Raw genomic sequence first — 126,987 nt, 5'->3', positions numbered from 1 at the left:
AAGAGATATTGAATGCTCTTTAAGCAAAGTGCTGACATCATAATAAAAGGCCACCATGAACTGGCCGGCTGTGCGGTTTGGGAGCTTCAGGCTAAAGAGACGGACGGCCTCTGAAGAAGAAAGAAGAAAGGCAATCTTCAAAGTCAATATAACCAAGTGCTCTATGTGGTCGCGTTTACTGCACATAATCAAACTACAAATAGCCTCTTATATAAAGCACAGACAGAGGATGCACAAACGGCACTGCAGTCAGAATAATTATACAATAACTGGAGTGATAAATAATGTGTTCAGTGGTTTCTTTTGACATCAATATTACCCTTGACTTGTTTTGAAAACTGTCATTTTGGTTGAAGTCTTTCCTGAACCACGAAAATACCAAGATGTGCAGAATATATATTCAAATTGACATTGCATAGAGTTTATTTTTAAATACACTCGAGTGCTCTTTCACCTCGGCGTGTGTGCATTCCTTCCTGACTTTTGTGATGACAGTATTTAATCCATTGTTCATGACTTCATAAAAAATGAAGGGCTGGCAAATTCAAACATCAAAACATTAAGTTGGGCGTCGTGTCTGTGTAGCCGTGTGTTTTCGTAACCCAAGTGTCTCAAAGCATTATTAACAAAAATCCTTTGCTCAGCCTTGCATTTGGAAGGCCAATAAAAGCAGCATGGAGAGGCTGCACTGGTGCTGACACACAGCATACACAGCACAGACAGCCATCTAGTGTCGGAAAGGAGCTGATGCATGGAGCCGAAGAGGGGGTCGGGGCACTTTACTGCAGCCAATACACTGTTGTTCGTGCTTCCATTTAGTTTCAAGAGCCACAAATGAGGGATATTTTAGTTGGAGCAGATAAACAGCAAAATATCACAATGAACTGACAAAGGGTGGATTAAGCACCGAGTTATGTGTTGTATGTCATTATTACACCCACGAATTGGAAGAAAAACTCTCATGCACTTTTGTCCCCTGGAACAAGGCACAGGAGGTACGCTAATGGTCAGAACTTGTCTTTTCAGCCCACACAGAACACAGCGCACCCTGATTTAGCCTAATAGCTAGCCTGCTGCAGGAGCTTAACCCCTCCCAGGGATACTACTGAAATAACAAGGCATCGGCTCCTGGAGACTGTCCACCTCCTTTTGCTTCTCCTTTGCTGGTACCTTTTACCCCAGTTTGTATTTGAACAGCATACGATGTGAATTTGTTAATGTATGCAACCCAAATAAACAAAGATTATAAACAAATGCGTCCTATTGTGTACATATTGAGAGCATGAATATGTATTTGCTGAGTGTTCAAACAAAGACACAAAGGGAGGCCCAACCTGTTGTAGGCTCAGCCCCTTTTTTTCCCCTGCTGTGAAACCCTGCTCCCTTAATAATCACACATCATTATGACAATAGATGTTAGGCAAAACACATAAGCCACACAAGGAGGCAGAATAACAGGGAGGCAAACACACATAAATACTGTACGCCATGCATATCATCACAAGCTCCTTCAATCCACATGTGAAGACTCAATTCAGATCTTTTTTAAGGCATTGTTCTAAAAACCGTCTCACCGCTTGCTCGCCTTGCTGTGTTGTAAAGGTCTCAGGCCCTGTAGTCACGCACATGCAGCCCGTTCCCTCAGACTTATCATCTAATTGCTTTTCATTGATCCTGTCCGATCAGGTGCTTAATGTTCATCCTTTCCCAGCGCTGTCCGCCGAGCTCCGCTGCCAGTCTTAATCTGAGAAGCGTGTGTCCTTTTCAGTGCCCATAAAATCCCCAAGTCACAAAATAACAGCAAGAACTGTTATGGAGTCTGAAGTGGTTGTACCGAAAACCACCATAAAGGGAACGTTCACTGGTGTGTTTACGTGATCCCGCGTGTGTTTTTATGAAACAGGATATCTCTGGCCTTTTGTGAGGAGCCAGCCAGACAAGATGAGTCATTTGTGTGCGTTTTGTAGCTTTAATTATTTTTAATGCAATGTTGAAGGGGAGCGAAACAGAAATGCTTCATTACCTAAATCCAAGCAGAGTTTGTGTGATTTGGACAAGCGAGAGAGAGAGAGAGAGAGCGCACAATATCAAATCTGTTTATTTTGGAGGACAGGCAGAGGAACCCATCCTGTAAGGTGAACCGGACCAAGGATTTAGGAGAGAAACTCGAAACTCCTCCTGAAGATTAAATGATGTCAGTATCACAAGTGAAGGCCAATGTGCTTTGGCAGGCAAAGAGCTGGACTTCTGAGGGATATTACTGTTTGTATGACTATCAACGGACAGGACATAACTCTGAATACATTTTCTTTGGCAATTTTTTTGGAATACCCCGAACCTGGACTGCCGCCACGAACTCACGAACACACATATGCACAGAAATTCATCTGTCTCACAGGAGATGTATTGCTGCTTTAGTTTAATATGCAGGCCAGTTCGTGGTGGTATCAGATCAATTGAGAGTTTCAAATCAGACACAGCCACTGAGGCAGACAGAAGAGACCATGCTTGGCGCACATTAAAAGAGCACTTTCCTTCCCCTAAAGATCACAGTTATTCCTCTTTTTTTTTTGACGGAGCCATTGAAAAAGTCTTGTGATGCCCATTAAAAATATTAACTTTAAAGGTAGAGATTTTTCTCCAAATTGTGGGCTTGGGTTACTTTGAAAGTGATGGCCTAATTACACCAACTTAATGTATTATTACACTCACCCATCTCTGGAAAGATCTGAAATGTTAACCTTGAGTACTTTGTTTCAGATCACAGTGCAGGTCTTTTTACAAAAACAACAATCTGCTGTTAATACTTCTAAGAGGAAAGGAATCCGATTTAACAGTGTGAAAAAAAATAATAATAAATAAAACATGTCAGTCATTTAGTCACTTTTTTCTTCATATTACCTACTTGATCTTTTTTTGTGCATATAAGGAGACTATGACATTTCACCTTGTTTTATTATTTAAAAAAAAATTTTTTAATCAGTCCAGTACTTGTAGACTGCTTCACAGCTGCCCAAAATCTAACTGTGTAGACCAGTGATGCAAAATCCAAGATGCTCTATGATCTATTTAGCCCACTTCATGTATATCTTAACTGGTGGCTATAGATGTTATGAGGAAGAAATCGTCTGCGCCGTTGTCGACTCCATTCGAGCTTTCTCCTGCCTTCTCCTGTGCATTATTCAGTCTTTTCCTGAAGTAACAGCCGCCCTCTACATGCCGACAAGCCGACCACTAACACGCCACACTAATGTGATGTAAAAATGAATGATGAAATTCAAGAAGGCCAAATGAAAGAGAAACCGTTGTGAGTTTGTGTGTGCGTGTGTGTGAGAGCAGATGCTGGCCCTGGCGTGAGCTAGAGTATGTGTGTGTGTGTTCAAAGGTGAGGCCTTGGGTGATGTAGAATAGGATTCCCTTACCTCCTATAAGTACAGAGGAGGATAAAAGCCAGCTGTAATGACCTTGGTATAATGAAGGCTTTGCTGATTTCCATGATTTTCTTGCCTTCATGCCACGAATCCGCTATTCCATAGGAGGGGCAAGAGGAGAAAAGAGAGGGCTTTGTCCAGCCAAAAACAAGAAGGCAGCAGCAGTCGACCAAAATCGAACACAAACTCTTTTTCCCACGTTCAGGTCATTATGGAAGTGATTATTATCTTGAGGCAACTTAATAGATGAAACACATTTTTCTTAATGGGTTAGTAATTTTTTTTTTCCCCCTTTTTGTAGGTGACCAATTTCCTTGCCATTTCCTTAATTCGTGAAGTTATTTAGAAAGTGATGTAATGCGTGGTTCCTTTTTATCTTGAAAGCAAAGGCAGCATGATGTCTAGGGCTGCTCAGTACTGCTAATATGGCACATCGAAATGAAAGGCTTCAAAAGAGCTTTTCCACTTGGAGCTGATGTAGTGCTGTGGCCGACCTCCAAATATGATTAGACTGCAGTAAACACAACAATAGCAAACAATAAACAACTAGTAATTGGTGTGATCCTCTGTTCCAACAAAATCCTTCTTGATTTGCTATGAATTGTGAGCATTAATGTGTCTGTGCGCCATGCCCCTCTGAGGATATCAAAAAGCTCCCGCTCTGTCTTGATGGGCCTGTCTCATTAAAGGAGAAATGGAGGCCAGTGTTGGGAACCAACGTACAGTACACTCATCAGAATAACTGGCATGAACTCACCTCTAATTCCTGTTGTCTGTGTTCCACATACAAGATGATTATACCTGAGTGAATTGTTTCTGTGTTTGCTTTGAGAGAGAGGGAAAAAGGTGTAGCTGTGAAGCATCACAGGAGAAACGCGCCCTCTACAGGAGGCTGCTGTACATTCTCCATTGTGGAATAATGTCTGTAGTGTGAATCAATACTCTTCTTGAAGAAAGTGTGCAGGTTTTGCAGACCACCTCGGTGTTAAACAAAAGATTTCTGGAGAAAGAACACACGGCATGTCTCATCGACATCGGCAGTGGATAAGCATGTTGTACATAATGCCAACATGAGCTCCCGTTGGCAAACTCACAACCAGGTTTTCCTGCTCAAGCTCTCCAACTCCATACATGCCACCTCTTTCATTAATATGTGATGAGAGAGAAAATCTCCAAAGACCCCAATAGGCAGAGGCATTGTTTCTCTTTTAAAGTCATCTCAGATGGAAGGAGCAAACTTCAGAGCCTCAGTGATGTGTCTAATGAAAGAAGTCTCCTCCTCCGCGGCTCCATTTCGCACAGCGTATTAGGAATCTAAATGTTGACTGAAGACAGTTTGATTCTGTGTCTGTGATTTTCTTAAGGAATAAAAACAGTGTAGCGTGTTTACAGTGTAGCCATGAAAGAGCTATGAGAAGGCTCATCACTACCCGATGCCATTTTGGGAAAGGCGGAAAGTGAAGTTCACACCACAGTTCATTTGAAAGCCATATCAAACAGAAAATGTTTAAGATCAAGATCAAAGGAATTTCTGGTCAAAAATATCACTCGGCTCGCAACATTCTTGTAAAATTCCTGCTGTACGCTAACAGTTATTTCACAAGTGTATGGCTATTATTGGAAATAAATCATAAGCTGTTCACAATGAGCACTGGCTAAAGAAAGTAAATAATTTAAACTTGACTTTCAGGACGGATGCAGGTTGAGGACGATATTTAAATCTGTAAGACATAATGATGCAATCCACTATTTTCAGCTTTTTCAAAGATCTTTAAGAAAGGTGATGTGAGGAAAGGGAGACAGCCTTAAACTATTACTGCAGTTTGCAGTGCTCAAACTATTTTGTGTACAAAGTACACTTACAAAGTAAGTATAATGTCCCCTCAATTAATTCCATCTAGACTTAATTAAAAACATTAACAGCAGCCAAGAACGAGGCCTATATACATTTCATAGGAAACTGTGCATTGATTTTCAAAGTGAATAAGCTTCTTAATGACGGCTGTAACAAGCTCTTCTACAACTGTACAAAAATTCCAGCAAATAAACTGCAAAATTAAAATGTGTTTCCGGCTCTAAATACTGGATCTCGGTTCAGTTTGGATGCGTCTTGAAATGTTGATGCTTTTTCATCTCACACAACTACAGTCCACAGAGCCAAGATAAAAGAAGGAGATGCCTGGGGAAGATGAAAACGTGCGTGTTGCTCTAAATGCTCGCACATGACCGTGAGCTGTTGAAAAGAGGTAAGACACTGTCTGTATTAATATCATTTTTACATACATTTTTTTCTTTTTTACCTCTGCTGCTTATTTCATCACAAATATCAGTGGATTTGTTTATTTAGTCTTAAAAAAGCACTGCTTGTGTATTTTTTTTTAATCTTTTCCTAAGGTAGACTTTCAACTTTATAACATGCAGAAGTTATTACGTGTGTGGACTTGGACAAGGAGGACTTTGTCTTGATGAGCTATTAAAATTGCTAAGAAAATAAACACTGCTTTCGCTAAATATAAGACACTTAGAAATATGCCAATTATTGACTTTCAGTCCAGATGATAAACATATTTATCTTTGAGTTCTAATTAGCTAAATTATAAATTAAATAGCAGCTGTGAATCATGTAAGAAAATAAGGAAAGAATAAATAAATCCTACACAGTAATTAAATATACATTTCTTACTTGTCCACAATCAAATATTGGTAACTCGTTGCTTGCAGGCCTGACCTTAGTTTCGCCGAGGAGTCATTAGAAAGGTAAACATCAAATAGGCATACAGCTAATCTTATGAGAAATCAGCAAAAAACTACTTAGTCATTTTGGAAAATTTGGAACAGATGTAGATCTAGATTTATGTTTGTCTGTTTGAAGTAAAGTTATCTCTGGCATACACAAAAATCAACAGGTTTAAAATAGCTGAACAGAGGATAAAGGACCAGTTCAGACTGCAGTGGCAATACAAGCTTAAAGCAATGTCTGCATCTGATCAATCAGCAAATTTTGATTTTGCATGAAAACCAACAATTACACAAGGTCATCAGATAACTCAGGTAAAACACAGGTTGAAAAAATATATAAAAACTAAATGCCTTGCAAAAAATATTACCAGATGAGTTCCACATTTCATCTAAACTGATCATATTGATTCAAATGAAAAAATACAAAATAAAAAACAATTTAAACATCCAATTTCAACCATCCATCTTCTTTTAAATTGTATTATTTTTACACATTAATAAGCAAAGAAACTTATTTAATAATCTAAACAGGCGGAATCATCTATCTTTTCTTTTGGTTATCTATGTGGCATTTGGCCATTTAAATGGGTAAAGTTTAAATAGGAAGACCAAATTTAACAAGAAAGCAAAGAGAAAAAGTTGTACCGTCACTCACGCATTATTATACAAACCTCTAAATAACCGTCAACTATTGCTTATTCTAGTATGTGAACACGGTGCAGTCCGAATGCTGCACAAAACAACAACACAACACTTTCAACTTTATTCACTCTCCTTATTAGAGCAGATTGCTTATCGTCTACTTCACAGAGTGCCCATATAGCATAGCTGACAGCAGTAAGGGAGAGCTGCACACATGAACTCCTCACTAACACTTTCGTACACTAACCAGCTGTCCCCCTGTGGTTTCAGCCTCGGCCAAACCTTTGAAATGTCCTTCAAGGCGTGAAAAAATAACATGCACACTGCTTTGGGTAAAATCTTATTTGTACACTGTAATTACACTTTGAAAAGTTGCAAAGTTTAAAGTTTCAAGACCTTCACTTTTTCTCTTCTCATTTCGGATATTGATTGGGCTCTAAAACGCGTGTAAGGCTCGCTGTTGTACAGAACAAAGAGGTTTCTCATTACGCACTGTGCCTCAGCCAACTTTGAATGTTTCAGATTTGATTTACTTGTGTTATCAAGGGAAGCAATCAGGAGAATTTAGTCAATAATTTTCACAACCAGGGAACTGCTGTTAATCTGCTCGTAACAACAAGGCCACGGGCACTCTGAATGCAGTTATTAACGAGATAAAGGTTCAACGTGAGAGGTGTCCCTGATGTCTTTCATGCAGAAGATAAAGAGAAACATCAGTGAAGCTCATGACAGGCTATTCGTAGTATCATACAACTATAGTCTTTATTCAAAAGTAAGATTATCTTTGCTTTAAAATTACATTCGCAAAGACATTCGTCTCATAGTTCAGCAAAATGCTTGTGTTAAGCAAAATGGAAACACTAACAACCAAAGAAGCACTAAAAACTACAGCTCGCAAAGCACAAATGTGAAAAATATGTTTTTTTTTTGTAATTCATCATGTCAAAGACAGACAAATCAATATTGACAACTTTGTTATGTTTGCTGTAACATTACACATATAAGAGCAGAGTTATTACGTTTGTAAAATTAAATATTAAATATTTTCCGAAGGGAATTGTCATTGCACCACTCATTCCAGATCTCGTATCGATTTCACAAATGTACACATTGCATGTTTGCATGCAAGTGCAGCCACAAATGTTAGTTGTTTTTGTTCCCCTCGATGTCCATGAAATTAATGGGGCTGCATTTTTGATGCAGGATCAAATGTAGGGTCCTTTGCTTGTGAAAGCAATCCATGCCATTTTTCTCCAGGGTTGTCAAATATGGTGCCTATTATTTAAACTGACCTTTCCCTGTGCTGGCCGCTTTCGATGCTGGGGATGCAATGAGGGAGCCATGATGTCTGGGGCCACTCCTCCCTGTGGTAATCAATAAGGATGTCCAGCTCCATTCACACCAGGTGCTCAGCCCAGCTGCTTTGAGGAGAAATGTCTGAGAGGAGAATGGAGAGGGGAATCAGGCACAGATGTATCATTGTTATTCATGCGAAGGGAGTCAGGATCAAGTTCGTACAAAGCTAAATTCAATACACAGACGTAGGTTCCTAGAAATGTATACTGCTACGATGATCGAGTCCAATTTTGAGATTGCCTTGCATTAAAAAACATGATGCAGCTGTTGATTGCTGGTGAACCAAATCCATTCCATAGATAACATTGTGTTTATCCTATAAATCAGTGCACAAGTGTGCTAACATGCAAAACTGTACAATATCCACCTATTATAAGACTTACAAGTAGGTAAGCTGAATGAACGGATCTACCAGGCCGAAAGTGGGAGAGTTGAGAGATGCAAAGGGAATACAAAGTTGCTGAAGGGGCATTTGAGGTTTCTCAAATATTGTGTGTGTATGTGTGTTGGAGGGGGCACTATATGATATGGCACTACAATCCTGTAATTTTTCCAAAAGAATGAACACGGCTTACGTTCTATCGCAGTATGATTTCTAGATTAATAAATATCCTTATCCTGGCTTTATTTCACATGGATGGATTTGAATTTGCAAAATGTTCCGGTTTATTGAAAAATAGTTATGTAAAATAAAATGTCACTTTATCACAAACGACGGAATCAAACTGTTTATAATGAACTTGTACAAATATAAAAAAATAAAAAATAAAAAAAAACTTTCTGAAAACATTTTGTCTATACTTACCGACTTCTGAATACATCGGTGTGAAAAATTAGTTGTTGTCGAGAATGCTTTTCCGGTTAAAATTAGATATTTGTTATACATTAGGGAAGATATTATACGAACGAAATTAGACGTGTTTTTTCCCACGTTTCTCTCGAGTTTAAACCTTAAATGTGCGCCTCAATCAGGGAAACTGTGGAAGGAACACCCTTTGAAACCTGTGGCTGACAGTCAGTGGATGGAATCTCGCGAGATCTCGTCGGTGGTTACCAAGGGAACGAGAGTCTAGAAAGTTGTGCCAGTGATGTCGACTCACAGAAATGTACACCGGCTCCGTAACTCCACTTTCATTTCTCAACGTGAGATAAGTATGTCAGCAGAAGCGTCGCTTCCGGAGGAAAAAATAATGTAGAGTTTCATCCACCCGTTTGGCTTTTCTGACTTGACGGTAGGTGCATTAGTTCGCTAGTTAGCTTGCTACGGCTATCGGCTAGCCTGTAGTCTCTTGCTGCTAACTGTTAAGTCAACTCCAACAACTCTGTATACCGCGTGCAGTTTTCGGTGGCGTTCCTCAGCCAGATACGATCTCTGGCCATTTACGTTCCCAACAATATTGTTGAAAATGGCTAGCATTAATATCGGGGTCAGTATGAGTTCACGTTTACTTTCGCCTGTGGGCTAAAAGCATTGACAGTTCGCGCTAAAAACTCAATAGCGTCAGTGAGTGTTTGTTATGGACTGAAAACATGGACTGCTGACCACAAGTCACAACCAGTACTGTTTCATACGAAACGAATGTTCGTATGCACCATAACTCTATCTGCTTAACTGTGCAACAGGCTTGTGCAATGCTTGGATTTCGTGCTGATAGCAAAGTATTTGTATACTTTCCTTAACGTCACGCTCAATACCGTCATCCGTGGCTTGTCAAGGTGCTCTTGTCTTCTTCGTTACATGTGCATTTACACATTGTCATGCCAGTAATGTGGCTTCATATGCGGAACTCATAGATGTTACATGCAGATATTATGTTCTCTAAGGTAAGAGTGACAAATTTTCTAAATAATGAACGAAAGAGAGGCACGATATTATCTGCAAGTCATCAGTAGCTGCTGTTATTCAATGTTGTTTACTTAAATCCATGTATCTACTTTAGATCCAAATGCAATGGAAAGAGTATAAGACAAATCTTATGCATGAACATTATTCTTTCTAATTTGACTGGTTAATACATTTCTGCTATCATCTGGTTAAATTCTGGATGTTTGATCAAATGGAATGGCTTTGCATGGTCTGTGTATAATGTGTACATATTGAGACCCATTATTCTAACTTTTTGGCAAAGGTAAATATGCTTACATTTACCTTGGTCAGAAAAGGTTGGGTGACCAACAAAGTTGGCCGAGAAGGTTGTTTATGTTTTCGTCTGCATGCATTTACTTGTCACCTTTACCAACAAAAGTTGGGCAACCAACAAAGTTGGTAGAGGTTATGTGTTTGTCTGTGTGTATTTATTTGTTGGTAGTTATGAATTTTATAACTCAGAAGTAGTATTTTACCAACTTTGCAAAAACTACCTGATTTGCACAAAATTTTCAGGGATGATTTTTCATCATCCAAGGAACTAAGCAATTACATTTTAGGACGTTAACGGCTAACCATTTCTGAATAAATTCCCATAACTGGGGGGGGGGGGGGGTTCCCATACAAAATAGATGAACAAAGGCATCAAAGGAGATCAGGATCTGTTGCCGTGTCACTATTGCTGATGAACGTTTAGACTTTAGCACTGAGAATGTCCAAGTTGACGAGTTTGTAGTTGAACGCCATTTGTTTGTTTTTGTTTGGGGCAGGGCTTAGGCAAGGGTCATTTGCTTTACCAGAGTGCCATGCTGTGGGTTTAACAACATTTTTTGTATTTACACAGGTGTGGCTGTCAACGAAATCACTGAAAAACCTTTGGCATAATGTCGCTGCCTCAAGTTCTGAACCCAGATCTGCAAATGAAAACCGACGAGCTGTTTCTGATCTGGTTGAGTGCCCCTGAAACACAGTCACTTCTCAAGGACTATCTGGATGTGATCAAAAGTGGACAGCATGTCGATCTGACCAGTGGAGGTGGACAGGACAAAAGCTCGTTAGGCTTCAATGAGAACAACAATGTAACATCCCTGAAGGGTCTGGCGGAGAAGAAGGTTGCTCCCCTCGGAACTCTCTTGAGCCCTCCATCTATCGGTACCCTGCCCGCTCGCAGTAGTAGCAATACCAGAGTAACTGGACCCGACGGAAGAATAGTACGGAGGTTTGTCAGCGCCAAGAAGGTGAGTTCTTCTTTAAAACACTAAGGAGTTAATATCCAAAAAAAATTGTTTAGTATTCCGCTGATACGTGAACAGTTTTAGAGTAAGTTGTACATGTTTAGGCAAGTAGTACGTGAGAAGTTGTGCCTCAGGGATTTCATCAAAGGTTATGACAAATAATACCAGAAGCAAGCTATGTCCTGCTGTTCCCATGTTGATTCTGGAGCCACCTGAGCTCCTTTACCTTTAGGGTATGTTACATAATCATAATCCCAGTAAGTCCTGCCTCTCCTTAGTTGCAGTAATGAGTTATACAATGTAAGGTGCAGGCAACAGTGTGTGTGTATATTGAGGAATTTACTTGTCTACATTTAATCCATCCTATTTATTGTTAAAATTAACTATGCATACTAGGAGCAATGGGTTGCCACAGTGCAGGGCCCAGGGTGCTGGAGGTCACATATCAGGGGCTTACAGTAATAGCCGGTTAGCAGTGGGATTCAAACCTGCAACCTTCTGATCCTAAATTTGCTTCTGTAACTTCTAAACCACTACTGCCCCAGACAGCTGAGTAGTAGTTGATCCTACTGTCTACTTGGAATGAACTCCGGGCCGTACAGTGGTGTTGTAGTGAGTGAGAATGTACCGGGTTTGAGTCCAGGTTGGTCCAGTGGACTATTCTGTGTAGAAGCTGCATATTCTGTGATTCTAATGACTTATTTGGCCTTTGATTGGCTGGTGATCTGTTCACAATGTGCTCTGCATTTGTGCTCTACTGAATGTTTCGCTGTTAACTATGAATTCTCTGTGAAAATGTTTTAAATGAATTGCACTTCTGAGTTAACATTTTAATAAGTGTTATGGCCTTGTGATTAGTTATTTTCTTTAATTCATGATTTAAGTTGTTTATTTATGTATCCTGTCATCTTTGTTTTCTCCTGATAGCCACAAGAGGCTGCTGAGGAGTCTTTGGCTTGAAAAGCTGGACATTCTGGCCCATCATAGTGGTGCCTCCAGGGTCCATTAGCATATGTTGCATTTAGTCGTGAAATGTTTTCCAAATGTACAGGCCTCACCCACAAATTAGTGTGGTATGAAAGATGGGAGTGTCTGAAAATCTCTTTTGTTGTACACGTTCTTACGCTGTGACAGGAATCTCAAGAGGTGAATCGTGTTTCACTTTTTTTTCATATTGTGGAAAAAAGTACCGCAAAGAGAAAACATTTGGAGCATTTTAATTTGTTCTACTTTTCAAGGACTCACACTGTCACGGGACAAGCTATAATGCGAGTGCCTTGGCTAGTAGTACATTGTGAACATTAGTGAGTGTGATGACAGTGAGACAGCCAGACAGCTGGTTGCACATGCTTCTCAAGACTCCACATGTTGCTGACATGCTAAAGATGGGCATAAGGACACGTTCAAGTAATCACTGATCGGTGCGACATCTGCTGTCTCTCTGATTGAAACACCAGAACAGGAGTGTGAGACCAACTGGGACGACAAGAGCTTTATTTTCCGCTATTGTCGAACACGCAACAGTGTGTGGTTGCAATTTGTTCAACTCCAGATCCAAAGTGGAGGAGGTCCAAATGTTGGCTGCAGATTCAGTTTGCTTGCTCTTTACCAAGAGCTATTTCTCATTTCGTTTTGCAAGAAGATAATAAGCACATGGCAGATCTCTATGACTATTGACAGATGAATGCAAACCATATGATTTTCTAATCTGTTTGTTTCCTCGTGGCAACCTTTGGCCCCTAATGCCCTCACTCCCTGGATTAATATAAAACAGCTGCCTGACAGTTTGTGTATTGTACTGTGATGTGTCATGGCATGTGGCCACGCTATGTCACTCAATATTAAAGGGATTGCGAGGTTGTATGAATGTAATACTTCTATTTTAAGACAACAAAACGAATTCCTGCATACAGATGCATTCTTGAGAGGATTACTCAAAAATTCAATTTATGTGGCACCGATGCAGCCTGGAGCAGCTGGTCTGACTTTGACATCAGACACTGATATAGATAGCCATGGTTCCCTTGTGCTGGCATCAGATACCCAGAACTCTTCCAGTCAGATGAGGCGTGGTAGCACATTCATCCTCCACGTATCTTACATTGAAACCGCTTCCATTAGCTACATCTCATTGTTGAGATATGTGATCGTGGATGATTTATTTACACTATGTACAGTAAATATCAAGTTTCCGCGATTCGTTGGTTCACAGCTCTTTTGTTTTGCCCAATGCCAGTGTGTTACCTCTGTAACGGGTCACGTGCAGTCACAGGCCCAATACTTTAAAGTATTGCAGTGAATTTGGGTTTGGTTTATTTTGTTTGTTTTTGTTTTAAGAGGGTTTAATTTTTCATCTGTTCCTGCCTCCTACATTTCCCCTACGGTTCCCCGATTTCTCAAGTTGTATTTATAACATGCTTAGTTGAGCTCAGCAACGTACAAGCTATTTGAAGCAGGGGGTCTGAGGTCATGTTATCAGTTGCCTGACCTGTCGGAAAGAACCAGGCGTTAAACTGTTTACTGCAATTGCTTTCTTATTTCTTTTCTTTTCTTTCTTTCTTTGGGCGGGGTGGGGGTCTTGGTCACATGTGGGGCCACAGTGTGCAATTGCAAAATGTTTGGCAAGTACTTCATATCGCTATTTATGTCGATTGTCCACCAACAAAGTAGTAAAATGCCACAGTTAAGAAAAAAAAAAAAACAGGTGACGTTGGTGTAAAACAATGATATATTTTTGAATTTTCTGCATGTTGTATCACACAGTCTAGTATCGTTACGAGTATCTAAAACAGGGGTATCAATGTCATTTTAGTTAAACAGTCACATACAGCCCAGGTTGATCTTAATTGGGAAGGAGCGGTAAAAATATTGCATAACAACCTGTTAAAAATGGAAACTCCGAGGTGTGCCCTTTATTTTAGTGCGTGGAACTCAGAGGAAACTCTGGGAATTTATTCAGTTTTTTTTCTCCATAAAACCTGATTTCACCTAATCAAAACGTATTCAAATCACTCCTTTGCATGGTGTCAACAACTTTCTACTTATTTTCACCAGTTCTGCTTGCAGAAAGGTATCTGGCTTTCACTGCTGCATTGCTACCTGCTGCTGCTCGTTCTTGGATTTGTATGTTGTGTTACAATAACTACTCTTAGTCAAGCAGAGCAACCTGTTTTGTTGTGTGCTATGTGAGGTCATATTGCAGGCCAGATTAGAACAAGTGGGCCATATGACACCCCTTTACTACATGTCCAAATGTTTTTTCTATTGTGAGTGTGTTATTTATTGTAAATCCTATTTATATTTCCGATTGGCTCCGTGTGTGCGTGTGCGTGTGCGTGTGCGTGCGTGTGTGTGCGTGTGTGTGTGTGTGTGTGTGTGTTTTATATATTTATTTGTATATATATATGACATAATAATCAAGTCAGAAAAAAACTGTAAGATCATTTTAAGATGTTGTCTTTAATTATAATGAATGTTGAACCATACTGAACATTGATATGACTGTGATGCTGTTGCAGAAGTATGGAGATGCCTAAAAACAACCTTTACCTCGGTGTTTTACATGATTTATTCCACTTTTCATCCCATGTAAGCTACATACAGTTCATGTAGGTGTTTATGTGTTAGACTCTCCCATTCCCTTATTACTCTTAATCAAGCTGACAGAGTTTGTCTCATCCCTTTCTGAAGATCACAACATTGTCAGTCAATCAGACATATTTTTGGCACAGATTCACATGTATCCCAAATCCCTGTCTCAGACATCCAATTGTGGTGGCTTGAGCTGGAGCTTTCGGGAATTTGCAGCAGCACCGATTCTGTACTCGCGATGCAAATTAAGCCGTAGCTCTATCAAGGGGTTGTTAAAGGGCTTGAGTGACCTCTGTTTGGATACACTGCTCAGCTCATGATTCAGGTTGGGATGCTCATGCTGAAGACGGCAAATCAGTATTTGTGGAACATAATTTATGGATCTCGTATCAGTATGGGGAAGCCCTTCAGAGGCAGGGCGAGGTTTGCCCCAACCTGTTTTAATGTTGCTCCTCATCTTGGTTTGTTTGTCGAGTTGGCATGCTGCTCTCAGTGGCAGTTTATAGTAATTTTGTTGAATACACTGAGGCTTTTTCAAAACCTACTTGCACAACTGATCTTTTAACTGCAATAATTTCTAGCATGAGATCTGCCAGTGGTCAGAAACTCCAGGGAGTGTGGTTCCTAATCTTATGTGTTATGCAATGATGTTTGTGTACAAATCAGATTTAGCCGTCTACAGATTGGACACATCATGGGGTTAGCCTCTGTTCTTGTGTTTTTTCAAATTGTCACAGTGACCCATCAGTCTGTGGACTTACAACTCTAAGCTTCTCGGGCAGATAGTGCATGGATAACCTCCCTGCATATGTCACAGTATGTCTTTTTGACTTTAAAGTTGCCAATTTTATAAACCCTTGTGAGTAGTTTATAATCCTAACATTATCATAATTTCCATTCTTCCTATATACATATACTTTCAAACTTAAGGGAGACTATTTTGTCATGAGTAATGACAACACATTGTTCACCCTGCTGTTTTGTTGATGCCTCTGTTTACGGAACAGACCTCAGAATGTGTTTACTTAAACATGTATTGAATGGACACTGTATAAAAGTTGATAGTTTCATGTGGTCTATCAATATTTTGGCCGTGTTGCCTTCCTTTCTATGTTTTGTTTGGGTTGATAAGCGCAAACAAAAGACAGCTGGTATGAAAAGCCGTAATACAAAGAGCTTATCAAGCATGTGCAGTGTCCTGTGTGGAGGACAACAGGAACTGGGTTAGAACAGAAACCAGTGGAAAACAGTGGACTTTGTGATCCTATCATCTAAAAATACCATGGGTGTGCATTTAGGTTCAGCATATAATAATAATAACATTAACAGTATGAGGCTGTTTTCCTAGTCTTTTAATGCAGACATCACAATACCGTTCCTGTTTGATTATCCTTTACATCAGTTGGCGTGGTGGTGTTAGACTTTCCATGTGCACAGTCTACGCCGTGAAGGCACCTACAGGACTGTTAGATCTTCATTTTTATGGAGAATTGATGTAATTGCCATCATTCCAGGACTGCAAAACCGGATGTAAATGTTTGTTTGAGGACTAAAGATACACTCTTCTTCCAGTTCTTCCAGATCTAGTTTCTTGTATTGCCCAAACAGTGCCTGGTGGTGCTTTTAATAGGCACAGACTGGTTCGGTCATCAGTCTTTGAATTTGACATGTCCCGTTCCCCTCCCTCTATTGCCCATCAACTATAATAAGACATGGAATGGATGGCAGCCCAAGCTTGCAAGGAGAAGGCAAAACAAAGACCACATAAGATATGGTGCAAAATAATTGGGGGAAAATGCACATCTTGTCATTGTATGCGTATCATGTGCTCCTGTGTTGATTTGGCCTGCGCTCATATCAATAGTCACTCCTTGGTTATTCTTCTATATTAGCCCATACCTCGTGAGTTTGGATTGCTTTCTATTCCCGTGATTCACTTTTTCTGGCTTATTTTTGGTGGATTCGCTAGATTCAGTGTGCCGCTTTCATCACTTCAAGGGTTTATTTAAAAATGCTATGTCTTGCCCAAATAAAGCATCTCGGCACAAACGGGAGAGCGACTGAGCTCGAGTGTTGTCATCGTGTGATGAAGGTACATCCTTCAATTGGCCCATGTAGCCGCTGCAAGCTGCAACAACAGGTCTGTGTCTTTGCATAACCTTCCATGAGCAGTGAAGAATGCAAACTGGAAAGGGCAGGTCCACTGCACACACCCCTCCCATCCCACACGTACGCTAAGTGACTCCCACACACATGCACCCAGTCACTCCTTATCTCCCCAGTAGCTTTGAGGCAAGGGCTCCCTGACCCTGCAGTGTTTGTGTGTGTGTGTGTGTGTGCGCACGCGCCTCTGTCTGTGTGTGTGTGTGTGTGTCTGTGTGTGTGTGTATGCATGATGGGAGACTGGGACAGAGCAGCAGGCTGAGCTGAGATTGTGCGGCCAGATCTGGAATGGGAGAGAGAGTCACTGTAGCAGCTGCTCCCTTGCATTAAGAAGCTCTCGCCCTGACAGAGGACAATCACAGGGACATACACACAGAGGACCTCCACTGTTTCCACTGCGTTCTGACCTACAGTGGTGATTGCAACTGATTCCAACTGTCAAGAGGATACTGCTGGTTTGAGTGTTGGCGTGGTATATATGCGTGTCCCATCCTGTCTGGAGCGAGGATGAGGATGAAGGAGCTGTCCCTGCGTCAGGACCCTGACCTGAGGAAGGAATTGGCCCAGCTGGCACGTGGATGTGACTTTGTTCTGCCCTCTCGGTTCAAGAAGAGACTCAGAGCCTTCCAGCAAGGACAGGCAGGTGTTTGTATGACTGTATTTCTCCCCGCACAGGCTTTGTGGGCCTGTCAGCCAGCTCTGTTCTAACTGCTGTTTGTGAGCTTCATCACTACTATCTCTACTAAGTAATTGTAGAATTGCCACTTAAACAAGTGAATGGAGGAGCGGTTTCGTCACTTTCTGTGGGAATCCAATTTACAGCCGAAAGCACCCACGCACTACGTTGCCATGCAAAAATGTGATTGTTGTGAAAAGTGTTTCAGTTTTGTCTCTGAGGGACAAAGTATACTTATCCAAGCTCTACAGACAAATATGACATGTCAGCTTTGGTTACGGGATGATGTTTCATTTTGTGTGGTATGTTGTGCTCAGCCGCTTTGCTTTCCTCTTTGAGAGCCCATCATTGTCGATGTGCAAAATGTCATGTGGCTTAGCAGTTGTGCTCAAGAGCTCTGCGAGTGGTGAGAGAGAGCGAGGTTTAATGTCCTTTTATAGCCATGGCGAACACCAACACACAGGACAGAAGAGCAGCCGCATTTATTATTTATCAGGTTAAATGAACACATTACCACTGACAGATTCCAGCAAAACATTTCCACAGTGTGACACAACACATGGCAAGTTTCACTCGCGCTTGCATCAAAACTCTATAACTGTGAGGGTTTTGTTCGGCTGAAATATTCATTGTTAAGATTGAGATGATGTGCTGTATGGAGGTCTGACCAAATGAACAGTGTGCACATAGTGTTGGACCAAAACAAACACCGTGGATATTTTTACGTGTTAGCAGAGCACTGTGTGGGTGTGTTTATGTGATTATTAAAGGCCACACAGATTGAAGCAGTTAGCAGATTCTTGAGTCATGTAAATAGTCTTTGAGCATGAGATGTTGATTGCGAGCAAAGCCTTCTGTTTTTAGCAACGGGCTGATATGTTCATCACAATAACACATTTAACTCCTGAACACGTCGTTGCTTTTTATGCGTTCATGCCGGTGAAAATATCGCCTCAATGATTATAATAGCATGTCAGCTGTGCTCAGGGTTCGTGGTGAATGATGCTACTTAATGTCTGATTCACTTCCATGACAGCCTGGATGCACTCCTACTTGACGTAATTGTCAGAATTAGAAGGATGATTACAATAGTTTCCACTGTCAATTTTGTGTGGGTTTCAGTCTCCAAAAAGTTTCAGTCCTTTAAATCACACCGGGTTAACTTCAATAATTCCTCCAACCTGGCAAACGACAAATCCTACAGCACATCCTGTATAAACTTCAGACTTCCACTGTCCAGAGAACACAAGTCTGTGTCCTGCTCTGCCATCAACAACAATTCTTGTCCTACAATCAGATATTTGGGCATCACCAAAGTTAATTTTATAATTTTATCGTTTTCTTTCCATAACACACACATACACATACACACTCTAACTTTGTTTTAATCTAATTTAAGTCCCTTTCATGACACAACTCTTTGTAGTTGGCAATGTTGAAATCTTCTATACCTGCTACAAACTGAAACACAGGGGTACACTTTGGATGTGCTGCTCCATCACACTCAGAGAAACACACCCACACCTACAGCCAATTTAAGATCAGCAAATAACTTAACAGGCATGTTTTATGACTGTGGGGGGAAATGGAGTGCCAAGCGCAGCAAGAACAAACAAATACATTTTCTGAATTAAAATCAGGATTTTCTTGCTGTGAGGCACCAGTGGTATCCACCTATAAAGACCAAATATATTTAAACAATACTGTAAAGTGTTCCATCACAGTAAGCCACATGTGTAATTGCATTTTTTTTTTTGACTGATGACTATAGATTCTATTACATTAAGATGCCAAATCGATTTTCCTTTGACTCGTTAACTGATACAAGTCAAGTTGAGACACACCAGCTGTCACTTGAATATGCATATTTAATGTTTGCTTATTGTGCAACTATGATAACACTGTCTGTAGACTGCTGCTTAGAGCCTGTCACTGTGGAGTTTCCATATTCCCCCAGTGGGGAAGTGAGTTTGTTTTCTGGCTTTACCGGTTGCATCCTAAATCGACCTGTCCTATATTGGTTTGAGGCGAACTGATGACTCTGAAAATTATCCGTAGGCGTAAATGTGTGTACTCGACTGTCTGTGTGCGTTTGCCCTGTGATAAGTTAGATAAAGTGCTATCAAAGATGGATTGATGTAAATGTGTCACTGTTGTAAACAGAAGTCAATACACTAGCACACATTGCTGTGGTTAATTTAATAGCAAACTACAATTATTGACTAGTTTAACTATTACGCACTTAATATTGACAGTTGATACATATTAATTTAAAGCTATTACAGAAGATCGGAGAGCGCTGCCACTTTCTGGAGTATCTATTGCAGATAAATAGATAACGATTATGATTGCTCAGCAGTCACAAGTCTCTCCTGACTGGCTTTGAGCAGCTGAGAGGTATGGTTACACGAGTGCCAGCAATGCAGAGTTTGTGTTAAGACGAGCCTCAGCACATGTTGGAATGCTTGAGCAGAGGTGTTAGCATTTACTAGCACCGGTGGCTAACTTGTAATTTTTTTTTTCATGTGCGTTTTGTCTCCGGCCCAGGTGAGGACGGAGGAACCAGTCACCACAGCACTGAGTGAAAGCATTCCCAAGTTTTACTTCCCACAGGGCCGGCCCCAAGCCAACCTCAACATCGACCGCCTCATTTCCAAAATTGAGAAAATATTTTCCCAATTCCCAAACGAAACCGGTGCATTTACTAGCACCGGTGGCTAACTTGTAATTTTTTTTTTCATGTGCGTTTTGTCTCCGGCCCAGGTGAGGACGGAGGAACCAGTCACCACAGCACTGAGTGAAAGCATTCCCAAGTTTTACTTCCCACAGGGCCGGCCCCAAGCCAACCTCAACATCGACCGCCTCATTTCCAAAATTGAGAAAATATTTTCCCAATTCCCAAACGAAAGGGCCACCATTGAGGACATGGGGCAGGTTGCCAAGGTGAGAATGTGATTTGTAGTGTGGGGACTCGGCTTGCCACACAGCAAATTATTTTTATTAGTGCCATTTAGCTCCTGACTTTGTGTAAGTTTGTTGACGTTGAAACACCAGCGGAAAAGACTATTTCGGTGTCCCCGAGGAATGTGAGCTATGGTCTGAGGGGAACCTAAGTGAAGAGAGCAATGACAGCTTCGCTCCTGGAGGGACGTGTTCAGATGACACTCTGTTCCTGAGCCCTGTGTCTTTGTTCTCTTTGTTTCCTGCATTTATTGATAATATATGCATTTGTGTAATTTGTGATTTCATTTGACATCCTTGCCTTTTTTTGTCTTTTTATGCTGAACACTGTCCCCCCCCCACCTCTCTGTGTCCTTAGGCCTGCGAGTGTCCCCTCTATTGGAAAGTGCCATTGTTCTGCTTAGCTGGAGGCGACAGGACGGGCTTCGTGTCTGTTCACAAGTTTGTTGCTATGTGGAGAAAGTAAGACAATGGCTCCTCTTATTCTCACTAGACCGCTGGCGCATTCACACACAGCCAAACGGCTCATACAGTGTCCTCGCAACAATGATGACCACTCGCTGGGGATCACAGATGCTGCAAAGAACTTTCCATTATCAGATTTTTCTTTTTAGCCCTAAACAGAAGGGATTGCCCCTGTAAGCACCACAAGGGGGATGTTGGCAGTATATAACAGTATGAAAACACCCATTCAGCATCCTTCAGCATGAGACTGAAAGGAAGTATCAAGGGGCTTCTGTAATGACGGCCGTGTGCTGAATGCTGTTGTATGCAATAGACATGCTCTTGTATTAATGCGAGTCCCGAGACAACTGGACAGACCTGTCCTTTGACTTGAGCTTCATAACTGAGCCATTCTAAGATGGGAGGCCACGACAGACGCTTGTATTATCTTTTTGCATCGCTACCGTAACCCTCCGGTGTTTTTAATCAGCCCACAGCGAATCAGAATCTGAATTTCAGCATGTGTTACACCTGCACTTTCACTTCAGACCAAACAACTTGTGCTCTTGAAAGAATGCTAAAAAGGATAGAGGGAACATTGCAGCCAGAGTGGGAGTAACCTTGCGACCATCTGTTCTCTCTTTTCTTATCCAGAACTCTGCAGACCTGTCACGATGACGCTTCTAAATTTGTGCACCTCCTGGCCAAGCCTGGCTGTAATTACCTGGAACAAGACGACTTTATTCCATTCCTGCAGGTACTGGCTGTAGCACACCCAGGGAGCGGGCTGGGCGGATGACAAAAATCGCATTTGCCTGGGTCCTGCGGACAGGACATAATTTTTGGCCCGGCCATGCCGAAGCTGTGCTTTTTCATGTGGAAGAGGGCTAATTCAGGAAGGTTACTGTAAGCCAGTAATATAGTGCAGGGGACTTCATCGAAGGGAGATTCCCGTGACGCAGGTTTCAGGCTCTGCACTCTCTGCAAGTTATTGACAAAAAAGAAAATATCTGTTATGTGGGATGGTTTCTGATAATGTGCTGATTACACAGGACTTATTATTCCTTTATTTATTTATATAGATAGATAGATGGAGGACAGGCTTCTAATTGAGTGTTTTGACATTCTTGCCATGTGGACCTGCTGCAGCGTTCTCACTTCTGTTGACACGCTGTTGGTGTGCCACCCTGGCTCCGCCCCCTCACCTGAATCATTTTCATGCCGGCAGGCGCCGCCACCCTCAGCCTGAACATACGTTAGCATACCAGCGGAGATGCCTCGTGGCACACGCAGTTTAATTTGTAAGGTTCCGCTCAGCGAATCGCCTTTGACTGTTTTGATGAATGAGAGGCGGATTGCAGTGGAGTAGATTTGACTGTCCCCGCCTGTTTCCTGTGCCCCGTGATTTATGTGTTTCTCTATGATTTAATTTCTCACAGTAAGAGTCAAAGAGGCACGACGGCTGCCCCGAAATAAGGCCTTTTAATTTCATCGCCGCCTTCGCATTTATGTCAACAATTCTTTCCCCCCCAGCCGAGGGAAAGCGGGCAGAATAAAGGAATGACGCGGGGGAGTTTCATGGCAAGAATATTGCTACAGTTCATTTGAAATGCAGCTCACTCAGTGGCTTTATAGCATGAGGAAGGAGAAAAGGTTAACAGCAGTCTCAGGCAAACATTTTTTTTTTTTTTGTTTTTCCTCTAACCTTTCCACTACTTTGTGGCATCGAAAAATCCTTGAGCTCATCCCCAAACCGGTCAACCCAGTGTTTTGTCATTTTAAAGAAATGTTTAAAAAGTCTGCTGGCGTCTCCCTGCGGGGGCCTGAAGCTCTTTCTAGGCGTAGTACAAACCATGTGGCGTGACAGACACTGGTAACTTCTGATGTTTGAATCAGGAAGCATTTCTATTCTTACTTTGACTGTCATGTGTTATGTCAATCAGAAGAGAAGGTCTCTTAAAGTCGCTGCCATATTTAAATGAAAATGTGCGCAGTATTTGTTGGCGGAGCACTCGACTGCGTTTGGTCGTGTTTCTGCGTTTTGTTATGGAAATGCAGCAGTCGTGGGGTAAAGTCAAAACGAGCTGAATTTTCTTTCGTGATTTCAGGATGTGGTCAACTCACACGCAGGCCTAGCTTTTCTGAAAGAAGCACCGGACTTTCACTACAGATACATCACCACGGTATGTCATCAGAAAAACAAGTCACACTGCAAAAAATAGCCTTGAATTATTTATTTTTCTTTCTTTCTTTCTTGTGCATTGTTCAGTTTGTCAAGATAACGCTGTCTGTATTTTCAGGTGGTTCAGAGGATATTTTACAACGTGAACCGTTCTTGGACTGGAAAAATAACGTGTACTGAGCTCAGGAAAAGCAACTTTCTGCAGGTAGTTCTTCGTATTGTGTGCACACGCCCCGGTCTCAAATACAATTTGTGTTAATCACGTCACTTTGTGTGTCTTTCTGACCATAAAGCATCAAAAATCTGTTGAATTTTCTTCTTAAAATACAATCATTGCAAATAGTGTTTGGAAGTAAGAAATGACTGATTCTATGTTGCACATTTGAATTGAGATAAAATGCTTCATCTACACTGACCTTCATACACTCAGATCAACACACTTTAAATTGAACCAAAGTAACACAAGAGTTAATTTGACATTAACAAAGCCCATTAAATCAGGTTAACTAAACCCGTGTGGATGTTAAATATCAAAGTGCACCTCAGTGATTCCTTTTTTAAAAATACGAAATGACCCCTACAGCAAATAAATCATTGTTCAGTAATGAAGTCGGTGTATAAATTGCGATGTGAATAAAATATATTCTCCGCCTTGATCAGAATGTGGCGTTGCTGGAGCAGGAAGAGAACGTGAACCAGCTGACGGACTTCTTCTCCTACGAACATTTCTACGTTATCTATTGCAAGTTCTGGGAGCTGGACAGCGACCATGACCTCTACATAGACCAGAAGGACCTGGCACGGCACAATGACCAAGGTGGACCAACACGACACACCAGAACTCATTAAACAGCTGTTCAGTTAGTTTGTATCGGGTGATTTCCTGCTGGGAAAACAAATGGATTTGACTGCTCAGCTCGTCCTTGACCTCAACAGTCATTCGGCTGAATTTACATGTCTTAATAAGAGGCCTCTCTAGCTGTAACTTGGGTCTCGTGCACAAGCACGGGCAGGAACAAGCCGCTCGGTGCTTCCTCCACACCACATGTTCAGGGTTGATGGCTTGTGAGTGAGTCGGGGGAAATGAGACACAAGATCAATAAGAGCACAGCATATATATATACTCTTTTCCAATGACGCCACGTCTGGAACAATTTCTACCACTATAGGGTCGAAATGATGACCAGAGGATTTATAACGTTGTCAAGATTTCAAAAAAAAAAAAAAAAAAAAAAAGCTACACTAGCCCGTCTGGATTTACCGTCGGAGAGAATGAATCACATGTGTTGGGCGTGGGGGGGGGGGGGGGATATGTATAGAAACCAAGAGTTTTAAAGACAAAAGGAATTTTGTCTCGAAAGACTGTGTGTGTGACCTCTTGGTGTGTGTTTTCCAGCCATCTCGAATAAGATGATTGAGAGAATATTCTCGGGAACAGTAACAAGGTGAGATGAAATATCGTCGGGTTCAAAATGATGGTTGTGCCGTCTCTGTTTTCTCCGGCCACTTATAAAGCAGATTTGGTTTCTTCCCCATTAGGGACCCGCGGGTTTACAAGGAGGGACGGCTGAGTTACGCCGATTTTGTCTGGTTTCTCATCTCTGATGAGGACAAGAAGACGGACACCAGGTATCTCACTGACGTGACACATAGCAGTTCATGTAGTGTCTAAATTCCACCAAGAAACTAAGAGTATTTGTGTTTGTTGGATTATTTCTTCACTGTAATCATGCTCCAATACAATTGGAAAGCTTGTTTATTCATTTTTCAAGTAGTGCAACGTTTGAAAAGAGGATGTGTTTGCGAGATGAGCAGCAAATTCTGGGGAAGTTCTGGAGGTGGCCCGGATGATCTTCACTCTGGGTCGCAAACTGTGGCGGTAACAGTCACAGAGTGTCATCCAGGTGACCGATGGTCAGCATCCTGGAGTCACTGCAGCTCAAAACAACCAACAAAAGCTGTTTGTCACTGGTAGAGGAGATTTGCTGTATTGTCCCTTCTTCTGCTCATCCCACAAATGCATGTCTCCAACAAAAGCACTTGAAAGGGGAACAAACTGGCTTCCCAACAGTGTAAGATAAGAATCTACCAAACACAACTTCCTTCACTACTTGTGTATAATGTTTATCAATCATTCCCAACATGTCAGCCACAAATAATCAAAATGATAGAGGAAGAGTATGTCTTCCTTTTCTTTAGAGCTCCTTGCCGACTTCCTCCCTCTTTGTTGTCTTTCCAGTATAGAGTACTGGTTCCGCTGTATGGACCTGGACGGCGACGGGGTGCTCAGCATGTACGAGCTGGAGTATTTTTACGAGGAGCAGTGTCTGAAGCTGGAGGCCATGTCCATCGAGCCCGTTCCCTTCGAGGACTGTCTCTGCCAAACCTTTGACCTCATCAAGCCAGAGGTTGAAGGTCAGGCCGGTTTTACATTTTTACACACACACACACACACCGTACTGTGGCGAGTGTTGACGCATTCTCCGTTGGCGTCAGTCAAAAGTGAAAGACACAAAAACACATATGTGCATTTTCAGGCCAGATCATTGATCATTAGATCAGTGAGCTCTTATAGATCGGACTGATCTGTGCTGCCTGCTGCCAGTGTCATCCACACTGTCACCAGATTCCCCGCAGCTCTGCCACCGTGTCATTTAGGGGTCCGCGGTCAAGCGTGTGCATGTTCGTATTGATAGCTACAACATGAATGTGACCTGCAGGCAGCCTGCTGGCATGTTGTACTAATGGAGCCGTGTCATATCACATGTGAGGCGACCTATAATGACTTCTGTACCGAGTGTGTGATGTTTTCCTGAACAGTTACGTGGGCACACGGCTCGTACAACTTTAACAGTCACACATGTGTTATATATGTGAAGAACGATCATGACATAATATCCATATCAGACTCTCCATGTAAAATGCCAAAATTATTGGTTCTACTCTTTTTTTTTTTTCTTTTTTTTTAAAGCTGAATTTACCTATTTTTACAGATATAAATACAGAAATGTTTCAGGTGTCCTTCCCATGCATCCATTTTCAGTTATGTAATGTTTCCTTTTCTGTTTTCCACTAAAAGGCCCCTCTGGCAACGCTGCACCACATTTTTGGGTCTAAATTTGTTCTCAACCAACCAGTTATTTTTAATTCCAAAAGTAAATACATTTTCTCCTGTCAGTAAATTTGTTCACAATTCCTAACAAATACGGTTTGCATGAAGCACTGAACATTAAACAAACAGCATGATGTATGTTCTCTGTCAATAATGTGAGTTTTTCCAAAATGTTCAATTTTGAAATCCCCCCCTTCCCCCACTCTAATAATAAATAAAGACATGAGCTGACTCAGTAGATGTGACTGTAACTCATCCGTCTCATTCATCCCGTCCAGGTAAAATCACTCTGCGGGACCTGAAGAGGTGCAAACTGTCCCACATTTTCTTCGACACATTCTTTAACATCGTGAAGTACCTGGACCACGAGCAGAAAGACCCTTTCTCCGTCATCCGGGTGAGGGAGGGAGGTTCGACGCTGCCCCCCCTCTGGGTGTCGCAACATGCGGCACTGAGTTGCATCTGTTTATGTTTTTTGTGTTTTTTTTTTTTTTTTCTTTTTAAGGAGGTGGAGTCAGACGGCCAGGAGGTTTCTGATTGGGAGAAATACGCTGCGGAGGAGTACGACATCCTGTTGGCTGAGGAGGCTGCAAATGATCAGACTAATGATGTGTAAGTCCAATTTTTTTTTTTAATAAAAAATAAATATATTTATTTTAATAATATATATATTTATTTTAATAATGCAAGTCCTAATTCATCAAACTGATTTATAGATTTAAGATTTAAAGCATGATAATAAATGTGCATTTAGACTGTAAAGTGATTAGTGAATGCAATGGTTGTATATAAATGTATATACATATTTTTTTTTAAAGGCACCAGAAGTTTTTCTTGATGCAAATTCAATTTGATCATTTATATTTAAAAATAATTCATAGCATTTTCTTCAGTCTTTTCTTTGTATTACATTTGTACTTATAGAAGGTGCTTTTTTTTATTTAATCAATTCAATAATTTCCCACTCCAACGTGGCTTGGGCAATTATTAAATTGCATGAATGATGATAATATTTATAAAGTAATCTGGGTGCATGTCCGAAAAGGGAGGGGGAAGAAGTATAACTTATTAAATCGCACCCCTTCTCCATAAATAATATTTTTATTCCACTCATTTATTAATACAATTTTAGAACTACTGTATTAAGACTAATTATCTATTGAAAAGATATAAATGAGTTACATATTTTGTTGAAATAATGTAATGACATATAATGAGGTATAATCATTAGGAGACATACCAGAATTATTTATTGATGTATTCAGTCATTTTTCTTGACTGAAGGAATTTTATCCTGATAAAAGCTACGTTCCGTGTGCAACATTTAGAATAGAACCAAACAGCCAATATAACAGTTGTTGGATTTAATAAATCACATTGGTCTCAAAAAGCAATGAAACTTTAAAGTTTAAATTATTTGCAAGATATTTTTTTTCATCATGTGGAAACTCTAAAATGCAACTCTTTAATTTGAATTAAGTCGTTTTACGAAGTTCGGCCAGTTTAACCACACAGTTTTTTTGCAACAGAACAATCTTGCATTAACTCTGCAATGCCACAGAATCCCCCCCCCCCCCCCCCCCCCCCCCCGTCTATAGTGTTACAGCAAACTCCAGGAGGTAGATTTGACATCAAATGAATCTCTTTGTTTGGAGAGGAAAAAAACCCCACAAAATTTCGATCCTCATTGTTGATTGCTACTTATCCGCTGTGTGATTATTTGAAGTTGCAGTAAGTCGACACGAGGCGTTCGGCGACTCAGTGTGAGAGCAGTTTGATCTTTTTAATGGACGTTTTGATCTGCTGGAGCGCGACAGCGGGCGGGTATTGAAGCGCGAAGCGCACACAGATCAGTTTAAAGAAGCTGTAGAATGAGCCGAGGCGAAGCCGATTTCCGAACCCCAGCGGAGGGCGTCTGTGATAAACGAGGCCGTTGACAGGAATGTTGTGTGGCGATTTTAGGAACACCACCGACTGCTAAAGACAAGCAGCTAACCAGAGCAGGTAAGCCACTCGGGGGGCACCAGCAGACACTTCAGTGTCCTCTTCCTCCTCCTCCTCCTCCTCCTCTTCCTCTTCTTCTCTGAGCGAGTCTCGTCCAAAGCGCACTCCCAGCCGGGACCGGCCCCCCCGACGCTCTGACAGCACAGGGTGGCTTAAAGCTGGGCGTCTGTTTTCGAACCAGACAGCTTCTGTTTTTATCCCTCCTCTGCTTAAAAATAAAGTCTGGCCTCCCGGCCTCTCTGCTCACTCCTTCATGTGCTGCTCCCGTGTCCTCTCCACTCTGAAGAATCCCTTTCAAGACACACGGTGTGACATTTTTGGGAAAAGCGCAAAAATGAGATGAGAGATTTATCGGCTCTCACGTCCGCTGCTAAAATATGAAACCACTTAGTTTAGCTGAAGAGTTCTTCCTCCTGTTACCTTACAAAAGTTTTTGGTTGATACTGTTTGATTAATGGACGTCTAAAGGATCGTTGGTGTGCAGGGAAAAACCAGCTGACCAATCACTGTGTAGACGTAAACCAAAAAAATCCAACGGTTATAATCTCTCAGCGGAAAGACGACCTGCGTTTCCCAAATCTTGTCGGTTAACGTCTTAATGTTTGGGCTCGTTCACCAGTTTACCTACTTTGTTCAAATGTGTTTTATCTCCTCACAACTGAGTGAAACCTCCATGTCCAGATACACACAAACAGGTTTGACTGGAGAAATCATTCCTCTTGTTTTTTTTTACCTTAAAGTCATCCAGACATCCTACCTGAACACAGTCATTTTATTTCTTGGGTTATATTTATAAATTATGTAAAATGTTCGTATTCTCAACTTTATAATGTTGCACCAGAGGAAGTATAATCTCTTCAATAACCTTGAATAAAAATAGCAAGATGAGTTTGAGCTTTGTGGAACTGTTTGATTCATTTTTCTCAACTTGTAAAAAAAATCGCAAACGTAAAATACCAGATTTCCAAAGCAGGTGTTACTGAAGCAAAACCTTCTGCAGAAGCTTCATGGGGTCAACAATCCTGGGGTAGGATTAGAGTGGGATCAATATTCAAATTGTATCTCTAATCAGACACAAAGACTGGCTGTTGTGACTTTTATCTGGCCTCACAGTTTAGCGTACATGTGAAACTGAAGAGAAACCATCAGGGAGACCAAAGATCCTCAACTGTTGTTTCTGCTTTCAGATTATAAAACAATAAATCTCAAACTGTTTGCAATCTGCTGGATTATTTGCGTAACTATAATACTGAAACTATCATAATGAGCATCCGTACAGTGGTGAGAACAAAGTGTTGGATCTGACAACCTGCAGGAAACCAGCTTAAACTTAGATTGGAAACCAGTTTAAATTTAGATGGGAAACCAGTTCAAACTTGAACAGGAAACCGGTTTAAACTTGAACAGGAAACCAGTTTGAACCTGAACAGGAACCAGTTTAAACTTGAACAGGAACCAGTTTAAACTTGAACAGGAACCAGTTTAAACCTGAACAGGAAACCAGTTTAAACTCCAACAGGAAACCAGTTTAAACTCCAACAGGAAACCAGTTTAAACTCCAACAGGAAACCAGTTTAAACTCCAACAGGAAACCGTTTAAACTCCAACAGGAAACCAGTTTAAACTCCAACAGGAAACCAGTTTAAACTCCAACAGGAAACCAGTTTAAACTCCAACAGGAAACCAGTTTAAACTCCAACAGGAAACCAGTTTAAACTCCAACAGGAAACCAGTTTAAACTTAGACAGGAAACCAGTTTAAACTAGAACAAGAAACCAGTTTAAACTTGAACAGGAACCAGTTTAAACTCTCCAGTCATGATAGACACACTAATGGCAGGGATGGAATTTAAGACTAAAAAATAAATGGATAGAAAATTAGTTCAGTGAAAATAAAGTTTTTTAATGAGGTCCAGATCATTTTCTTTAGAGGGGGAAAAAAAACTGCACTGAAAATTCAAACACTAATAATTTCTACCTGTCAAACATAAACTTAAAAAAAACCAACTCTTTTGAGGGAATATGATTGATAGAACCGTCTTTTCTCCAGAGTCAAACCTGCTCCAGTGTTGCCAAACCAATCAGTTGTAAGAAGTCGGTGGGTTTTCTCTGTGATCGCCGGGACTGAAGGTTGAGACGCGCGTCTGAAAGGAGCAGGAGGAATGATCTCGGCGGATCCCGACTGAAATGTCATGCAGATTCTGCTCGTAACAGAAACCAGAGGTTCTTGACAGACGACTTGACGACTGTCCGGCTTGTGTCCCTGCAGGTATGAGAATCCTCTGAGCCCCCTGGGGCAGCACATCTCCACCGAGCTGGGTCTCACCAAGAGGCACTTCTTCGAGATCCCCACGCCGCACTGCAACCTGGACCTGGACGAGTACGAGTACGACGACGACGACGACGACGACGACGACTACGAATGACGCCGGACGAGAGCTCCATCCTGCCAAACGCAGGAAACGTAGAACCAGACGGACGAAGCGTCTGACGAACCCGACTCTCTGATTGGACGACGCTCGTCACGTCACAACGCAGCACGTTTCAGACCTTCGCTTAACAAGTTGTTTCTGCATGTAATCTGTGACGTTTTGTTGCACAATGGGGCTCCTCAAGAAGTCTCTCTCTCACACACGCACACACACACGCACACACACACACGCACACACACACACACACGATCTGATTCAGGTACATTCCAGTGATCATAACCAAGAGCTTTCCTATGACGCTGTACATTCACTCATGATCGTCTGTTGGAGTCTGAAGTTTCTGCTAATGCCAAATGAGTCCACTGTCAAGCCTTCTGCACACACACACACACACACACACACACACACACACACACACACACACACACACACACACACACCGAGCATATGTTGTACATCTTTACATCCTTTATGGTTTTAACATGCGTGTCATTGTGTGCCATGGGGTTTTAAATTATTAGAGATGATTTATAAAGGATTGTAAATATTTGTCATGTTCTTGCAGTGTTGTAAATGATTTGGGGAAAGTTTTAGACTTTTTTTTTTTTTTTCTATGTTGCAGAGTGACAAACTTGTACTTTGGCAGAAGAGAAAAAAAACATTTTCAAATGTTTTGGGTTTCGTTGGGTTAATAAAGCTTTGTTCAATGGAAGAGTAAAAACTGGTTTCGTATTTGTTTGTAGCGCTCACTCGCGTAAATCAGATGATTGAAGAAAAGTGCTCTTTAAGGTTATTGAGATACTGAGACTTTAAAATTAGTGCAAAGACGCACCATTACAGGACAATTATGCAGATGAGTGATACATAACTGATCAAAATCAAACATATACTTTCTCCTTAAATATTTAAACTGGGTTTATTCCCTCACTCGTTTTACAAAACAATGTGATTTGTACAATGTATAAGCTGGTGAGCATTATTATTCATAGTTTTTATACGAGTGGTCCTTTTTAACATTTTTAAGTATTGAAATGCTCACCTTTTTTTTTTTTCTTGGGTATAGTTTTGCTCACTTTTACAACTTTTGAAATAAACTAAAACTAAATGTATTTAAGAATCTAATCAGCACATGCCTATGAATGTTAATCTTGATTTTCAAATAATTTTTTTTAACCTTTGAAGTGATTGTGAATTAAACGTTTCATGTTGTGGAAAATTACTTTTCATTCGATTTATAAATTAGACGATCGAGGGAATATAATTACTGTGAAAGTTTTAAACAGACTCCCAAGTTTCTCCCATTAACAGTCGGGCACATGAGGACTTGCTGTCGGATTTTTTGAACTTCTTGTACATTGTCGAAATACCAGTCTTATTCTGCACAGTCAAAATATATTCAAGCTTGCAGGTTACAAAACCAAGAGTATCCTCAAATGAAAATGTGATTAAATCCGGTTTTCCATCCATTAAGTTGTAATAACAGAAAAAATCCTCCACTTACACGCAATATCATGTTTTCATGTAAAGTCGACCAGCGATCTGTCTGTGCTGCTGAAATGACTTTTCCTAGAGTCTGTCATCTGGGATGACTGTGGTTATGTTATGTGTGAGTAAAACAGCTTAAAAACATACTTGAAGCTGTGGTTTCCATCTTCAAAAACACAAAAGGATAAAAAAAAAGAAATTTTATGCAGTTTAAATTTAAAGCAGCAGAAACCACAACAGTAACCCAGGAGAGCGTCTGGTCTGAGAGCTTGTTATCATGTTTCCATTGCTGAAATGTGATTCGGTTCAAATAAATGAACTGATGAAAAGGCGAGTAAAGCAGAGAATTCAAAGAAGGGAACGAGGACTGGGTTAATAAAGAAAATCTGGTGGAATAAACCTTGTGACTGGTTTATTACTTGTTAATATTTAATGATGGCCACAAAAATTATCCTTGTGGAATTTGATAAATTTGTATAAATTAGAGATTTATACAAGTTTACAGAAATACAGAGAAACCGTCCTCGAAAAACAGCCAATCAGAAGAGTTATTGGTGTGAAAATGCCTCAAATGTAGTCAAATAAGTCCAATCAAGTCTGTTTGAGAACGTTATTCTTTGTAATTGAATCACATCACATCGTTTCTGTTCGAGTATCTCTAAAACACACTTCTAAAAACGTATTGCAGCTTTGCAACAGAAATCTTGAAGCCTGAGAAACTTTTCTCTATAGACAAACACTGTGTTCAAGATGTTTTACATATTTCTGTAAAATCACATGAAATGAAGCACAAAGTCATTTCTTTTATTTCTGGATGGAACATGGGGAAAAAAAAAAAAGAAAGTACAAATAGTTTTGAGACATTTCAGTTGTATACATCAGAACAGCAATCGTGTTGACAATTTAGAATAACTTTCCTCAGAATATGTCTTGTTGTTCTGGCTTAATGTGAGGAGGACATGTGATTTAACAGCTCGTTTCACAATGATCTTTTTTTTTTACATTTATTTATATTCGTGAGGCAAAATATCTCAAACAGCCTGTTGATGAAAATTAAAGATGTAGATTTGTTCCTTTCCTTGACGATAGCTGCCATAATTCTCTACTATTTGGCCCCTCTGGTAGCGAGGATGATCAGTGGACCCGCTCAGCGGCCTAATCAGGATTAAAGACGACAAAAATACGTTGTCATATGTTGACCACACTGGCAGAAGCTTGTCAGACGGGACTTTTAAAGATCCCCTCCATCTCTTTACACAAAAGAACTTTTAGCTGCACCTTTATTATCTTTATAGCATCGCTTGTTTGCGTGAAAGGTAACCGTTACCTTCATCCTGCAGGATTGCACCTTCCCATAAGCAGAACGCACCGACACATAGTAGAAAAATAAATGAAAAGTGTGTCGGTGACCAGTGGCGGCGGGAAACTGGGTTCATGTTGTGGACTCAGATCACCCACCCCTCCCCCAACAAATAAAATATAATCTTTCTATATTAATCAACAAATCTTGTTCCTGAGAGCGTGTTTACATCCTGTCCCCGACGTATACACAGGTACACACTCTACAGATTTAAAGTGTCGCAGCGTCGTCACCATCAGAACGTGAATCGTCGTCAGAACAAGTGCAGAACGTGTTTCGGGTCACGTGAGAATCAAGCAGCAGGTGAAACTCGTTGCTGAGATTCGCTGACCGGAGTGAAGTCAATGACTCCAGTCAGTGAACCGAGTCAAATCCTCCGATGTCTTCGGGTTACCAGAGACCTGGGACCGATGATTCCTAACGTCACAAGGAGTCACGTCACAAACCCTGATGTCACAAGGAAACGGAGGGAAAAAAAAAAAATGGAGGACGGAGTTTTTGCCGACGCGTTTCCTCCTCCATGTTGTCGTGTTGTCGGCTAGTTACTGGACCCTTCCAGACGGGGTCTTTTAGCAGGAGGCTCCGGCACAGGATCCAACTCACTGCTTGTTTTGGAATATCTGATGAGGGAAAGAAAGAAAAAGAAAAAGAAAAATCCCTGAAGAGAAGAATCTGCTTTGTTGAGGAGTTGTTCTGAGGAGGAAGTCATGTCGCTCACCTCGGACTCAAGTTCGGCTTGTGAATGTTTCCCACTTTAAACTCAGCCGGGCTGGAGCGACACGGCGACTTCACACCTGCAAAGACAAAAACAAAAGAGCCGCCGACGCGTAAACTGCAGTGGAGCAAGGGAGGGAATAGATGTGGTCAAACCTGAAAGCTTTAAGTCCCGTGAAAACGTTTTTCCTCGACTCAAACCCCCTCCTCCGTCCTGTCGCTCCTCACCTTCCAGGTTCTGGCGTGGGAGTGGCGAGCGATTGGGCAGCGGGGGCTTCCTGTCCGCGGTCACGTTGGACGCGGCGTCCTCCACGTCGGCCGCGGCCAATAGCGACGCACGGTAGTAGATGAGCGGCAGCCAGCGCTCCTTCCTGAGGTCAATGGCGTGCTCCGCCGTGCACTGCTGCAGGTAGGAGAAGCTGCGCACGCACACACACACACACACACACACACACACACACACACACTTTCAGAGGAGCACTTTGAGAAGTTTGAGAGGCGGCGTGTTGCTCGCAGCGCTTACACCGTCTTCCTGTCGGGTTGGAGCAGTTTTCCGGAGAATTCTCTGAGGATGGCCAGGTAGGTGAGGTACGGCGGCGTCGCCGTCTCTGAAGTCTGGCTGAAGTCTCGGAACACGAACTCAATGCCGTTCCTGAACACACACACACACACACAGGATTGAGGCGCTGGAACTTTTTTCTTTCGCCGTGGCACAAATACAAAACTGGCCGACCTGTGGATCATGACCATGCACTCGCGAAACCTCAGGAGGTCGCCGTAGCTGAGGGCGAAGCGCCGCGCCAGCTCCTTGATGCTGGTGAAGGTCTGGACTCCGGGGGGGAGGCTGCCGGCGCTCTCCTGCTCCCGCTTCAGTCGCACGAACAGCTGAGGGCGGCGGAGAGAAACGTCAGCATCCGCCTGCCGGCAAGCCGGCGAACCCGGGGGGGATTCGTACCTGCTGCAGACAGTCCACCAGCGCGTTGGCGCTCGCCATCTTGTCCGTCTGCCTGATCCGTAACCACGTCTCCTTGATGATGTCCCCAAAGTCATTGTAGTACTGAGAAGAGGCACAGACACACGTCTCGCTCAGGAAACCTCCGCCTCATTGACGGTTGGTCAACAGGTTGTTTATTCAACAGAACGTTAAAGGGTGAAGAAGCGACTTCAACCTCTTTTAAACCGTCTCCATCAATCTGTTAAGGTTTATTTCCCCTCTTTCTTAATATATTCAGCTGTGAGAAAAAGAAAACTTGTTTTTTTAGATGCATTACAAATACTATCTTGGATATAAAAGACATTTGTAGGTTTTCTTTTGTTATTTTATGTACAGAAATTTGCTTTCAATAAAAGAAATCATCAGATTAAGTGAATATACAATAAGACATGAACTCGTCACACTGCATGAATGGAAACATTATATTCATTAGTGGAAATGTTGGATTGTTTGTAAAAAAAAAAATCTAGATATTTATATGCACGTTTTTTACTTTATGTGTAAAAACACATTTTGCTCTGAACACAAAACATCTGAAAGACTCATCATGGTCATACATCTTTTTTTTTTTTTTACTAATATTAAAGTTGTAGGGCTCAAGTTTGAATGAAATTTAATGAAATTAATACTTTTATACACTTGTGCAGGCCGTCTATTATACTGTTCATATTAGTTTGTCTTTGTTCAAATTACTACTCGAGTCTCTTCAGAGTGTTTTGTCACTTTGACATTGAGGGGGGAAAAAAACAAAACAAAGACACTCATTTCAGGTCATTTCAGTATATCAATAAATACTTTGGAGTCCTTCAGACTGGACTTTCATGTTGGATCAGACCATCAGAGTGTTTGTTTTGAGTTTTAATGAAACCGACAGTGTTCCCCCCCCCCCCCCCCCCCACGCCTTCAGGGAGTCCCGCCTTTACCTTCACGTAGAACATGAAGACCTTTGCGGCGAAGGTCATCTCCAGCACCCCGTGGACGATCAGCTTGCAGAAGGCCGCCAGCAGGTTTCTCCTCCTGTGAAGGTCCTCCAGCCGCTCCACTTCAGAGTCGTCAATGACTGAGGAGGCCCAGATGCATTTGAAGCGTGAGATTGAAGGAAGGAGGGAGAGAGAGAGAGGAAGAGAGAGAGAGAGAGAGGGGCACAAGCAGCGATTAATCATGAGAAATCATATAACAGAAACATGAGAACAAAGCAAGAGGCAGGAAGACGTGTTTTAGTTAGTCGGGGGACAATGGCTTTAGCAGGTGGAAATCAAAGATAACATAAGAACTGGAGTTATGGTTGTGACACCATGTGGCTTCAATCTTTCACGAGGCTAATAAAATAGGCTCGGAGGTGAGCCAGAGTTAATGGAATTTTCTCACGGAAAGACATTGCCCTGATTTTATGATTTAACTCGGTGCCCTTGCCCTCCGAGTGATCTCTGATCCAGCAGCTAATAGAAAACACTGTCTATATAACGCAATCGTTACCAGGCAAATCCAATAAAACAATAGCTTTTTATTACATGTTCAAAAACCAATAATCCTGGATTGTATTTGGTTGAACATTTAAGAGATTCCCACCAGGACCGTTATTGACTTCTCTGGACTCGCCCATATTTGGATGCAATATGTCTGCGAAAGTCGAAGCTATTGTGGAGATAATGCAACGCTGTCGTTATGGCGAATGAATTCACAAGTTTACCTGCAGGACTTTACAAAGAGAACACCCCCTCGCATTTCCAACGTGTCAATCTTGTTTTTCTTCATCTCGCAGCAGACGGCGGGCCCACCGCTGTCATCGGCTCGCACGCCGCGCCGCTTTGCATAACAAAGTCCCCGGCGTTCCTTTCATACAAATTAGTCCACCCTGTTTCAGTCGGAGGATATTAACGGGGCTCCCTTTGTAATTGGGGGTCAATTGTCAGGTCAGGTTGGAAATCAGACCCCATTTACAGTCAGCAGGCAGCGCTGCAGCGACTTGGCGGGCCCAATGTGTGGCTGCGCATTTAATACCAGCCGAGCTTCGCCGGGAGCAGCGGAGTCAGAGTGCCATCTACCGAGCAGCACGTCTGCCGGGCTGTGGAGTAACTAAGTATATCCTTAAAGTACTTTTCATGTCCTCATACTTTAAATATGGTAACCATAACCATAACTATAAGTATAACCAGGCTGCTTTCGTCAGATGTGCCCAACCTCCACGCACAACGTTCAGGAAACCCAGACTCAAACAGGAGTCTTCTCTAGGTTCTAAAACAAACTGGACCCAGGTTCACACCACCGGGAGCCAGTGACGATCCCAGCTGACCGATGGCCGAACATGCAAAACCGCCCATCGACGGGGGGTCCCGAACCCGGATTCCAACCTGGACTCTTCGTTCTTGTGACGTGACAGTGCTTCCCACCAGGTCGCATTACTTTTTACGAGTCGTATCGACTTACGGGGCGACGCCTTGACGTGCGAAACGCATGAGCTTGCAAAGTCCTGTGTTTTTTTGTGAGAGTGAAAGCGAAGGTTCCCACAGCTCTCAGCCTTTTTGTGGCCTTTAAACAAAAAGCCGTGTCTCGGAGGCCCTTGTCATGTTTCACATGTCGATGACTTGCTGAGCGGCTCCACCGGGGAGACGGGTCCCTCCGAACGCCCCACATGGTTTCGTTTAAGACAATGTTTCGGAGGCCGACGGTTGAATTAGCGACCGAAAGAAGGAAGGATTAAAAGTCAGATGATGTACAGGAAATTTGTGCATCTGAACTTTGTTTGGAGGAGAAAAAAAATATATTGAACTTAAAACCTGACTTGGAATTCTTCCGCTTCATTAATAAAAATGCCCAATATTTGAAAATACAAACTGTTTTACTTCAGTTCAGAGTTAAAATGAAAGTCTTTTTTTGTTTGTTTCTCAGTCCATATCCACATAACTGTCAATTGCCTGCTGGCTTCGCTTTCAATTAACTTCAGAGCAACCACATAATCGTCCTAATTTTAGATTTAACACAGAGCAGATGAAGGTTAACGCTGCACATGCGTCCCTCTGCACGGCCGAACTCAAACATCCTTCAAAGTGAAGCAGCTACAAGCTAAACACATTCCCCACAACAGGGTGGGGGGGGGGGGGGGTGTTTTCACCTCTTTGTAGCTTCAGATGTGCCGGGACAGGACGTGTAAACATGCTGAGGTCTCTCTCTCTCACTCACCCCTGCTCTGGCCATCAGAGTCTGCTCCCACAAACACTTGGCTGCATACGCAGGACAACAGCTCCCTCTGCAGCTGGGGACTGGGAGTGTCGCGCAGCGGCACGGCGTGCGCGGAGTCCCACACCTGCAGCTGGTAGGAGTGAGCCATCAGGACGTCGCACACGCCCACAAAAGCCTGAAATGGACGAAGCGGAACGGGGAAGAGGTTCAGGAGGCTCGGGAGGCTCAGGGGGTTCAGGAGGGAGGCGATGCGATGAGCAGCAGGGAGCAGGAGAAGCTGGTCCTACCTGTTGCCTCACACTCTGTTCGTTGTGAGCGAGACAAGTGCCGCTTCTCGCACAGAAGAGGTGCAGCTGGAGCTGCAGGACCACAGCTTCATCCTGAAACACATAGACACACCAATATGTTCAATATGCAGCTTTCATAATGTACAGGCGCCTAAAAGCAGACAGAAGATCAACTGCTACTGGGTTGTTGTTTTTTTTGTCTTTACTTCACTTTGCACTGATTGTTGAGTTTCTCCCAATGTTTGTTGGACTGCAGGTGATTTCATACTACGTACATACATACTACGCTTATATGTATAAAGCTGCTCAGTTATGTATCGAGATGCGGAGATGGTTTGAGCATGAACACCCTGTCCCACCCCATCAAACGGTCGTACAGGTTAAGACGATCAGCGTCACACCTGAGAAGTAAACCAGCAGTGACTCACTCTGCAGGTCACAGTTTCCTCGCTTGTGTTCAGGGACCAGAGGAGGGAGTAACACAAACACTGCAGCACTTCCAGCAGCACCTGCAGACAAAGCAACGAACTGAGGATGACCGTGACGAGGCAGCGGCGGCGGCCCGTCGCAGGTCTGCCGGCAAGTACCTCGGGCGGCACTTTGTCCTGGCTGCTCTCGGCTGGGAGGAGAGGCGAGAGCAGGTCAAACAGACTCCGCCCACTGAGGTCGTGGCAGCTGTGTCAGACGGACGCATGGACACGTCAGCGGGACAAAGCTGCAGCCGCAAACGTCATTGTGCCTGTCGGGTCTTACTTGTGGAACGCCCTGAGCTTCTTTAGCGTCGTGAGAATTTCTCTTCTTTGCTCTTCGTCGGCTGAAAACACTTCATTCTGTTGGAGAGAGACAGAAACCAGGTATTTTCAGGATGGACGATGGAAGTGAATTAAACTGGACTACATCACTTATATTACCTACAATAGTTGATCAAAAGAGGTGATTTTTGTTGGACTCTCTTCAACTATAAAACCACGAAAGATTAATTTCTCTTTGCTTGAGTTCTTGCACTGAAGAATGTTTATTGATGTTTATTCAACCTTCACGTTACCCTTTGAGATTAAAATCTATTTTAGGGAGAGAGACTTGGCAAACCCAGTACAAAAAAACCCAAACTTAAATAGAATTAACACTTAAAAACATTAGTTCAGTTCAAGAACAGCAATTATGTTCATTTATGAATCAGTTTGTTGAAATAGTTTGGAGATAAAGTGCTGAAGTGATTTTGGCAGATTGTTTTAGGAGCACGATGCAGGAAACAACCTTTCTACTGAGGATCTCCACTATAGCACAGCGGCGGTCCAGACATTTTTTAAATGAAGAACTCTGTGAAAGAAGATCCAAACTGGGCCGAGCTGAAGCTTTCATGTAAATAATGCTTCCCATAATCCAGCACATTCATAAAAAATAAAAAAACTATTCTCATGTTTGTCTTTGAAAAGGATTTTCGTCTCTTAAATTTTTTTTTAAAGCCAAGTAGAGCTTTAAGCTTTCTTAAAACATACGTGTTCTCCATGGAGAGTAAAAACCTGTTTGTCTTTAACCCAACAAAAAAACTACTATTTTCTCCTTTTGAAGTCATGAAGCTTTCAGGGCCTTTGTAACGAGACGCTCAAATTCAGTGTGAAGCTCATCAAGACTCTTCTTAACTGACGATGCAGCTACATAAATCATCACAAGTCCATCAGTCACAGTTGAATGTGTTGTATTTGGTGCTATATAAATAAAGTTGCATTGAATTGATTTGAATCAGGACAAAGATCTTTACATTTTGTACATTTGTAAAAGTTACTCCCCAAGTTGTTATTGTTAAAAAAATAATTGAATAAACAAGACCGGTTCCGAACTGGAAACTTGTGGAACTCCCTCACTTCAGCCCAAGTAAGAAAAAAGAAAAAAAAAAAACAAACCCTGACAAACCGCAGTCCCGTCTTCCAGTGTCCCTCACCTTGAGCGAGTCCCCCAGCAGGGTCTTAAGGTGGTCCACCCAGCGCTGGACCAGAGAATCTCTGGCGCCTCGAGCCGCGGGGCTCCAGGCCGTCTCTTCACTGCAGAGGCTGAGGAAGGTGCAGGCCGCCGCCTCAAGGACGGCGGGGCCGGAGCGATGGTCCAAAACTGCTTCCATCTCGGCCATCAGGCTGGACAAGACCTGTGGAGGCGAAACCACGTCGTGACACGCACGCAGTTTTAAAAAATACCTTATAATATGGGTCAATGATTAAAGTTTGTTGATACTTTGGAGATTTAGAAACCTTTTTGTTGACGTGATTGATTACTTATTAAAATATATTTTAAACTAAAAAAAAATAATTTTTTTAACCAACATTAACAGGAAACCACGATACAGACTTTTAAAGAGAAATACAAAAGAAATATTCAGAATTCCCTATTATTAAAAAGCTGATTACATGATTTGTGGCAAATAATAAGATGTTGGTTGGACTTCTCTCAGTTCATGTTGCAGCCGAAGCAGCAACTACAATTCCTCTTTCAGCTGGTATATTTCATCAGAATCTGGATTTGTCACTTTAACCAGCCCAAAGGTCTAAATGATCTTAATTCTAACACTCCTGTTTGTCTTTATTTCTATGATAGAGTTTCTTTAGCACTCTTGTCACGAGGATCCTTCCCTGAAGGCTGTGTATGAGAAGGGTTTTATCTTGAGTCGATAGAAGAGGTATAGAAGGGCGATGTATGGATATAATTTGTGTAATTTAAAATGCTCGTGTGCAGACCTTTGGGTTTTCAGCCTCTGGACACTGTGGGAGGAAGAACTGAGGAATCGTCATCAGGGACGCCGCGACGTCACAGCTACTTGAGAACTAGAAAAAAACATCCACAAAGAGCAGAGGTTAGCAAAGCCAAAGAGCCAGACAGCGAGTAAAGAGATCTGAAAACAGAATTGGCTGACGAAACGGGGATGTTTGGACTCGTACCTTCGACAGTAACGTAGGAAGCGTCCGGAGGAAATGCTTGGTGAGCTTTAAACACTCGTCAAACTGAATCTTCTTCTCTCTGGTGCTCAATGCCTGGTGTCAGGAAACAGACAGAAAACTGACACAACACTACGACTGTGTGCTTTTAGTCATTCGCGTCCGAACGTTTGTCTCCCACTGACCCTCTTCGGTCCGATCCTTCCCGCCAGGGCCGAGCCTTCTGAGGTGTGACGCACCGACGCCAGCAAGATCTCCACCAGCACGGCTTGTTCCTCCTCTGTGAAACCTGAGGTCACACATAGAACAATATCACTGTGGACTTATGAATGTCTTATTATCCTTATATGTAGATAGAACTTTACCACTAAAAATAATCGCCATCATTTTACTTTTAATTGAATTAATTGAATATTGGTTTCCATTATGTGTGCTGTAAAAGAAAATAATTTAAAAAAACAATGTTTTAATTTGAATTATATGCACTGGCTCTAACTTGATATGTTTTGGTTTCTCATCAAATTAAAATTGAAAAAAAAAAAATGACAGTTAAAACAGGTCTTGAACTCGGTGATGAAGTCAGCTGGGGTATCACAAAAAGACAAAAGTTCAGGTTTCAGGTAGTAAGAATATCAACAAAAACCAGTTTGTGCATCATTTGTCCAAATTGTCGAACAATTCGTCCACCTTATCCTGCAATATTAACAGAAATGTCATTCTAACCAATCAGGTTTCATCACAGCACCTCGCACAGCAGCCGTTACAGATGGTGAGTGAATGAAGGTGACAGTGTCAGAATCTTCAAACAAACACATCACAGGCCTCACAGCCGTCTTGTACACTCTCAAGAACATACGTATTTTCTTACCTGCACTCTTTGAGGAGGCTTCCTGCAGCAGTGCCGAGGTGATGGCTGGCCAGTCCTTCAGCAGAGACCCGCTGCAGTCCCACAGACTGTCCACCAGGTACACCACATGGTTGTGCAGCTGAGGGAATACAGATCAACCCACATTACTGCAAAACTCAACTGAAAATCCTGAAATGTAACAATCTGTGTTTCCATAAACTGAATGAGGTCATGTCAGAGTCTGTTTTAAAAAATATTGTGACTTTTCAGTGGTGACTTAAATGAAGGTCCTGATTTGTATTAGTTTTCTATAAACTGTGTGTCAATTGCACCAAACACCACCAACCATCTGATGCGTTATTTGAACAACATGGCAGTGCAGGAAGCATCATGATGCTGTTATAAGAACAGGGAAATAAAAAGAGCTCAAATTTTTGTCAAACATGACTAGTTTGGAGTGCACCGAGAAATTAAACTGAGACAATTTCAATAAAACGTCTATAATCTATAAGTAAGAGGATCGGGATCTTCTCACCTCAGACTTCTGGGAGAACTTCAGCAGAGCTTTCAGTTTCGTGAACGCTTGTCGTTTATGAGCCTCGACTTGATTCACTTTTTTCCGAGGACGAGACGCAGGAGCGGCAGCATTGAGAAGCCTGAGAGACAAAGGACAGGCGGTGTGAACGTCCCAGTAGGCCTCTGATACGTGGCTGGTCCGCGAGGTGAGCCGTACCTGGAGAAGAGCAGCTCCCCCGCGGTGGCCGCCAGGGGGCGCTGTGAGGAGTAAACCAACTGGAGGACTTCCCTGTAGTCGTCTGCGGCGAGCAGGTCGTCGGACGTTCTGCGGAGGAGTGAGGTGAGATGAAAACGCAGCCAAATAAAGACGATTGGAAACGAATGAGGAAATCAACCGTACTTCGAAATTATGACGAGTAGCTTCACGGCCTGCACCGCCACTTCTCCGTCTTTATCCAGGGCCATGGAGATCATCCGGTCCTGAAGCACAGAGCAGCACTGAAACCAGAAACCTGACACTCGGTGATTTTTAACATATTTAAATTAAATGTACTAGTTTCAATTGTAATATGTAGTGCCAATCTCAATATCGTGTCCAGTATCATATAACCAAGATTACAGCTGGATAATTTAAGTCTGGCTACAAACATTTATCAGGTATTGCTGGAGAACAATATAATTTAACAGAATCAAGGACCCATGTGAACAATAAACCTTGAAATGAGAAAAGATAGTGATTCCTGATGGACACCATACTGTCAAAACATGCTCAGCGAACCAAATCATTGAATTTAATTTCATGAAAGTGAATTCCAGCGTGGTCCCGTGACAGGATGCCACCTGTGCAAGAAATCTCCCAACGTTCTACAACGTCCGTGTCTAGGGACCCCTCACGCATTCTAGAAATCCCACAACGTTCACACACACTAGAACTCTGACAACAATCTAAACGTCTCACCAGAAGCCGCCGTCACAGTGTTTAACACAACTATGTCCTCCTACATTCTCTTACTGTCATTAACTCATCCGTGTGAGATTGGGAGAAACAAGGAGAAACACGGGCGTTACCAAAATATGTTCACTTGCCCCGTAGAGGATCAATACAGAAGTAACACTGCACATGCATGACAACGGGAAGTGGACGGACTTAAAACATTACGCCACCCTAACTGACCGGACGGAGAATGCAGGATGGGTCATCTGATGTTATTACATTAAACCTGATGTGAAAATACACAAAAAACTATTTTAATTGGCACAAATTATTCAGTAAATGAATAATTAATCCAGACACTAGATCAAATAATTGCTTTTTTGTTTCTGTTTTTCCCAGAGGAGGTCTGCTTACCTTGAAGCGGCTGGTAAACAGATCTAGTTTCGGCAAGAAGAGAGGATTCTCGTACAGACCCTGCAGGGCCAACACACACTTGAGCCGCACGTCGGCCTCCTGAAAGACGACGCGCGCAAATATTGAGTCGCTCTGAACGCCAGCATCACAAATCAATCACTTCAGAGTCCCATGACCATTGTGAGCGAGTGAAGGTCGCCGTTTATTTACCTTGTCGTACATCATCCAGCCCAAGTACTTGAGGTGACAATCGTTAAGAAAACCGGAACTGTAGAGCTTCATCCACGAACCCAACTCCTCCATGCAGATGGCACGGATTTCTGGCAGCACGTCGCTGAGGAAACCGCAACAGCATTTCACACGTAAGTGAAAAAATATATCTGTGCGAACCGTTAAAGGGACGCTGAACGTCAGACAATCTGTACCGATATCTCTTGAGGAAAACGCCTTTGAAGATGATGTCCATCATGCTCTCAAGCTCTGCTTGCTTCTCTTGCAACTTGTCAAAGGAGACAAACAGTCACTCACATGTTAAATAAATAAATAAATAAAATCTTGCAATCATTTTCCCATAGAGGCAAGTCTCCTACCTCTGCAATCTTCTTCTGTATCCTCACCAGGTGCTGCTTGGCTTTCTCCCTCCCCTTCTCCTTCTTTTTCACCTCGTACAGTTTCTGACTGTTTTCAATCCCCACACTGAGGTTGAGGGCGACGCTCACCAGAGAGCTCAGCAGCTTCAAGGCTTCTCAGAAAACATTCACATCAAGAGAGCGCAGAGCAGTTCATATAGCACATTCGTTTAACTGCAATGTATAAGGGCACGTTCACGTTCCCCGGGTTTGGTCCTGTCTCAAAGGGAGAACGTGAACGCCGCCTCAACTAAATGAAAGGGTGAACCTTCTCGGCTCCCCTCCCTCCCTAGTCAACCGAGTCGCGCCTCACCCGCCAGCGTGCAGGTGTGTCTGAACGCCCGGACGTAGGAGTTGGACAGCTCGGTCAGCAGCGAGATGAGCGAGCTCATCAGGTAGTTGTCAAACAGGATGCTGTGCTGACAGCGAGCCACCAACACAGACACAAAGTCAGAGAAGTCTGAGTAAAACCAGCGGCCGTGCGGAGGAGGCTGCACGAGCAGATACTCTGCACTATCCTAAAGCACAGAGAGAGAGAGAGAGAGAGAGAGAGAGAGAGAGAGAGAGGAGAGGAAACATTGACTTACTTCACCGAAGCACTAATAACAGGCTGCAGAGAACACAGGAGTGGACGGCAAGTTAAAGTTAGGTTAGTTAAGGTTGAGAGTTTGAATGCGACTCATTTGGTAAGAAGATAAAGCGATAATCACGGTGTGGTTCCACTGAGTGTTATACTGTAGATTAAAACGGCTCTGTAAAAGCATCTTAAAGGGGAGGGTCTATGTTCACGTGGAGACCTGACAGATATGTTGAAAACTCTTTTCACTCAAGAGAAGCCAGATGCACTGAAAATATCAAGTAGAGAGAAGACTGACGATATCCATTGGCCAGGTGACAGTGAGAATCCACGGGAAGGCCAGAAACTTCTTGTACTGCATACCGGCCACCTGAAAAACAGCAGGTCACGCATGTGCTGCGAATCACACACACACACACACGAGGTCTGACACACTTATTTATCCGCAGCAGTGACATGAAGACGACAGACAAGAAATCCTCTCACCTTATCCAGCTCCTCGACCATCTTACTCATGACGCCGCTGTCCCCTTTGCTCTGGCACATCTCTGCAGTGACCACACCTGGAAGAAGCACGTGTGTGTGTGTGTGTGTGTGAGACTCAGGGCGCAGTGTTATTTCCCCCTCGGTGTGCTCAGCCTGCATAACCAGTGTCTCCACTTGCCTTTGCATCCGGAGCACTGGATGAAGAAGCTGATGAGGTCGAGGAGCGACGAGTCCCTGTCTGCTACGTACGTCTGGATCCAGTCGTCTATCACCACCTGCTCGACGTGAAACATGGTTGAATAAAGATTAGATTTAAAAGAGTCACATCTGTTCCATTTTTAGGACATAGTACTTATTAAATCCTCAGATCTTGACGTTACTCAACTTAAACACTGTTGTGAACTGCGCAATGCGTGTTGCCTTGAGAGGCGAGGAATCACCATTACTGGACCAGTTCATTCAACTTCATTTGATTTTGTGCAGATCGGGCAAAGGTCATCCTTTTCTTTTTACCTGCACGGCGTTCCTGCCCATGGTGATCACCTCAAACAGGGTGACGGCCTCCACCTGCTCCTCTGTGTCGTGTCTGCTTCCCTCTTGGCCGGCGCTGCTGCAGCTGGCTTTGGCCGTCTTTCGCTCCACATCCTCCGAGCCCTCTGGCGTTCTCCACTTCCGTTTCTGCAGAGGTTTGACAAAGGTTGGAAGGTTGTTTTTTTTTCAGCTTAAAACACAGTAACAGCAACAACTTTTCATTTTTGAAGTAGAGGTTTGAATTATTTCCTTCTCTTTTTTACTTTAACATGTTGAATCTGTATTTCTGCTTTTATGTGATCTTTACAAGAAGTATTTGTACTTCGACTTCACTAAATTATGTGCAGTTCTGCCACCTTCTAATATACAAGAACCTGAATCTGAGGATAAGATTTCACTGCAGGTGAAAGTGGAACAAACATCCCTTTATTGCTCACATGTGACCCAAACCTTATTTCAACACAAAAAAAAGACAACCCCACCGGTTCAGGCCAGAAGAAAAACATCTTGTTTTCTGAGTAATAGAGTGTTTCTGTCAATATAGTATATTGTGTGTGACGCCACATCTTATGCTCCCCATAAGAGTCAACCAGGCCAGTGTTCATTCAATTTTAACATGAACAACCACAAAGAATCTCATTAAAATTATTTGAATTGGGAATCATGACCTGCAGTGATACTTATACATATTATGTTTAAAAAAAAAAAGAAAGTACTGATAATATCACAGTTGTTCCTTGTGCGTCTTTTCGTTATGCTCATCTTCTCAACTACTTCTGCTTGTAAAGTCAAAGAGAACGCTGCACCATCACGCATCAACGCTTACTGCACTCTTTTGTAGATTCTCGTTGACGGATTCGTCGTCAGAGATGTTGATGAGGCTGGAGGAGGAGGAGGCATCGTCCTGGGAGTCCGCACTGGGGTGCATGAAATTCAAGAGCAAAATATATCTAGCGTGTTAATTAACGAGACGGCTTGTCCATATTTCTGGTGACGAGTTCTGAGTTGTGCCTTGAGGACCTGCAGACGACCGTGGTTGAGTGCTCGGGTATCATGTCCTACTCAGATCTCTGCACAGAGCTCAAGCCTGCGTCTCCGTATCTGCAGAGGATAGTACTGAACAGTTACATTTGCTGTGTTGTAAAACACCTAAATGTTGTTATATAATGAAGTCATAGTAAAAGAATGAAATGTTCTAAAAATAAATCTTGATCCAGTAGAACAGTCCAAGGTAAATTTAACTCATTCACACCTGTAATCCTGAATAATCTGTCCCCCAGAGAGAGAAAGCAGATTATCATTAGACCTCCCACCAAATATGATGACAAGCAGTTCAATTAAAGATCACAAACAAACCTTAACATTAATACTTTTGTGAGTTATTTTACTGGATCACATCAGCCTGAAGGACACCTGATTAAATGTATGTTTCCAAACATTGTTTGTGTTCAAGATTTAAGCGTGGTGGATAAAGACATTTCTGCCCAGTGATTCAATGATTGCCAGTCCGGCCACTTTCTGGAGTTCGTACGAGTCGCTCACCTCAGAGAGCCGGGTATCTGAGTCACTTCTGTCGCTCACTCAGGCGCCGCTGTTGTTGGTGTAATAGTTGCAGTGGTCAAGTCTTGTCTGTCGTGGTGTACCCACTGTGGAGTGCTTTCTACTCAAATGTCTTCTCATTTTTAAAGAGCTTCCCCCTTGAAAAGACAAAAAAAAACAAAAAGAAACAACACCTTACAAAGTTGCTATCGACCATGTGTTTAACCACCGTCAAAGGCAAAATTCATCCAAACATTTCAGTTTGAACGATCTACCCTCAATCACTGGCTACGAAATTCATCAGGAAAATGCAGAAAATAGCTGCAAGACAGCAGCTAAGTATTCTCCTTGAAGTGTAAATATAAATGTGTCAGTAGTTCCTGTCTCAAAAGAGTCACAGATGTCATTTTTTAAACATGAAGTGATGTTAACAGAATTAAAAACGCCACTGTCAATATGACGCACACAGTATTTAGAGTTCTTAAAGCAACTGTGATGTTTGGGGGGGAAAATAAGACTTTTTGCACAAAATCCCAAAATGTTGGAAAACAAGCCTGTGGAAAGATTTTAGCAGCTTTCGTGTATTTAAGTGTTAAGAGAGGAGAAAACACAAAACATTTTCACACAACATGAAAAAGGCTTCTTGTGTATCTTTTATGAAATGTTTCTTTGTTGTTGCAGACAGACACACTCACACACACACACACACACACACACACACACACACACACACACACACACACACACACACACACACACACACACACACACACACACACACGCATCTTGGTTATGAGGGGTCTTCTGAGGAAAGCTCTGGATGTGGGATCATGTGCAGATGTCACACACCATGTCAACAAAACAGTGCAAAGCATTATGGGATTGATTCACTGACAGAATCAGATGACATGAACATGCGTGTTTATCTCGTCACTGTAGTTTAACATCTTGTCAAAGTGGATGAGTCGATCCACTCGAGTCCATGAAGTTTGGATCGCTTCGATCGGGACTCGCACATAACTACATGATTTAATTCGCCATGACAGACTGCAGCTTATGTACTTGGTTATCCAGACATTAACTGACTTCAATAAAATGTGACTCGACAAGCGGGATTCTCGAAAATGTTTGTAACTTACCCTCTTTATTCAGGTTCAGTCTCCCGGGTGGTTCAATAAAGTGCAATTATTTACAATTATTTGACTCTTTATTAAAACATTTCTACAGATATCCTTCTCAGCTGCCGCTCTCACAGTCAAGCTTCTGGACAGCCAAAAGCCTTCTCTGATTGGCTGTTGAGGCGGAACACTCTGCGGTGATTGGACGTTCGGACACGTCAATCATCTTTAAAGCCCCACTTCCGGTGGTGTTTGCAGGCGGACAGCAACATGGCGGCAACGTGTGGTTTGTTTACCGCTAAACCAGAGCAGCAGCTCCGGGTTTTTGCAGGGCTTCTCCTCCTACTGCAGCAGCAAATGAACATTAGCGCACCTCGCCGCGCTGTGTTTTAACTCCCGCTGCTCTCCTCTTTGAGTGACATGTAGACGAAGGCCTCCGTCCATTGAAGCTCCTGCGAGGGATCCGTGAAGGAATTGTTATGGTGTTTCCTGACGGGAGTCGGACACCAGGGGGAGCCAGTGAGACAAGACGGATGTGACTGCAACAAGTGGGTCACAGACGAGAAGTAAAAGCAAAAGCAAAAAAAAAAACCAGCTGATTCAATGAGAGTTTATGGTGCAATGTTGAAATCCTTGAACACTCACCTCCTGCCCACACCTGCAGTGTGTGGGCAGGCTGTTGACCACGAGGGGAAGACAAGAGGCGAGGCTTTTTGTTGCTGTGTGTTCTTTAAATACATTTGTTTGTTAAATAAATCACTTTCACAATATGTCTTGTTTCCTCAGACTTCAGTCATTCAATTCAACACATAAAAGTCAATCGCAAAGAAAAGCTATGTGCAGTTTTTTCAGAATTTGGTAAACCTTTCATTACTCAGCTGTCTCGTCAAACAAATGCATGCTCCTTCCAAATATGCACGGCATAAATATAAAGGGGGGAAAGGGCTTTTTAATGGTGTGGACTTTATTTCAAGAAGCTGAGTTAAAACTGAAATCTCACCTAACCTGTAGTTTATAGGTAGGAGTGCACATGCATGGAAAAATACAAAGACACATAGTCAAATATTCAGACCAATAAAATTCGGCTATGACCTCATAAAATGAGATCAAAATGATATAGTTAACTCAAAGTGATCAAGCAATAATAAAAGTATACAAATGGGATTTCTAAAACAAAACCAGTGTACAATTAAATTTCGAAAGAAGAAACTCAAAGTAATTATTACTGAATTATACAAATTCAGACTCACCTTCATTACAAACATGTCTGGTAACTTAAATCTTCAATAATGCTGGAAAAGGAGAGTGGGAGTGAATAAGTTTGGAATCTCACCTCATTGCGAGGTCATGGGTTTGAAACCTGGATTTTTCCCCAGGTACTCTTGTTTCCAGTCTACAAACAGGCCTGTGAGGTTAAACAGTGACTCTGACTGGCTGGTAGATGTGAGTATGTGTGGCCATTGTTCCTGCTGACCTGTCCAGAGCATCCTGTCTTTGTCCATCGCTGGCTGGGATTTGGCTCCTAACTCAAGAGATTGAGTTTGAGAAAGTGGACGCATAATGTGCACCCATAAAAGGTGTTGTATTCCAACACAATAAGAACAAAACAAAACAAAAAACACCTTCCTGTCCTGTTGCATTTGATTTTATTACTTCATTTCACGTAGAAAAAAAAAATCTAACAGTAGTGCAAAGAGGGATCAACAAACTTACATTCAATCCCTAACAATGGACTCACAGCAGGGGGGGGGGGGGGGGGGGGGGGCTACATGATTCACATAACTTTCACATCCCACTAACGTTGAGCTGAATGAAAATGTGTAGCACCTTTTCACAGTCACAAAACCAGCGGTTCATCTGGTGAGAGGAGACGTTGTGGCCAGCGGTTTCCCACGTCAGGACAGGAGCTGCGACACGAAGGTCACGGCCTGGTGGAGGTCGTCCGTCAGCTCCTCCGGCAGCGACAGCACCACCGACGTCAGGCTTTGAGTTATTTCTAAGATCCTGCACAGAGAAGAGAGGAAGGCTCATACCAGACCGCTGCTGCATTAATCACCATCACCATCATCATCGTCATCAGATTCGAGCTCACCAGTTGATATAATGAGCAGCCAGCTGAGGCTCGTGCCTGGAGCCGTCCTCCACCACAAGAGACTGTTTCATCTGTTTGAAGTTGGCCTCAATATCCTTCTTTATTTCAGAGAAGACCTGAATTCCCCTGAAGGAGCTGACGACTTGCTGCAACGAACAAAAAAGGACACGCGACAACGTTTACGGTGGGATGAGAAGAGGAGCCCAGCTGGAGGAAGCAAACGGGAAAAAAAGCTGTGATTCATTCTCCTCACATATATAACGGAGAGCTGGTGGGCGATGTACTTATGACTTCCGAGGTGCCTGATGTCCTCCTCCAACTGCTGACTCAGCACCAGGAGTTGGTTCAGTCTGGAAACGTGGAAGTAGTACTCTGCAACAGTAGCTTACGTCAGGGGTTTTTTTTCTTTTTTGTGATGGCGAAGCATGTCTATCGTGTGATCGCCAGCCGGGTCTCTCACCGTCCATCAGAGGCCTGTCCAGCATGTCCACGGGGCTGCCTTGAATGAGGAAGACTTCCACGCGGGGAAACATGGCCGACAGGCCCACCATGTCCAGGTAGTCCTGAGGAAACCCACATTCCGATCACACACCCTGAATCACAGCCTTGTCAGTGGCGTTTCTTAATATTGCGCAATAGATGTGGTACCTCCAGCTGTGGCATAGGCTTTGGTAGATGTTCAAGGCACTGCAGCATCTGGTCAAGAATTTCTGATCCTTTAAAGAGGAAGAATAAAATACAAGACACTGTTTTTACTTTAAATTTAAAAAAAAAAAAAAAAAGTATAATCTTACAATTTACAGGGAAATGGTGTGACCACATTGGACATCTTCTGTATGTGGTGATGTAGTCTACATTTCCATTTTATTGTGAAACATTAATGATTATGTAAACAATATGTGGTAAATGAGGGCGTGTTCATGAGGAAGTGGGAAGTGGGAAGTGGGGAAAATAGGCCTGACTGAAGTCAATGTGGGAACTACTGATTTTTATCTTTTTTACTACTGAGTTTTATCTTCATCTTCATGAGAGATGAAAGTATTTCTAAATGACGTATTTAAATATGAGTAGATAAACATGTCAGATGGTCCTGGTTGTGATACAAATACTTGCGACTCGAAAATGAAGGAATTTAAAAGGTATTTACCAAATGGTATATTTCTGAGTTTCAAAAAGCATAAGTGCAGCAATCAAAAACTAGACTGAAGCTTTATTAAAATATACACATAGCACAATAGAAATATTATTTAAAAAAAATAAATCTGTTTCCTGGTCACACTGTTGTGTTAAGAAACTTCATCTCAATATAATGCGAGGTGTTATAATAAGACATTTCCTGTTAATATTCATTATGTTATCACTTAAAATACTGCTTGAAAACAATTATCTTCCCCGGAAGACTAGGTTTGATTAGGTTCTATTCTTTGGTGTTGCTTTTGAGGGCAGAGTGTGACGCACACCTTGAGCCTGGAAAGTGTCGGACTCCTCCGGACTGCAGCCTCGTCCCAGCTGCTCCTGGAACTGAAGCGTCAATCAAACATGTCTTATATGATGGGACGTGTTTCTATATTTATATCGTCTAAAAGCACGTAAGATCATTATATATAAAGTAGAAATGTAGCACATTAAAAAAGGCATTATGAGCAACAACAAAGACATTTCAAACTGTATGTATTAATGGAACTTCAATACCGCGTGCAACAACATCCTCCATCCTGTTTTGAACCCAATCAGAGGTCGTGTCAGTAATCATACGGGTGATCTGTGTCTCTGTTCTGTCATGATGTCACTAAAAGTCATGCCAAAAAAAGTCCTGAGCAGCTGCAGTGCAGAAACCAGCCCTGCTCTGCACCACGTCTGAAACGTGTGTCTGCCGCTCGGGTTTATATTTGTGCAAATCTCTTCGCTGTGACACACAGTCCAAGTATTTCTCATCAAAGGGTTTTAAACAGAAGGACGGAGACTTATGGGTGGGTTTATTGTGCAACAGGTTGAACACTGTGTTCCGGCCAGGTGTTTTTTTTTTTTTTATTTTACCTGTTGCATCTGCGCTCTGATGAGGAGGTCCAGTTGTCCACACAGACACAGCATCTCCAGGCCCACCTGCTCTGGACTCAGCTGGACCGGCATCAGAGGTCTCTTCACCTGGAGCTCCACTGACCACACAGCAGTCACATCAGCATCCCCATCATTTCAGACGCTCAATCTCTGAATCAATCCCTAGCACTCAGTGGGGGGGGCGACAACCCCAACAACCCCAACCCCCCCCCCCCCCCCCCCCACAACCTGGGAGAAAGTGCAGCTGTCTGCCTCTGGAGCAGGGCAGGGGAGTGGTCAGACTGGATCTCCAAAACACTGCCGATGATAACAATCGGGGGGGTAAAAATGTGTCTCAACCGAAAGAACGTGCAGGGACTCACCTTTCAGAGAGTCATGGTAAACACAGGGCTGACAGAGCGGCTCCGACGCTCTCGCTGCCATATCTGACGAAGATCACTCCTTATCTCCTGACGCTGCGATCAGACCAGCCATAAGACGCTCGTGAGATGGGGAGTAAACAAAAAAAAAAACAAAACAAAGAAAGAAGGAAAAAAAAACCTTTGTGCGATCTGTTGCATCTGGTTTGATGATTGTCAGATGAGAGCGGGCGCGAGCTCCCCTCATCCCGGATGAGACGACGCTCACGCGCGGCTGCGAGCGGCGCGAGGATCCACGCGAGCTGGGCGCATTCAGTAATGATGAGGATGATGATGGTGAGAATAAAACAATAAAAACAGACAGGCAATGCAAAGCCCGCCACCCCCCCCTGCAGGGAGTGTGTGTGTGTGTGTGTGGTGTGCGGAATTGAACGCCCCTCAGTCTGGACACGCGCGCGCGCGCGCGCGCGCACGCACAGAGGAGCAGCGTTCCACTATGATGTCATGCTTTTAGGGATGAAGAGGCTCTGCAGCTTTAACACAGGAGCAGAGGCGTCACAGCGGGGGAGACGACACAGGCTCGAGGAACGGCTGACATTAGTCAATTTCAATGACAAAATCATGTAACTGCTTGAGACGCTGCAAACGACAGCACTTCGAAAATCCCCCCGTATGGGGCCCTTCCGGAGTAGTCGCTGGCCAGTTTCCCGACAGACGGCAGATATCAGCGACACACCTTGAAACCCCTGGACACATGTCGATGACACATCGGGAGCCCCCCTAATGGGGGCCCCACTACTAGCCTGCATCGAGACACCGGCAACAAAATAAGCGGACAAATCTCTCAGGGTGCATGAAACGACAAGAAAACATAAACAAGAAGAGGATGAAAAGAAAGAAATGTGATGTTGGTAAGTGAGTGTGTGTTCTAATATAAAACGTTAGTCCCAGTTCGTCCCAGACACTTTGTCCCAAACTCCCAGTCATCCACCAAACACCAGAAAAGTTAAATGCACATTTAAGTCCGTGTAAAGTGAATTCAGACAGTTTTTTTTTCTAAACACCTTCATAAAGTTTGTATATATGTATATATTAATCACTCAAATTTGACAGCAACGACACATTTCTGTGGTATGAGAAACTTAGAGCACATATTTATTCTTACTTTACACCAATTTTAACGGCTTTATTTTAAGAAGTCGTCCAGCTTTGCTTGCACACTATGTCAGAAGTCTTGTTTTGCTTGGTTGCATTTTTATCATACTTAAAATTTTGCACATTTCAGTTGTTTGCTTTTCTGGCATTTAAGATATTGTGTGTCAAGTTTGAAATAGTTACCATGTTTATCATTTAATAAAGTATTTCTTGACTGATCTGTCATTCTGGACTTCGTTCATCATTATTCTGGGGCCGGGAGATAACCCATAGTCCTTCTTGCCTCGGGGCCCCCAGGGTGTCTAGAAACGCCCCTGCTCTGGAGCAAAGTACCAACAACACTCAGCTTTAACATCCTCTCAAACCATCAGGAGGGAAAAATAAAAAGTGTTTTAGAGGATTATATTTTCTGTTTTTATCTCTCCTGCCATCTCAGCTTTGCATAAAACTACCAAACATTCATCCAGCCTGAGGATTTTAATGCTTTAAATGCCAGTATGATTATATTTTACCAAAGCATTAGATTAGCCCATATAGTGACTTTGATGCATTATTAGAGATTTAAATCGAATGTCTCTTATTCAAATTATGCAAAGCAATTCTATACAATTATGTGCACAAAGAAGGAGCAACGGGAGAATAAAACAGTTGTAGGAGTAGCCGAGGAAGGTTGTTCTCCTTGCTGTGTATATTGTTTCACTTAGTTGAATATGAAGAAAATGTGTGGCTGAATTTGGCAGAAGAGAACCAGTGTGAGAAAGGAAAATGGATTTTCCTCTTGCAGCGCTTTTTCTAATAGAGAATCAAACCTGCAAACAGACCACTCCAACAACCAAGCCACAGCTGTGACAGTCAAATCTGAGAGGCTCGGTTTTTAACTTGTAAAGACATTTTCTGCTCAGATTTCTTACACTTTTAAAACACACTTTCAAGATTCTACCCACCAAATTTAAATTGTACGATAGAAACAGAATAATGGGACGGTGGGTGAGTGATTGGGAACGATGGTATATGTGTATACCTGAAAAATGAAAAGTCTATAAAGTCTTGAGAGAAAAAAAACCCAGAATAATGTACTGCATTGCTGATGTATTGGCATCATGTAGTTTACCAGGAACTTAGACGGATAAAATCCTGATAACTTTCAACTAATTTAAAGATTTAACACACCTAAACAGTGGAGTTAAAACTTCCTGTACGTTTTTTTTTATTTTAGCAGTATGTCGAAGTGGGTGTTGTTAATGACTTGAGAGGTCAGTGATTGTTACAAATGAGAAAAATACATTTTGAATTGCAAACTATGTCAAGAGACATTTTGCAACAAGTAGAGGCCATCCAAAACTATTTGAGGTTTATTTGACTGTAGATGTGTGTTAATCTGTCTTTGTTTCCCCCGTGATGAACTGGAGATACTCTCCTTTACCCTAAATATAATAATATAGAAGATTGCAGGATGGACATTTTGATGGCAACACAATTTTTTTACCCAACTTTAGACCCAAGTGGTGACTTAACTGTACATGTGTATTTAAGTCAAATGTTATTTAGATATATCTGTACTTTCAGAAACAGTTGACACTTATAACTTAGTTTGTCTTTGAGGGTGATTTAGTTGCTTTGCTTCCAAACAATAAGACTAGTCTAGAGGTCCACCTCAATGGATGCGACAACACAAAGAAAAATTGTTTTGTGGTGTTGAAACTGAACAGACATAACATAAATGGTGTGATCACATAAAAATAGACAAGGGAGACTTGAGAAGATGCCAACTGAGTGATTTTGACATGAGGAAAAATGTAAAAACCAGTATTTTATACTTCAAAGCAAGTATTTGTACTTTGATAATGTTTGTGTTCCTGCTGGCTTTAATTATTGAAGGTGTTACTTTGATTTGTGTGACGCTTCTCATCAAGTCGCTTCATCATCATCCACACGACACGGGGTCCAAGAAACTGAACCTATTCCTGGTTTATTAAATAGCAAAGTTGGACAAGGTGTTCGGAATCCTTCAAATCGGGACTCAAAACGCATCTTAATAAAATACCACTGGCTTATAAAGTTTATCACAGTTTTACAGTATCCCAAGTGAAAATTTGAAACAACAATGCAGAGGTATTGACAAAGTAAAGGCAAGAAGACAGTTAAATAGTCTAAGGATCATTTCTCATTATACTACAATTAAACCAGCCTGGCATTTACAAAAAAGAAAGAAAAGAGAAACAGATGATGAGCCTCCAGCAAAAAAAAAAATGTAACTCACCTGAATTATTTTAACAATCAAATATACAACAATGTACATATTTATTTTTGTAAACAACCATAATGCAATAGATATTTCTGTTTACAAGTGCACCTGGAAGCCAAAAAAATAATAGATATTCTTTAACATCTGATGCCCTGAAAGCTTTCTGGAGAGGAAAGCTTCTCTTCGCTCTGCTCCAGACGGCAGCTGTGCATCAGTCCACAGTCCTGCAGGGTGAAGCGGAGAGGATGCATGCTGGATTGAAACGTGTGTCGACCGCTTTTCTTGGCTTGTCGCTCATAAAGGGTCTGCAGCAGAGTTTCGGCGGCGAGCTGCTGCTTCCTACTGGCGAGTGCCGGGGGGCAGCGTGAGGTTCGCCATCAGCTCGTGGACAGATGCAAATATGGTGCATTCACCTGAGAAAGGGAGGAAAAAACGCTCAGTGTACGCCGAGGCTTATTGCAGGAAACCCGACGTTGAATCAGTGGAAGACACAGATGTTTTGATGTTGGCCGGGCGTGCCGGGTCTCACCTGGTCTGGCAGGGTGCAGCTCATTAAACCTCTTGAGGATGTTGGAGACCATGAGTGCTGCGGCCCCCGAGGAGCTGGCCTGCCTGGGGATGTCCGCCTGCTGGGTCAGGCCCGTGGCCATGTCGTACACGATGGGCACGATGATGCTCACCGGCTCCTGCGGAACTGGGAGGCGCTGGGTCAGCTGCAGCTGTGCGGCGAAGCAGAACAAAACACGGAGCGTCAGGTTGCTGCGCTCATTCACTCAAGTTGTGGCCGCGGACGGGCGAGATACGGCGGGGGTCTTACGAAGAAGAGCATCTTGGACTTGAGCACGACGGCGATGGTTCCCGGAGGAGCGATGGGAGGAGCACTGGGAGGGATGGTGAGGCAGAACTGGACGTTCCACTTCAACTGTCCGGCCTGGTCAGGGAACTGCACCGGTGGAACAGAAGGGAGAGAAGTTTGTTCTATTAACATCTTTCAATAGTGGGAAACGACTTGCATCAAAACGATCATGCAGAGAAGCAGGAGCTTCAGTCACATCAGAGCAAATGGAGCCCTCATTGTTTCTCTGCAACGAACTCCCATATGTTAAGTTATTCTGCTTTTCGTGGCTCGTGAAAATCTTTTTTTTGAAGACGTCTAACTGGACTTCCTCTCATCACACTTTTGTTCAAGACAAACAGCGACCCACCAGTTCAAGCTTCATGATGCGCACACAGTCCCGAAGGATGTTTGTCGGAGCCCCCAGCAGCTTCGTGAAGGCATTTAGAGTGTTGTACTTAAAGGGAGGACCAGCAACCTGGAGACGCATCAAAAGACAAACGTTAATCACTTTTGTTTGAGTAATAGTTCTTATAGACGAACCTCAGAGACATGAGACTGTAAGCTAGGGCTGTTAAACATGCGGCACTGACCCTGTGAAATGTAAAAATAATTTGACTTTTTTCAAGCCATTAAAAATAACTGTTGTTCTTAATTTGCCCAGTTGGGGTCAGACTATTGCAGTGAGAGAGGATGGAAATAATGGAGGTGAGAAAATTAACAATTGTGTAGCTTTAAAAAAAAAAATTGATTGTTCATAATGTGACAAGTGCATTGAAAATGAATACTGCTTGTACTAAAACACTGAAACTTTTGGAGCCGTCAGTATTTTCTTGCTTATTATGGACTCAATTTATAGGTTCAGTTTCTCAAACCTTTTAACCAGGGATCAGTTTTTAAGACGTGCAGATAGTAGATAACTGCTGTACACTCCGTTATTGTTTTATTCGTGAAGGTTTTCCATTTGTGCATATACAATGAAATACCTGAAAGTAAGTCATTGGCAAGATTTGATGAATTTAATACTCGAGGACATGTGAAGTCAGTTGTATAAATTCAATCAAATGATTAATATGGCTTTTATTCAGTCACTTCACAAATTCTTTCTTTTTTCAGTGATAATTGCTTTAAAAAAGCTGGGATTTCCCAGCGTTTGACGTGAAGTATACAAGCAGCTTTTGACTCACCCGGGTCTCAAAGAACCTCTCCAGCACCTGGAGCTCCTCCTGGGACCAGGGACCCGTGTTTTCTGGAGTGACTTTGAGCTGGAGCGTCTGGTAGTTCTTGGGGTTGAGAGCCACTCGGCATTTGAGCACGTCGGTCTTGAACATGATCACTCCCGGTTCATTGGAGTTCACGATAGTCAACTGCAGGACGGGGCGACAGATCGGAGACGGTTAATTGGACTGCACGCCGTTCTAAAGCCAGTAGAGAGGCCAGGTGTGTGTTTTCTCAAGACAGCTTGGTGGCACTCACGCTGGCCTCCTGCTGGATGATCCTTTGCAGGTGCCGTCTCATGATAACCGAGCCCAGAAAGCGCTCCAGCGGCGAGCAGAGGTAGCTTCCTGCCAGGCCCGGCACCAGGCAGGGGGTGGGCGAGGGGAGCAGGAGCACGTGCAAGGCATTGTGGGTGAGGATGGTGGGAATGGAGGCAGCCCAAGGACGCTGAGGTAGCTTGCGGGGTGGAGGCATACTGGTAGGCATGACTTGGGAACCTGAACCACAAACACAAGACAGAGAAAAAAAACGTAAACATGGAGGTTTTCGATCAACGCTGGCGTGTTTTATAACGCCAGACAAATTAACTGATTGTAGGGGTTTCTTAGAAGTAAAAAAATATGTGGATTTGGGATAACATTGTCCAGAACGGTCTTTAAGAATGTTTAAAATGACAAGTGACTTACTGGTTCCAGTGAAACTTATCGAAACTACAGAATTTTGCCAGGTGAAGTCGCATCTAGTTGGAGGGGTTTTTCTACCCTCTTTTCAAAAATGTGCAATTTAAACACGAAAACCGCCCCTTGTAAGTAATCGCTTTGTAGCTGTGTAATCTCCAGAAACTGTTGCTATGACATCAGTTTTAAAAAAGATTCAGCTTTTTAAATGTCATTTTCCAAATGATACTTGTTGTTTTCAATAATAGCAAATGTTGTGAAAAAAAGAAAAGACTAATCCTCTGATGGTTTTTAACTGAATAAAATTAAATCAAGACTAACTGTTGGCAATTATTTGGGTATTACTCTGCTGTGGAAGTGGCAGATTATGGGGGTTTATAGAGACACGCTGAAGCATATTTGCACAGGATTAATATTCAAATCAAAATACAGAAAACCCTGTAAACTTCTCAAAATTCCAAAGAACCTCACAGGACTCACTGGTGACGCTTTGCTAAAAGATGCCACCATGTAGGCGCCAGTCTCTGTATGCCCCATTCACCTCATCATTTTCAGTTGCATGCCGAGTTATTTTCATCTAAAGGTAGTTTTTTTAGCGTGGAAAATTCTGTTTACACTGCTGTCCCCCTCTAATTCCAATGCTGTGTTGTGAGAACAATAGATCGAAGACAATAGTGCAGGGAAGTGAGGGAGAGCGGTGGCTGCATTAGTTGATGGTGGGTGGCATCGTGAGAGAACGCTTCAATTAAATTGAAGTGGGACTACAATCGTGCACATCCATTCCGATAATAGAATACATGAGTCAGACACACACCACAAAGCATAAAAGAGTTGATTGGCTTCTTGCAATACACTGGGGAACATTGAATTTCAGTTTAAATATCAGCTGGGGAATCAAGATTTAAAAGAAGAAGAAGAAGCTCTGAGCAGGACTTACTGGTCCCAGCACGTGGTGAATGAGGGTCAGGGATGGGCGAGTGCAGTGAAGGGTTTCCAGGAGACATGCCGTGGATCCTTGCCCCGGGAGAAGGCCCCGACACCTGCGGCGAACCGGGCCACTGGCCCCTGTTGCTGGGAGACACCATGGCATACGGGGAGCTGGGGTCCAGAGCACCTGTCGGGAATAAGAGTCGGTCATCAAACACGGAGCCGGTCGTCTTGGGACAGCAATCAAACCAGTCCCGAGGCATGCACCACTGTGTGCCCAGCGCTTTAGAGGCCATTTTCCTGAAGCTGGCTCAAAGTCTGCAGCTTGGAAGTGCCGACTGCAGAGGTTTAAGTTCAGCCCGTTGCAGCCTTGACCCAGAAGAACCAGGCCAGCTGCTTACCGTGGGGACTGGCAAAGCTGGTCTGGCCCATGGCTATGCCCAGAGAAGACGGAGATGGGGTGGGCCCAAAAGGAGAGGGGGCCCTCAGAGCTCCACTAGGGGAGCCAGAGGCATGGATGTTCCCTGTACACACACACACACACACGTCAAAGAGCTCATCAGACTCCGAGGGCGACAGGTACTACTGTCTCTCACACGCACACACACACACACACACTCACACTCACACACACACACGTGTGCACACAAGCTAAAGCCGGGCGGAAGAACTGCGAACGCTGGCTGGCGGGCTGGAGATGGGAGGAGAGGATGGAGGGCGTACGACTAAATGCATGCTTTGCTCCCTGTTGTCTGCGGGGCATGACGAACACAACTGATCCCAAAAGGTTTCACAAACTTAAAAATGGGCACACATGGGCTGCACACACACCAACACATAAGACCAGTCAGCGGGGGGGGATGCTGATGACAGCGATGTGACTGCTTGTGGTTTTCTCGTGCTGAAAGGCATCCCAACAAGCCGAGACGACACAGACGGTGCAGAGTGACATTCACCCGGGGCATCATTGGACAAACGCCAGAGAGCCACGCGAGTAAGTTACCTGGCGACTGAGTGGGCATCATGGACGGGGAGGGGGTTACGTTTGCGTGGTAGTTCGGCGGCGGAGAGGTGAGAGGCGGGTAGACGCCTCCCGCCCCTCCTCTCAGCGTTGGTTGAGGCTGCAGCTGGTTGATCAGGTTCTCCACCATGTCCACGCCCACCGGCGAGGGCGGGTTGTCGTCTTCATTCACCGACCGCCTGCGAGCATCTTGGTTACTGTCCACAAACATGTTCAGGAATGTCTGGGAGGGAAAAGAGAAAGTTGAAAGTTGTTAGTTGTAAGCACCTTTGCACACAGGAGGAGGGATGGATATAAAATTACAGTACTAAATAGCAATCAACCTATATTAACTTTTTTTTGGTGCAAATTTTGCAGTCTGTTGTAATTTAAGTTCGTACAGTCGCCTCTATTGAAGAGCCACTAAAAAGTACCAAGAAAACGGGTGAACGATAATGATCATGCTTGTTTCTAAACAAAAAAACAACAACATGTGGAATAGAAATTTAAAGGGGTGATATTATCCAGCGTTTCAACACTTTCACATGGTCAAGTGGGTCGAAAAACCTTGTATTCAAAGTTTATTGCCACAAATCCAACTTTTCCTTGATTGTCAACCATTTGAATATTGGACCACAGGAGCTGCATTCAGAATCTGCTGTGTCTGTGTGAGCTGGACTGGCACCGCCCACACTAGTCTAGGAAACACTGATGCATCCTGTCCCACAATTCCTTGTCAATGAATGTTATGCGGATGTTGTAAAGCAAACACAGTAACGTTTTCGTGCAGCCTATTCACACACTTTGATTGGTTATTTATTCTTTTCCTTTGATTTCAATTCAAACTTTGTGACATTTGAGATTATATCAGTGATTAGAGATACAGGGGAAAGTGTTATAAATATGCTTTTTGTTGTCCATTTATGGAAATTTGAAGTTTTTTCACCACGGTCGCATCACTAACCTGCACCGCCATCAGATTATTATTACGCCACCTAGTGGAAGTGTGGTCCGACGGTCACAACAACATGATCGCCTTTCCCCAACGCTGTTAGGATGCCTCTTAACACCGTTCCTTAACCCTGCGCCGTCACCCACAGGGTTGAGGGACAATGGAGATAGGAAAGGAGAAAGGAGGTACTATTTGGAAGCACCCAAGCGCTGCCTAATTGTGGGCGGGTCAAAGGGAGGGCCTGCCTTGATTGGGATTGGCTAAACCCCCGATGACACTATAGGGGATTTAATTCCTGATTCGCTCGTTGGCACAACACACTTTGAAAAAATTGAAACAACCCAGAGAGAGAAAGAGATGACAGACTTCACTTCTGGGGCGTCACTCCAGTTATGGAGATATTACTCTTGGAAAACCATGACAAAAGTGAATTTTGCAAAATAGAACCCCTTAAAATCAATGCCGTCCACACTCTCCTATTCACGTACAAAATCACTGCAAAACAAACGAAAGCCATCAGTGCGATATATTAAAAGAATAAATCAATAAATGTATATAAACTCTTTGAATTCTGACACTGAAAGGCAGTGCCCTCCAGAAAAAATACACATCAGGAAGAAAGAAGATGAATGGCGCCACATGAAATACTTTCTTTTACAAAACCAATACAGAACTTTTTTTTTATGTAACTTCATAAAATGTTATACTAAAAACAGTGACAAGCAGCATCAATAGAACTCCAGAAATGTCCATCAGCACATTGAAATGGAAGGTCAGGGAGTCAGCAGATTGGACATTAAATTATTTAAACACATCTATAAAAAGGATTCTCAAGCTGTGGTCATCGCTTCTAAAAGAAGGAGGAGGAATATTTCCTGAAAATTAAATTGAATTAAAAAAGTTTCTTATGGTAAAACAAAAACAAACATGATTTTTTTTAAAATTATTATTATTATGTCAGCCCTGGAAGAGAAAGCATCTTCTGTCGGTATGGAGTGTATATAAGGTGGACTAGTAACCTCACAATGACCTTAAAGGAGGTAAAGGAGAAGATTTTCAAGTGGCGGTAAAATAAACTTTCACCAACATGGTGTCTGTGTCCGGCTTACCTTGAGTCCGGGAGCGGGATAAAAGCCTTCTACGATCTTGGTGTTGTCAAAGAGACTGTAAGCTCCGTCTCTGATGGCGACCACGCCGCGGCTGCGGCAGTAGATGTCGATGCAGTACATGTTCCTGAACGCCAGGCGGATGTGTGTCGGGGACTGGGGCAGGATGGAGAAGCACTGGTAGGCGGTGTTGGTGCGCTGGGTGAGGCCCAGCATGGGCACGGTCGGTAGCTTGTTGATTGCATTCAGAGGAGCCTGTGTGTCAAAAAGCACCTGCAGAAAGGAAAAAAGAAACATTACCAAGAAGACCTAATAACACTCAAGTGAAAAGAGGCCATACGTGATTGGGTGAATGCAAAAAGCAAAGAGTGTATTCCTTGCAGATATATAGAGAAACAACAGGGTAATATACAAACAAAACAAATCCACACATTTTAATAAAAAATATTTCCCAACAATTATCTTGTATGACAATTACCCTTATCTATCTTGATAGAAAACGACTATAAGTGCACATAATGTTCCCTTTCACAACTGTATCTGTTTGCCTAAAATCCAACATGCATCAAATCGAAACCACAAACCCATTCAAAATTAACCTCGACAATCCTTTGAAAATATTATTTGACAAAGTGCAGTTCTCAGGGTGTACTTCCACAACTGTGCTCAATGTACCTGCAGCAGCTGCATCACATTGGGGCCTTTGTTGAACATCTCCTGGAGCTGGTGGAGGATGATGTTGTGGCAGTTGGAACAGCCCGAGTTTGGCCCCACGGTGCCCAGGGAGAGGTGGAAGCGCTGGTTGTTGGAGTTCCACTGGATGGTGACGGAGCTGCCCTTGGTGCTGCCGTAGCACAACACCAGTTTGCGGTAGTTGTATAGTCGCACCTCTGAGAACAGGCTCAGGTAAGATGGCATCTCTGGAGATAAGAAAGCGCCACGTTTTACACTTTAGGTTCTTTTGATCTTTGAAATATTGTCACAACTTGATATAGTGATATAGTGTTGGCCCATTCAAAGGAACACGTACGTACCTGGCAGTGCGCGAGAGAAATTGAGAACACACTGGTAGAGCTGACTAATGGCGTTCCAGTCATTAAGGAACATCTCCACAACCTTCCGGCCGCCCACCGGCTCAGACAGAGGGTTTTCATAGGTGAGATACACATGCCGTGTGGAGGCTACAAGGGGAGACAGGCAGACTTGTTTAGAAGACGCGTTATGGAGCAGATGAAGACACAACACACTGAGTGGTTTAAACGAGTAAAAAAAATTACTATCTCATGTACTCATGTCGTTTTCTCTGCTGACTTTGAACATACACCTCCACAATGAACCTTCCCTTGAAATACTTTTTTTCAGGACTAAGCAAGTTAAATAAATATCACGCTGTAAATGTAGTGTACCTTGCTCCTTGCTGTGTGTGCTGTTGAGAGGGCAGTTGGCCAGAACCAGTTCAGCCACCCAGGTCCTGTTGTTCCTGCCCTGCAGGCGGAAGGTGCAGTCCAGCAGGGATCGCTCCAAAGCTCTCCTCGTCTCCTCTCCAACACCTTTACATTGAGGAATCCTGCAACATGAAACCAGTTGGGTCATAACAGTTCTCCCCAACAGCATAATCTAAAGACATGTGCACATGAATAAACTTGTGTATTACTTCAGTAAACGGATCGCATGACTGCTGCCGTCTCCCTCCACTTGGACACCCTGATTTGGAATTTCCATGTTGGAAAGCTAATAAAATACACACAGGAGGACACCCAGAGTTAGCCAAGACACACACAAGCCAGGTTATTTTTCATCAAGATACATAGAAAAGATTTGGGTCAGTCTGAGCAGAGTGTAAATTACCTCTGTTCTTAGGCCAATAAAAGGCATGTTGGTATCGCACATCGCTACAAGGTGAGCCAGCTCTTTATTGAAGGCACACATTTCCCCGGACCGCTTTGGCTTTTTTGGCTCCGACTCTCCCTGATCGCCAGAAATCTGCACAACCACAAGACACAAAAATATGCTGAGCAATGATATCTGTAACACACACACACACAATGTCAAGTACTTGAACAAATGAATACATAAAACACGAGTACTTTATCTTTTTTTATGAGCTTCATTTTGAATTCTTAACTATTTACTGTCCTGTTTAATTGCTTTTTGTCTTTCAAATGCTGCTCTTCTCTTAATATCTTGTTTTATTTATATGATTTTATGCATTTCTTTGCTTTTGCGAAGCACTTTGAATTACCCCATGTACAAACGGTGTAATACAAAAACTTGCCTTGTCTAATTTTATTACTTTCAGTCTCTAAATGTGTTTAAGAAGTGATTCAAACGAATTTGGCGGCCTGATTTTCTCAGGCAGGAACTTCATATTCGAGGAACCATGATTTCAAAGGCTTGAGCAAATTTTTATTTTTGTTTTGGATGCCTTAACAGGCAGAAGGAACCCACTAGAGGACTTAAGGCTTTTGCGATGTATGTTAGGACAACAACCTCAGCGAGCCTTAAATTGATCAAGACAAAATTAAAATGGTAAAATCCAATGTTATAAAATGCTATACAAGCACGGGAGAGGTGGGCATCATGTTGGTCAATGTGTTCATTGAGAGAACACTGGGATGGGGAAGATTCCAAGTAAAATGCCCTCAATTTGATCAAATCACATTGGAGGTGCATAAAGAAAAACAATCAGCACAACAATGCTCCAGTCTTTCGAACATGGTGGGTGACATGCATTACAATAGTCACCCGATAAGGTATTTTCAGCATTGCAGACCCCGCCCACCTCCAAAGTTTCTAAACATTTTGGAGGCTAGAAGAATAACACAGAGATTTAGACCCTGTTTAGGGTTCTGTGATGCTTCCTAGAACTTCAGCAGAAATGAAAACCAAATGATGAATTTAGACTTTGCACAATATTTGAGACGGGTAGAGGCTGAACTATTTTCGGCGATGGCTACCTTTCTCTTAGCCCCAGGTCGGGCCCCCCTTGCCGTCGTAGCGTCCTGCACAAGATGTTCTAAGTTGGGCTTAAAATGCTGCAGAAGCTGTGCACACATGGGTCCATCTTCTCCCTCCAACTGAGACACTGACAGGAAAGAGTACTTGTACTGCAATGCTGTGGGACTGCCAGGCACTTCAAGCATTTCCACCACCTATAAAATACAAATAAAAAATACAAAAAATAAAGTAAATGGAAAAACACCATGAGAGGGAGACATAAAAATGATATCAATTTTCCAAAAGCCAGTTTAGTGCAGCCACGTGTTGGCTCGGGGGCTCACAATGTAGTACTGTGGAAGACGTGTCAGTTTGATGGAGAGTTTGTGTTTGGACAGGCTGCCAACAGGGTGAGAAGCGGAGTTGGAGAGGTGAAGGATATCGGTGCACACGGTGGGGAGGTGTTTCACTGACTGTCGACACCGCTGCTCCCCCAACCAGAACCTGAACAGAGGGGAGAGGAAACGTGAGCCTCTTCATGAAAGCCAACGTGTAAAAAAAAAAAAGAAGAAAAAAAAGAGAGACAGGGAAAAAAAAGTGCTGGGTTCATAACTCATGGTCACTGCCGTAACACTGTTGAGCTGGTGCAAGATTCACACAGCACTGGAAAATCCCCCTCAACACCCTCATCGCTGCTCCTCGGCCAAGTGGAGCTACGGACTGTTATCGGCCAGGCAGGAAAAGCGAGAGGCATCAGACTGTCTGTTGACTTGTTACTACCGACTGCTGTTATCGACTGAACTGCTTTCTACAGACACAGTGAAAAGCCGAAAAAAATTGTTACGAACATGTTTCTAAGGGTCCATCATTTAGGAGTCTCATAAAAAAACAAACCTTGCTGCACCGAGTATTTTTGTTTTATCTGAACCAACGTTTACAGCATTTGGACCTCCAGATGCTTTTTTTTTTTTTTTTTAAATCAGACTGTACTGGCCAACTTTTATCCCCCGTGTCCATTAATGACACCGGATCACCGCATGTCCTTCCTTGGACAATTTTGCTAGTTCATCATTCTAACTGTGAAACCAGAGTAGCCAGAGTCTTGTATTGTTCAATTATGACATACTGTATTTTTTACTACAATGTACATACATTACTTCACATTGTGAATATACTGCCTATCATTGTATATGTCTGTGTGTACTTTGTATACATTTTATCTGATATGTTCCATTTTTAATGAGTGTACATGATAGTGGGTATGTAGCATTTTATTTTGTATATGGATCATTCTTTATTGTGTACTTTTTGTTACTTTTCTCTTTACCTCTGTAAGCTATTCCTATTTTGCTGATCAAATCTAAATGCAGACGACTGCAGAGTGAAAACACTCGAGGAGTGCTTCAGGTTCCCCGCTATCACAATTTAATCCCAATGAAACTCCCTCAACATTCCTAAACTTGCCCATTTTTCTTGCTTTCAACAAGTGAAATTTAAAGGCGAAATGTTCACCCACTGCTTTAAGATAACCCGCCCAAAAACAGGTGTCAAGATGAAGTCATAAGTTCATCTGCCAGTGATCATATTGTTATGGCTCATCGGGGTATACCGTTAGCTGTAAATAAACATACGAGAGGTGAACTTACTTCAGTTGTTGGAGCCAAGATGTGATGCGCTTCATGTCGTCGTTGATGGTCTTTTCAATGTCGTCCAGCATGGACTGATCTAGAGAGAGAACACCACAAGGCATTATATTCACAGAGCTGAGCCGATAAAGCAGTCGATAGCAAAATGACTAAAAAGCACAGAATCAATTAGCGGAAATAACTGATGCTGTGTTGCATTCGTTTAATTTACAATTACATTTCTCAGACAAATAAAGTTGTAGCTTGCTAGATTAACACATCTCTACAAGATGCATTTTTTTTTTTTATTAAAAAAAAAAAAAAAACAACCCACGATGCTAGACTAATATATATTTAAATCCAAATATTTGTAGTCCGAACGCAAAACAATCACGACCTTGATGAGGTGGGTCGATAAAAAGCCTGTTTCTCAACTCTGCAAACAGTCAGGATTTCAAGGACAATCAAAACACACTACAAACATCCCAACTACCGACTCATTTCTGTTCGTTAAACACACCGCATTGATCAAAACACGCAACGACAAAAGTCAAGGTTTTTCTCTGGCTTACCTAATCCATACAGCATGGGCTGAAACATGCCAGAGTGCAAGTCAACAAAAATGTGTAGGCACTCCGAACGCCCGCAGGGCTCCAGTATTGGAATAATGAGGGTGGGTAAAGCTGTCTCGATGAATGCTGAGGGAAAGAAAAAAAAAAAAAAGGAGACTTGAGCACAATTGAGCTTGTCTTTTTCATGTAGCAAATAACTTGTTAAGAAGAAAATGTGTGTGTGTGCGTCATCATAACAAAACTATAATTGGGGAGCCTTTTTAGAGTTTAAATCGGGCTTTCTGCAGATGCAAAGCATGGGGAGGCTCAATAGTCCCTACATATGATGGAAGACAGTTCCACTGCTATATTAAAGGATAACAATACATACATGTTGTGTAAACAGTAGAAAGGTGAATACATACAGTTGTCACTGGGATTGCTGGTTTTAAGTATGGCCTTCAGTTCCTGTAGCTTCTGATTAGATCGGGCATGCACGCTGTCGATCAAAAGTTTCTCCACTGACAGGTGATCGATCTAAACAACAAATAAGAAAAGAAGCGAGTGTTATTGCATTCTTCAGTCATTTTTCAGCAGAAAATGGCCCTTGCTTTGGATTTGTTTGAAAAATAACTTTGAGTGTGCCTCACCCTCATAGCTCTCTCCATTAATTTGGAGTCACAGGCAGGGAGAGGAGGCTCGTGAGAGATCTGTAATGGCTTCGATCCATCTGATTCATCAATCTTAACAGTGACTTTATGTACCGACGCTGTACCCGTTTTCCTTCCCAAAACTTGTTGGCTGGCGAGAGAAACAAAAAGCAAACCAGAAAGAAGGGATGAATACCCTACATAAACTCTTTGCTATTGTGAACTCGGTATTCGGTTTTGGTCGTTTTATGAGAACGTGGTGTTCCTGTCCACGCTGTGAGGACAGTCCATAAAAGTCTTACTTCCAGACAGTGAGCGTGAGGTATTTTGCAGGCACGTATCTCTCCTCCTGCACCAGGTCTCCCCAGCGCTCTCTGATCAGCATTAGAGTCTGAGAGTGGAGCACCTCGAGCTGCAGTGACAGACAGAACGAGTCTGGACACAGTGCAGTTAAAGAAAATAAGTGTGGGAAAAGACCCATCCAGGTGGATGGAGGTGAAGTCCGTACACATCTTCTCATTCAAATTCCCCACGCGCCGACGTACGTATCCTCAGGACACACGCGCGATCAGTAAAAGGGGCATTTGTGCCTCACACAGACTGCTCTTTGACACAGCGGCGTGGAAAAGGCAGGGGAGAGATGTACTGATTAGCATTGTGATTAGCACAGTTGTGCTCAGCTTGCATGCTTGATTAAGGACTTTGATGAGAGCACGAATGTTAACAAGCAGTTATTCCTCTCCCTGCATGCAATTTTATCAGCGACTCATGACACTGAGACAGAACACTCTGCAACATAATTACCGTCTCATTAAACAAAAGTTTCCTCAATTGGTTTTGATGTCGACATGAAAATACAATGTTTGATGTTTCATTCATGTATATGATCATAAAAATTCATAATTTCTTTACAATGTCACCAAGTGCTGAAAAAAAACTTGTTTATATTATGTTCAATGCACCTCACTTGACCTGGCTGGGTGACTGGTCACAGTAAGAACAGTGCTGCTCTTTCCTTGTATTCAACAAAAGCCTGTTGTGTTGTTAGTGAATTAATTAAAGGGGAAAAGAGGATGCAATTCTGCAGCTGTGTTTCTCATTGGAATGCTGCACTTGTCTGCATGACCAGTCAATACTCTATATGCTCCGACACACACTCCCGCCCCACTGCAGCAGCTCAGCACAGGCCGGGACTATCGCCAAGCGGTTGCAGGCACGACACTCGCGAAATGGCAGTGGCTTGAGAAAAAGGATACGCAAGCAGTTGTACATGTCCTGCAGGGGTTTCTCGTCTGCACAGAGCCGCGCCTGGACCAACTCGTGGATGAAGTTCACCTGCAGATTGTGGACTAAAACTCGACCGTCTGTTAAGGCGGCGTTGGACGGGGTGAAGAAGTGGGAATGGGAAGAGAGAATGACAAATCACATGAGTTTAAAAGGGAAAATAAATAAATATAGCAATTATATATGCTGTTAAATAAAATGTGCAGAACAAAGCTGGGGAAAACGTGGCAATTACCTCCAGTTTCTTTATCCTCGACAAGAATCTCCAACTTTAGCAACCTCCAGGGAATATCGGGGTCGTCACCCATCACGGTCAAGGTGGCCTCGAACTCTCCCTCCACACGAAACTTTACACGGCCGTTAGCTGGACAAATACACAAGCAATACATGCAAATAAGATGAAGAGAACTGGCTAACGCACAAGCGCACAAACATGGGCTGAAACAAACTCCTTACCGACTGTGAGATTTGCGAGCTGAGGGGGTAAATCTGTGGTGACGAGGCGGTGTCGTAGAATCTGATTCAGCTGGCTTAACGTGGTCTGCTTCTCTGTCTTGGTGATCGGGTCTGGAGGAATGATCTTGTCCTGTAACATAAATATAGACAAAACTGAGCTGCCTTTACAAATGAGGAATTTGATCATTAAGTTTCTTTATTCAATTAATAAAAAAAATTATTAAAAAAAAACCTACTCGAATGCACGTAGGCAAGCGTGGGTATGAGCCTGTGGTAAGCACATCGATCGCAAAGGGGATGGCGAAGCTGGGCAGGCGAGCATGTACCAGGGCGTCTCGGGCCAACGACGCCAACCTATCAGCTGTGTCCACAAATAAGATGGTCTGCTGGTCCAGGAAGCTGGAGATCATCTGATGGCATATGAAAAAAATTAATGAATAAAAAATTGCAGAGAATTATGCAAGAGCTGATTTTGAGCACGTCATGATAATCCAGTGACTACTAATTGAATTTCAACATAAACTCAACATACCGCACACTTCTCAACTTTTCCTGCATTGCTCGCCCACTTCACGAGGGCCAACAGGCGTACAAACAGCTGCCTGGTGCGACTTGCAAACTGGACAATCTCAATTTTCCTGTGAAAGCAGAGGCCCATAAAAGGTTAATGATCATTTTAACAGTGAATTGACAAAATATGGAGCGAATTGATTTCATAACATACCTCTCCATGTCAGTTTTCCTGGGAAGCCTGTAGAGTGAAGACACAATGTGGTGAGTAGAGTTTGGGAGTTCTTAAAGTGTGAGAGGATGAGCGCCCCTTCACTGGGAAAGACCCACATTGTGTCCACCCTCCAGTTGTTTATTACACAAGATTTTGTAGTTAAGCATACATTAGCCTCCATTAAACTAACAACAAATTTAGCAATAAAAATGTACAGATCGATCTTGTGATTAGTAAATTTATTATGCATTTATTTCTTAATTCTTAACAATATCCTGCTGGGACAAGGAATCCCCTTGACCCCCTAATGCTACTGTTATAATGCAACATTCCCTCAGCCATATTTCATATTAAACAAGAACCTCACTGAGTTACTTATTTGCACTTTTATTGAGTTTATAAAGCTTTGGTATTTCATACATTTTGAGGCAGATATTTGTTCCAAGTTGTAACTTGGAGAATTGCTTCTCTTTCAGAGACTGAAATAGTGTGACCTCAATTAGCACGTCAATAACAGGCAGATACAAAAAAGATTCAGGCTCAATTGCATAAACATAAAAATATATGTTGACATATAAGAAGACAACAGATTGAAAAGATTGGCAGTTATAACTTTCATCCCCAAACAATGAACTGATTAAATGGCCAACTTTAGGAGAGCTCGCATGCGTACTTTCATAAATACCTAATTCTTCATGACATAAGCATCAATGCGATTGACAAGAACTGTAGGGCACTCTTTAAAAGATAGCGACATGTGAACGATATATGAAGCCTTTCTCCTGTGAAATCTCAGAGTAAGATTTTTTTTTTATATATATATAAGAAGAAACCCTCAACAGAAGAAAAATCAGTATCGAAGGACCATCTGACCTCAAGTGACCTCAAAAACAGAAACAATGAATTAACAAATCAGCTCCAGCCATCTGCAGATTCTACCAAACCACCGACTGGTTAAGTTGAAAGCTTCATTACCTCTTTAGACTTCAAACTGTGATCAAATTATGGGAAACATGCTCTGTCAACGTGAGAAACAGTTTCCCCAGTCCACAGTCAACAATTAAACACTTTCAAAGTTATGTATTATGACAATCTGAATCATCCAGATCATATTCTCTGTTGGAGGCTTCCGAAGATGAGTTCTTCCACTATTGAATATATTGGTGTCATTTTCTGACATGCTGGATCCTAATAACGAAGGCACTACAATTAAAAAGACAAGTAGCAAGTACAGAATTGAACTGCACTTAAAGTGATGAATTGGAATCGTATTTATGTATTGTAGAGTCTATAGATCTGCTACCTGTGTGGTAGGTGATTAATATTGTTGTTTATCTGAACGCCCCCTTAAATCAACGGTAGCGACCTGCTTTCTGCTTTGTTTGAGCTCTTTTCCACAATGAACGTGAATAGAAAGAGACGATCTTAACTCGGCAAGACTGTGAGAGTTATTCTGAGTGAATAAAAACGCATGATGTTAGAAGTTTACTGGTATTAGCAGGTTAGCCCGCCTGTTAGCCGTGAGGCCTACAATGCTAACAGTTACTTACAGCTCGGCCAGCAGGGTGATTTCATGGTAGGTCCTCTGGAGAAGAAACTCGATAAGCAGGCTGAGTCGGACACCCTGTGTTGCGGAAGTCCCGGGTGGTGGTGGCTGCGGTCCCGAAACGACCGGACCTCCAAGTGGGACGAGCTGCCCATCTGCCCCGATCTGCACCGGAGCCATTTTACAATGACGAGATGGGGATAGTTAGCTCGTTACTCCGTGCTACCCCGCGCCTCAGCGGCTCTCTGACGGGTTCTTAGTCGCTACCTCCAGGCGGAAACACTCTCTACGCAGTCTCACAACATTTCTCACAACGGACTGGTTTTTCTGTGTAAACTTTGGCGTCCAGCTTCATACAAAACTCAGCAAATGCACAACAGTTCGTCACTCATCGCGGTGGAGTCTCAGTGCCGCTCGGCCGCCATCTTTGCTGTCGGATTGATTAGCATAGCACCGGCGAGACGGAAGAGCCGGAGAGGAGCCGGAGAGGAGACGGAGGGGAGCCGGAGAGGAGCAGGAGTGGAGCCGGAGAGGAGCAGGAGGGGTGCCGGAGAGGAGCTGAAGGGGAGCTGGAGAGGAGCAGGAGGGATACCGAAGAGGAGCTGAAGGGGAGCCGGAGAGGAGCAGGAGGGGAGTCAGCAGTCAGGGAGGAGAAAAGGAAGGTAAGTGGGAGGATGCAGCCCAAAAATAGTAGAAGAAGAAGAAGAAGAAGATGACAACTATAACTAGTATTGTTATCTTGACCAATGACAGTTATAGTTTATATTTTCCTTTACGTGTATTTGTTTATTACCTTTGCCAATTAAAGTCAGGTGACCAATGAAACTTGCGAATAATTTCCCAAAGCTGATGAGAATGGTACCTCGTGGAGGAGATCAAGGCTAAGATAAGGAGATAAGCATCTATTGCCGTGGAGATGCTCCCTGTTCAGTGTTTCACAGTGATGTTGCTACTTCACCTACCAAGTTAGCATCAACATGAGCTGTGCAAATGTGGCATTGATGAAGGTATGTGTTCTTCAGAGTGCTCGTTCTCGTTGTTGCTGGGTTTTCTCCAGGTGATTTGAGTTCCTTCCATAGTCGAACAATAAACATTTGAATTCAATTGATGACACTAAATTGTCCATAGGTGTGACTGTGACTTTCTGTAGTTGTGTGTCTCTCAGTTTCTATCCTGTGATGGGCTGGACACTTGTCCATTGTGCAACCTGGTTGGTCCTGAATTAACTGGGATTAGTAGAGTAGCACTGAAGATATTCTGGATGGATAAATTGATGTACAGATTAATTGACATTACAGGGCAGGAGAGTAAACTGTGGTAAACCCAGAAAATGTATATCTGCCCTCCCTGGAGAGGACCACTGCTATCCTCAAAGGCCTCTCCCACCCAGCTCATCACCTGTTTGAACTAATGCCTTCTGTCAAGCACTACAGGTCATTGGAGGGCTGCACATCCATCAGATCATTAAATAACTATTGACATTAATATTTTGATAACTCCATCACATGCAATCCTGTTGCCTTATATTTTGTCTTATGTGTACAATTTGTCCAGTTTTTTACACTTTATTTTCATATTCTGTGAACTAATTGTCTACTTTTTACATTTTATTTTGATGCTCAAAGGAGCAGCACTTGTAATTCCACGTGCCATATAATGACAATAAATCAATTCTATTGTACTCTGTTCTTTTCTACTCTATGTCATAGTGAGAAGGTCCCCAATACTGGGTTAGGCATGGGTGCCATTTTGTGTGAAGTTTGATTTTTCTCCCTGTGTATGTGTGTTTTCTCCAGACACTGCTGTTTCCTTCAATCAGCTCTTTTTAAATTACAGTTTCATTTCTATTATAAAATTCTGCCAAATGGAGAAGCAATATTTGACAACAGCATGCATTAACGGAATGGTAAAAAATAGATTTCTGGTTTTGTAATTTAATCTTTTGTTATTTGTCCCTGTAAATAACATAAATGAAGAATGAAAGAAGGAGGTAGAAATAGCATTATGTAAGTAGTGAGCACCCACAGGCATCTTGGTCTCTCTCAGCCATCCCATTTGTGAAAAAAAGAGATTATTGAAATACTTTTGAATAAGTCTAAAGTTCCTAGGGCAATCCACTCTCAGAGGAAGAAGAACTTAATACAGGATGGGAGGGGTGTTCACTGGATAACATGATTTCAATTGGCCACATTTTTTGCTGTCTCATCTGAAGAGTGCATGTGGAGATATGGGCAGAGCTGTTATCTTCCTGTTCAGTATTTCCTCTGATCACTCTCTCTACTGGCTCCATTTTAAAGAGCCTTAAAAAAAAAGCATCCTAAAGGATTACAGGACAGGTTGCTTTTTAATATCCTTGTTGTTGCACAGTGCATTAAAACAGCAAACTCAAGAGCTTGCAAATATGTTGCTCAATCAGCCTTCTTTTGTTTGGGGAAAAAAGTGTTTAGGTTTGTTTTTGTGAACTTCAGGTGACCAAAGAAAACAATGAGCATTCATATCTGTGACTTCTATTGAGATGAATGAGAACAACTCTCATTATTACTGAAAGTTCTGCTCAACAACTGACACAATGAAGGCACAGATTCTTGCTATGTGTGTACTGAATAACTATATCAAAAGTGGCTGCAAAACCATATTTATTATGGGACTCTAACTTGAGTAAATTAAATTTCTTCATAGCGAAGCCTTAGAAATAGTTGTGGAGAAATGTCCCAATAAAAAGACTTTTGGGCTACCTCAACATCAACCATGGCTAAATCATTGTAGACATTGTTTAACCGCCATCACAAACTTACTTCAGGTTTATAGGCATCACTGACTTTAAGAATGCATTAGGAGTAAGTCTTGGCTTTATTTTCTCTCGACCATGAAATGAATACTGAACAGCAACTGGGCACAAGACCAGATGCCTTCAAGTGCCACAAAACAACCACAAAGACACTTCATTCAGCAGCAAAGAGATGAAAAATGAGCAAACCAAATGACTGCACAGAGATGCAAAGAACCACAAATTTACCACAACAGTACATTAAAGCAAAGAACTACAAAGAGATGTGAAAATAAATCAGAGAGAAGTCCCTAAACAACTCCAATAATGTTCAAAACAACCTCAAGGATTTGTGAAATGACCACCAATGAAGGACAACAGATCTGAAATATTTTATTAATCCCTTGTTAATATATAGACAAAGTTATTCCAAAAGAGACATATAAAAACCCAGAAACATAGAGAAATATTACCACAGAGTATGAACAACTAAAAATACATGTAAATGACCATTGTGAAATTAGACATAAAGGACACAAAATAATCAAGTATACCACAATAATATATAAATACACTGGCTAAGAATACAATGAAACAAAATTCTACCAGAACCACAGTAAATTAAATAAGAGTCAAAACTAAATTACTTTAATTATTCAACAACAACAAACCGACAATTTAATAACCTTAACAAATACTAAGCCATCAAGCAAAGACTATCTACAATCTATTAGCAAACACCAGCTGGACAAGGAATTTCTCTCTGGGGTTAATAAAGTATTTCTATTCTATTCTATTCCATTCAGCTCTGGGGAGTCTTCAACATACTGCTGCACTGTGTGGGTCTCCACCTGGATAGCGAAACACGTGAAGGATGTGCAGCAAGCGGTGATGGTGGCAGAGGGTGTAATAAACAGTCCACTTGGAGACATTTTACATTGAGCAGCAACAAACAAAGACCAACAGTATTTTAAAGGGATCCACACGCCCTGGATTACCCCGTGTTCCTCCTTTGAAATGAGAAACACTCTGAAAACCTTCAAGAAATACATTAAAAATCAGCTTCTATTCCCAAGAAGCCCACACCTCCCAACACACACAAGCATGCACCCACAAGATTCGATGTGCAATAGCCACCCAGTCTCACAGTTCTGATTTTACATAGTTCAAAAACATGTATTATTGATGCTAAAAAAACCCTCTTTCTTAATTATGTATTGATTTGGTTACCTGTCCAGGATTTAGGCTCCCCTTGCCAATAGTTATCATCCCAATATTTTTATAGTATCAGAGTATTGTCTCTTCTGCAAAATTTCTTTCGACACAGCTGACTGGCCTCAAATAAACACTGTGGGAGTTAATTCAACTCTGGGCTTTTTGCTGTGTATCCTCTTTTCACAACTATCAAAGCTAAATCACCAGCAGGCTTTAAAAAACACATTAAATATTTGTATCTTAACATCCACGTTAAGCAAGGCTTGCAAACCTCAGGAATTCTGGTTGAAAGTCAAGTTTTAATACATTTTGTTTCAAGTAGAACATTTTTAGTTGATACATTACGTCCTAATGATTCCATCCATCTGTCTTCTACCCCCTTCATCCAACTCGGGGTCACAGGGGGAGAGGATCTAGAGCTGATCCCAGCTGAGACAGGTCACCAGTTCACCGCACAGCAAACCCAGCATGAGAGACTGTGACACCCTGATGGGAATTTATAGTCTGTAATTACCATCAAATGCATGTTTTAGGACTGTGGAAGAAAATTTGAGAAGCCAGAGAAAATCAGTTTGTCAGTTTGCTGCGATAATTTAAGACCGCTAGGAGACTTTCTTTCCTTTCTCACTTGGCATGTTTTACAATTACATATATACAGTACATTACTATCATCTCTCTCCTGTAGGCTGCTCTCTCTCTATCATTATACTTGAATGCAAGATCTCTGACAGTGGAACAGGAAGTTAGTGGTCTGAGCCTCCATCACGAGTGCATCAAGTAGATTTACATCCGTGTGCTTGTTGCTTTCTGTCTCATCTGTCCAATCCTTTTCTGTCTTTCTATGGCTACACCTGTGACATCAGAACGTCACCACCAAGGAGCACTTAAACAGCAACAACTCCAGATGAATGTGGCAGGAGATAAAGACACTTACAGGCTACAAAGGCAACACCACATCCACACCCTCCACCGACAACATCCATCCAGACACACTGAAGCAGTTCTTCTCAACAGTGGAGCAGTGACACAGGAGTCGTCCATCGGCCTACATCACCAGAGGTCTATGCCCCCATCCAGCTGCAGAAGCACCAGATGAGGGCCACCCTGCATCAGGTCGACGTGAGGAAAGCCATCAGTCCGTACGGCCTCTCAGGGAGTATTCTTAAGGCCTGTGCAGACCTGCTAGTAGGGATTTTCGCCACCATCTTCAACTTCTTCTTGCAAGTCTGCCGTTCCCACCTGCCTCAAGACATCCACCGTCATTTCAGTCCTCAAGAAGAACACAGTGAGCTACATAAACAACTTCCACCCGAGAGTTCTAACCCCTATCATGGCAAAATATTTCGAGAGACTCATCATCCCTCACATCAGTTCTGTTCATCAGGTCAACAGAGGACGCTGTGACGCCTACACACAGCCTTATTCACCTGGACAAAAAGAACACGTACATAAGGATGCCGTTTGTAGATTTCAACTTGGCCTTGAACATTGTCATTCCACAGAAACTGACAGTGAAACTGAGCAACCTGTGCATGGATCATAGACTTCTTGAGCAATAGACCTCAGAACATAAAGATGGGAAACCGCATAGCTTCCACACTCCTCCTGAACACAGGAGACTCCTCCTATTCTCCTTCTTAATTCATGATTGCACTCCCATCCACACCATCAACACCATCTTCAAGTTTGCTGACGACACCTCCATTGCAGGACTGACTACGGACAATAACAAGTCAGCCTACATGAAGGGGGTCCAGCACTTGGCAGGGTGGTGCATCAGCAACAACCAGGACTTGAACACAAGCAAGACCAAGGAACTAGTTGTGGATTTCAGAAGATCCACATGCACTGAGCCCTCTGCTCTTTGCATCAACAAACAGGAAGTAGAGAGGGACGAGAGCTTCAAGTTCCTTGGCGGGCACATTACTGCTGAGCTCACCTGGATCGACAACGTCTCCCAGCAGGTGAAGAAAGCACAACAAAGACTTTACTTCCTCAGGAAGCTGAAGCAGGCTCACCTCTCCCAACCCCTGCCGGTGAACTTTTACCGAAGCACCATTGAAAGCCTCCTGACATCCTGCTGCAATGTGAACCACCTGCTGCACTGCAGAGAACAGGAGGAACCTGCAACGTGTTGTGAGGGTGGCTGAGAAGATTGGACCCACACTTCCTCCCCTAAAAGACACTTACAGCGGCTGACTTCAGAAGAAGGCCACATCCATCTCTAAAGACCCCACCCACACTGGACCCCACCTGCCCCCCTCTCTTCCGTGCATTAAAAACAAAAACAAACCATCTCAAGCGCAACTTTTACCCCCCCCCCCCCCCCCCCCCCCCCCACACACACACACACACACACACACCCAATCACTGCTCTCAACCCCTCATCCAACCTCAAACTGATAGTGCACAATATTTTTTCAATGGACAATTAACATTGTATATTGCACTACTTTAGTAAATAGTGGCTGATGTTTGACATTTCACGGGTGCTAACACTGTATTAACATTGTATCAGAGTGACAATAAAGTACGATTCTATTCTATTCTGTAGATTTCTTCCTGTTAAAAGGGAAAAGAGATTTTTTGAGGGGTTTTTTCTCCATAAAAATAGAGATGACTGTGTTGTATTTTGACCCTCGAAATATAATTGAACCCAGAAAGACCCCCCCCCCCCCCCTAAGAAAACCCAAAACCAAAACAAATAAAAAACAGGAATCATTCCATCACCACAAAGCGAAGAAAATGTTTTTTGTGTTTAGTTGGGATCAATAAATAACATCATTATGTGCTACACTTTTGCTTGAAAGAGAACGTGTGGGTAGGTTCTTGTACTTGTTTGCTCTTCAGCCTTTTTTTTTCTTTTAATAACTTTAATTTCTGTCATTCCAGTGTATTGTAACCGTGCAATCCTGCTGAGGGATGATGAACATCAGTGCGTCATGTTATTTCCTTCCGTCTTTCTTTTTCGAAGAGAACCCATCCGTCAGTCCAGTGTGTACCCCGGGCGGCAGGAGGCGGTGTGCTCGCTGCTGCTCCGCTCCTTTCCTGCCTGGTTCAAATCAAACTGCGGACTGAGGAGCGCCGCTGGAACCGGACTCGCTTCTCCCAAACCGGAGGGGTTTTGTGCCTTTCCATTCAGCGGGCTGCTGTTGTGTTAGCGGAGCTCTTCTCGGCTGCGGCGCAAAACCCCCGCTCGCAGACACCACCGGCCGTCGGGAGTTCACACGGTCGCCTGGCCTCTTTCGCCGAAGCAGCGTTCGCGTCCGACTGCGCTTCCGCCATGTTGAACCGATTCAAGTTGTGAAGTGACTGCCGGGACCGAAGTGACAAGCCCCAGAAACCGGACTAGGTAGAGTCAAGGGGGGCTGTTACCGCGCCGGTGACGCAGGAAAAACACCCAGAAGCTGGCGAAAAACGTAGGGATAAAGAGCCGTATTTTCGTAACAGGTCTGTGTCCTGCGAAACTGTCAGCTATATAGGCCACGTTTATGTAATATAACGACGACACCATCGTTGAAGGCTGGACGTAGCCCGTGAATAGAGGGGAAGTCATATCAAATTCCTGGTGAGTTGTTAGCTAACTAGCTCTGCTGATTGTTAGCGGGCTACCATTAGCGTCAGCTGGTGTGTGTATGTATGTGTGTGTGTGTGTGTCTGCTTGTGTGCACGGTAACGTTACTGCATTCCCGATCGCTGCTGCCATACACTTGTCGCCTGTTTTTTTTCCTCTGTCAGCGATCCTTGGCTGGATATTTGACGATGTCAACGTGAAGACGCTGCATTTGACGGTATTTACGTGCTCTGTGTAGTTATATTGGCTCATGCCAGGCTAACGCTAGCTCCCTGCAAAGTGCTCCTCGACATCGTCTAGCGACTGCAGAGCAACATTTCCTCTTAACGTCTCATGTTTACAACTTGGCGAGGTTTTAATGTCATTTGTTCTCCCCCAATCCGTATGCGGAAGGGCTTCGCGAGAACAGGGTTGCTGGTGAAATTCCGTGGCACACGGGCCTCGGTTGCTATCATTTTCAGTTTCTTTGAGCCGAGTTATAACTTAGCGTCAAGAGATACGGGTCAGAACACTTAGTCCAATTCCAGGAAATAGACGCCTCCCCTGTCACTAACATTCAACGTTATCAAAGATAGCCAGTGATATCAACTCATTTTGAACGTTGGGACGGCAGCAAAGTGACATCTGGCTGAATTGTGGGCCGATTATCCCACAGGTAAACTGCTGATTTCGTTGTCGGGCCATATCAGAAAGCGGCTTGTCAAAATACAAACGTTAGCGGTTATCTCCTCGCGCAGGAGCTAACCGCTAACCGTTTAGACTGCTCCTTGTTAGCACGAGCGATGCTCGCTGCAAATGGCGTTTATAGAATCGGAGCCGGCCAGCGGAAGAAATTGACGCGAAATTGCTAAGAATCGCTTATTCTGGTCGTGTTATCCTTGTACTGGTGCTCGTTGATTATGCGGTCGGTTTTGTTTTTTGTTTTTTTGTTTTTTTATTTTTTTGCAGGGCGAGTGTAAACGTCAGGCCCGGCGGAGTGTCGAGGCCTGTGTGTGTCTCTCTCTGGTCGAGGCCTTCGCCGCTCCACTTGTCTGGGCGGATCGCCTTGCAGGCTAACGTTAGTGCCGCAGCTAGCGAGCTACCAAAGCGAGCAGGCGTTAACTACCCAAACCAGCAGCTGTTAACGGGAGCTGACGGCACTGGTTTGTAAGGATAGTTTACGTAATAGCGCCGTATGCTTTAATGGTAATGCTAAACTTCAACCCACTTAGGATTTTTTTTTTTTTTTTTTTTGCACGGTGCTCCTCGTCCAGACAGAGCTCCCAAGAAGCAAAACAATCGTGAGGGTAAATCAACCACATCAAAGACGTGAAATCCTCACGAGTATTACATGTGTATTGCATAAACAATTCTCTTTAAACGTCTATATACATGTGAAATACAATTGTTAAGATCGCATTCTCTGGGAAGGCACATGCATAGGTTTCATGAGCTCAAAAGAGATACTATGAAGATGGGCAGACCATTGTTTGATTATCCTGAGGAGGTTTCTAGAAGCTGAAGGTTTAACAGAGACTGCAGGATGAAAATGGACAGGACGTCAGGTTATTGCAAATGGAAAGGCTCAGGGGTAAAAGGGTTTGAAACGTTGGGCATGGGGTGGGCCTTAACAGTCATCAACAAACTAAATCCCTTTAAAATAAAAAAGGTGAAATGATCCTTGTTTTTAAAAAAAGATTTTGGTGCAACATGCAGGACAAGCTATATTTTATGTTCTCCTCTATAAGGCACGGCATCCTAATAATATTAAATGAAAGTGTGTATGGCATTTTCTCGATTGAAACAGGAAGACATTGATCTGGTTTTGTGAAGCCTGTGTGGGTGTATGAAATTTTGATGACCATGTTTGTTAAAGCAAAGGTGACTTTTCTACAATAAGTCACATTTCTGAACCTTTTGATTTCTATTATTAGATGGGAGAAACCTGATGGTATGACATGCTGGAAAAGAGCAAATATACGTTCAGAATTGTGTCATTTTGAAGTTGGTTCAAGATGAGGCTCAGCATATTGTTTGGCAGATGTGTTTGCAGACAAGACCTTTTTAATTACTATTAATGTTGGTGAGTGTAATCCATCCTGCTCGTCTGTTGGTATGTAAACCAGCATCACAAAAGCCAAACAGACCAAACTTGTCAATTAACTTTTAAATATGCCCAATTTCTTCAAAACTACGTAATGACTAGAAGTGCACTCTCAAGGCAGTGATGAAAAGAGAGAAGACGCACTATTTTTTTTTAATTTCACACAGCAGGTGCAGCCTGTCACTTGTAATGTGTTTAGAATAGCTCTTTCAAAAATAAAAGTATAAAGTGCTACAGCTAAAAAGCATGAAAAAGTAATTTTGTAGTAAAATCTTTGCTCATAATTAATGTTCATACGATTACACGAGCAGAATGGATCATTGTAGAAAAAGTGTCAGATTTCTTGCTTCTGATAAGAGCTCAACAGCGTTTGTACAAGTTGTATACACATTTATTTAGATCTTCAGTCAGGTTAATACCGGTCACCTTGCTTTTTAGGGCACACCTACTAAATGGGTGTACTGACGTAAATGACGTGGCTTTGTTTGTTTTTTTAGTTATTCTTTAGATTTTATGACATCAGGGATTTTAATTTACCAGGAGGGATATTAACCGCGAAAATACCAATCCCATTGAAAATGACACTATCTTGAACTTGAAGTCTTGAAGCAGAAGATAAACCAAAAGATTTCTACACTCAGGTTGATGTGTTATTAGTCACATTGTTCATTTTTACTTGTTATGTTTATCAAAGATAAAGTATAATTTCTATATGTAGCATTTTTCAGCTTGAACACATTTGTATGCTTTTTTTTCCCACAATGTGTATGAAATATACTGCTTGAATTCTATTTTGATTCCTGCTCTGTGACTTGCATGTAGATCTTGATGAACATTCGGTTGCGCTCGTTTGAGAATGAGATCAGTTTGGATAAAGATTTCCTTGTAGCCTGGCCGCAGTTTGTATTCTTGTTTTCCACACTGATGCTTATAGCTGGTTTACCCACTGAGAAGACGTCTTCAGGTTTTCCTAAATTAAAGTTTCCTTGTCTTCATACAGTTGTATATCTTGGGATTAATGACAAGAATTTTAGTGGTAGATGGTTCTGGTTTCAATTTTTTTGCAAGTGAAGCAGACATACCCTTAATCCACAAAGATTTCCGTAAAAAATTAAAACGGCATTGAGCCTGAACCAGTATGGAAGCGAAATCTAATATTTGCGAACTGGAAAACGAACGGGTGATGGGAAGATGCATTTGGTTGCCAACGAATCAGTTTAAAAACTAACATAGTTTCAGTACAGTTGAATCAAAATAAAAATGTTATCGCAGCCCATTTTAAACATTTATGAAAAGTGATTTATGAATCCCCCCCCCCCCAGAGGCTGGTGGGAAATGGGAAATCTTATCCAGTTTTAGATCAGAATATCATTTGTATCGAGAGGTGGGGTCGCACTGTAGGATCAAATATTAGAAGGTGGCTTTAAAAGGACGAATTTATTTTCAGGATTGTGATGGCAGTGGTATGTCGTTCATCTGCATTTAGTTTATTGGTCTTGTTGTAATCTTACTAACATGTGAAGGTACATTCCAGCCTGACGTGTCACAGGTTTTCTTTTAAAATGGACTCTCATCTTGTTGATCAAAGTTCATCATCGAGGTGTGGTTTAACTGATTAGACAAATCCACGATCATATTAAATACAAGCCTGAATTTTCTTTCCCCGGTAATGGTGATGAAATAACCTTGAGGACTCGCTGTGTTGTGTTCTGTACCTTGTCAGATTGGTGTCATCAACCGCAACATGAAGGATCATCATAAACGGTCCCAGAAGTTACTGTCAGACCACCCAGACCTAAATTAGAATTAACTGCATTGCATCATAAGATTGGTAATACATTTTTGGTGAGCTCATTAATTGTATCGCACATAAATTCAGCTTTGACTCTGCCTGGAGAGTGAAGACGCCTCCATTGAAAGAAATGCAAGATGTTTGCGTAATCTTTTCTTTTAGAGGATGTATGAGTCAAGGCGGATCATAAAATTAACAGCCTCACTAGATGGTAAACATGGCCGATCATTTGTCATTGACCTCTTGTGCTTGAGACATTAGTTGTATCAAAACGTTTCACAGCGAGATTTCTAACTCGGTGTCAGAAGACAAAGGTTCAGGTGACAGAAGAGGACAATGACCCAAAGCACACATACAAGAGCACAAAAAAAAAGAGAGTGAAAAGGAAAATGGACTGCTTCACACTGGTCAGCAGTGAGTCCTGACCTCGGTGCCACTGAAAACATGAGAGCTGAAATCTCGTCATTCCAAAAAGAGCTCCTGCGAACCTAAAAGAACCTGAGCACAGACAAACAATGGAAGAGTGACATTCACAGCAGACGGGTGCCACATGGCTTCAAAAACAAATACTAGTGTAGGTTCCACCAACAAACGTCGCCAAATAATTCTCTGTGGCACATTTAGTGTTTTTAACGCATCACTGCAAAACATTACTGTATTGTATAATCTATTCATTTTATATGGAAAAGGTAACTTACCTTTCTGAGGACATGTTGAGTTGTGTAACTGGTATTCAGAGCAAAAACACAGTTTTTAACTTCATCTGCATCTTTTGGATTAGATCTGATTGTTCAATGTCCCTGAAGTTTGAGGACATTATTCAAGTGTTTATTGCCTCAAAGATTTTTTCCTCCAATTTTGAAGCTTCTGTGAGATGAAATTTGAGTTCAAAACTAGGTTGCGTTTTAGTTGCTGGGCTGGATGGTTCAACAGTGGTTATTGCTCTGTGGTCTGCTGGTATCTAAATATGCATAAGATGTATCTTCGGTCGTTGTGTGTAAAACATACGAGCTGAATGAATCCATTTACAATGGCATCGCAAAGTCTAAAAACTACAGAGACATGAACCTGAACGGAGAGACGAGTGACACAGCAGTAAAAAGTTTGTGAGTGAGGAAGCATTAGCATCGCAGCCCATACTCTTGAGAGTGAGTTGTGAAAACGCCATGCAGTTGTTTGTATTTATTAACCTGAGCAGAACGATGGAGTTAAAACCCTGTGTGGCAGCTTTTGATGGAGCAAATTCTGACAACATGTAGACATTTTAATGTATTTAGCAGCAGGGGAAATGTGCGGCTTGTCAAAGTTGCACTTATTTGTCTGTAACACTTTCAATTTGTTCAGGTTTTGCACAACGATACATTTATTCATATGTTGATATTTTTGTTATATATTTGTACTTTTTTTTCTGTAGAGACTGGGTAGCTTTTGGAGTTATTTTAAAAGATATTTTGTGAACATTTGAGGACTTTATGTGGACCCTGAGCTAAAATGAATTTTGCTTTGCTGTGTTGGATGATGCAGTTCCTGTCTTAGGTTGAATCGTAATGGAAACAAATATGACTTAATGTTGAATATTGTCAATCGAATCACATTGAAATATATTAGTCAGCCAGTGATCACTTGATAAACACAGATCATCACACGAGATTGAGTTTTTCTGCAGTGCAAAATGTTTATTGACCTCGAGTGTAACAGACCAGCTCGTTATTCTGACCTTTGTCCCTCCTTATTGCAGGTTATGCAATGGTCTCAGCAGCACATCCAGATCTCCAGGTGCTTGTGTCCCTCTCTCGTGTGCTCGGGCTCTCTTCCCTCCGCTCTGCAGCTGAGGTGGCTGTGATTTCCCTCCTGGTCAGCGCTCCCTAAGAGGCCAAGATTGCCAAGATCTGCCCCGTGGCGAGCATGACGGCCACCACGCGTGGCTCTCCGGTGGGGGGCAACGACAGTCAGGGCCAGGGCCAGGCACCTGATGCTCAGAGCCAACCCCCACTGCCACAGAACCAGGTCAGTGTCTTCTCTAAACTCGATGTGCTTTTAATGCAAGACCCCTATAATTAAAATACTTCTACTAAAAGGAAGATGCTCTGCTTTTTGTGTTTTTATCCCGAAAGACACTGCAGCACAGTGTTGGTTTTTTTTTCTTCTTAATTAATTCAGCTGTTCTTATCATTATTGCCTGTACCTAACCACACACAGATGCCCAAGGGGATGAAAAAAGGGGGGTGAGCGAGGGAACGGAAAGGGGGGAGAGAGAGTGAAGTCGAAGCATCAATGAACAGAGCCTCCTGAGTGATGGATAAAGGATGTGTGTGTTTTTGTGCATGTGCAGGCCTGTGTTGGTTAGGGATGAGCCGTGGTGAGACGTGAGAGGCAAGCTGCCTATGTAGGTCAGCCAAGCAGAAGGATCCTTCACCACACACCCCCACATTTTATATTTCTCAGTTATGCATCTCTTTCCACGATGTGTATCCCTCTATTACTCTTTATTCACAGCTGCTCACGCCACCGCTGTGGTGCCGACATACTCATTAGACGAGGAAGGAAATGGTCCTGGAGTTAGAATGAATATTTAAAGATACACATCATTTCTTCTTCTCGATTTTCTTTATTTGACCATGTAAGACAGAACACTACACCTACATATGAGCACATTTATATCTCGGAACACATCAGCCATCACTTTCTGTCTCTCCTAGTTTGACGTGGTTGAAGTGTGGTTTTTTTGGTACGTCAGAATATGATGGTATGATGACTTAAATGCCTGAATGGTATTGTTAAAAAAAGAAACTCCTTTTCAGGAAGGACACCTATAATAGATCGGTACAACAGAACTGTAGCCTGCAAACTAGAAAAGGGCATTGGCTTTTTTTTTTTTTTTTAAACCTTCATGGTCACTATATGTAGTAATAAATGTTACTCTTTATTTCTCCCCAGGTAGTTCATAGTTCGACCTTGAACTTATCTGTCCATCCATCATCTACAATGCTCAATCCTGTGCAGGGTTGCAATGCTTTGAACTTTTTCTTCATTTTAATTAAAGTAATTGAGTTTACACCAAAAGAATAGAAAAACACATTTGTCAATATGTTTTGTTTTGCCACTTTCAGATTAGTGTGTGTGTGTGTGTGTGTGTGTGTGTGTGTGGGGGGGGGGGGGGCATTAATTAAATATACTATAATCAATCTTTCAGGTGTGGAGAGAGTTAATATGGTACATTAAGTCCACAACCCTTTCAAGAATGTTTTTGATGGATTGTATCCATACTGTTTGTTTCATACTAGCACAAGTAATCAAGGGGAGGAAAAGTTGTGCTGTCAAACAAAGTTGTTAGTGAAGGGAGCATTCAATTTAAATCCAAAAAACTAAACAAACAAAAACTCAACCTTCATGAGCTCCTGATGGGACTGTGAGAGTCGGTAGGAAAATAAATCCCTCCCTTGCCCCCGTTTCAGCATTGCGTTCACACCCAGAATGATGTTGGTTTTAAACATCCAATTGAACCCGTTTTCTATTTCTGAAGAAGAAATATTAAACTCTCTGTTCAGGTCTGCGCCTTTTAAGTAAAAACCCAGCCGTGTTTCATCATCCTTATGTAATGCACACAAAGTCAAAACAAATGACTCTGGGGATCCTGTCAGTTCAGCGTTTTAACTGTGTGTCAGTTAGACGTGATCCTTCCAGTTGGAGTTCAGCTTGTAAGCTTTGTTTTATGCTTTCAACCCTCTCACACCCTGTGTGTCTTATTTGATCATCACTGCAACACGGCCAGTGTAAAGGCAGTGAAATCAACCAAAAAACAAAATGATGAACGATTTTTGGGGGGGAAATATGCTGATGACAACCCCGCCCAAATGTTATATTTTAATTGGTTGAGGAACAAAGTAATGGGGAGGATATATTTATTGGCATTCACTTTTTCCCTACATTTTAGGTTTGAGTATTTGCTTAACGGTCCCAATGTAGACTAATCCTTCACCACTGTTAGGTGTGTAAAGCAATGCAGGTTAATCGGATGTTTTGAATGTCACGACTTTTGTCGCAGTTTAGTTGTCGGAATGTGATCAAGTGTCAGAGCCCAACTCATGGTAATTATTTCATCCCAGGGCAAATTGGCGTGAAGCATAAAACCTCAAGTTGGAGATGTTGCTCAACAATAATCACTGAAGGCCAATTAATACCCCAAAAGAAAAAAAAGAAGGAAGTTTGGCCCTTGGGGGTCTTGCTGAACGAAATGACGTCATTTTGTTCGACAAGCTCCCTCCAGCCGAGGAAAGGTTGTTCGGCTGTGCCAGCGATCCGCAATCAAACCGCAATCCGCAATCAAACTTCTTGTGTGATTTGTCAGATTTTTCTTTGTTTACTTCCACAGTCCGCTACAAGTCTGTGACGGTGCGTTTTGTATTGATGCACCGCCGTGTGCTGAAAACACGCGTTCCAGCTCACTAATGAACGTATCGGCCATATTTTACTCATGTTTAGCATTTAAGCCTCGCTACTGTGTAAGCCTTAGCATGTAGCGCAGATCAGAGTTTACGTGATGCCCCTGAACACATCACTCAGTGTTGTTGGTTGCAGTTAAAGCCGGACCTACACCTCGGCCCCGACACAACCTTTTTCATTTATTGCAGAAACAGTGAAGCTAAATGTGTTCCTGAAAACATTTGAATTGAGAAATAAGCCGTGCAGGTGAAAAGTTAAAACGGCGCTTCATAGAAGTGTGCCTGCCTTGAGGGGGCGGGGCGAGTTCGACAGCTTCTTCAGTGTGAACTGTCTTGCCGAGCAAGAATGTTTTTCACCAGCTGGCTGACGTCAGCGGCTGAACTTTCTTCTTGTTCTTTTGGGAGTATGTCGGGGCCTTTACAGTATGTTCATACTTTGGCTCCCAAGCTGGCTCGTATAGATTCATCTGGGTTGAATGGGAATGTCAAAGCAGGAGGATCGTCTTAAAAACTCGTGTGAGCATTTCCTGCCAGGCTAATGTACAAAGAGATTTATTTCCCAGTAATGATTTTATGTGACCTTTTTTTTTTTTTTTAATCAAGAATGTAATGGATGTTTATTGCTGCTTTATCAAAGTGGTTCATTGCGGGTCAGTTCACTTCCGGCTTTTTAGAATATTTAGTGATAAATGTATAAAACATAAACGGGGTTTGGATGTCTTCTTAAATTTAACCCCAAAATAACGACATTTTATGAATGTTCTAACACCGTTACCCTGTGATTGTGTTCTCAACCCAGGCTCTTCTTTTTTAAATTTAAAGTTAGCCAAGTGAATTATATATCTTGACAACTTTAGGCCTTGGTTTAGGTCAGAATTTGTATTTTTGAGATTCTCTTATTCACTGCCTGGTTGGATTGGTTGTATAACAGATTGATGGCGATGAATAGTATCTTATTTTGGTTTTGATATTTCTAGACATCATCTCCGAACTCATCTAATGAGAACTCGCCAGTGAGTCCACCAGATGATCAGAGTCACGGTGATGCCCCCCCTCAGCTGGAGGAGGAGGAGCCTGCTTTTCCTCACACTGACCTAGCCAAGCTGGATGACATGATCAACAGGTATTCGCTTACACACTCTGCAGCTTTTTTGCCTCTGCCACAATTCAGCGATATTTTCTCAAGTTCTGGGCCTTGACTCTATTGACAACAACTCAGACTACTTTCTTCTATCAAGCTTTCTGAAGTTTGTGGTTATGCATATTTATTTTTTGTGATGTTAATACAGGTTTTGTCTATAAATCACTTGACCCTGAATTCGTATTTACCAATAAATTTTTATTATCTGCAAGTGCCCCGACTTAAAGCTTGTTTCATATTTGTTCTTGTCATATTGCAGTAGTGTCACTTTTTGGGATGCAGAAAAACCATATCAATGCGACAATTGTAAAGTTTACACGCGCTTCATGGCTTTTTTGTTCTTCCAGGCCTCGTTGGGTTGTTCCAGTTTTGCCAAAAGGAGAGTTAGAAGTCCTCTTGGAAGCTGCTATAGACCTGAGTAAAAAAGGTATGGCTGCAATGTTTATACATATGTATTCTGGCATTCCCATCATGGAGGAATAAGTTACCACATAGAGCTACCTGTTCTGCAGAGTTTGGTAATAAATAAGGTCCAACTTCTGTTTTCTTTTGATTAAATCCATGTAAAAACTGGTCACTTTTTCAGAAACTTCTTTTTTTATTTTGTTGGATTTCAGGGAATAGCTGTTGCCCATCACACACTTCCAAGGGCCAAAATTCATATGGATAATATCTAAAAAAAAAAAAAATTTCATTTAACCCTTAAGTTAATGATGCCAGATGTGGGAGGAAAGGTAGCAGAAAGAAAACCTTGTTCTTTTGCGAGTTAAAGTGTGATATTTGTTTGTATTTAATTTCACTGCGTGCTACATTTTTCTATGGATGGTATGAACTGACACCTGCCTTTTCCTTACAGGACTGGATGTGAAGTGTGAGGCCTGTCAGAGGTTTTTCCGAGATGGTCTAACCATTTCCTTCACAAAGATCCTGACAGATGAGGCGGTCAGTGGCTGGAAGTTTGAGATTCATGTGAGTTTTCCCCACTTTCATCTCGTCTTTGTGTTGCTTCTCAACGTCAAAGGACTTGTGTTAATGAAGCAGTCTTTGAGGCAGTAAAATAATATTTTACTATCTTAAATGCATTTATTGAAAAGGATGCCGACTGTACTGGTTCTGAAACTCAACCCCAATTTTAGTTTTACAAAGCACAAAAGCTGTTAATGTGATGCCGTGACTCAGCGTGGTTATCTTACTTCTTCTGACTGTAAATGGAGGTTTTTCAGTCACTTCCATAGCCGGGATCATCGCGTCGCCTGCAATGATCAGCTATCGTTTTGTGAGAGTGCATGTGACTGGCTGTTGTTTTATAACGGACACTGAACCCCCACGTCTTTTCCAGAGCCACAAGAGAGGGCAAAAGAGAAAGGTGTTTTTTGTTTTCATTCACACGTGCTTAAAATTTTCTGAGTCATGTTTAATGTCTCAACTTATTTAACTCTAGTATACATGATCATTGCTTCATCGTCGACATCTGCTCAGCTTTTTCGTATTTAGTTCCTCAATCAATCTTTATGAAACAACCAGATTCTTGTATACTACTGCTGGCTAAAGTTGCTCAAAGCTTCCTTGAAGTGCCGTGGTGTCCTGGGCCATATTGATTACTCGTATCTGGTTTCTTTAGGCACACGAGTCAATAGGGAGCCATGGAGAAAAGCGACTGCATTGGCCTTTTCTTAAACTAATGGTGTGATTAATAGGTTTGCTTTATATCAATTTTTGGGGGGGAAATGTTATATTTGTACATTGCAAATGTGACTGTTGGCTAATGTAAGAAGTAAAACGTGTCTATTTCAGGAGTGACGTTTGTGGCAGCTGCTCAGTCGGGGCACGCTTGACTGCATGGTAACTGAGCTGGAGACATGAATAGTTTAGTATTTTTCACATTTTGAGGAACATGGTGAAGACACTAGGTACAACATTATGAAGTAAAGGAAAGAATCATTCCATATAATTTCTGCTCAGGCCTTCTATTCATTCTTGTGTGATTATATTGAACTGGTTAATTTTTCCAATTCTACAAAAAGTATTTAACCAGACAACCTAATTTTATTGGTTACTTCCTTTCGTGACCTCGAGTGAAACACTGATTTCTCTCTTTCCAGCCAAAATGCTTACGTGGTCTTACTTGCGTGTATTATTCTCTTCGTGTTAGTTACTTGTGGTTTTCTTTTGGATGTTTTGTGCTGTCGACACCACTTTAATCAAATAGCAAACTGGACTTTATGTAGTGCGTTGCGGAATGTAGTTGAGCTTTGACAAGACAAAGTAGCTGCTCTGAGTAAATCAAAAGTTTAATTTAATATATAGTTCCTAATCCAGCAGCTGCACCGCCCCTTATCAGGTCATCATAGTGGACGGGTTCAGGTGAGGCGTACACACACCACTTCCACTCAGGTTCAAAACAGCTGAGATTGAGGAGGTGGTCCAGGTGACATCTGTCAGGATGTGTGTGTGTTGGGATGGCCGTCTCTTCAGTGTGCTTTGCATACTTATTGATTTGTGCTGAGAATGTTATTGTAGTCAAGTGAGTGGTGCTTTGTTGTACATGATGACAGAAAACACCATGACCAAACTGGAGCCAAACAAAAATTCAATGCCCCAATTGATATTTTTGTTTGATAACTTCATTAGCATGCAATGGCTTGTAAGATCAGTGGGTTATATGTTGTCTTTAGTAAACGCGTTATGATAGGCTTCACATTAAACCTCCCAAAGTCAATGAAACGTAAAGGTGCAGAAAAGATAAATTGTTGTTCAACGAGCTGCACAAAGTAAGCCATTGAAGGAAGCTCCAGTCGGAGCCACATTAACAACATTCCTGAGAACAACCGCTTTCTCATTTCACCAGGAATTGTTGTTTTTTTTTGTGTGCGTGTACATTTGTCATCTCCTTCCAGAACAAGTCACCAAATAATTTCTCTGTTGTGCTGATTGCAGAGGTGCATCATAAATAACACACACCGACTGGTGGAGCTGTGTGTGGCCAAGCTCTCTCAGGACTGGTTCCCTCTACTGGAGCTGCTGGCCATGGCCACCAACCCTCACTGCAAGTTCCACATTTACAACGGCACACGGCCCTCCGAGTCCGTCCCTGCTGGAGCACAGCTGGCTGACGATGAGCTCTTCGCCAGGCCACCAGACCCACGCTCTCCAAAGGTGAACCGCTGTAACGGCTTAAGCAAGTGTAATGTAATGTTTTGATAAGTCTGGGACGCTTTAATCCTTTTTTTTTTTTCACATTTCCTAACTTACTTGCACTTGTCTATAAAACACTTTTAGGATACATGTGCACAGTGTTGTTGTCTGTAATGAATGTTTAGGTATTTGGAAAAGTGAGAATAATCCTCTTAGCTACCTCCTGAGACAATTTGGCCCGTCTTTTCTCCTTCAAGACAAAATCCATCGAGTAACAAAAAGAATCTCTCTGGTGTATGCTGATAATAATAATAATAAAAAGAAAAAAAAGTATGGCACTCACAATCTATAAGACAGTGAATGCTTATGTCAGAATTCAGATCGTATAAAAGAGAAGGTGGATACACAAGAGAAAAGGAATTTTGCAGCAAGCGGGTGATGAGTAAAGCGTGGGCAAGGGGTCAGTATAAATGGTACTGCAACACTTGTCTGCCTGTCTGTTGGCAGGAGGCCTGGGACTACTTGAGGTTCTATTGTGTATCGGTTAAGTCAGATTTTGCTACTCTTTGGTTTTCTCTGATTGATGTGTAATCAGCCATTTCCCCAGGCTTATTCACTACCCAACCTCTTTTAGGATATATTCATTTGCTGACTGACGAGTTGCTGTCTTTGACCTCTTCTGTAGCATCGTCTCCAAGTCATAAATGCTTTTCTCTGATGTAATTTTGCTAGTTTGGCTTACTGTTCAACCATCCCAGGATGTATTCTGAGCAATAAGCCTCCTGATGGAAATTGATTGTACAGAATTTATTCACCAGTTTTCAATGTTAAATGTCTTTTCCCTCTGCCATTCATTGTCTTTTCCCAGGGCTGGTTGGTGGACTTAATTAACAAATTTGGGGGGTTAAACGGGTTTCAAATGCTGCATGATCGCTTCATGAGCGGCCAAGCACTGAACGTCCAGATCATCGCTGCACTTATCAAGTGAGCAATATTGTACAGCACATTTTCACTGATGAAACTTTTTTTTTTCGAGCTCTCTGTTCGATTTCAAAGGTTGTGGTCGTTGATCGTTTGCTCTGTGTCTTCCAGGCCTTTTGGCCAGTGTTATGAGTTCCTCACGTTGCACACAGTGAAGAAGTACTTCCTTCCAGTCATCGAGATGGTTCCTCAGTTTCTTGAGAATCTCACAGATGAGGAGCTAAAGAAAGAGGCCAAGAATGAAGCCAAAAACGACGCACTGTCCATGATAATCAAGTCTCTGAAGAATCTGGCTTCTCGCGTACCGGGACAGGAGGAGACCGTGAAGAATTTGGAGATTTTTAGATTAAAAATGATTCTTAGGTGAGCGTCTTTGTTCATAGTAGAAAAATGAAGGTTCAAGTGAAACCTGTGCTGCTGTTATTTTTCATGCTCAGATGTCAATGAACACCTAATCTTCTACCACCAGGTTATTGCAAATTTCTTCTTTTAATGGCAAAATGAATGCACTAAATGAAGTAAACAAGGTGATCTCCAGTGTGTCATATTACACTCATCGACACAACCCCGAGGAGGAGGAATGGCTGACGGCAGAGCGCATGGCGGTAAGATTAAACCAGCTTTCGCAGTTTTTGCACGTTTTCTTTACCAAGATTTGAATCGATCCATTTTCCTATTATTCCCCCAGGAGTGGATCCAGCAGAACCACATCCTGTCCATCGTGCTCAGGGACAGTTTGCACCAGCCACAGTATGTCGAGAAACTCGAGAAGATCCTTCGCTTCGTTATCAAAGAGAAAGCGCTCACCATGCAAGATCTGGACAACATCTGGGCTGCACAGGTACTCTGCAACAAACCAGGATTTTGGGATGATTCAGCCTGCATAAGAGAAACTGTTGAGTGTTGACGGTTGCCTCGTCTGGCGCCTCATAGAGTAGAGGGAAACAAACTGCAAGAACAGCTTGGTTCCATTCCTGGCTGTTTATAGATTTTGTTTGAGATTAAGTTTAAATTTCAGGCGAATGACTTTTGATCTCTGCATATTATCCAGTTGCATCCAAAGCTTTAGGTGGAATAAGAACAGTCTGGCACAACTTCATCCTCTTTCTATCATGCTGAAGTTTTGCTTGTTTACATCTGCAGGCTGGTAAGCATGAGGCCATTGTGAAGAATGTCCATGACCTATTGGCTAAGCTGGCGTGGGACTTCTCGCCAGAGCAGCTGGACCATCTTTTTGACTGCTTCAAGGTGAGTTTGAGTTCTCATCATACGCTTTAAATTTTCCAATTGCACAGTTCTCATTTCAGAAATACTACGTTTCACAGCAGCAGCATCTTATTGCCAAGCCTAACCTCTGTACTTTGGTTGCGTTTCTTCTCCAGGCGAGCTGGACCAATGCCAGCAAGAAGCAGCGTGAAAAGCTGCTGGAGCTTATTAGACGCTTGGCTGAAGATGATAAGGACGGTGTAATGGCCCACAAGGTCCTCAACCTGCTGTGGAACCTGGCACACAGTGATGATGTGCCTGTAGACATCATGGACCAGGCTCTTAGTGCTCACATCAAGATCTTGGACTATAGTTGCTCACAGGTACATTGTTTGGGCGTCGTTTCTGAGCAGGACTGACGATGTGAGCTTGTCAAGTAAAAGGTGGAGATCATGCATACCAAACATGTTTTATTTTCCCCTGTCAACAGGACAGGGACACTCAGAAGATCCAGTGGATAGATCGCTTCATAGAGGAGCTACGAACCAATGACAAATGGGTGATCCCTGCACTGAAACAGATCAGAGAAATCTGTAGCCTCTTTGGAGAAGCTCCACAAAACCTCAGGTAGGACCATGTTGAACGTTGATATTACTTTGAAGGGACACATGCATAGCAGCTCTAATAGTGGCAAGTACAATGCGATTGAGGTATTTTATAATAATTTGCTTTATTATTAATTTTTCTAACACAAGCTTACATTTACACTACACTTAGAACATGTCAATGTATCTTCAATGAGCAAAAACAAAAAGACCCCTGAAACCTAAAGTTACGGCGAGCCCACAGTTATTTTTCTTGATACGTCTTTTACATCGCCTTATAGGCAAAGACTCTACTAAGCAAATCAAGTCACCTTTACTCCAAATTTCAACTTCACCAGCGATTTATCAATCTAATTGAGCTGAATTTGCATTTATGTTGAGCAATAACGCCCCAGTTTTCTGTTTAATTACTAAACATTGACCACCTTTAATATGTCGTTTAATGGTAGGTATAGACAGTATGTCACATTATCAGTCATAAATTGTTTTGATCTGAAGTAGAACTTTTTTAATAGTCACTCTAGAAAATCTGTAGTATGCATGCCTGTTGTTTTTCAGAAAGAAAATGCCAATTAACATACAAACGAGCTTAGTGGGGTAAGTTGAGTTATTTCTAGGGTTTCTCTTCTGTGTCACGTCGAGTCTACACTTTCTCCTGGACATTTTTATAATGTACACTATTTAAAATGTTAAATCTTGGCCATAAATCTGCTTCAGCATTTCTTTCTTGGGTTTCATCTCAAATGACGCGTTTTTGTTTTTTTTTTACCTCTTTTCTCGTGTAAACCAGTGAGGCAAGACTGAGACGTTACAGTAAAGTTCTCATGACAAAATAAACATATAGCTTTAACTCTTCGAGGTGTAGGGAAGAAGCAAGTTGTCCCTAATTTATTTTTCAGTTTTATTGCTGTCAGAAACGATGGCGAGGCTTTTTCATCCACGATATCGTTTGTCTGCTCACTTCCTTTTTTGTTAACCATACAACGTAATACACAACACTGACACGCAAAACTGTTTGAATCGTGTGTAATGTGCTTGGGGGGGGAAAACGGAAGGTGCAAGCTTTGGTTGGGAATGGTTTCATTTCCGGTTTTATGAATAACGGGTTTGGGTATTTTATTTAAAGACTGTGGCGTGTGAGGTTTGCGTTGAATTGTGGTTGCAGCTTTTCTGAAGAGTTAAGAATTTAAACTATCTGATGTGATTAATTTTTGTCTGCAGTTTCTTAATAATTCACACAGCGCACACACACCATGCACGTAGAGTAAAATCAGCTGCACGACACAACAAAGGTCTTTTGAGATGAAGCCCCCCTTCTTCCTGATGCCAGCTCTTTTCAGCTCAAATCATTTATTGCAAAATAACTGGGGAATTTCATGCCTTGGACCCACTTGTGCATATGCATGCAAATATGTTTTTACAGCATTTTAAAAACATTTATACGACAATTATAAAAGCGTTTGAGCAGTTATGTTTCATGATCACTGACTGCAACAATTTAAAAGACAGTAATTATTAAATAATAAAGAATATGTTGCAGATTGTCATAGGGCACTTTGTATGTTTGTGGCTATTTAAACTGCCTGGATTAAAAGTTCATATGCTCTCAGGTTTGACCTCCAAACCAGAAACAAACTTGTGGAAATAAAGCATGAAAATACCTTTATTGATACGTGTTCTTCTGCTGGTTATTCTGTGATACACATTTACATGGTGATATACCAAGAAAAAAAAATCTGCTTTTTCTACTGCCCTGATGAAAAGCAAATGATAAATCGGTTAAAAAAAAAAAAAATCCATTCTCCTGATCCGAGAAGTATGTAATGTCAGCTTCACTCTCACCTAGTTGTTCAGTCTGTATGACTTGCGCTCAATGTGCTTCTGTTTATTCCTCAGTCAAACGCAGAGAAGTCCTCATGTGTTTTACCGCCACGACTTGATCAACCAACTGCAGCATAATCACGCTCTGGTCACGCTGGTGGCCGAGAACCTCTCGGCCTACATGGAGACGATGAGGCAGTTCTCCAAAGGTAGTGTGTCCTGACCAGAACCGGCACTATGTGCTGGTCAGACAGTCCCTACTTTATTGCTGCTCCATTCAAATGAGGAATGTGAAGTGTCTGCCGTCTCACTGCTTGCATGTGCGCTTTTACAGAAGAACAAGCAGAGTTCGACCCCCAGACAGTGAGACCAGGAAGCCGCTACAGCCATGTCCAGGAAGTACAAGAGCGCCTCAACTTCCTGAGGTACAGTATTTTCCACCTTGTGAAATGGACGAGACGAAGAGATTTAATAAATCTGTTGGTGTACGGCACATTTTGCCTCAAGTTATATACTGTGAGAGCAAAGTGAAGTGAAATAATTGTTGATTTACTGACACACTTTATCCATCATGGCCATTCAGAGACAAGTGAGGTTGTTATGGGGAAACTTTCGCTCATTTAAATACAAAGAAATTGCTGTAAAGGTCAAAGTAGTGTATTGTTCATCGTGGTATCATGATTGCCAAAAGCATCAATGATTTTACTCAAAGTTCTAAAATGAACAAACCACAACACACGTTTTGATCTCGATAAAATGTAATACATCCTCAGACTTGTCTGATGGCCGAGTCGTTGCATTGAAGTACTTTCTTCAAAGACGGCAGTGGGTAATTGGGAAGGCTCAAGTGCTGCCCAGTGACTGAACCCCCCACTGGCAATTATGACACAAGTCTGGATCCACCTTCAGGCCCCCGGTGTTCACTATTGATGATGTTTTCTTTTTTCAGATTCCTGCTAAAAGACGGCCAGCTGTGGCTGTGTGCCCCTCAGGCCAAACAGATCTGGAAGTGTTTGGCTGAGAACGCTGTGTTTCTCTGTGACCGGGAGGCCTGCTTCAAGTGGTACTTTGTGGTTTTTGATGCCGTTCCTCGCTATTGTTCTGAAAAAAGGTAAATTGGCATTTGCTCATCGGCAAGCAAATCTTCTGAGTGGGGTTCGTTTCCTGTCATCCAATAGGTACTCCAAGCTGATGGGTGACGAGCCAGACCTGGACCCAGACATCAACAAGGACTTCTTTGAGAACAATGTATTGCAGTTGGACCCGTCTCTGCTGACGGAGAATGGCATGAAGTGCTTTGAGAGGTTCTTCAAGGCTGTCAACTGCAGGGAGGGAAAGCTGGTCGCCAAGCGCAGAGCCTACATGATGGATGACCTGGAACTAATAGGCTTGGACTATCTCTGGCGGGTGAGGAGATTTGTTGCAACAGTCACACATGAATGGCTTTCACTGTGTGGTTCAATACAAAAAGCATAACTGAATATGTTCAAGTCCAGAGAGGATTTTTTTTTTTTTCCTTTCAGTCACCTGAGCATCAATTAATTTTCTCCAACCTACAAACGTGTTGGAATTTGAAAGCTCCTTGGTGGAACCTCTTTTTTTTTTTTTTTTTCAATTTATGTTGCTGTTCTTTGCGATCAATGCACTTATACTAAGAACTTGTTTTGTAGTGTTCAGTGTCACTGTTAGTTTGGAAGTCTCCCTACGACCCGTTATCCAATAATGAGTTCAGACTGGAAAACTGGCCAAATATGTTTTGTCACAATTTTCTGTTCTGTTAACATTTTAAATGTTCTTTTCTTGCACAGGTTGTTATTCAAGGAAGTGATGACATTGCAAGTCGAGCAATAGACCTGTTGAAAGAGATCTACACTAACCTGGGACCAAAACTACAAGTTAATCAGGTTAGTGTTGGAGTATTCTGGCTTCCTCATGCCGCTGGTTGAAGCTCAACACTCGACAAATACAACTGTGCATTTGACGTGAACGCAGCATAGAAATGTCTTCATGGTTTTCTTTCAGGTCGAAATTCACGAAGACTTCATCCAGTCGTGTTTTGACCGTCTGAAAGCGTCCTACGACACCCTTTGTGTGCTGGATGGAGACAAGGACAGCATCAACTGTGCCCGACAGGAGGCCATCCGCATGGTGCGAGTTCTCACCGTCCTCAAGGAGTACATCAATGAGTGTGACAGCGATTACCACGAGGAGAGGACGATACTGCCCATGTCCAGGTACAGTCCCAATTGCATCATATTTTGGAATGTTTGAAAGGGCATCATTTCACCTCATAAACTGTCCAGCACCAAACGTGTCAAAATGACAGCATCAATATTCATAGGATTTCAGGCACATGAATTTCACCTTTACACCCTTCTTTACTTGAGCTTAATGTAAATTACCCATCATAAATGAATGTTCTCGTTCTGCTCTGGCCTCATTCACATTTCACTTGTCCTTCCAGGAAGAAAAAGTTGATGTTAAGTCTTTACCGTTCCCTTCAGCCTTCTGTATTCCATTTCTGTTGCAGGGCCTTCCGTGGAAAGCACATCACATTGATTGTACGATTCCCCAACCAAGGACGTCAAGTTGACGATTTGGACATTTGGTCGCACACCAATGATACAATTGGCTCGGTTCGGCGTGGCATCCTCAACAGGATAAAAGCCAATGCCGCACATACAAAGATCGAGCTCTTCATTGGTGGGGAGGTTGTGGATCCAGCTGACGACAGGAAACTGATTGGACAGCTCAATTTGAAGGACAAAACGGTAAGAATGAGCTCTTGTGTTGGACTGATAAGAGAAATGTACCACTGATGGTGCTGTGCTGTGTATTTTTCCCCTCCATGGTTGCTCTAATGGGCTATTTTATTATTACCGTTCATTCATAATATATTGCACTGATTTGATTGCAGCCATTGTGTTCAAAAGAATTCCAAGCTGACATGTTTCTAGTATTTTAAACCCACAGACACATTTACTCATTGACTCATCAGGTTAACGGGACACTCAAGTAATTTGTTTTATTCTTCTTTTTTTTTTTTCTCCAGCTGATCACAGCCAAGCTGACACAGGTGAGCGCCAACATGCCCTCCAGTCCAGATAGCTCGTCTGACTCATCCACTGGCTCTCCGGGTAACCATGGCAACCACTACAGTGATGGGCCCAACCCTGAAGTGGAGAGTTGTCTTCCTGGTGTGGTGAGTTAAGAACACAGATGCAGCGATAACTGTCTGAATGTTTTCCTCATTTTATTTATTTTCCCAATTATTAGTTAACTCAAAACAATTCTTGGGGAAACAAGCTGACGCAATTACCCCATGCATGAATAACATCATCTCAAAACAATTTATTTGACTTGATTTACTCTTTCATTCATTGCTAAGATCTCCACATTGTCACCATGTTGATGTTTTCCTCTCTGCTTCACATGACACATGAGAGCAGAGATGTCAAACTCATTTAAGAACAGGAAACGGACGGTCGAATAACCTATATTTGACAACTCCCAATTTTTTCCCCCTATAATTTTAATACAAACAAGACATGAGTACATCCTGAAAGTGTTTAGATTAAATAAAGCATCCCAGCCATCCACATTGCATTGCTGCCAGGTCCTGGTCAGTTGTGGGTCTCCGTGTTTTGGTGTTTTCCCCTCTCAATAGAACTCGGAACAAAAGTAATAGTTAGTTACTGCCATTTCTATGTCCTCGCATGATGTGGATTGCATTCTCTGATGTACTGCTAAAGTAGTATATTTAACACCATTTGCCCTTTTTTTTTACAGATCATGTCGCTGCACCTGCGCTACATCTCCTTCCTGTGGCAGGTGGCTGACCTGGGCTGCAACCTTAACATGCCTCTGCTCAGAGATGGCGCTCGAGTTCTCATGAAGCTCATGCCTCCCGGTACACAGAACACATTTGTGCTTCAGAAGGATGAAGGTTTCTTCTTGAAAGATGTGCTCCTACATAGATGGGGATATTTTCGACAATCACGTTTTTGCTATCTTTGTGTTTTCAGACAACACGACAGTGGAAAATCTGAGGGCTGTGTGTCTGGACCACGCCAAGCTGGGTGAAAACAGCCTGAGTCCTTCACTGGACTCGCGCTTCTTTGGTCCATCACCCTCACAAGTTCTCTACCTCATTGAGGTGAAGATCCTTTTCTTTTCTTGTATCACAAGCTCATGTTTATGCCATTACTTTTTGCATGATTCAACTCCATTAGCCATTAATTTATATGAGCTGTAAATCTTTCAATCCACATGTTGGATTCTTCATTGCTTTCATCTATGTATTCAGCCTCACATAGTGAGGGCAGGCATATGTGACAGACCATTCCGGCAGCTGTCAATTCTTTCACAGCAAAGGCGGGATGTGCTGATATAAACGAGAAATATTCCTCAGATGGAAGTATTGAGAATAACAAGAGTCTCATCAATTACAAATTATTCATTGAGTTGACACTGAGCACACTTTTAGAGGAACTGTTTCCATCGTCAAAATACCATGAATACACATTAGATATGATGAAAGCTGAGTTGTTGCTTTTATTTATAACATTGTTCCTTTTTGTGGCTAAGGAGATTTTACATGGGCGAATGCACCAATACTTTCACGGAACCATCTTCTAATTGAGACCAGCATTTATTTATTTCGGCACACCTCCACAGCACAAGAGATCATTTCTTGTTCAGATACAGTGGGAGGCCTTCATCATCATCTCTCACTGACCAAAGATGTGTGATTATCCTCGAAATTAGATAAGCCTTTTAATTCCTGATGATTTATACAAAGATGAATGCTCTTGTTTGGCTCTTCCAGGTTGTATATGCTTTGCTGATGCCAGCCAGTGCCACTCTGGGCGAGGACGCCAGCGACTTCCAGTACAACTTCCTAAAGAGTGGCGGTCTGCCCTTGGTGCTGAGCATGCTCACCAGAAACAACTTCCTCCCATCAGCAGACATGGAGACACGGCGCGGGGCTTACCTCAACGCACTTAAGATTGCCAAGCTCCTCTTGACCGCAGTAGGATTCGGGCACGTGAAGGCTGTGGCGGAGGCCTGCCAGCCCAACGCCGAGGGGAATATTCCGGTCTCTCCGGTTAGATCACGCGCATAACTTCCAGACAAACCTGTTCTACTTGTTCCTCGATAGGCGCCGGCCATGTTCCTGAACATGTTTGTTTCTTTCTCCACCTCCATTTCCAGATAAATCAAGCCACACACGACCAGGCACTGGTGTTGCAGAGTGCCCTGCAAAACATCCCCAACCCTGCCTCAGAGTGCATGCTGCGAAATGTAGCTATTCGCCTGGCCCAGCAGATTTCTGATGAGGTAATGGATGCTTAGGAGGATTTATTTTTGCAGTGGCGTGTAAAGTTTATCATGCATAGATTTCAATTTATAGTCTGCATACTATGTGTATGTTTACCAATAATTTGAAAAGGTTTCTGAATGTATAAAGACAACAGTGTATCGGCGAGATTGTAAATATAGTCTTTAAATGGGTGTAGTTGATAAGAGACCTATGTCGAAGTAATCACTGGACATGTGGGGGGAACGATTTTATTTGAGCTGTACTTTTGACAGTAATAGATTTTATGGAATTGTTTTCACCAGAATTTCTTCCAGGCATCGAAGTACATCCCAGACATTTGTGTGATCCGAGCTGTTCAGAAAATAGTGTGGGCATCAGGCTGCGGCACAGTGCAGCTCGTCTTCAGCTCCAATGAAGAAATCAGCAAGATATACGAGAAGGTAAATGTTATGACATGTTGACTGTGCTTCATCAACAAGCACTTTGAAGTCCAGCAGTTTAGGACGCCACGACATTGTGATCGGACTCTTGCCCTGACAAGAGATTGTCCATATATGTTTTTACTTCCGCTAATCTTTGTCTTGACAGACGAACGCGGCCAAGGAGCCAGACGGTGAAGATGAGCAGGTATGCTGCGAGGCCCTGGAAGTGATGACACTGTGTTTCGCCCTCATGCCCACGGCTCTGGACACGCTCAGTAAGGAGAAAGCTTGGCAGACCTTCATCATAGACTTGCTGCTACACTGCCACAGCAAGTAAGTACATCACTCTCCCTCAGCGACGCTCGCCACTTGCTGAAGTGTAAATGTGCTGACTGTGGCGGAGGAGTCTCCTATCATCATGTGGAGCATTTTATAGTTGTGACAATGTAATGATGCTGATGCTGAACTCTTGTCTTTGAACAGATCTGTGCGTCAAATGGCTCAGGAGCAGTTTTTCCTGATGGCCACTCGGTGCTGTATGGGCCATCGACCCCTCCTCTTCTTTATTACTCTTCTCTTCACTGTGCTGGGGGTGAGTGACGAAACCCCTTCTGACCATTTGTTCGGCTTCATTTGCCCGGCAGCATAATGCACCATTTCTTGCATTAAAAATTGAATTTTTCCTCGTCTTTATTTTTTTTAGAGTACAGCCAAAGAGCGAGCCAAACATGCTGGGGACTACTTCACGTTACTGAGACATCTACTGAACTATGCCTACAACAGCAACATTAACCTGCCAAATGCTGAGGTGCTGCTCAACAATGAGATTGACTGGCTGAAAAGGATACGGGTAAAACAATCTTAATCATCCGATCAATACTAGTTTCTAATATCCAATATGCTTTAGACCACGTGTGTTTTCTGAAGCTGGAGCTTCATTTGATTGCATTACACAATTTGTTTGCTTTTACAAGGATGAGGTTAAGAGGACAGGGGAGACTGGCGTGGAAGAGACAATCCTGGAGGGCCATCTTGGAGTCACCAAAGAACTTCTAGCCTTCCAGACACCAGAGAAGAAGTATTACATTGGCTGTGAGAAGGGAGGAGCAAACCTCATCAAGGTATTATAAATAAGCTGGGAACAATTGAAGATTGGCGAACCCACAGTTTTAAAGCTTTGTGACGTTGTCACTAAAATCCATCTTTTGTTTCTCTCGTTATCAGGAGCTGATCGACGACTTCATCTTCCCAGCATCCAATGTTTACCTGCAGTACATGAAGAGTGGCGAGTTCCCCACAGAGCAGGCGATCCCGGTGTGCAGTACGCCCGCTTCCATCAACGCTGGCTTTGAACTTCTGGTGGCGCTGGCTGTCGGCTGTGTCCGCAACCTGAAACAGATAGTAGACACTTTGACTGACATGTACTACTTAGGTACGTAGACGACACTTAGTGTGAGTCACAGAAAAATCCAGACGATTACAAAGGCGCAGGTAGAATGATGGTATGTTCGCTTGTCTTCCCTTCCAGGTTGTGAAACGCTGACGGAGTGGGAGTACTTGCCTCCAGTCGGGCCACGGCCCAACAAAGGTTTTGTGGGTCTAAAGAACGCCGGAGCCACCTGCTACATGAACTCTGTCATTCAACAGCTGTACATGATCCCCCCCATCCGCAATGGCATCCTGGCCATTGAGGGCACAGGCACTGATGTGGACGATGATATGTCAGGGGACGAAAAGCAAGAGAATGAGGTACAGTTAGACATTGTACGTCCAAGTTTTGTCCAGTGAAGGTTTTTAATCTTCTACATCTATTGACCGACAAAAGGCCTAAATCTAAGTTCATAGTCCTTGTCGGCTGAGCTTGAAGTCGAGGGCATCTTCGTTTTGGATGTGTAATTTCCCCGAGTCAGATCCTTTCCATTAAAAATGATTTCACCGGTATGTTTTTCCAGAGTAATGTGGATCCTCGCGATGAAGTGTTCAGCTACCATCATCAGTTTGATGACAAACCTTCCAGTAAGTCAGAAGACAGGAAAGAGTACAATATCGGGGTACTGCGCCATCTACAGGTCATCTTTGGTCATCTGGCTGCATCCAGACTACAGTACTACGTCCCCCGAGGATTCTGGAAACAGTTCAGGTATTCTTTCAAAGCCTTGTGTTTTTACTTCCCCTTTTTCCTTTCTCGTTTTGACCGACTCTGCATTTCTGCCCAGTTGTCCTCTTGCTAATGCTTCTCTCCTAAATATTTCATCCTTTGCAGGCTATGGGGTGAGCCCGTTAACCTGAGGGAGCAGCATGATGCTCTGGAGTTTTTTAACTCTTTGGTGGACAGCTTGGATGAAGCTCTGAAAGCTTTGGGCCACCCTGCCATGCTGAGCAAGGTGTTGGGCGGGTCCTTCGCTGATCAGAAAATCTGTCAAGGGTGCCCCCACAGGTAATTTATTTTCCCCCATCTTTTGTTATGCAGGAAAAAATTTTTTTAAATAATACTTTATTGTAATCTATATAACGTTAATTACTGTTTATCAGGTATGAATGTGAGGAGTCGTTCACAACACTGAATGTGGACATCAGAAACCACCAGAACCTTTTGGACTCCATGGAGCAGTACGTTAAAGGAGATCTGCTCGAAGGGGCCAATGCCTACCACTGTGAAAAGTGTAATAAGAAGGTGAGAACACAGCACTTTTGTTTACCAACTTTATTTTAGTGTGTGATGCTCGTATTATTCCCTGAGAAAATAGTGCCAGCTGTAATTTGTAAAGTTTGAGAAATGTTCTATATTTGATTCAGAAGGTTTCGTTCCCCATACATTCCCTTCAAGAGTCCATTGTTAAATCTGATTTTTTGTTCTCCTTGTCAGGTGGACACAGTGAAGCGTCTGCTCATCAAGAAGCTGCCGCCTGTCTTAGCCATCCAGCTGAAGCGATTCGACTACGACTGGGAGAGGGAATGTGCCATCAAGTTCAACGACTACTTCGAGTTTCCCAGGGAGTTGGACATGGAGCCGTACACAGTAGCAGGCGTTGCCAAACTCGAGGGCGACGACGTCAACCCGGAGAATCAGGTGATCCAACAGAACGAGCCGTCTGAGCCCACGCCGCCCGGGAGTTCCAAATATCGTCTGGTGGGAGTGCTGGTCCACTCAGGCCAGGCCAGTGGGGGACACTACTATTCCTACATCATCCAGAGGAACGGGGGCGACGGGGAGAAGAACCGCTGGTATAAGTTTGACGACGGGGATGTGACGGAGTGCAAGATGGACGACGAGGAGGAGATGAAGAACCAGTGCTTTGGAGGGGAATACATGGGCGAGGTATTCGACCACATGATGAAGAGGATGTCGTACAGGAGGCAGAAGCGCTGGTGGAATGCCTACATCCTGTTCTACGAGCGTATGGACTCACTGGACAAGGACAGCGAGCTTGTCAAGTACATCTCCGAGCTGACCATCTCCTCCACCAAGCCTCAGCAGGTCAAGATGCCTGGTGTCATCGAGTGCAGCGTCCGCAAGCAGAACGTCCAATTCATGCACAACCGAATGCAATACAGCCTGGAATATTTCCAGTTCATTAAGAAACTTCTGACCTGTAACAGTGTCTATTTAAACCCTCCTCCAGGTAGGCATCCTTTTTATCAGAACATGTTTGTTATTTGAGTACTTCATGTGATAACTGCACAAAAGATAACCGGGATAGCAATTTTATTGGTCACATTATTGACTAGGTTTTGTGTTGGTGTGTTATGGCTGGCAGGAGACGCACATCTATTTGTTTATATGTCCACATTGTGTCCCAACAAAGTTGAATAAGCCCAAAAAGAAATATCAAAGCCAGAAAACTGACAAAATGCGAAGTAGTTTAAAATAACCTGGTACTTGGATTACTTACTAAAAACAAAACAAAAACAACAATAAGTAGTAAGGTTTGTTACGAATGTCATGGCATCTGATGTAGATGAATAGAATGAACTCCATGACTCCTCAATATCCACTAGAGGACATCTTTGGTCTTTTTTATTGCATAGAGTGTCTCAACTCTAAATGAGAAAGCTTCTCTCCACCTGATATAACCACTAGCCTATAGATTATTTAACAAACCTTAAGTTGTTCCCTACAAAACAAAGGATATATATTTAAAGCTGTGCCAGTATGCTTCCTAGCTTCTTCCTGTGATAAAACATCTCTGTAGGGAAATGATTGATGTGTTGTAATTTAGCAGAGGCTGCTGAGAACTGCGCTGGACAATAAAAGCACTTATGAATTAATGATCAGGCAGCGTCTAATCATGTTTGAGGGAACTCATCTCTGCAAAAGACCAGCATGACGTTCCTGGACTGAAGAATTATAATATGTTCATCTGCTATTTGTTTCTAAAACCTTTTCAGCATCACTATTTCTCCCTCTGACCCAACAAGGCCTTACCAGAGTGGCATTGATTCTAAAATTCTATTTGATTTATAATTGACAGGAGCCGATTTAGTTTTAGATTATGAGCTTGATATTTTTAATCTGTACTTTATCCTTTTTACTTGTGGTTTCGACAAACTCGATGAATCCAACCACATTGAAAATGTTTGGAAAACCTTTTTTTTTTTTCTATTACTCCCATTTCTTGACATGCATATTTATGTACATCTTCTCTTGACTCGGTGATTTTGGAATTAGCTTTTAAAGATGACATTTGGCTTTATCACCTGTTCCAGTGAATCTGTTACAGCTGGAAAACAATTGTATGTATAGTCATCATATTGGGGGTTGAATAAATACAGATCTGGCCTTAAATAATCTAGATCTGTGTTTGTTTGTTTATTAGTTGCTCCCTGTAATTTATGCAAGCTGTTGATCATGTAAACATTGGTGTCTACTCTTCATAATGTGTCGTATGGAAAAACTTTCCGTTGAAAACCTCCAGTGTGGTTGACATTATTTAAGACAAAATGTGGTCTAAAGTAGGTTTTTACATTGGGAGAAGCTGCGTAGCTTGTCAGGTTACGATAACGTGTACATGACGATGTGAACATCATGCCGGAGATATTTTACACTGTGAATAACAGTTGCTCTCTCTTTACCAGGACAAGACCATCTTCTGCCCGAGGCAGAGGAGATTGCTATGATTAGTGCTCAGCTGGCTGCTAGGTTCCTCTTCAGCACAGGTTTTCACACCAAGAAAGTGGTACGGGGTCCCGCCAGTGATTGGTGAGCCTCGTCTCCTCCTGCTCTGGGTTTTTTTTTTTTACTTTTTGCTTTTGCCCCTCATTGATAAATCGTCTCCACCCCTCCCTCCAGGTATGACGCCCTCTGCATCCTGCTGAGACACAGTAAGAATGTACGCTATTGGTTTGCACACAACGTCCTGTTCGCTTACCCCAACCGCTTCTCGGAGTACCTGCTGGAGTGTCCGAGCGCCGAGGTCCGCGGTGCGTTTGCGAAGCTCATCGTCTTCATCGCTCACTTCTCCCTGCAAGATGGACCCTGCCCCTCCCCCACCGCCTCGCCAGGACCCTCCGCTCAGGTTAGCGTGGCAGCGTTTGTATCAAACGTTATCACTCAAAGGCTGGTTTTTTGGGGGTTTTTTTGTGCAGTTGCTCATCCCTGCTATGATTTGACTTTGGGGTGTGCGTTTGTTATTTCAGGGCTGCGATAACCTCAGTCTAAGTGACCACTTGTTGAGAGCCGTACTCAACCTGCTCAGAAGAGAGGTTTCTGAACACGGCCGTCATCTGCAGCAGTACTTCAACCTCTTTGTCATGTACGCCAACCTGGGTAAGCGGCGCACAAACATCACCCGCCTGTCAAGTGCACGTGCTTCGTCCTTAACTGTGCGACATTCGTGGAGACGGTAGCGAAGGTGTTTGAGACCCTTTCTCACTGCCGCTCTCCTCTCAGGACTGGCAGAAAAGACTCAGCTCCTCAAGCTGAACGTTCCCGCCACTTTCATGTTGGTCGCGCTCGACGAGGGTCCCGGGCCGCCCATTAAGTACCAGTATGCCGAGCTGGGAAAGTTGTACACTGTGGTCTCCCAGCTGGTCCGCTGCTGTGACGTCGCCTCGCGCATGCAGTCTTCCATCAATGGTGAGTTGTAACCGCTTGAACACAGCTGGTCTGAGACTGGTACCCCACCAGACGGTCTGCAGTATTAAGTTTGGGCCCAATGAAGATTATCATCCTTGCTCAGGAGTCAGTGACTGACACACCAGCCTCTCTGAGTGACTGCCATGTAAGGCATAGCTTAGAGCTGAGGGCTATTATTAAGCAAGCAACATTGGTTTATTTTTCTGTCCAGTACAAGAAATTAATTTCTCTTCTTATGCTTTCTACAGGCAACCCTCCCCTCCCAAACCCTTATGGAGACGCCAATCTGACTGCCCCAGTGATGCCGGTGCAGCAGCTGGTGGCAGAGATCCTCTTTGTGAGGACCAGCTACGTGAAGAAGATCATTGAGGACTGCAGCAACTCTGAGGAGACGGTGAAGTTGCTTCGCTTCAGCTGCTGGGAGAACCCTCAGTTCTCCTCCACTGTGCTCAGTGAACTACTCTGGCAGGTAAGCATCCTCGTGCTTCTTCCTCCCAGCTGACTGGATGTGAATCTCAAAGGTGGTTTGTCTGCATGTACTTACAAGAACTGGAGTTCATATTGTGCATTTGGTTTCTACCTACAGGTGGCGTACTCTTACACCTATGAGCTGAGGCCTTATCTGGACTTGCTGCTACAGATCCTTCTCATCGAGGACTCCTGGCAAACGCACAGGTCAGATTCGGTGTTTTGCTTTTGACGAGTCTCCAAAGGGGTGTAGAGCTGAAAATACCCCAATATGTCAAAATGAAGCTTTGGGAAAGCATTTGGAATGCTTCCAATCACATATCCACAATGTTTAAATCAGTGGTGTCTAACCCTGATCTTAAAAAACCCTGCATGTTGTAAATGTCTTTGTCGCGTGAATCTAATGATTAATTTACCTCCATAAGAAGCCCTTCATGGACTAAAGTGTTACTTTCGAACTTTATAAATCTTTATTTGTTGCATCTAGCCCAAAATGTGATGTTTTTGAGAAAATAAGGAAATGTATCCGATTGTGTCATTTCTGTTTTCACTTGTAGGATCCACAATGTGCTGAAGGGAATTCCTGACGACAGAGATGGGCTTTTTGACACCATCCAGCGCTCCAAGAACCACTACCAGAAACGGGCCTATCAGTGCATCAAGTGCATGGTGGCGCTCTTCAGCAACTGCTCTGTGGCCTATCAGATCCTCCAGGTACACCGAGTTATTGTGATCTAATCTGCATACAAAGGATGTTGCCTGTCAGCGTCTACTATTTTCATCGTTTGGACTTCGACAGTTCAACAGTCGAGTGTTAATAAGGTAAGCGTGTCAACTAATGACCATGTTTGTGTTCCTGTGCTTGTGCGCGAACAGAGTAATGGCGACCTCAAGCGGAAGTGGACGTGGGCAGTGGAGTGGTTAGGAGATGAGCTGGAGAGGAGGCCTTATACAGGAAATCCCCAGTACACCTACAACAACTGGTCGCCTCCAGTACAGAGCAACGAGACCTCCAACGGGTATTTCCTGGAGCGTTCACACAGTGCACGTATGACCCTGGCCAAGGCCTGTGAGCTGTGTCCCGAGGAGGTAAGAACACCCAGATCTTACTTTTTACACCCACAGTGTTTTTAGCTTGGAGAAGAAACAGACAAGTCCCACAGATAATGTTTATCACATCACTTCAACACCACAACCCCACTGCATGGTGTAACATTACCAGCAGTTAACTGGGGATTTATGAGTGCTGGAACTGAAACAATTTGTGAACTACTATTTATTTATTTATTTTTTCCTATCAAAAGTTTGAAGTGCTGCAGGAGTGAAGTGTTTTTGTTCTTCAACACAGAAGTGGGTGTCCCTCTGGTTCCCTCAAGTGTTCTCTGGTTATTCAGGATCTCTGAACGTTTATGATACAGACGTTCATCGGCCTGTTTCACAGTTAAGCTTAAATAGCCAGAGATAAATGACTATAGTATAACTAAACTCAAACTGTTCGGTTTACTTCATCTCCATGACCGCTGAGGTTGTGTTTTTAGATGAATGTAGAGAATTCACTTCTTCTACAAAAGTATTTGCTCTTGATGAACATACGTACAATGATAAATCTACAAGGAGCAAAGTTTGAGTTTATTGTAAGAGTCTTCATCCTTTTTGAACCCAATAACCTTTAAATGTTTTAACAGTTTTTATTAAATTGCCTTTTTAATGGTCTATTTTCCTTTGTCGCACTTTGATATTAAATGTAAAGTGGTTTACACATAAAATCTATTATTATTAAATGCTCCATGTTTTGTCCTCCATGCCATTGATCTAGATTAATATAAATAGATTATAACTTAATTTTCTTTCCTCTTTTCTTGAGCATGTTTTCACCAACTCACCCTTATAGATTCACTTCGCTGTGAGTTTATTTTCAATACGTTATTGGAGCAACCAGCTCGTTCACAGTCGTGTCCTACGTTTGACACTCCTGGGCTGTGGAGCTCAAATACCCTTTACGTCAGTTTGAGGGAGCCAGAATTGGAAAACACAATCTTCTGTGTTTAGGACTCACTGCTGCAGCACTGTGTTTTTTTTTATTATCATATCATATATTCTCAATGTTGTGATTTTACCTGTAGCTTATTTTCTGACACGTAATAGATTTTAAATCTAAAGAAGTTTTAAGAGTCTGTCCTCGTATTTAGATCCATGTATTGATTTATAGCCGAGGTGTCCAATTCTGGTCCTGGAGGGCTGCAGTGCTGCATGTTTTTTCTTTAACGTCTCCCTGCTTGGAGATGCTGAAAACGTGCAGGACGTCGGTCCTCCAGGTCCAGAATTCAACACCTCTGTTCTACAGCTATGACGTGCTTACTTTGTGTTTTGTTTTTCATGGCTGCAGTTCACAGTACACACATATATATATTTTTTTTCCTTTTCTGTTCTCACTTAAAATGAGTTACTTGTATATTTCTATGGTGAAAAGTCTCGTCAAATGACACACTTCTCCTGTAATATTCCATACACAGCTCAAGTGTACTCAGGGAAGCCCAGGGAAGGTCAGTATGCCAGGCACCACGACATAAAGGAAAAGAAACTAAACCAAATCTGCTCAAAGAATCAGCAGCGAAACACTGCCCAAAGTTTAGCTCTCCCAACACATGTCAATTTCTCAGTTTAGAAAAGAAACAACTCACAGTGTATTATTTAAATACGTGCCATGATGAAACTAACAGTCAGCTCAGATCACGTCTGAGCACAGTTCTTATCAGTGTATCACTCCTTCAAATGTGTTATATCTTCTATTTCCTAAGTACATTTACTTGTAAAGTGTCTGAGATGATCAGACTGTTGGTTAGATGGGCTGTGACTATGGATAAATGTATAAGACACAATTGTTGGGTATTTTAGTGGAACTTAAAGTAAACTGAGACGCTGTGTATTGTACCAGTGTCGTCGTGCAGCCGCACAGTCAACAGATCTTAGTCCTCCCCTGGTCCTGCTGCCCGGCCCAGAGCCACTTTACTGACACAGCCAGTCTCTCCATCTCACTTCAGCCAGTTTAAGTTTCCTCCCCCTGATAACTGAATACTTGCTGTACTCCAGTAATCAGTATTAGTTACAGTATTTTTATTCGATCAAGCCAATGACCTGTGTCCTCATGGATGTCGTCCCAAAAGTTGCATGCTGCATGATCTCCTTCAAAGCCTCAGTTCCACAAATATCCTTTTTAGAAAGTTTATGTATAACAAGAAAAACCACAATCAAAACTATATATTTGATGTTTAATTAGTCGCTAAATCGTGACGAGTGTAACTAAAAGGAGTCAAAACAACATAGGTGTGTGAAGCTCCTGTTCTATCAGAACAACACACACAATAATATCTGACAGGGACAGGATCAGCAATGATCTTAAATTATTAAATTAATATCTGCTTGTAAAACTATGGCCAAAAATATTTTTCGGTGCTTTTAAATTGTAATTTAGGATAAATAAGCATCAACATATGTTTTTCTCTATAGTACTTTCCACTTCCTGGTGTCCAAACTTAACTGAGTTCAGAGCAGAGAGGATGCTGTGGAGATGGTCAAAAGTCATTAATAGAATTTTAAAGTAGCTTCCTCCATTCCTTCGCAAAAAATAGAGCAAAATACAGCTGAAGCAGTCTGTATTTAATCCGTCTGTTGAAACTGAAGCTTGCTACGCAGCTCCTGGTTTGACTGGTGGCGAATCTATAATATCGGCAGCAGACAGAGGAGGTCGGAGTTTGGCTTATTTATTAATCTAAATATATTGACAAAATCCAAAATGTATTCATTCTGAGTCCATATATCTTAATGGCAGTCTTTGTAATTGATAATTTCACTTAAAAGTAGTAATCATCTGTGTTGTAATGTTAATTCAACCTTACGTTTCTGTCTTCATCTGGCAGTAGGATGTCATATACTTGTGGTGGCATGATCACCTCTTACTCGCAGAAGATGCTTCATCTGCTTTGTAGTTACGTGGGGAAGAATGCATCTATTGCTTAAGTCAGTCTGCCCAAAAATCCAATATTTCACATTTGTGATATAGCTATCTGTTTATTTGACCTCAGAGAGGTTCAACTGACAGGAGTTAAAAGATGAGGCTGTTTTCAGTCCTTTGGTCTTGAAGAAATAACAAATTAGAAGCAGTAGTTGTAAGAAATGTGATCTTTTCGAAAAGATGCACTGGCTGTGGAGAGGTTCCTGAGCTCCTTAAAGCTCCCGCACATAATCTGATCTCACTCAAACCACATTTAGTGAACGACACAGCAGAAATTTGACCTTCTCATGCAGCCTGCTCACGTTCAAATGCCAACATTGTAGTTCGCACATTTTGACCCAGTACTGACCTTTAAACATTGGACGCATGCGATTTGTTCAGGCAAACAAAAAAGCTTGTATGTTTACATTAATACCGTCCAGAAGATTCCCGTTGATCTGTGATAATGTGTGTTTGATGTATTGTAGGAGCCCGATGAGCAGGAAGCGCCTGATGATCAGGACTCGTCCCCTCCTGAGGACACGTCTTTGTACCCACACTCTCCTGGAACCACCCAGTTTCAGCAGGTAGTGTCTCACAGTCTGGTTCACGGTCCCGTCTGTGAGACGCTGGACGGCGTGCAGGGGGAGCCCGCGAAGCCCGTGTTCAAAATGACGGGACGATTATAGCGACGGTTTCAAAAATGAAACTGAGCCTCATTTTGAATTGAAAGTTCTACTGTAAACGGTTCCGATTTGCGAATCATAGATACTTTCTGGGTATCTTGTGGTATTTTACTTTTTAATGTTTCATGAGACAACATTGGTATCCACTTTGCCTGGAGTGTATCTGTTAGTTGTTTTTGTTGTTGTTGTTTGTCTTCACCTAATGCCCCCCCCCCCCCCCTTCTCCCGCCGTGTTTCTCCCATACAGAACAACCACCCCCATGGGCAGCCGTACACCGGACCCGCTGCTCAGCACATGAACAACCCTCAGCGTCCCGGTCCTGCCTCCGCCCCGACCCCAGGTCCGACTCAGACCCCCACCCCAGCCCCCGGTCCCACTCCTGGTCCGGGCCCGCGAGCACAAGAGAACTGGGAGGTCACTGAGGAGGTCGCCCCAGCTCCAGCCCAGACCCCGGGCCCTGCCCCTGCCCCAGCCCCAGCCCAGGCCCCAGCCCCCGCTCCAGCCCAGACCCCAGCCCAGACCCCAGCCCAGACCCCAGCCCAGACCCCAGCCCCAGCCCCAGCCCCCGCCCCAGCCCCAGCCCCGACTCCTGCCCCAGCGCCGGCCCCGCCTAAGGAGTAACCTCCCCTCCCTCCTCTGCTGTGCCTCGAGCCTCCATCGTCCCGCTCTCCTTCCTCTCTTCCTCCGGTCAACAGAGCTCCTCGCCGGGGGACCCCTCTCTCTCTCTGTCCCTCTCTCTGGCCCCAGGACAGGGCAGAGCCAGGCCTTCCATCCCCTCTCCAGGCCCCTCGTCTCCCCGTGGCAGCCTGCGGGAGGCGCTCTTCCCTGGCCTGGAGTCGCCTGACTGCGTGACGGGGGGCCTGCTGGTGGCTGCAGAGGCAAGGGAGTGGACAAGAGTTCTATAAAAAGAAAAACCAATTTACCCAGAGCTGACGATGCTGATGTGCTTGTCTACATGACGAAAAAGGTGTACATAGTTAATGTTTTTGACTGTTCCGATCCCCCAGTAGCATAACTGCGTGGTCCGCTGGTGGGATATGTTGCAGATCTTATGGAAAAACAAAGTGGATATTATAAATAAGACAAATTCCCCCCAAAAACTGTAAGAAGACAACAACTCCTCTTTGTTTTCTCACCCATGCTCAGCAGTAAAGTTTGTTCTACCATCGGACGGTTACTGGTCATTCAACTGTAGAAGGACGCATTGTTATCATATTATTATTATTATTCTTGAGCTCCTTGGCAACCTTATGACCCAGGCCCAAATCGACTCACGAGCTGCGGTTGGTTTTCGTGTGAGATGTGGATTGGTTGGGTGGACTTTAACGGTGTTCGGTTGATGTGACAAAGCATTGATGCAACATTGTTCTGAAACTCATTGCCTTTCTTTTCTTTTCTTTTCTTTTCTTTTTTTTCTTTTTTTTTGTTCTGGTAATTAATTCAACCCTTTTTGAAGCTCTAGTTAATATGCTGTAACATTTAGCATGGCTTCTCACCAGAGTAGTGTAGCCCAAGGGAAGACTTGTGATCATAACAACCTTAAAGCTGTTCTTAATCCACATCTCCAGAGGGGTGTTGTTACCCTCCTTTAGGTTTTTCTTTTTTTTTCTTTTCTTTTTTTTTCTACTCATCTTACCCTATCTACAATGAGGGCGATATTTTGAACCAATGTATGAATAAGTGGCTTTTCAATTGCACATTATAATCCTCCAACTTCACATTTGGCAGTAAGTTTCGGTGGGTTAGACAGCTTAGCTTTCATCTATAGGAAACCTGAACAACGAACACATATGCAACAGAATCGCTGCACTGGGCTGTCTGGTGTATTATAGACTGTGTGGTTTGCTTCTGTCTCTTCAATAGAGCCTAGTTGTAGGCAGACTCGTTGCCCGTCGGCCTCCGTTCTGCCGTGGAGCCGCTCGGGTTTGGCGTCCGGCTGCGGTTCGGGAGGAAGCGACCGATCCTGAGCGGCAGCGGGACCCTCGTGCCCCCCCCATCCCCCCCCCCCCCCTCCTCCTTACGCCCCCCCGATCCATGCAGAGTAGGTCCCACCACCGGGTTTTACCGTAAGAATAGCGGCTGGATAGTCAACTTGAGCTAATTCTGTAGGAGTAAAAGGTAAACATCAGTAAATACTGTATTTAATTGGTAACTTGAATGCGTGTATTTTTTGGATTTTTTTTTTCTTTCTTTCTTTTTTTTTTTGTCTAAAACATACCAAATACTCCTGCAAATGAAAATATTCTGCCCACCGTATTATATTTAAATATTTTGCTCTTATTTTATAGAATTTATTTTGTTGTATTTCACTAAAAATAGAATTTGATTTAAGAGGAACATTTTTGTCCTTGTGTTATTTTTAAAGAAGATATTGACTGTACAGAGTTCTGCGCCCTGTTTTTTGCCGACTTTTGTTTTGGCCATGGTGTGACGTTGAATTCTGGAGCTACAGTCGCCATGTGGACTTTCACTTTGTGAGGTTTTTTGTGCACAGAAATATAACAAAAAAAAAAAGCATTGCGCCCTTAGCAAATAAAGAACATGGAATCTTGCCTCAGTCTCATTTTTAACAAACCCTGAAGAATAATTCTGTTTGTTTTCATGATTCAGGGCCGTGTGGTCAGACCTCTCAGCTCACTCAGTGTTGGATGTTTGTATATTCTCTCTTCTCCCAGTCGAAGGAAACATCAGTCCATTGCTGACTCTGAATGTATTTAGTTGATTTATTTAAACATTTAATCTTATTTAGACACCTGTCCTCATTTAGAAGAGACATTTTAAAAGTGTGTGCATGCTAAGGACCTGACCACCCTGAATCTGTTTCCTGGGATCAACTCCATTTGGATTGAACGGCTGATCCCAGGAAGATGCATGAATTAGTGGTATGTCATGTTTGCAATCAACAGATTTAGAAGATGTAATATGAGAATAGTCACTGTAGCGTACTATACAAGAGGGCACAATAGTTTTTGTTTTTTTCTTCATGAAGAAACCCTATAAATTGAAAGGGACTGAATTGCTTTAGTGGTTGACTTGTCTTATTTCTCATCTCCAACATTTTCTGTGTAGGATATTTTTCACAGTAGGACAAACAAGCTACTTTCATATTTGTCGAGTCATCTTCGGGCTGTACTCTGTTTATCAATACTGTATTTCAGATTTAAGTCTGGGTGGGTTTAGGGATCATTCTTTGTGGAGTTGTAATGTTCTCCTTGGGCATGCATGTTTTTTTTTTATGGTGGTTTGATTTCTTCCCACTTTCCAAAAATGTACATTTGACGTTAAGCTGGTGTGATGAGCTCGCATCCGGTCTCACTTGGGATCGTCCTGTTACAGTCGTGATGAAAGATCTGCGGCCCTCACAATGATCCAAGTTGCCCATCTCTGCTGTACCGTCACTGGTTCTGATTGATGGTGGTGAAAAAATTGTTTTAACAATGCAATTTGTACAAAGGTATTTGTATTAAAATAGAAAGTACAAGTAAGTCGAGAAAAATAAACACGTCAGTTGTGGTGTAACATCTAAGTACTGTAAGTGGTTGACTGGAGGCGTAGACATGGTATCAGAAATTTGCAGGTTTGAACGCCACAGTGGCCAGCTGTCCCCGAGCAAGACCTTTGACCCCCCACCAGCTCCAGAGTGCTGCAATGTGTGGCCACACCCTAGAAATGAGATGGGTAAATGCGGAAAAGGACTTTTCCACAAGGTGATTAATAAAATCTGATTTGTTTTTGATAGTATGGCTTCCCAATCCGTTTCAATTCAACTTTATTTATATAGCACCACTTACAACTCAGTCATGCAAACAAGGAAAAACTCCAACAGGAAAAGACCTTTGCAGAGCCAAAAGCTTTGGCAGAGAAGACAAAATGGTGTACAGATTTTGTCACATATTGAAATATGGCATTTTCTTAAACCGCAACATTGAAACTGTTTGCTCACAACTCAGAATTGTGATCGAACTGACGCTTCCGAGTCCTACATGAATGAATAGTGATTTGAACTCTGCCTACATTTCCCATCAGCCCCCTCGCTCATTCCCCCGGATGTAAAACCCTGTTTCCCCCTTTCACGTCCTCTTTCCGTCAGCGGAGTTTAGGTAGGAAAGCGACTCTCTCATCCCGTCTCACAATCTGCTCTAAATCATCGTTTTTTCATAGCATCCACTCCGAATCAATGTCGCTTAACGTGTAGCAGCCGAGTAACCATAAGACCGGCTGATTATTGCGATAACATCTGGGTGTTTTGGGATTTTAATCCACTGATGTGTGTCGCTGCTGGGCGACATGGTGCCGGAGCCGCGGTGCGCTAGCGGCTGAGCGGCCGGAGGTTTGATACGGAGGGCGGTGGTGTTTGTGTCTCCGAAGAGGCGAGCGCAATTATTACAGTAGAGGGCATTTACTCGTAGCTGCGCGGTGTGGAGGAAAGTTAAAGTATATCGAAGCTCAGGTAATCGGGAAGTTGATTCTGACAGGGAGCTAACTCCTAAGCTAAGCTAGGCTAAGCTATGGCTGACATCATTACACACTTCAGTGTTCAGGGAAGGTTTAAAGTTGTTTTGATTCAGGAATCATAATGTACATCTCATGTTTGCTTGCTTTCTATTAAGTCTCAAGGTGAAGTCTTGGTTCTGAAGCAGACTGGCAGGTTTACACGTATGCAGCTTGTCTTGTAGCTTGTTGCTGCATGAGAGGACGTTTTCTACTTGAATTACAAGAGTTAATATTGTTCTTGTTAACTAGTGTGTCTGTGGTGTAATAGGATGGGTACTAAAGTTTAATACTCATACAGACTAGATTTGGTGTTAAACTGGAATTATCCAAGTGTTAGAAACTTGATATTTTGTGTTTCGAGTAAGTCTTAAGTTTCCTCTGTTTATCTGCATTCATCCCATTTCATTTATAGGCTAGTACATTTCAGTGCGGGGACTTAAGTGGTCAAAATATAACGACTTATTCCAACAGACTGCATTGTGTTGTCTTGAGTTCTGATCGTTTGGTATGAACACACACTCAAAGTAACTGTGCTCACTGTTGACTCTTTCAGTACACGATGGGACGTGTGATCAGGGGACAGAGAAAAGGTGCGGGCTCCGTGTTTAAAGCCCACGTCAAGCACAGAAAAGGTGCCGCTAAACTCCGTCACATCGACTTCGCTGAACGCCATGGTTACATCAAGGGGATTGTGAAGGTGAGTGGTCATTTTCTCAGCAGGCTTTGGTTTTGCTGGTTGACTTTGAGTGGCGAGTAATGCCTGTTTGTTTGTTTGTTTGATTTCCTCTCTCAGGATATCATCCATGACCCCGGCCGTGGTGCCCCCCTGGCCAAAGTGGCCTTCCGTGATCCATACCGGTTCAAGAAGAGGACCGAGCTCTTCATCGCTGCTGAGGGCATCCACACTGGACAGTTCATCTACTGCGGCAAGAAAGGTGATTGTTTCTGTTGCTCTCGTTGTTTCTCTGGTGTCCTCAAAAGCGATGTTTACGTCCAGATTCACAGTGTGGCATCACATGCTGAATCACCTCTTCCATTTAGTCCTTCAGAATTGTTGCAGCTAATATTCCTCAATCATGGTGGTTCATTCAGCCACAAAGTCCAACCATTACCTTCTGCTGATAAACACAAACCGCCTCTAGAATATTTAGTAGGCTCTTGCTCTTTTCTGCGAAATTATGATCATGGAACCAAACTCGAACCATCAGATGGTTTTTGTTTTTTACACCAATGTGTTGTAAGATGAGACGTGCTGTGGTGGTCTGTGAAGTGAGGAATGTGTAACATCTCTGGTTTTATATATACAGAAGGTGTTGCATTCATTAAAGTTTAGATACTTAGGGGACATACTTTTGATCTCATATATACAAAATTGTATAATAGGAAATGGGGATAATAGTCTGAATTAAAAATATATTTGAATTCATTCTAGATATTGAGTGAAATTGTGAATCCTTTTATTTCGATCAAACCACAATTGTAGAAAAGTGTTTCGACTGAAGCAGCAAAGGCCAAAGTGATGTAGAATGTGGATTGTTGCTGCATTCTTGTGTGTTTTTTCTGTTTTCGGTCATGAAACATCAATGTGAGTCTTTCGGTCTTGCCATGAGAAGATTTGTACGTAACAATTGAAAATAAAGTCAAAAAGCCATATCTGTCATGATATTGAACACAATTCGACGAGATGAGTTTCTCTATTATAAATCTAAAGTATTCATCTCAGTTATGAGGTAGAGAATTTTCAGGGAACAATAATGTGTACAAATGATTTTAAGTTGTTTCGATGTGGACGAGTCCATGTCAGGTGTGTTGATTGTTTTGGTGATATTCAGGAGATGAATTGGAACAAACTGGTTGAATGATTGTCCTGAATTTGGGACTGGACCCATTTCCTTGAGGGGGGCAGGTTTAATCTGCATATTTATATCTGTTTTAAAGCTTGTGTGTATTTGTCTTGGCTTTTACTTGGAAACTTTTTTTGAAGGTTTGTGGCACAAGTGTATTAATAGGATCAGTTCTGTTCATTAAACGCGTCGTGTTGAATCGGGTAAAATGAGCTACAATGTGAATCACTTTGTAGTTTACTATCGTCTTGATGGCCTTCATGTAAAACTACAGAAAGTTGATCCAAACATCTGTTTTGAAAGGAGATCATATGTAATAAAGTAATAATAGTTTTAAACGGTTAAGACGTGTTAACATTTCTGCTTTGTGCTCGAGGTCTTTTTGTTTTATCTCTGAATGTTCATGCTCCGATCATTTTCCTGTGCAACTGAAAAGAATTCAGATTCATATCCTCGACACAGCCACAGCTTGTAACTGAATGAATGTGACGTTGCACCATCTACTGCATTTTCACCATGACACCAACATTTTGCCGTTCCGTCCTGCAGCTCAGCTGAACATCGGTAACGTCCTGCCCGTCGGCACAATGCCTGAGGGAACCATCATCTGCTGCCTGGAAGAGAAGCCCGGCGACAGAGGCAAGCTGGCCCGCGCTTCAGGAAACTACGCCACCGTCATCTCCCACAACCCCGAGACCAGGAAGTCCAGAGTCAAGCTGCCCTCTGGTGCCAAGAAGGTCATCGCCTCCGCCAACAGAGCCGTTGTCGGTAAGGCACGCACGCACGCACGCACGCACGCACGCACGCACGCACGCACGCACGCACGCACGCACGCACGCACGCACGCACGCACGCACGCACACACACACACACACACACACACACACACACACACACACACACACACACACACACACACACACACACACACACACACACACACACACACACACACACACACACACACCTGCAACGCTGACCTGGAATCTGATCTGATGTGACTGATGGTCTCTGCTGCTGCTCGTGTTTGTTCCAGGTGTTGTTGCTGGAGGCGGGCGTATTGACAAGCCCATCCTGAAGGCCGGTCGCGCCTACCACAAGTACAAGGCCAAGAGGAACTGCTGGCCACGTGTCCGTGGTGTGGCCATGAACGTAAGTGGACACACAAGTTATACCGTCACAATCTGTAGAGCGTCAAGCTGGAAGCATCACAAGTCAAAAAGTTTTTGTTGTTTTGGTTTGATGGCTGCAGTAACGGTAGCTCTTACATCTGGTGGCACAGACGGATGAGGCTTTAAACATCAGTCTGTATGAGCAGGGCTCACTTCCTGCTGCATCACGTCACAATGAAAGTCCTTATTGGACTTTCCCAGGAACTTGTGTTGAAGCAGGAAGACGTCTAAAGCCTGCAGCACAGGCTGAGAGACAGGATCGTATTTTGTGGCTGTAATGTCTGAAACGCTCCCTCCTTTGTGTGCCTGCAGCCCGTTGAGCATCCCTTCGGTGGTGGTAACCACCAGCATATTGGCAAACCCTCAACAATCAGGAGGGACGCCCCTGCTGGTCGCAAGGTCGGTCTTATTGCTGCCCGTCGTACCGGCAGGCTGCGCGGAACAAAGACCGTCCAGGAGAAGGAGAACTAAATCTGACTGTCTTCATAATAAAATATGTTCCAAAAGAGTTGGATTGTTGCCTTAATTTCATCTTCCACACAAAGGGAGATTAACGAGACTTCTCTGCTCACTCTTTGTCATTCCTGGGCGAGGGGGACTGTTTTCTGAACAGGTGTAGTAATAGACTACCTAAAAGTGAATTAGTGTGCATCTTAACATTTTCAATGCTTTGCTTTCTTCTCTGGTTCAGTTCCTATAGTTCACTGTGACTGTAAAAGTGATTGGACAGTAAAAAATGGCTTTATTCAGTTTCATGTCGGATCTTTCAGAAACTACGCCTCCATTTACATTAACAAACCGTGAACCCACTTTTAGGTGGCGCATGATCCTGTCATACTACTAGCAGCCTTTACAAGTACAGTACCAGCAGACAAACAAGAACTGAAAGTATGAGACTCCCATTTATTTTGCTTCACCTGCACAGAGATTCCAGTGAACCAGTGGTGGAAAATCTGAAGCAGAACAAGTTGAGACAACTTCTACTAACAAAGATAAACCACACTGGAGGTGTATCTGATTTCTGATGTTTAACTCAACATTTGAAGTTGCTTTCATGGTTACCTAATGTAAAAAAAAAAACCCTGTAGTAGCTGAGGAATTAATAAATCCCTCTGTGTGACAGGGTTTTAAAAGTGAATCACATCTGCATCCAGACACACTAGTTATGAGACAATGAGCCAAAAATTCATCCAATTTATGGCTGGATTAAAGTAATGAGTGATGATTTGTGGGGAGAGGCTCTGACCACCCAGCCTGTCTTCCCTCAGTGTCCAGGTCGTCTCCTATCCACGGTCTTTGACCTGTGAAATGAGGTCCACATGTTTCTGGAGGAGGACACCGACCTCTCCCCTCTTAACGTTTGATAATCACAATGATCATGAAACGTGCATTCCTCAGTGACATCGCCAGACCTCTTCCTTTTTCCATCGGGCCGTCTGTGTGAGACGGGAGTTTCTGCTGTCGCCTCCATAAAGACGAAGTCCAGGTCAAAGCTGGACTTTGATAATGAACTCAGATCAGCAGCAGGAAGCAAAAAAAAACCCCACGTGGAGCTCAAACATGTGCTTTTGTGTTGGGTTTGACAAATACTTTCTATTAATTACAACTGCATTTTTACACCAACACCTGAAAGTACTATACGTTTAATCGCTGATGGATTAAAAAAAAAAAATCAGTGAATTAAACAATCTTTAGTAAAGTGAAGACACGTCTTATTGCAGGTTTATTTTAACGAGAACGAACCAGCCAATACATACATGCTAATAAGACAAAAAAAAAAAAATGGATGAGAAAGTTATCATTCCAGAAAGATTAATGAAGAGAACTGATGAAAAGACGCTTCGCTACTGGAAGTGAATGAAAACCTCCCAGGGACTTGTAGGGATGGAGACACTCCTGAAGATGGCACTAAAATCTCACCAATGACAGAAATTAAAAACACCACCGTCATTTTCGAAAGGGAAATCTGTTTACGGCCTTGTTGTGAAAACCACAACTAAACAAAGCAGATCTGTAAATATTTACTCATCTGCTTTTGTGGAGGTGCTTGAATTTAAAGAGAAGCAGAAACGCGTGACACAGATCACGTCAAAAAAAACTGTAAAAGTGATAGAAAATTAGATTTAAATACAAAGAATAATTTGTGTTTTAGTAAAAAAAAAAAAGTATATAAAAAATGCAGACAAATGAAATGCATTATTATAAAAAGGCAAACTTATTTCTATACTTCATGGTGCTTTACAAGGAAACAAATATGTCATCTCCTTGTCTTAATGTAGGAAATACATTAAAACAAGGAGATTAAGAATTTTAATCTTAAGTGATTAAGATTATGAAAAACCTTTAAACAAGGTGTTTAAGAAAGGCATATAAAATGATTTTTAATAAGACAAAGGTCATAGAAAAATAAAAGTCTGTTTAGTGGAAAGCATCAGTGGAGAGCAATTAAAAAAAAAAAAGGCATCACACATTTTTATTCCACAAGTGAGGAACATGGGGGCCGAAAGCTGTTTTATCTTGTTCCTTGTGACTCTGGGACACTGAGGGAACCTTCCTGAGGACCTCAGAGGTCTGGATGGTTCATGTTCTACTAATAAATCTGAGATGCATTCAGACCCGAGACCATTTAAATAAACCTTTACGAACGAGACATCACATTGTAAAGTCAATGATTTGATGCAAGCAGAGAGTGAAGTGCAGGTGTAAGAGATTTATGTCTTCTTCACAAAGCAAGTCCCTCACTAGTAGCCATCCACAAAAGTCCTTTTCTACCAATGGATCTGCCTTTGGCGATGTCATACTTCGTTTTTAATGTACAGGAAATACAGAATTCAATGAAGTTACTGAATAGGAGCCAAGTCAATAGTGTGAGGAGTGATGAGCTGAGAGCTCGCCTCCCAATGTATATGAGACGTCCCAGCTCTTTATACTCACACAAATACTCGTCCATATATATGTTCAAATACATTTGTTTGATCTTTTTTTTTTCATGTGGAATGCTTTATTGTCATCACCATATCTTCATATTTTAATCGGTCATTCTCACCACTGAAGAAGAAGATCTGCAGATCAACAGATGGTTTCCTCCCGAGATCAGAGCTGAAGGAACAATACTGCTGTGATTAATGACACACACACACACACACACACACACACACACACACACACACACACACACACACACACACACACACACACACACACACACACACCGAGTGAGTGATTAATATGTGGTTCACTTATTATGATGCTGCATTGTTTTGTACAGTCCCACAGGTAAAACATGCATAAATATAAAGCACAGAAACATGTGTTCTTCTTTATTGTTTTCTCATTTCAACCCCCCCGAGGAGGACACACACACACACACACACACACACACACACACACACACACACACACACACACTCACACACACACACACACACACACACACACACACACACACACACACACACACACACACACACACACACACACCTCAGAGTAATGGAGATAAAACAATTGGTCAGAATCAGCTGATATTCAGTTCATGGCACAATTTGGCTTCTTACCGCTTTTAATAGTCAATATTTGTACCCAGTTTATTTCATCACCCTCACAGTACTTTTTACTCTATGTATTTTAATCGTGGCTATTTTCCCCGACACAACAGGGTGTAACTGAGCCTCTGTGTTGATATTTCTTTGATTCCTCACAAAGAAAAAAGGCAAAGGACGCTCGCCAACACCCTCACATTTAGCTCCAAGACGCCTGAGAGGGAGGGCCGGCTGTGGAACGAGGAACCTCTGACCCCTGACCTCCCAGTGGTGGAGCGAGTCCTCCGGCCCCCGGTTGAGGAGAAAATGCAGGGAGCTGCAGATGTGACAACGCAACGCTAACACAACACAATGCTATCCAACAACCAAACACACACTGTGAGTGTGTGTGTGTGTGTGTGTGTGTGTGTGTGTGTGTGTGTGTGTGTGTGTGTGTGTGT

The 126,987-nt window shown here is 42.7% G+C and overlaps 6 protein-coding genes across 15 annotated transcripts; 3 read left to right on the top strand and 3 right to left on the bottom strand.

Annotated features, from left to right (window-relative positions):
- Nucleotides 1-9,273: 9,273 nt before the first annotated feature.
- Nucleotides 9,274-31,547, top strand: ppp2r3b (protein phosphatase 2, regulatory subunit B'', beta). The gene is made up of 14 exons (XM_080498064.1): nucleotides 9,274-9,400; nucleotides 10,880-11,273; nucleotides 20,464-20,643; nucleotides 21,020-21,123; nucleotides 21,760-21,862; nucleotides 23,214-23,288; nucleotides 23,406-23,492; nucleotides 23,948-24,104; nucleotides 24,684-24,732; nucleotides 24,827-24,916; nucleotides 25,527-25,702; nucleotides 26,678-26,796; nucleotides 26,905-27,011; nucleotides 30,672-31,547. The coding sequence occupies exons 2-14, from the start codon at nucleotides 10,920-10,922 to the stop codon at nucleotides 30,826-30,828; spliced, it is 1,758 nt and encodes a 585-aa protein (XP_080354190.1). The 5' UTR covers nucleotides 9,274-9,400; nucleotides 10,880-10,919; the 3' UTR covers nucleotides 30,829-31,547.
- A 1,587-nt stretch (nucleotides 31,548-33,134) lies between these two features.
- LOC308131873 (cohesin subunit SA-2) lies at nucleotides 33,135-49,526 on the bottom strand. Of its 3 annotated transcripts, none has more exons than XM_080498749.1 (33): nucleotides 49,394-49,526; nucleotides 48,258-48,412; nucleotides 47,736-47,816; nucleotides 47,542-47,632; nucleotides 46,698-46,862; nucleotides 46,363-46,459; nucleotides 46,185-46,261; nucleotides 45,997-46,068; nucleotides 45,435-45,639; nucleotides 45,083-45,234; nucleotides 44,918-44,991; nucleotides 44,703-44,826; nucleotides 44,493-44,591; nucleotides 43,545-43,624; nucleotides 43,362-43,469; nucleotides 43,164-43,284; nucleotides 42,650-42,767; nucleotides 41,967-42,070; nucleotides 41,785-41,877; nucleotides 41,584-41,670; nucleotides 40,797-40,997; nucleotides 39,608-39,684; nucleotides 39,442-39,529; nucleotides 39,256-39,363; nucleotides 38,855-38,947; nucleotides 38,568-38,742; nucleotides 36,311-36,447; nucleotides 35,349-35,450; nucleotides 35,127-35,278; nucleotides 34,917-35,045; nucleotides 34,550-34,812; nucleotides 34,398-34,473; nucleotides 33,135-34,299 (listed from the first exon to the last, which is right to left on the bottom strand). In XM_080498749.1, the coding sequence occupies exons 3-33, from the start codon at nucleotides 47,768-47,770 to the stop codon at nucleotides 34,218-34,220; spliced, it is 3,585 nt and encodes a 1,194-aa protein (XP_080354875.1). In that variant the 5' UTR covers nucleotides 47,771-47,816; nucleotides 48,258-48,412; nucleotides 49,394-49,526; the 3' UTR covers nucleotides 33,135-34,217. The 3 variants fall into 3 exon arrangements, with proteins under 3 accessions (XP_080354875.1, XP_080354877.1, XP_080354876.1); XM_080498751.1 differs by having other exon boundaries at nucleotides 34,622-34,812; XM_080498750.1 differs by having other exon boundaries at nucleotides 39,283-39,363.
- A 1,741-nt stretch (nucleotides 49,527-51,267) lies between these two features.
- LOC308131719 (uncharacterized protein) lies at nucleotides 51,268-53,997 on the bottom strand (the record flags this gene model as incomplete). Its single annotated transcript, XM_080498549.1, has 8 exons — nucleotides 53,885-53,997; nucleotides 53,502-53,620; nucleotides 52,925-52,985; nucleotides 52,113-52,180; nucleotides 51,925-52,027; nucleotides 51,718-51,836; nucleotides 51,465-51,610; nucleotides 51,268-51,376 (listed from the first exon to the last, which is right to left on the bottom strand). Exons 1-8 carry the CDS (start codon nucleotides 53,943-53,945, stop codon nucleotides 51,268-51,270), a joined length of 786 nt encoding a protein of 261 aa, XP_080354675.1. The 5' UTR covers nucleotides 53,946-53,997.
- A 3,015-nt stretch (nucleotides 53,998-57,012) lies between these two features.
- Nucleotides 57,013-74,187, bottom strand: med14 (mediator complex subunit 14). 2 transcript variants are annotated; one of them, XM_080497765.1, is made up of 29 exons: nucleotides 73,774-74,187; nucleotides 72,224-72,250; nucleotides 72,032-72,137; nucleotides 71,736-71,909; nucleotides 71,500-71,629; nucleotides 71,279-71,407; nucleotides 71,016-71,123; nucleotides 70,062-70,194; nucleotides 69,760-69,910; nucleotides 69,535-69,646; nucleotides 69,131-69,256; nucleotides 68,580-68,658; nucleotides 67,278-67,437; nucleotides 66,954-67,148; nucleotides 65,845-65,979; nucleotides 65,651-65,727; nucleotides 65,403-65,563; nucleotides 65,031-65,177; nucleotides 64,672-64,916; nucleotides 64,000-64,269; nucleotides 61,942-62,182; nucleotides 61,340-61,462; nucleotides 60,949-61,125; nucleotides 59,593-59,831; nucleotides 59,304-59,483; nucleotides 58,487-58,594; nucleotides 58,099-58,224; nucleotides 57,811-58,000; nucleotides 57,013-57,694 (listed from the first exon to the last, which is right to left on the bottom strand). In XM_080497765.1, the coding sequence occupies exons 1-29, from the start codon at nucleotides 73,947-73,949 to the stop codon at nucleotides 57,621-57,623; spliced, it is 4,299 nt and encodes a 1,432-aa protein (XP_080353891.1). In that variant the 5' UTR covers nucleotides 73,950-74,187; the 3' UTR covers nucleotides 57,013-57,620. The 2 variants fall into 2 exon arrangements, with proteins under 2 accessions (XP_080353891.1, XP_080353892.1); XM_080497766.1 differs by lacking the exon at nucleotides 61,340-61,462.
- A 6,834-nt stretch (nucleotides 74,188-81,021) lies between these two features.
- Nucleotides 81,022-116,269, top strand: usp9 (ubiquitin specific peptidase 9). 7 transcript variants are annotated; one of them, XM_080497919.1, is made up of 47 exons: nucleotides 81,022-81,319; nucleotides 86,939-87,207; nucleotides 90,620-90,765; nucleotides 91,131-91,210; nucleotides 91,640-91,752; nucleotides 93,721-93,939; nucleotides 94,787-94,902; nucleotides 95,011-95,262; nucleotides 95,369-95,504; nucleotides 95,588-95,740; nucleotides 96,043-96,147; nucleotides 96,282-96,488; nucleotides 96,596-96,732; nucleotides 98,607-98,740; nucleotides 98,866-98,956; nucleotides 99,481-99,594; nucleotides 99,710-99,938; nucleotides 100,340-100,435; nucleotides 100,554-100,765; nucleotides 101,062-101,302; nucleotides 101,584-101,733; nucleotides 102,321-102,441; nucleotides 102,557-102,687; nucleotides 103,360-103,638; nucleotides 103,746-103,871; nucleotides 104,169-104,294; nucleotides 104,443-104,609; nucleotides 104,760-104,868; nucleotides 104,980-105,126; nucleotides 105,251-105,397; nucleotides 105,501-105,708; nucleotides 105,805-106,025; nucleotides 106,229-106,416; nucleotides 106,540-106,713; nucleotides 106,809-106,950; nucleotides 107,143-107,899; nucleotides 109,353-109,476; nucleotides 109,567-109,792; nucleotides 109,914-110,043; nucleotides 110,167-110,352; nucleotides 110,601-110,821; nucleotides 110,939-111,027; nucleotides 111,378-111,534; nucleotides 111,697-111,909; nucleotides 113,334-113,363; nucleotides 115,300-115,398; nucleotides 115,745-116,269. In XM_080497919.1, the coding sequence occupies exons 2-47, from the start codon at nucleotides 87,106-87,108 to the stop codon at nucleotides 116,117-116,119; spliced, it is 7,926 nt and encodes a 2,641-aa protein (XP_080354045.1). In that variant the 5' UTR covers nucleotides 81,022-81,319; nucleotides 86,939-87,105; the 3' UTR covers nucleotides 116,120-116,269. The 7 variants fall into 7 exon arrangements, with proteins under 7 accessions (XP_080354045.1, XP_080354044.1, XP_080354042.1 ...); XM_080497918.1 differs by having other exon boundaries at nucleotides 104,157-104,294; XM_080497916.1 differs by having other exon boundaries at nucleotides 99,481-99,642.
- Nucleotides 116,270-119,546: 3,277 nt separating this feature from the next.
- On the top strand, nucleotides 119,547-123,516 carry rpl8 (ribosomal protein L8). Its single transcript, XM_080498217.1, has 6 exons — nucleotides 119,547-119,598; nucleotides 120,546-120,689; nucleotides 120,786-120,927; nucleotides 122,386-122,604; nucleotides 122,873-122,988; nucleotides 123,321-123,516. The coding sequence occupies exons 2-6, from the start codon at nucleotides 120,552-120,554 to the stop codon at nucleotides 123,477-123,479; spliced, it is 774 nt and encodes a 257-aa protein (XP_080354343.1). The 5' UTR covers nucleotides 119,547-119,598; nucleotides 120,546-120,551; the 3' UTR covers nucleotides 123,480-123,516.
- Nucleotides 123,517-126,987: the final 3,471 nt, after the last annotated feature.

Source organism: Blennius ocellaris (assembly GCF_963422515.1).
Source record: "Blennius ocellaris genome assembly, chromosome: 6".
In the NCBI taxonomy this organism is placed as follows: Eukaryota; Metazoa; Chordata; class Actinopteri; order Blenniiformes; family Blenniidae; genus Blennius; species Blennius ocellaris.
This window is presented reverse-complemented; position numbering and strand designations above follow the sequence as displayed.

What these genes read in the sequence shown, in the direction of transcription:
- ppp2r3b (XM_080498064.1), top strand. Translation starts at nt 10,920, where the DNA reads ATGTCGCTGCCTCAAGTTCTGAACCCAGATCTGCAAATGAAAACCGAC. An exon ending in ACTACAGATACATCACCACG is followed by an intron (nt 23,289 to 23,405) that starts GTATGTCATCAG and finishes CTGTATTTTCAG; the next exon opens with GTGGTTCAGAGGATATTTTA. An exon ending in GGCACGGCACAATGACCAAG is followed by an intron (nt 24,105 to 24,683) that starts GTGGACCAACAC and finishes TGTGTTTTCCAG; the next exon opens with CCATCTCGAATAAGATGATT.
- LOC308131873 (XM_080498749.1), bottom strand. Translation starts at nt 47,770, where the DNA reads ATGATACCCGAGCACTCAACCACGGTCGTCTGCAG. An exon ending in TGGTCGAGGAGCTGGATAAG is followed by an intron (nt 46,069 to 46,184) that starts GTGAGAGGATTT and finishes GCTGTTTTTCAG; the next exon opens with GTGGCCGGTATGCAGTACAA. An exon ending in ACTGCTGGTTTACTTCTCAG is followed by an intron (nt 38,948 to 39,255) that starts GTGTGACGCTGA and finishes TATGTGTTTCAG; the next exon opens with GATGAAGCTGTGGTCCTGCA.
- med14 (XM_080497765.1), bottom strand. Translation starts at nt 73,949, where the DNA reads ATGGCTCCGGTGCAGATCGGGGCAGATGGGCAGCTCGTCCCACTTGGA. An exon ending in AGGAAAACTGACATGGAGAG is followed by an intron (nt 72,138 to 72,223) that starts GTATGTTATGAA and finishes CTGCTTTCACAG; the next exon opens with GAAAATTGAGATTGTCCAGT. An exon ending in CATGCGATCCGTTTACTGAA is followed by an intron (nt 65,564 to 65,650) that starts GTAATACACAAG and finishes TTCATGTTGCAG; the next exon opens with GATTCCTCAATGTAAAGGTG.
- usp9 (XM_080497915.1), top strand. Translation starts at nt 87,106, where the DNA reads ATGACGGCCACCACGCGTGGCTCTCCGGTGGGGGGCAACGACAGTCAG. An exon ending in TCAGCAAGATATACGAGAAG is followed by an intron (nt 104,295 to 104,442) that starts GTAAATGTTATG and finishes TTGTCTTGACAG; the next exon opens with ACGAACGCGGCCAAGGAGCC. An exon ending in CGCCAGGACCCTCCGCTCAG is followed by an intron (nt 109,793 to 109,913) that starts GTTAGCGTGGCA and finishes TTGTTATTTCAG; the next exon opens with GGCTGCGATAACCTCAGTCT.
- rpl8 (XM_080498217.1), top strand. Translation starts at nt 120,552, where the DNA reads ATGGGACGTGTGATCAGGGGACAGAGAAAAGGTGCGGGCTCCGTGTTT. An exon ending in CATCTACTGCGGCAAGAAAG is followed by an intron (nt 120,928 to 122,385) that starts GTGATTGTTTCT and finishes TCCGTCCTGCAG; the next exon opens with CTCAGCTGAACATCGGTAAC. An exon ending in CGCCAACAGAGCCGTTGTCG is followed by an intron (nt 122,605 to 122,872) that starts GTAAGGCACGCA and finishes TGTTTGTTCCAG; the next exon opens with GTGTTGTTGCTGGAGGCGGG.